This window comes from Mytilus galloprovincialis, chromosome 6 (assembly GCF_965363235.1).
Source record: "Mytilus galloprovincialis chromosome 6, xbMytGall1.hap1.1, whole genome shotgun sequence".
In the NCBI taxonomy this organism is placed as follows: Eukaryota; Metazoa; Mollusca; class Bivalvia; order Mytilida; family Mytilidae; genus Mytilus; species Mytilus galloprovincialis.
In genome coordinates, this window is record NC_134843.1 from 96,612,222 (window position 1) to 96,756,400 (window position 144,179).

General features: G+C 32.4%; 4 protein-coding genes across 6 annotated transcripts; 2 read left to right on the plus strand and 2 right to left on the minus strand.

Moving 5' to 3' along the window:
* Positions 1-7,850: 7,850 nt before the first annotated feature.
* LOC143080851 (vang-like protein 2) lies at positions 7,851-26,802 on the minus strand. Of its 2 annotated transcripts, none has more exons than XM_076256919.1 (4): positions 26,477-26,802; positions 17,239-17,542; positions 15,491-16,399; positions 7,851-11,911 (listed from the first exon to the last, which is right to left on the minus strand). In XM_076256919.1, exons 2-4 carry the CDS (start codon positions 17,513-17,515, stop codon positions 11,484-11,486), a joined length of 1,614 nt encoding a protein of 537 aa, XP_076113034.1. In that variant the 5' UTR covers positions 17,516-17,542; positions 26,477-26,802; the 3' UTR covers positions 7,851-11,483. The 2 variants fall into 2 exon arrangements, with proteins under 2 accessions (XP_076113034.1, XP_076113035.1); XM_076256920.1 differs by lacking the exon at positions 26,477-26,802 and adding an exon at positions 23,655-23,722.
* On the plus strand, positions 26,802-47,144 carry LOC143080852 (uncharacterized). The gene is made up of 11 exons (XM_076256921.1): positions 26,802-26,962; positions 33,249-33,345; positions 34,368-34,505; positions 35,577-35,723; positions 37,803-37,906; positions 41,547-41,598; positions 42,712-42,779; positions 43,062-43,128; positions 44,615-44,727; positions 45,595-45,694; positions 46,981-47,144. The coding sequence occupies exons 2-11, from the start codon at positions 33,253-33,255 to the stop codon at positions 47,038-47,040; spliced, it is 942 nt and encodes a 313-aa protein (XP_076113036.1). The 5' UTR covers positions 26,802-26,962; positions 33,249-33,252; the 3' UTR covers positions 47,041-47,144.
* LOC143081078 (uncharacterized) lies at positions 45,555-58,271 on the minus strand. The gene is made up of 7 exons (XM_076257312.1): positions 58,034-58,271; positions 57,229-57,331; positions 56,394-56,910; positions 55,342-55,654; positions 49,599-49,725; positions 48,651-49,155; positions 45,555-47,651 (listed from the first exon to the last, which is right to left on the minus strand). Exons 1-7 carry the CDS (start codon positions 58,091-58,093, stop codon positions 47,345-47,347), a joined length of 1,932 nt encoding a protein of 643 aa, XP_076113427.1. The 5' UTR covers positions 58,094-58,271; the 3' UTR covers positions 45,555-47,344.
* A 52,557-nt stretch (positions 58,272-110,828) lies between these two features.
* On the plus strand, positions 110,829-125,405 carry LOC143080853 (monocarboxylate transporter 14-like). 2 transcript variants are annotated; one of them, XM_076256922.1, is made up of 7 exons: positions 110,829-110,967; positions 120,537-120,850; positions 121,462-121,605; positions 121,963-122,970; positions 124,006-124,281; positions 124,646-124,771; positions 124,991-125,405. In XM_076256922.1, exons 2-7 carry the CDS (start codon positions 120,574-120,576, stop codon positions 125,179-125,181), a joined length of 2,022 nt encoding a protein of 673 aa, XP_076113037.1. In that variant the 5' UTR covers positions 110,829-110,967; positions 120,537-120,573; the 3' UTR covers positions 125,182-125,405. The 2 variants fall into 2 exon arrangements, with proteins under 2 accessions (XP_076113037.1, XP_076113038.1); XM_076256923.1 differs by lacking the exon at positions 110,829-110,967 and adding an exon at positions 114,352-114,490.
* Positions 125,406-144,179: the final 18,774 nt, after the last annotated feature.

Genomic DNA, 144,179 nt, shown 5'->3' on the forward strand with positions numbered 1-144,179 from the left:
TTAGAATGAAGTTAATTCAATCAGTTATAGCTATCACAAACGTTAGTGCTTATGGCATCATTTATTTTTATACATACACAATTGTTACTGTTATTTTATATATACGTGTGTGTGTGTGTGTTAATATTTCTAGTCAAATACCAGCTTGTTATGTTAGTTTTCATGTTGATGTGCCATTAATTAACTAACTAATGAATAACATTGAACATAATGTATATATTGTCAAGGTACATGTATATTATAAAATATTTATTTCCATATAAACAGGGTATATCAATACCTGTATTTTTCTGTGTCCTCCCACCTTTGTTGTCAACAATCTCTTCAAGCCAGTAGTATTTTAAACTAATGTATTTAATAATTTCTTGATAAAATCTTTAATTTTTAAAATCTTGTATAGAGCATGATAAAATTCAATTATATAAAACCCTAAAAGAAGTATATTCTCTCCCTCAAAAATATGTGTTACTTTTTTATTTTCTATTACTTTTTGTGTTTTTTCATAAGCCAGTCAAAATAAAAGTCCATTTGAATTTTCTATTGTCCAACAGCATTTAATTTACATAGACAAAAGTAAGCTTTCTTTGAAATAATCAATTAATTAAATGTTAAAAGTTTAGGGAAAGTAATGGCTGATGCTAGAGATTAAGAAATATTGCCTAGAATGCTTTATCTTATTTTCTGACTAACATTAAAAATATTGTTTTATAAAATATTTATAATATTAAGCATGCTTTTTATTGTAAAAATGGCAGAAAAAAAATATTTCAGTAGCAAACATGCTGGTTGGTAATTATTAGGGCAATGTAAGTTCATTTTTTAAAACAAATTGTATAAGTTATTATAATATGTAGAATAAAGGCATCTAATTTTGCATTTTACATCTATAAATTACTAAACATTTGTTGAGAAAATTGAAATGTCCTGGTACTATAACTAAGGAAACTTTTTACACTAAAATTGACTTTGAACTCGGGAGCCATAAATGATGGTAATATTATGAAATAGGTGAAGACTGATTATTTAATTGAAAATATCCTCCCCAGCAGGTTTGAAGAGATAATGCGATAAGGAGCATTCATTTTGAGAATAGATAAATCTTGAATCTATGGAGCTTTTGAGTGAAAGGATTTTATTTGATAATCACAAGTAACCTTGGAATTCAATACTGCCAATGAAATTGATATGCAAATTTCTTAATTTTTTTCCAAAAAATTGTCCTATTTTTTACTGTAAACATGTCAAAGCATGAACCAAAAACTACCTGTTGCATTTTAAGTTTTTAAGTTTCATTCAACAAAATTTTCAACATACATAATTAAATAAAAATAATCTGTTTTCATGATATTTTATTCTTCTTGTAGTAAAACTACATGTAGAATAATAGTCAAGATGGTCAAGTATGCATTTCCATGACAGTAAGATTCAAAGTTTTTAAATATGTCATTTTGACATTGCTCAGATTTTGATAGTTATTAAAATGATAATAATTCCTTAAATCAAAATGGCATATTCTACTTAATTATAACCATAAAAGTTAACTTTACCTTACTGCTGATTTATTTATGTGCTTACCACATGGATTGAGGAACAAATGTCTTTTCATGGATATTTTATTTCATGGTTTTGCCAAAGTTCATTAAGATCTTTAAAAAATCAATATTTTGCCGAAGATTTAGACATGTTGTTGACATTCTCATTAAATCCACGAAAATTGGTTTCCCCAAAGAATATTAATAAATCCACAGCAATTTCAAATAATAATTTAGTTTCTCTGTTCTTGTGTTGTGTTGTTGTTAGACCAGTAAATGTTATGTGCCAGTGATATGGAACCTTTCTGTGCAATATGTATCTTTGTACATTCTTTTATTTATATGCAGTATGAAATTCATCTTAACATCATAATAAGTTATGATCCCAGATGCAGTTTCTGTGACCAAAACCAAATATTATGTGATCATGTATAGCAGTTTGTATGAATGTTGTGAATTTTTTAAAATAACAAGATTTTTAATTAAAATTTCTTAGCTGATTAATAAGTCTACTCAGTAAAACATTTGCTTAAATATTTTTATAATTACACTACAAAGGTCAGTCATCTTTTTCAAGTGATATTTGCACTTGATTAAAAAAAAATTCCCAGGATGACTTATTTTTGACCATATGATTATGACTTTGAGAGTTGCAGTTATCCATTTTACTTTTCGCTTTTTCAGGAAAATAGTCTAAATGAAAATAGAATAGGTTTCTAATTAGAATTCTTTAGAAATTTCAAGGAATATAAAAATCTTGTTGAATATATACTTGGTGAGTCTAGATATTAACCAATTTTTGTGATGCCACTTTTTTGTAACTGAAAGTATGAAATTTAGTTTAGAAGCTTAGAGTTAGCTCCCTTGTTTAATTTCAAGAGTATACTATCTTTGTCCTATTGCATTTCTTTTAACAAATGTTTCTACCATTTCTCATCTCTATATTTCTGAAAATACTTTCGCCTCGTAATTGACAACTGCAACTTTCAAATAGGTAGTGATTTTGAAATTATTTTTAGAAATTCCTTTCACACTTATATGTACGTAAGAACAACACAATGTAATCAATGATTTATAGCATAATATTTATTTCTGTCATATGTTTATAAAACATAATCATTGTTTTCTGTGAAGTAATACATCTCAGTAAACTTTGTACTAAAGTCATTTATGTCTTTTTTCTTAAATTTTTAGCCAACACCACAATTACAGGGCAACAATCAAAGTCTTTAGGGGCCTTTATAGCTGACTACTGTAAATTCAGAAATTAATGCCAGGTTTTTATTAATGCGAAAAATGCGACAAACGCAATAATTTAAACCTGCATTTTGAAATATTTCACATGAATTAAACAGAATTTTTCTCAAAATCGTAATTATTAAAATCGCATGTAAGTCTTAAATAAAAAAATTGCAATAATAAATGCATGCAATAATTTCTGACTTTACAGTATACTGTATGGTGTTAACTGATTGTTAAATGCCTTACCGTGACCTATTGTTGCTTACATCATTTACATAAAAGACACATCTATAAAGAAATATAGACACAAAGTCAATTTTGATGTTGCATGTACTATTTAAAAAAGCAAAGAAGACATTTCATAAATAATAGGAGATGTGTGGTATTTGTCTATGTGACAACAACCCAACAAGGAAAAATCTAAAGACATCTAAAAGGCAACATATAGCTTCAACAACAAACAGTCCAGCTATAAGTTGTCTTGAGTTAATAAAAGTTGTGCATAAACTTCCATTTATCAAAAACAATTATAGATCTGCCATTAACACTCAATTCCCTAAAAAACAAATAGAATAAAATAAGATACAACAAAATAAAATTTCTGACAATGTGCATGACTTGGAAAGTCACAAATATAACATGGTTAAGCTAGTATTTGCATTCTCAAACCCTCCTCTTTTAAATCTGGATCAGTAGGTAAAAAAAACATACTTGAAGAAACAAACTAGTACCGTAAAAAAACAGAACATGAAAAGAAGTAACAGAATATAACAAAAATAACATAAACACAAAATAACAAATTTTACAAAATGAACAATGCTCACAGTTACTGAAGGCAGGCTCATAACATGATAAAAAGAAATTGTCTCCTTCACTTGAGGAAGTTTGCTACTCAGTTTCAAAATAACAAACTTTTCATATCACTAGAATATATTGATAAGGGATTAATAAAAAAACCAAAAGTCAATGTGCTTGTTTTCGTGATATAAGTCATTGAAATTTTGGCGGGAAAATGTTCTCTCTTGACTTTTCATAGCTTTATTATTGACAAGTTAAAGTTCTCAAAAACTATAATAAAATAATTAAAAATTCATAAGACTTTTACAGATTGCTTATAATTATACATGTGAAAGATTCATAAAAAGAAAATGGGGATCTATGGGCAAAATTTTTTAAGGTATTCAAATGAATAAAACCAGAAGATTCTGAAAAATCTGGCAGAAATTCCAAACATTACAAGCAAACATCCTTAATATCAGTTGTTGTATGTCACAGATTTCTTACAGCAGTGTCATAAATAGTACAGGAAAAATTGTGTTATATATTGGAAACCTGTGCTACAGAAAATGTAGTTACAAAATGCAAAAAAAAAAATTTCGCAATAATAAAAACAATAATTTCTGAATTTGCAGTACTTGAAAAAAAAGTGAAGATTTTTTGTATTGTTAATTTCTCTCTTATTTTGAGTAATATGATAACTATATTTAGTATGTGCATACCTTACGAGGTCCTCATGCTCGTCGGGCAGTTTTCATCTGTCCTTTACCTCATCTCATCGATCAGTGAACAAGGTTAGGTTTTCGTGATAAAGTCTATATCTATCTCGAATACAATAAGCAACAGGTCTGCTATATTTGGGGCATGGAATGATTGCAAGGTGTATATGTTCAACTGGCAGGTGTCATCTTACCATGACCTCATTTTTATGGTTCATTGGTAGAAATTAAGTTTTTGTTGAGCATGTGACTTTTGTGGCAGAGCTCAAAAGGGGGATAGTGGTCCTGTGGTGATGGCTAAGGCTGCAGTAACTAACTTATTAAAAGCTTTATATTTTAGAAAGTGGAAGAACTGGATGCTTCATACTTTGTATATAGATGCCTTATGTTACAAAGTTTTCATCTGGCACATGTCCAGTGTCCTTGACCTCATTTTCATGAATCAATTACTACATGAAAAAAAGTTGATTTTTTGTAATGTTAATTTCTCTCTTATTATAAGTAATAGGATAATTGTATTTGGTATGTGCGTACCTTGCAAGATCCTCATGCCCATCAGACTGTTTTCATTTGACCTTGACCTCATTCCATGGATCAGTGAACATGGTTAAGTTTTGTTGGTCAAGTCCTTATCTCAGATACTATAAGCAAAGGGTCTAGTATATTTGGTGTATGGAAGGATTTTATGGCGTACATGTCCAACTGGCAGGTGTCATCTAACCTTGAACTCATTTTCATGGTTCGGTAGCTATAGTTAAATGTTTGTGTTTTGGTCTGTTTTTCGTATACAGTATGCAATAGGTCTACTATATTTGATGTATGGAATGATTGTAAGGTGTACATGTCCAACTGGAATGTGTCATCTGACCTTGACCTCATTTTCATGGATCAGTAGCTCTAGGTAATTTTTTTAGTTTTGGTGTTTTTATCTAATACTGTATGCAGTAGGTCAACTATATTTGGTGTATGGAAATATTTTATGATTTATATGTCTATCTGGCAGGTATGGTCGGACCTTGATCCCATTTTGGTGGTTCATTGGTCAATATGTTAAGTTTTCTTGGTTAAGTGTTTCTTAGAAACTATAAGCAATAGGTAAACTCTATTTAGTGTAATGAATGATTGTATTAAGTGTTCATGTATTTCTCATTTGGTTTATCTGACCTTGACCTCATTTTCATGGCTAAGTAGCTCTAGGTAAATTTTTGAGTTTTGGTCTTTTTATCTAATACTATATGCAGTAGGTCAACTATATTTGGTGTATGGAAATATTTTAGGATTTATATGTCGATCTGGCAGGTATGATCTGACCTTGATCCAATTTTGGTGGTTCATTGGTCAATGTTAAAAAGTTTTCTGGTTAAGTGTTTCTTAGAAACTATAAGCAATAGGTAAACTCTATTTAGTGTAATGAATGATTGTATTAAGTGTTCATGTATTTTCCATTTGGTTTATCTGACCTTGACCTCATTTACTTGGATCATGTTAAGTTTATGTGATAGTTTTAGTAAAGCTTTATATTTAGGACTATTAACAAAATATCAACGGTTAGTAAAGAAGGTGAACATTTCAGTGAGTGCACTCTTGTTTTTTGGGTTTATTTTCTAAATCTATTTGCAATTGGTCAACTGTAGTTGGTGTATGGAAATATATAACATGTACATGTCAGACTGGCAGGTTTTATTTGACCTTGACCTCATTTTTATGTTTCATTGTTTATTGTTAATTTTTTGTGTTTTGGTCTGTTTTCTATACACCATATAAGCCATACATTAACTTTATTTGGTGTATGTGTCTGTGTGGCAGGTATCATCTGACCGTAGCCTGATTTTCATGATTAATGACATGCAGCACATATTTATACTTGCATATTCAGGATAACTAATATATGAGATAGAAGTATACCTGGCTTTGAATTATAAAAGGACATGCAGAATTTTAATATGGTAGCTCATAAGACAAGTCTGTATACAGCCACAGGCATCAGTTTTCTCGGATACACTATTCCGACTCCAGCTGACTAGTCTTTGCTATTACTTCTTAAAGTCAAATGTTTGGCAACTAACACAAATTTTAAAGTGTTTTTTTTTTTTTTTACAAAGTGGAGACATATGGCTATTAAAACAAATTATGTTGATCTGCAATGTATGAGGACTCTCAGGAGGATTAGTTTTAACTAATGGGATCATCCTCTTATAATAAAGATTATTTATTTATTTATTTATTTAGCACAATGGAGTATACAGTGCAATGGGGTGACCTTGTACTTCACTGTGAGAATTGGGAAGCTGTTATTAGAAATAACACTACAACTACTTGATTTGCTAGCTTATGCATGGTATTAATTTATTTGAATTCTGTCTTGATCTGAACAAAACTTGTTGGCAAAGAAGGTATGAAACTGCATACTGTATATAAGATGTCAGCATATTGTCTATTTTGTGTGTGTCCCTCTACATAATATGTTGTTTACTTATTTTAAGATCTCTAGTTGTCTCCCTTGAACTACTTTCATGATATAATTACATTTTTTGTACTACAGTGTGAACTCAGTTAGTTTCACTGTAAGTGTAGAAGATCATCTTATTACAACTACAGAGCCAGGATTAGACCATTGGTTTTTTGTTTGAATAGTTTTACACTAGTAATTTTTGTGGCACTTTATAGCTTGTTGTTTGGTGTGAGTCAAGGCTCTGTGTTGAAGGCTGTACCTTGACCTTTAATGGTTTACTTTCATGAAATTGTTTATTGGATGGAGAGTTGTCTCATTGGCACTCATACCACATCTTCCTATGTCTATCGTACCTTATCTTAGCTATGCTTAAAGAAGGATTAAAACATGAATGCACAATGTGCTGTGCTAAGCATACATAAGCTTGTATTTCAAAGTATCAGAAAACAGGAAGAAGTTGTCTAGACATCCAATGCCCCAGACTTGGTAAAATTTCTTTCAGACTAGTAAGTTTTTGCAAAACTTTGTTTGGACCAATAAGAAAAATGTCAGAATATTGGTCTTCGGACTAATAGTTAAAAAACTTTTTGGTGCAGACTGTACATTATAAAATTCAGCAAACAGGAACAGGGTTTCTGACACATCGGATCAGAGCTCATATTTTACAACACATTACTGCTGAACACATATGAAGGCATGAACAGCGACAAAACTATTTGTTGGATAAATAGACAAATGATTTAATTAGGTTATCCCTAAACAGCTAGGAGTGGAGGTATCATAAGGTTATCCCTAAACAGCTAGGAGTGGAGGTATCATAAGGTTATCCCTAAACAGCTAGGAGTGGAGGTATCATAAGGTTATCCCTAAACAGCTAGGAGTGGAGGTATCATAAGGTTATCCCTAAACAGCTAGGAGTGGAGGTATCATAAGGTTATCCCTAAACAGCTAGGAGTGGAGGTATCATAAGGTTATCCCTAAACAGCTAGGAGTGGAGGTATCATAAGGTTATCCCTAAACAGCTAGGAGTGGAGGTATCATAAGGTTATCCCTAAACAGCTAGGAGTGGAGGTATCATAAGGTTATCCCTAATCAGCTAGGAGTGGAGGTATAATAATATCACTACAATTAGATATCAGATATTTTTTATTAATACAATATCTGATGAAAAGTCTTACAAGATTACATGAAAAAAACAAGACTAAATTGTAAAAAAAATTACAGCAAAATATTTCAAAATTTACATTCAGATCTTGTAATTTTATATGGATATAAAAGTGTGTATAGTAAAAGTACAGATCAGCAAATAATACTATGTGTAAATACATTTACTATACACTTATTATGATAAAAACAAAACTTGAAACAATTGTTTGAAAAGGAGATTTTTGTTCATGGACAAGTGCTACTCTATCGTTAAATAGCATGTGATCTATTTATACAAGATAAGCTGTGTTCTATTTTTAAAGTCTTTTTCTTAAATTAATCATGATTATATCAATTTGTAAAATCATTATTTTGTTTTGTTTATGACACTACGATAAAATGAAGGAGACTTTAATATTTATAAGTCAGTTATTGAGTAAATAAAAGTTGTATATTTTTTTTTATATAAGATTGATGAATTTGTTCATGCAAAGTAATCTCATTTTCAGATAGATAAAACATTAATTATTTATTGGCTAATTACCATTCCTACTTTTAAACAAAAACATGGTTTTTACAAGAAAATGCTTTCTTTTCAATTTCTGTAAAAAAAAAATACTAAAATTTAATTCTATCCTAAGAGTTTGTTCTCAGCATGCTATACAATGAATATGAATTGTTCTTTAAGAATACATAAATGAAAATTAAATATTTTACAAAATGTTCTATGATAAATGTACAAAAATTTACAAAATGATACAACAACAACATTGATTGTAATTCAGAAGTAAGTAACCTTCAAATGACCTTCTAAATTGTACCCCAGATCATGAAAATTACAGAATACCAATTATCTGGACAATACTAATTCAGCATTGTGTGCTAAACAATGAAACAAGTTTTACACAAGGCAGTGACCAAGGAAATGAATAAAACTGATATGTTAAACGATAAAACAACCTTTTTTAAAATATAATATTTTGTACCATTAGCATTTTTTTGTACTGTGAACTTTAGTACCCCCCTAAAATAAGCAACACTGTAGATATATTTTGTGTCTAACCTTCTTACTTAAACTTTAAAGAACTTATCCTGCTTGTTATCCTAATAGTTCAACTTCCCAACTTTGATGTGGGGTTGCATATAATGCTGGTGCCTATCTAGCTTTCTTTTCTTTTTAAACACAACATTTTTTCTAAACATTTTCCTACTGCCAAAATTCAAATACTTAGAAAATCAGGGATATCATATGAATGAATAACCTAGTAAGAACAGTGATGGTATACAAAATATAATAAAATGTTTATTGTAAAAAGGGACACAACTCTTTATATACACATAGACAGAACTTGTACTTACTGTTCTAGAGAAGCAGTTTATTTACAAAATAAAACACAAACATAGTAACTAGAGATCATGACTATCAACTAAATCTAAAGATATGTAAAAACAATAATGTATAGATATCAAAATGACCAATATGTACATGTGTATGTAAATTCACACTATATCAAGTACACAACATTTGCTTATTAATGTTCGACTGTATTTCAAACCATCATCAAATTATAAGACTGCAGTTACAAATTCATTTACCATAATTGATATCATTTCACATCATTTTTGCATTGCTGAAAACTTAATTAGTTTTTAAATAGTTTGATTTATTCCCTTTAGTGTGGTAAACATGTTAAACAAAATTAAAAATAGAGCTTCAGGTTTCTCTATATTAAAGCCAAATTGATAATGATTTTGGAAAAAAAGACTTGTGGTGTTTTTTTCCCAGTAACTTTATGTTGAAATGTACAACATAGATCACTTTGATAAAAACTGCTTTAAAAAGAGAGAACACGTGCGAAATGAAACATTTAGAAATTTTAGAAGTTCTCTCATTTGGAATAATATACTGTGATCTTTTGTTTCTATTATTAATGTAAAATTATCATGAATATTGTTTAAACCCAAACTGAAATATTTTATCCAAGTGTTAAGTTTAAAATTTTGTAATGAACATATATGAAATTTCAAATGTGTTTGATTTTTATGTTAAACTAGGCCACAAATATCACAATCAGATTGAATCTACTGGAAGCCAATCATATTCATGACAATTGATATCATATTGCATTACTCCCTACTTATTAATATAAAAAAAAAGGGTTAATTCAGTTTAACCATGTTAACTGAATAACACTAAAGCTTTAGTCTTTTTTTTCACAGTTACAGTCAATAAGAACAACATTTATGTCAACTTAATACAGATCTTTCTTTGGTGAATAAAAAATGTATCATAAAATTGATATGAAAATACAAATGTAAATGTTTCCATATATTTAAGGCAATGTAAAGCACTAACCATGATCAGCTGATCACAACCGGATTTCACTGTGTAAAACTATCTATTCTTCATAGATATACATTTCAAAAATTTCAAAAAACTGTCACATAAAAAAAAGGTGAATTTGACTGTTACAAACACAAATTGTTTGAACTTCTAAATTTTTTACTGTCTTTTTTATCACTTGCATTGAACAGCGTTGGAAGAAAAGAAAAGAGTTTATTTTTTGTAGGATCATTCTTGGTTATTCTACATAGGCCACAAAAACTATACATTCTGGTTTCCTACCTTGATGCATTTAAAAATAGGGAACTTCGGTAGAATATCTTTTTTTATTAATTTTACATAAGACTATACAAGGAAATGGTCTGCACATTAACAGATCTAAATATATGTATAATTATTTAATATAATAACTTAAAATGTCTTTACTTTAAAAGCGCTAAACCAGAAATGTCCATAAACGTGTTAGGGTAAGCATGAGAAATTAGGGTAGGTATTGAGGCATTGTAAATTAATTTTTTTTGCCTTTGTAAAAAAGTATGAACTTTTTTACATGCTTACAGACTTTAAAAGACGTATAGAATATTAAAAAAATGCAAACAATAAATAAAGCTAAATTTTATTGGATAATTTTCAAAACTCGCATTTTGATTTCAGTATTCAACATTTTAATATCTTACAGCCTATTTCAACATATGAGAGTGAAAATATGCACTAACCATGCATTGACTAACATGAATATCAACTGTTGTAATTTATATACAAAATTGAGTCCTGGTATCTATGATGAGTTTATTTATACCTACATGCATATGTTGTATTGTATACAAAGGTCAAATATTTTGATTCACAAAAGCTGTTTTACATCTTATAAATGTGTAAATACTTAATTGCGTCCTATGTATGTGTTTTTGGTAGAAATGCATATTTGTACCCCAGGACCGTACCTTAGTCAACCAAATGTGTCTCTAACTGGGACAATATCAACCTTCCCGAGTTCAAATGTATTTTTGGACTTGGCACAATAGCTGTAAACACGTACATTATAATTTAAAAGCATATCATCATTAAGATATTCATTATACAGCAAGTTGTATTAATGGCACCTTCTGAGACTTATATAATAGTAAATGAAATATACAACAAATTATTTCGTTCTTTCTTCTCTTGAATCAAATCTGTAATGGCATTCCATCAGCAGTTCATACGATGCTAAAAATGAAACTGCTACATATTTTCCCACATCATTTTTAAGCTTGAACAAATCCCTATTCTCATACAGATGTTTCAGAATTCAATCTCAGAACAAACTTGTTGGTCTTTGGATCAATCACATCTTCAGTTAAATTAAAATGAGGCAGACGTTTAACAACACAAAGTAAAGAAACATCATTTTGCCGTAACTGAAATGTGAGATTATGTTCGATCTCTCTAGAGAGTAACTGATCACAAACTAGCACCCACTTTGTAACAGGTCTGCAGTCTTTTTCACTCATTATGATGGCACCATTAGGCATGTATCTCTCTACAAAAGCTTTCGGGCTCATATCGTAGTTAATACATAATGCAAGATGATTTAAAACATTGTCCATTGAATATTTTGGTTGTTGTCGTGTGATACGTAGAAATTTCTGTAGAGCTCTAGCCATTGAAGGAAAGACTGCTTGTGCAGCTTCATGAGGATCCATTGGAATAGCAGGACCTACAAAATAAGTATAAAATACAAGTTAACTTTTTAAAACACTTGGTGACAAAAGAAAACAAAAATATATCTTAACTTGTATTGCTGTCTCATTAAAAGTTACCCAGTCTACTTTTATTTATCTGGTGTAATATAACTGTGAAATACAGTCAAACCTGGATTTAGAAACCACTCAAAGAAGGCAAAATTGGTCTTTGAATATGACCAATAGTTTAGAGAATAAATATTTAATAAGAATATGACTACTCAATGAATATTTTTTTTAACTAACATGACTAAGTGGGTTAATAATAGCTGACTATGGGGTATGGACTTTGCTCGTTGTTGAAGGTTATACTGTTATTGTGACATCTAGTTGTTAATTTCTGTGTTATTTGGTCTATTGTGCAGAGTTGTCTTATTGGCAATCATACCACATGTACATCTTCTTTTTTGTATAAACAATTATAAATATCTTATTTTAACCTCCAGACAATTTAAGACATTGTAATGGACTGGGTGATATGAATTATTTTCAGTTGTTTCTGATGAACATCATAATAAGCTATAAATAGAATGATTAGAAAATTCAATTTTGATTCCATCCTCTTAAAACCTGAAGGGTGTGGTGATCCCAGTAAATACTCTATCTTTAATAAAGCAGAACAGCCAGAACTGAAATACATCTAAGAAATAGAATTACTGTGGACTACAGTACATTATAAAGCTCCTCATCAATGAACCAACAGTCTGGTTATAATTTATAAACTTTGTAATAGACTGGTAACCTGATCCTACAACTAATCTCCTACAAAATGTTTCTATTAAACCTTCTTCTTCATAATCAATTAACTTGGTAAAGTTAACATCAAATAGTATGGGGATCCTGTGGTTTTATACATCATATTCTTCTTTATGTCTATTTAAACCGAAGCATGTTTTCTACTTTCTATATTTATCAGCTGACTTCAAAAAATGCAGATGACAAGTTTTGCAGATTTCTAAAGAAGCCACATAATTTAAGGTGGTACCCAACACTTTCACTAAAATTAATTTGGCTCGTTTTATTTTCATAAAATTTTGTCAAAGTATTTACTTTGACACTTTAACAAAAATTTTAAAAAATCAAAAAAATTTGAACCACCCGTTTTGTCAGACAAGAGTGCACACACTGAAATGTCTCGCCTTCTTTACTAATCATTGATATTATGTTGATAGACCTAAATATAAAGCTTTATTACAACTGTCACATTAACTCAAGATTAACCAAGAAAACAAAACCTTGATCAATGAACCATGAAAATGAGGTCAAGGTCAGATGAACCATGCCAGGCAGACATGTACAGCTAACAATTCTTCAATACAACAAATAAAGTTGACTTATTGCTTATAAATTAAGAAAAACAGACCAAAACACAAACACTTAACACTTAGCAATGGACCGTGAAAATGAGGTCAAGGTCAAATAAAACCTGCGTAACAGACATATAGATAATAAAATATTTCCATACACCAAATATAGTTGATCTAATGCATAAAGTATTAGAAAAATAGACCAAAACTCAAAAACTTAACTTTGACCACTGAACCATGAAAATGAGGTCAAGGTTAGATGACACCTGTCAGCTAGACATGTACACCTTACAATCATTCCATACACCAAATATAGTAGACCTATTGCATATAGTTTAAGAAAAACAGACCAAAACACAAAAACTTAACTATAACCACTGAACCATGGAAATGAGGTCAAGGTCATATGACACCTGCCAGTTGGACATGTACACCTTACAGTCCATCCATACACCAAATATACTAGACCTATTGCTTATAGTATCTGAGATATGGACTTGACCACCAAAACTTAACCTTGTTCACTGATCCATGAAATGAGGTCGAGGTCAAGTGAAAACTGTCTGATGGGCATGAGGACCTTGCAAGGTACGCACATACCAGATATAGTTATCCAATTACTAATAATAAGAGAGAATTTAACATTACAAAAATTCTTAACATTTTTTTCAAGTAATCACTGAACCATGAAAATGAGGTCAAGGACATTGGACATGTGACTGACGGAAAGTTCGTAACATAAGGCATCTATATACAAAGTATGAAGCATCCAGGTCTTCTACATTCTAAAATATAAAGCTTTTAAGAAGTTAGCTAACGCCGCCGCCGTAGCCGCCGCATCACTATCCCTATGTCGAGCTTTCTGCAACAAAAGTTGCAGGCTCGACAAAAAATTACACTGGTTATATAGCAATCTGACAAACACCAATTTTGATCATTGTGAAGCTTAATATTCCCTTTACAACACAACGTAATTAAAACGTTTAGCTGAATTTATAGAGTTATCTCCCTGTAGTGTTAGGTACCAACTTAATACTCAAATGATATTTTAGTTTGCCTATACATTACAATGAAGAGTTTGACAATTTTATTAACCAAATAACTTTAAGTATCAACAGAGCAACAGAGTCTGAAGTACTTCCACCTGTAACAAGGCTGTTATCCCAAATTGTCATGACCCAAACAGTACAATTATTAGGTAGCAATGAAGGGCTAACATTAAGAACTTATACATTGAACAAGTGTAATTTTGTGAATTAAAAGAGAGTATGGACAAAAATTTTGAGCTTAAGTCTTTGAGCTTAAGTCCTAAACGTACTTGAAAGTCATCTGCTAGTTGGTATATCTAAGTCTATGTTTTATAAACAACAGCCAAACAAAATAATATGGGTTCACATGCTTATGCTATGGGAAGCCACAAGATCTTTTGACAACAAATTAGGTTTTTCTTAAGACAATAAATGATGTTTTAAGATGATTTTAATACATAGAATGAAATATTATGAATTGTTCTGTTCATTAACCTATTATTCATTTTTGCATCACAATATAAAGAAGGAACCATGTTTCTAAAATTGAATTTTATAAATCAATATCATCTTATGCTTCTAATTCTCTACACCATGCACACCGAGGTCCTATAAATGTATTGCCTTTCTGTAACATTAGTCATAGTCAGTATATTTTATTGTGAATCGTAAAAATGAAATTTAGTGTTTACATACACCTTTAAACATTAAAAAGCATAAAATAACAGCTTCTAAATTGCAATATTCTTTACCTAATGATATTTCAATATTGTATAATTTTTCAGGTCATAATTCAAAAGAAAGTGTTTACATATAACTGTTGTATGTAAACTATGAACAGATAAACTTCTTACACCTGGAAGAATCTCTGTAAAACATGTTTATTATACAATGTTTCAAAACACTCTTGGTGCAATAATCAGGATAATATTTACTGACTTAAGATCATGTACAATGTTACTAATGACAGCAAATTATTGCATTTTATATATACATATGCACCTATTTCGCATTAAACATGTTTTAATGAGCATTAAGAATTTTTAATTATAAAATATAGAGTTAGAAGATGATACATTTGTTTTAATTAATTAAAAAAAATACCCTTCATTCTTTCTATTGAATTTCAATCATAATGATTACTCCTTAAAAAAGTTGGAATCTTTTGGCTTTTTTTACCTACATTTGCATAAGATGTACCTAGAAACTTATGAATTACCTTGTTCATCCTGCATACGTTTGATATGAGTGAAGGCTTCCTCTGCAGCAACCATTAACCTTGCTTTCCTCTTTCTTACTCGTCTCTCGTACTCCAACTCGTCATAAAATCTGTCGTTATGACTGGCATCTCTTCTTCTAGAAGACTGAGAGGCAAATATTGCACGAGGACGATCTTGCTGATTCTGAGGTTGATTGTTACCATCAACATTATAAAACTTAAGACTGGTCATCTTAGCTGGTCTCTTGGTGATGTTTTCCAAATATGGATTGTAAACTGGAAAATCTCTGTGATATTGCTCCAATATCCATGCTGCTGCTCGCTGAATACTTAGTGCACCAATATTATAACATTTAGATTCAGCATCAGGGGATCGTAGGACTTTAACAACATACATAGGTTGAATTTGTCGGATTTCCAGTAAAATGACTGCTATGTAATGAATGAAGAGAAGAGCATCGACTAATGATACGGCAAACTTTACAATGTCATAATATGCAGTTTTCTTTTCTTTTAAAATTCTGACTCCATAAAACAGCCAGAAAGCAAAAGTCAAGATAAAAACTAAAAATAGAACAACTGCTCTAAACAAGAATACCCTTGGCATTGTTGCTTTGGGCTGCCTGAAGAATAGAGCTATTGTAGCAATACATAATATCAACAGTTTAAATGCAAAGCTGATTAAAAGTCCTTCACATTCAGGGGCACACTCTCCTGCCTGCCAGTTACTTAAAAGTTTAGGTAGCACAACCATAGCAACAGGGGAGAGAAATCCTATGACACTCAAGATTCCTGCTAGAGCAGTTCCAATGTAACGAGCACAACCAATACCAATGTTATCGTCAAAACTTTCTTTTCCAAATTTAGAACGGAATTCATCCATAGAAAATCCAGTCTCACTGGTGTTACCTAAAAAGAGTCCAAGTCATAATATTAATTTCTGATTACATTTATATGTACATTGTACAAATGTTGTAACAAACATTTGAAAAGGTACGTTTGTTAAGCTAAATCTGAAAATGTTTAGTTGGTATTAAATGAATGTCACTTCTGATCTATAAGCATAATATATTAATTCATCAACACGAAACCATAGACAAATATTCTTAGAATTCAAATGTGTAGTCAATATATGTCTTTGTAATTTCTCTATAAATCTACATGTATGTTTACAGCTAAGTACTTGTTTGTTTGTTATGCTGTTTGGTATATTTAGTATACTGATATACTAAGGAACACTGTTTTCAAGGAACTAGCTTTAGTCCATACTACAGATGTAATGAACGTGTGATGTATTATTAAATTTGTTAACTCATTGTTGAAGACCATAAAGTGATAAAAAAAACAGCCATCAGTGATTCAGTGGTTGCTTTTGTTTATGTGTTACATATTTGTTTTTCGTTCATTTTTTGTACATAAATTAGGCAATTAGTTTTTTCGTTTGAATTGTTTTACAGGGCCTTTTATAGCTGACTATGCAGTATGGGCTTTGCTCATTGTTGAAGGCCGTACAGTAACCTATAGTTGTTAACTTCTGTGTCATTTTAGTCTCTTGTCCAGAGTTGTCTCATTGGCAATCATACCGCATCTTCTTTTTTTATATCAAACGGTAATCCACATGATTTACAGATAGATGTACATGTATGTCTTATAAATTCATCAGACATCTTTCTTTTAACGTATGAACAACAAGTACACTCATGTAGCTAGAACATCCACCACACATCTATATCTGCTTAACTGGTTACCTGTAATAGCAGTTGTGTTGTCCCCCCAGTTGTCGTCCTGAGGAAGAATCTGGACCTCTACCCTCTCCATTGGGTCATCATTCTCTGATGCTGGGGTATTTATAGTAACAGACCGATTTTCTCTCTGGTCCCTATAACCACTTCTGTCAGAGGCTCGACTACTGGCTCTGTTTCCACCACCACCATGATGACGATGATGTCTGCTGCCATGACTACGATGTGACCTTTCTGACCTATCACTACGACCAGATCTCACAGATTCTGCACGATCATCCATTGTTTGACTGGATCTCTTATTTCAGTTCTGTAATGATAAAGAGCAAAGTAATATTAAAAGATCTATCACTTATGAGGTATGAATCTATCTTTTCCTAATTTGTAACAAATCTACCTTTTCCTACATGTCCTAATCTGTAAAGAAGATTTTGTACTTTCTTAATGTGCTAAGCCTTTCAGTATAAACATTTGTTAATAGAACTTTTCTATCCAAATTCATGTCAATATAACAAACAAAATGAAGAGAGTTAATCACTTTGTATTAACTGTATGATAATCAAAGGTTTCTATATTAAATGACTTCACCCACACATCAAAGTTTGAGGTGTTAATATTCTGGACAGGACATAATACCCTGAAGCTATTCTATTTAATTTTATTATTTTCCCTAGCCTATGACCATTAGACAGACAGTTCAAGTTTCCTTTGTATATTGTTACCTGTTACTTGGTATATAATTTCAAAACTGTTCTTTTTTCATCTTCTGCGGTTTAATACAGACAGATGCCTATAAAAATGATGTTTTAATTAGCCCCATACCGAGCATCTAAAGCTGAACATATTAAAGACATTCCATCTGCCTTTTAAATATAATTAATGTATTAGAGCCTTTTAATGTTAATGTTTAGAGTTTTCATACTGCAAAAATTATGAAAAAAATAAATAACTATTTTATTGATATCTAAATCCAAAGGCATATGTTTATGAATAATTAAATACAATGTAAAGATTTAAACTGGTTCACTTAATTTCATATGCATCGTGTCAACATGTTTAGTTATTTTGATAACTATACAAAATCTATGAAAATATTTCAGTTTTGCTTAGCCCCCATTTTACATTGGACAGGTTGGTACATCTATAACTCTGCACATGTTGTCTCTTTTTCTTAATTCAGCGTTCATCAAGACCATCAATTCTTGAGAAGTTTTAAAACAAATAAGACATTATAATTTAATTTATTCCTTTAAAAACATTGAATTGAAGTGCTATGTGTTCAATTATTTTAGTGGCAAAATTTTCACCTGTTAAATAACTGAAGAATTCTTTGTAAAATGACATTATAATATTGATAAACAGATATACCTACTTAAGACTAAATCAACATTTTCAGGACACAATATTGATTTTTCACCTCAATTGAAAATTTTATCAATTTTTGCATTGTATAAACCTGTTTAAATTGAATATCCTCCAAACTGATTCAGATTTCTGTCAATGAAATGTAAAATGTTTATCCAGTAGACAAATTGACAAATAAATTAAATATCTTTATATTGATTGGAACTTTAAGGTGTAATAAAGGTAGATAGGGTGACGAAATACCATCAAAATGGATCAGTATGGCTACACTTGCTGATCAAAGACTACAGTTACTTAGATAAACCTCTTTATAATGTTAATCTATCTAGTAATCTCCATTTGTAGATAAAAGTTAATGTTTCCATTCAATATAACATCTAATAGGATCTAAGTTCATATCAATTACACAATGATATATATACAGATATACATGTAGTTAACATTATTTATTTGTTAATTATGTAACAATTAGAATAAACAAAAGTTTACAGGGGAAATGTAACTAAATGTATGAATGACTACATCTATAATAAAACTACACAATTGCATAGTTATAGAGATATATAAATATAATTACAACAGGGTTTAAGCTAGGATTTAAAGGGGTTTAGTCACTTTTGCCCACTATGAAAATCAACCATTTTGTGTAACAGCAAGGGATCAAGGATATAAATTACTAGCTTCATCTTTGACTTTGTCAGATTTTAAAGACTTAGGCATGATTGGCAGTTATTGTATGAATTGACTGTATTGGCCCTAAGTATGAAAGATTCTGACATGGGATCTGCCAATTAAGTTCACAATTTTTCTTCAGTTAGTTCCAGGGGACATTCCTGGTCAAAAAAAGTTGGACAATTTTTTTAAACAAGGAATCAGTGAAGAAATTAACTTGCAACAATTTTCTCTTTTAATTATCTTTACAAAACGTCTGAATCGATATTTGGAAATCATTTCTAATAAGTTGGAATTGTAAAAAAACCCTTTTGGAATGATTATAATGACTAAGGAGGTTGTAAACAAATCAGGAATAGGCCACATTTACTATTTTCGGTTTTAAAATGAAACGAAAACGTGAAGTGACATATGTGTATAATGTGTGTATAATAAATTTAAAACGAGTGAGGATTCATCAGAAACAATTTTGATCAAATGATGAAACTGTACTCCTGGTTGTTGAAATGCTGACAGCCTGAATTTTTCAGGGGAAAATAATTATGATGGTCAATAATTATGAGGTTTATTAATAATTAACAGATTATAGTACCCTTCCAATGGAGATAAGCGGATTAGTTGTAATCACAACTTGTAACACCAGAATACACCAGTTTCACATTTAACTGCGCATGTCTAATCTAATTAGCAAAACTATGAAATCACGCGATAATTCTCGAGAGTTTATCAACTGGGGGCTAACGGTTGTAAGCAGTGACCATTAAGACTTGGAAAAACAAGCATCTGATTGAGTGTTTGCGTTTACATTTGGGTCATTTCTAACAACATGAGCATCATTTGAATTAAAATATAAAATTTATATTGACCAGACAACTTTAATTATTAACAATTGACACAATAAAAGATTTTAAAACGGACTACTGCTGTGTTGTTGATTGCAGTATTATATACGATCTGATATGCCGCCTGGCTTTATATTAATTGTACCTTTAAATGTAACGAATTCACGCTGAGATCGTTCACCTAACGGGAAGAATAAATTAGATAAATAAGCGGGGCTCACTTCATATACATAGTATAAGGTCATAAATTAAGAAGGCAATTAACACCTTGGCCATGTGGAATCCTCGTTTCACCTTGTATAATCTCACCAGGTGAAAATTGATAAAACGTACCCTTTTCTGTATATACAGTTACTGAAAAAGGGCGACCGTTTGATAATTCATTTAACTTTTGTACACAATTATTTCCTGTAGTTTGTGTTGCAGATCATTCTTTTCCATCCTGCCTAGGTCATAATTATTTATTAGGAAATTAGTCTAAGAATATTATTTTTCTACCCCCCCTCCTGAAAATCAAATGGTCATCCCCTAGTACAGATGTTTAAAATGTTAACCCTGGTACCTTATTAACACTGAGATATCATGGCCAGTGTGGTTAATGCCACTGGGAATATTTTAATAATTTAGGAGGGGGTCATTCAGCATTTGATCTTAATTTAAGGCATACATCGCTTGTTGTAAATACAGGATATTCAATTACTTTTAATGGCACGAAAAATGATAAAGTTGACAATATGTAGAAAATTACTCGCCCCGCTGGCACTGAACCTCTGCTTAGACGAAATCGATCATGAACATAGCTTAGAAATTAAAATGATATTGAATGCATTGTATTATAGTCCGATCTTTGAAAATTGAAGATGAACCTGTATTTCTAATACGTATTTTAAAACTGCCTTATATCTCACTTCATTTATATCACGGCCGTCTAAAACATCATTGACACAGAAATATTTGAAACAAATGTACATACAAATAAGCAGATGTGGTATGAGTGCCAATGATTCAACTGTCGATCAGTCCATGTCACAATGTATCAAAAGTTTAACAACTGTAGGTCAATGTACGGTCTTCAACACGGTACCAGGGCCCTGTCTACTACGTGTCTATTACAATCAATAGGAAAGTGTTCTATTAATGTTATATGCCATGTACGCTAAACAGGATAAAACGCATGGTGACTCCATTTTTTCTGTTTTTTTCTGAACGCATTTTATAAGAGCTATTTTCTCACATTTTACTTTGGAATTCTATCATTTGTTTTACCTTAAAAATGCCTCTGTTTAATCCATACAAAATGCTTCATATTTTCACAGCGTATAGCTTGAAAACACTCGGTGATCTATCATTGTGTTTTTCATATTGTTAGCATATCACAATAATTATGTACTACATCTTTGACAAGAGTATGTAAGGAAAAATTCTATCAATTTTCGTTGAACATTATATATTATACTCCCCTACATTGTACTACCATTATTGGAAATTTCGATTATTTAGTAGTGCCGGTATCATGTCCTTGTACCCATAAAATTTCATGCAAAAGTCACCATAACAGTAACCTGTATTTTTTTAAAAGAAAATTAAAAGTTCGAGTCTATGATACTAAACCTATATGTAGACCGTAAAAACCCTTTACATGCATGTGAAGAAGATGTAAAAAATATTTAAGAAAAACTGGAACAGAACTGAAATTAAATGAATTTCTGATGTTTAGGCTGTTTTCTCTTTATCAAAATATTTTTCTCTTTTCACGAAAAATCAAACTGACATACAGCAATGTACATAACGCAGTAATTATAAGCGGTTGATTTATTATTGTGTTGCTAAATATCAGTAGCCCCCTGTCACGTATGATATCGTTAATTATCGCGAGATTTAAACTCAAACACGCAGAAGATTTCGAGATCAGCGTTGATTAGTAGCTTATGTGAAACTGGTCTATTGTGAATGTTAATTACCTGGGGGTCATAAACTTGTCAAAAACATAAATACAGGTAGATTTATAGTATTTTAAGGCGAAAATATTTTTACACTTTCAAAATTTAAGTTATGAAATTGATATGAAATACTTACGTCAATGCGAAAATCGTTTCGTAAATTAGGAATGTGACAAGCGTTAGCAAAATCACTGACTACAAGACAGTGAAGACATATGCATGCATGTGTGGGAAAAGCGCAATGAATTAACTTAAAACCGTTAACACCCTTAAAAAAAATCTGTGTTTGGTGTTGCCTTCCCAGGCCTTGTACACTGTAGGGTTGGGTAGATAGATTATGTTTCTCCACAATCCACATTACAGGTTCTTCTATCTAATCCGCCTTCAAATGTATGACAAAAATTCACTTACTGACAGTTTTCCATTGAAAGATTTATATTTCATTAAATGTAAAATGTTAAATTCTCACAGGAAAAACTTTCTCTGAATTTTTCCCTTCCCCTCAGCTTTTCAATTTGTGAATTTATTCAGATGATTGCAAATAGGAAATACATATAATTATCCATTGTTATTTGTTATTTAGAAATAGGGAACATGTAATTACCACCCCAATCATATAAATGAATGACCACTTTATTCAGACATCTCAAATCTTCTTTTTAAACAAAATATCTATAACTGTCAAACATATACATTTTAAATACATTTTTGGCAGCACAATATATTTCCTGTTAATGTGATCAACCTTACGGAATTAAAAACACCTTTAATGTAAATAAAACACATTATTCCAAATTAAATTCAATAATGTTTGAACAAATGTTGAATATTGTGTTAAAGACTTACTTTATAATATGGGAGATTTAATTTAAAGTAGGTAGTATTACAAACTTTTACCCAACTTTTATATAACCTGGTAGTTTAATAAAGATCGAATGATTATCCTTATGCTTAATTTGCAAAAAACTGAAGGCTGTATTATCTGATGTCAACAATCATAAATGTGTACTGTATATCTATCTCACCATCCCTTCTTAAGTTCTTATAATTAACATAAGTATTGTTGTTTTTATTGGAAACAAATATCAGTACAAGCACTAATGATGTTACCAAGGGAAGTCGAGATCATGCTTAAAAGTTTATTTTTACTTTTTCATAATTTCAGAACTTCAAAAGAAATTCCAAACTATATGTCAAAGTTTACTTTTCATCAAAAATATTTATAAGTTTTTCAGTAAGTTTACATCCTAATGTCTCTACAGGGAGTTTTGTTGTTTTCTCATTTTCTCATTTAAACAATTAACCAATCTTAAATCTTAAAACAATAAATTTAAATAATAGATTTTATATGTCCATACCAATTGTTTGCCTCCAGGAAATTACTTATTTATAAATGTTCCTGCAAAAGTGTAGGCTGAGAAATTAACATATAGATGTAAATGTACTCTAGATCTTTTCTGGCTGATGTGTTCTCGAAAATCCCACATTTGTGATTTTAAAGTAAATATATATATTGGTGTTATCGGTCATGAAGACATTGACATTTCTATTGGTCTTTTCTAGGTTTGTCATAAAGAGAAGCTGATCAAGTTCAAACTATTACCTTTAAAGATGTAGTCTGACTGAAAAAGTTTATATCCTCATTTTTGTAAGATCCTTGCACTCTCTATACAGCAATTTAAATAATCTAAATTTGGTAATATAATCATGATTTGAGTATCAACAGATGTTTTTCTTCAATTAAGAAATCAAAAGACCCAAAGGTATGTGTCAAATCTAATAACAACAAAGGAACAGGTATGAATTTCACTCATTTATTGTAGTTAATTGAGATAAAACAATTACAAGGGCTATCAGATTAGGTAATTAAACCACCAACAGAAGGTCAATGAGTTCAAAGCTGTTTGGATTGGTTTATTTAATATGCTTCCCACCAACATAAAAAGATCATTTTACAACAAAATGTCATTATTGTGATTTATTATAAATCTAAAGTACAGTGAATATGAAAATTTTAAATTTCTGTAATAAATCAATAAAATTATGACTTAAGAAAATGCCTGTATATATATATATTTAAACATATATGTCACATATGATACAATTAGAAAAGTGCTCATTTAGAGATTCAAGTACAAATATGACATTTTTGTTCCTTTGATATTTGCAGATTTCTAAAAATATGAAATTACCAAAGCAAGCAATTGCCAGTCTAAAATTTGTACATCATAAAACACAAACATTAAAATTTCAATTGACACACATGTTGAATTTTATGTACAAATGTACATGTTTTATACCTGTACAATTTCCAAATTCAGATTTGTTTATGAAGAGAAAGGACTTTGCCTATTATGTACTGTGATTTCTTTTTATTTAGCCCTGTATATACATGTTTTTTCTTTAATTTGAACAACTTATCAAGCACTGTCAAGACTGTTCATTTCTTATGGTGTGTTGCTAAATTTTAATTTGTTGACAACTCTGGGAAAAGTTTACACTATTCTTTAAAACATAGACAAATTAGTAGATCTCAAATCTCATTTACAAAGTTATACATTATAGAACAATACTATTATAAGATCGAAAAAACAAATTAATTATTAAAACTTTTAGACACTTTTCAACTTTTTTTTGTCAATGACTGTATGCATTAAATATAAAAAAAATTTAAGGAGCCAAATCGGTTATACATGTTCATGTACCTCACTCCTTAAATTGAGCACTGAATGTATGAATTATATTTTGTACATATTAAAAAGAAGTACACACTGTTCTCACAAAAACATGATTTATCGATACACTTGAACAGGGCTACACAGTATCGTTTTTCCTTGATGAATCTAAACCTCCAAATTTTGCATTTATATCTTCAATTTCCCAATTAATTTGAGCCAAAATTTAATATAGACAAAAAACAATGAGGTTAGTCTTAATATTATGTTTCAAATCCTAAGCAGCTTAATATGTCAACTAGCAATTATACCACATCTTCTTTTTTATAGTTGATACTTTTCAACGTATTATACTTATAAATATAACATTAACTTTGACATGTATGGTCACTGCTGTTACTGGTATGTATGTATAAAGTAAATAACAAAGACAACAGTCATAAAGTTACTATAGATGACTGCACATTTCATTTATGATACATCTATATGCAGATAAAATTGTGTTCTGATTATCAAATTAAACTTGGAGTCATTCATCTGGCACCAAGTGTGTATTAATAATATTGACGAAATCCAAGAAACAGATAAGTACAACTTATGTACTTAACCTTTAAGAACTCTATCAGGGGTCAAAATGATCTCTAAATTGTATTAATTTAGAAGCTCAGAGCTGACCACAACAGAGAGTGGGATTACTACCCTAGAATTCAACTCCATCCTTGAAATTTTGTTTAAAAAAGTTTCTGACACCCTTGATTTGCAGTTAAATACCTCATGATTATTTAATTTGATCCAAGTTTGATACATTTAGAGATAATATTGTTGCATTAAAGTCATATTGGGTACTACTGATGGCACTTCAGGTGACAGAAGTCAAAATTTTATCATTTGAATTTTTAATTTTTCATAAATGAAAAAAAAAAAAAATCTATAAGATGGGCAAAAGATATATATCAGAGGGACTATACCGTACCGTATGGGGTTAAACTAAGGTTGGTCATGTAACTTATTTACTGAAACCCCTCATACACTTTTAATTGGCCTTGTAAATTATTTCTGATATATTTTTACATGGCAATATTATTTCGACATATTGTTGAATTTGCAAAACATCACAAAATAAATATTGTAATATGGGAATACTTATTTTTACCAGCTTTATTATAAAACTTAATTGAAGCAGATGTAAATGTTGTGGTGGTCAGAGAGTAGGGGTACATGTTTTTAGAAAATACTGTACATGCATGTACACCAATAACTGAGGGTCGTAAAAGGGGTACCTTTATGACGAATAACAGTAAAAAAAATCTTGCCAAATGACGTTAACAGTAATTTTTGGTGTATGACGATAAAAACATTGACTGATATTGACGAATCACTGTAAAATTTAAACCAATATGACGATAAACAGGTGCCAAAAATGTCTTGACACTTGACGTCAAAGGGCATTACTACCCTCACAACTGCTTCATAAATGATTCTGAGAAATTATGTGGTATATACATGTACTATATATCTATTACTCAGCAATACTAGTTGCAAGCAGGACGATGCTATAAACTACCAAATACGAGGGAGTTTTAATACATAGATATTTCTTTGTGTAGGATATACAGGAATATAGACTAAAACGACCGCGAATTATATTAAGAATTATGTACAATTGAAATGTTGTTCGACTACCGGAGTACCGCCGGTGGTGAATCACTTGAGATTGCTTGTAAGCTGAGGAGCTTCAAACTTTACTTACCAAAACTTCTACATAAATCTGTGACAATTAATGGAAACCTTAATCCACAATCCCATTGGCCTTAATGTCAAAGCATTGGATATTTCAATTCAAAATTTCGCTTTGTTTTCTAATGAACTATTCAAATTTCAGGAGACCATTTTGCTTTTGAATTTGCTATTGTCTAACCCACCCGCCAAAACTTGGAACAAAATAAAACGTATTCATTAGAAAATAACTCAAAAATAAAAAGTCGCCACCAGTAAAAAAACTAACCGAGAAAAATATAGTACAGCAAAAGGATGAATAAAATTAAAGAATGAACTGAAAATGTGAAATAATGATTTAAATATGTGTGGGACGTCAACAGAAGAGCTTCATATCCGGTTAAATGGGACTTCCGGTGCATCTTTAAAGCTGTCTGCAAAGTGTACACCAAGGGCTACAACTTAAGTTTTGAGCTGTTTAGAGAAGGCCGAACAGAATATCCAGACATCAAAGTTTAAGGTATTAAAAGAATTTAATGAGAGGAAATAAAAATCGGTCTATTTAAGCGTTGTCACATAGTCATAGTCATAAAATGTCAACCTGAATATAGGGGGGGGGGGGGGGGGGGGGGGGGGAGGGGGGGATTCTGTATCTGTATTTCCCACTTGTGTAATTAGGATGGGTACGTCACAGATTCCTTTCGGCTATTATGTGAAGGGTTGGTCTGCGCACAATTAGTCGCGCTTACTGAGGAGTGCTGATTTAAACTCCTCGGTAGTAGTGGCGCACACTTCTGAGTCTTCCAGATGGTTCCAGTTTATTGCAGTGCGCACAAAAATAGAGTTCTTGTATTGTTCTGTCTTACTGGTTGGAACTATGACCGCACGTTTGTTGTTGCGGACTTGGTGGTCTATAATGTTTTTTGTTACAAAGTTATTATATGTTGTTGCTTTGATTTGTCTCTTTGGTCTATGAAATTGGATTAAATCGTCGGGAGGAAGCGCTGGTATCTTCCCCTCAACCACTTTGAAAAAGAAGATCAGTCGTTGTTGTTGGCGTCTTGATTGTAATGACGGGAGTTGAAGTTCTTTTAGCATTTTTGTCATACATCCTTCCTCTCTTGATTTGTAGTCTTTGGTAATGAATCTAGCACCTCTCTTTTGTATGGATTCTAGTTTGTCAATGTCTTTTTGGGTATATGGGTCCCAAATAATTGATCCATACTCCATTATTGATCGTATGAGAGCTATATATGCTGTTTTACGGCATTCCATAGGACAGTGTTGTAGGTTCCTTCTAAGGAAGCCTAGGGTAGAACTGGCTTTGTTACACGTATTTGTTATTTGTTCTTTCCATTTAAGATCTTCTTGTATTTGGAGTCCTAGGTATGGGTTTGATGACACTTGTTCAAGCGTGTGGTTGTTGAGGTTGTAAAAACGCTGACTTTTACTTTTCAGGCTAAGCATATAACATTTTTTGGCGTTGAAGCGCATACCCCAGTCGTCGGCCCATTTTTCTAGTGATTTGAGATCCTCTTGTAGTTTGTTATGGTCATTTTGGTTTTTGATTTCCCGGTAGAGCAAACAGTCGTCTGCAAATAGTCGTACTGATGAGTTTACTGCATCTGGGAGATCATTTATATGACACAGGAAGAGGATGGGTCCTAGTACCGTTCCTTGGGGGACTCCGGATTCAACTGAAGCATTTCTTGAGTTTTCTCCATCAAGTTGTACTCGCATTTTTCTTTCGGTTAGGAATGAAGTTAGCCATTTGTGGATATTTCCTCTAATTCCATATTGGTCTATTTTGTGCAAGAGTCTATCATGAGGTACTGTGTCGAACGCTTTTGAAAAATCCAGAATTGTGGTTTGTAAACCCCCCATTGACAGAAACAAGTGCATGTGGGTTGAGGGGAAGACAATCACCATCGTTCCCTCTGGACGACATGATTAAATTTCATACCAAAACGATATATTTTTATGTCATACATCAGAGCAACAACCTTTAATAAATTTATTACTAAGAATATTATAGACCAACAAGTCTGTTACAACAAACGAGCATTCATAGTTCCAAATAGGAAGACTGAATAGTTCAAAAACTCCACATTTGTACATAGAGGACACATTAGTGTGTGTCACTTTTTTAAACTGAGGAGTTTCAAACAGCAGTACTCTGACATCAAGCACGATTAAATAGTGCGCACAACAGCCCATCACACAATAGCTGGAAGGAATCTGTGACATACTTAAACCATATACAGAGGTGGAAAATACAGATACATAGTGTACAAACAAGGACATAACATTATCACTATTTTAACTGACATTACAATACAACACATGCAATAAGTAACAACCCTTCATGAACTTCTTCCTTTGTATATCTGTATTCAAAAAAAGGATAATGACATTGAAACAAGGAGTTATGCATAAAACTTTTCAAGGCTATTAAAGTTTCAAAATGTTTGCTTTCTGAACTATTATTTCCTTTAATAGCTCATTACTGGTGACCTTTAATTTGTTTTTGAAACACTTGACCCAAATATAAAGTTGTTGAAGACTGAAGTGACTGGGTTTAAGATTGGACTAAATAGCAATATAAAGGTGTATTACAAATAAAGTACCGCAAGCAATACTGGTGTACTAAATAGCAATAAGGTGTATTACAAATAAAGTACTGCAAGCAATACTGGTGTACTAAATAACAATAAGGTGTATTACAAATAAAGTACCGCGAGCAATACTGGTGTCATCACCTTGTTGATAATAATTGTGTTCTAAGTTCTCATCCCAGTCAAAACAGAAAAAAAAGTATTGTCCTAAGGATTTTTCTTTACAATACTTTGATTGAATTTTGAATGATTTTACATTTTGTTGTTTTCAAAACTGTCGTTCACCCACTTGAAGGATTTTTTGAATGTTTTTAATTGAATATGAATATAGAGGGGTGAAAGATACCAGAGGGACATTCAAAAACGTGATTAGGGATAAATCACGTCCGACACTCGGCTAACCGAGAGATTGGTCGGTTAATCTATATTGAGTATGCGGCTATATCGGCAGTGGGTCTGTTAATCGGGTTGGCTATACGTCTGTTAAGAGTAAAACGCACAATTTAATGTTAAACTCGATCAAATATACAGATTTTTTGGCATATTATAAGAATTAAATCAAAAAAAGAAAAGTGTCTGACAAAATGATATCTATCAAAGAACATTTTCCACCTTTAAAAACATTTCATAGTCTGCGCAGTTTTCAGTCAAAGTAAAAGGCGTCGCGCAAGTATGTAGTATTTATGATTACACGCATAGCAATTTTTTAATAAAAGGCGAAACAAACAATTTTAGATATCATTTAAAAGACACAAAATACTACTTTGGTTCTTAAATATAAATTGACATTAGTAAATATTTCATAATTGTAATATAACGTGAGTAATACCACGTTTTAGTGAAAATTATGTGAATAAAGTCTGTTAATGGGTTGGACAATTGAAATTGTGTCAGTTAAGAGTTATTTAGCCACGAAAATAGTTGTGCTACCTTTATATTTTCCCATTGAAAATGTTAAAAATGAGATGTTCTTGAGTAAAAAAAAATATTGTAAGGGTTCCGCGGAACCCAGTGTCTCGCCTACTTTTGCTGTAAATCGCAGGCTCAACAAAAATGAGGAAAAAAATCAATAAAAATATTCCTCTTGATACTATCTTATGATTGTAAGACGCTTCTGTCCAAGTTTAGTAAAAATTTAGGATAGTGAATGAATCTAATAAATGTTTTGAAAACTTTAAGTGCAGACTGTATGTAATGTTAACTGGAAGAAAATCTAAGTCCATTTAAAAGTAAAATACAGAATAAATGGAGTTATCTTTTTACAATATTTACTTCTGGATACTATCTTATGATCATAAATAAGCTTCTGTCCAAGTTTGGTACAAACCCAGGATTGTTTAAGAAAGTTATTAAATTTTTAAAAACTTTAACCACTGAGTGAATGTAATGTTTCCCGGCAGAAAAACTAAGTCCATGATTTATAAGTAAAATACGGAAAAAAATGGATTTACTTAATTACAAAATTTACTTCTCGATACTATTTTATGATCATAAACAAACTTCTGTCGATGTTTGGTACAAACTAAGGATAGTTTAAGAAAGTTATTAAAACTTTAAAAACTTTAACCACAGAGTGAATGTAATGTTTCCCCGCAGAACAAACTAAGTCCATGATTTATAAGTAAAATACGGAAAAAATGGAATTTTATTTTTACAAAATTTACTTCTGGATACTATCTTAATATGATCATAAACAAGCTTCTGTCCAAGGTTGTTAGAAATCCAGTATAGTTCAAGAAAGTTATTAAAATTTCAAAAACTTTAACCACAGAGTGAATATTTGTGGACGCCGCCGACGACGACGACACCGACGACGACGGAATGTAGGATCGCTTAGTCTCGCTTTTTCGACTAAAGTCGAAGGCTCGACAAAAAATAATAATAGGATGCAACACTATCCTTCCAGTAAAAGCATTTTTATTTTGACTTTCTTTGCATTTTACTCAAGAGTGTGTCACTTCAATATAGCGTGATCTGGGTTGGTCGCTGGAATATGCATGAATTTATTATTAACGATTTCAATCAGCCTTAATTTTTGTGTCTGCTCAAAGTAGCATGTTCTCAAATCCGATTGAACGTGTCTTTCTAATACAACACAGGGTACATATATAACGTGTTGTCGTTTTCATATGCACATGACATTTGTCACTGGACGTTTAGGTAGTACCCAACACTACAGGGAGATAACTCTGTAAAGTCAGTGATACGTTTTTTTAAATTACGTTGTGTTGTAAATGGAATAATAAGCTTCTCGAAGATCAAAATTGGTGTTTGTCAAACTGCTATATAACCAGTTAATTTTTCTGACAAAACGGTTGGTTCAAATTTTTTGAAATTTTTATATTTCTGTTAAAGGTTCAAATTAAATACTTTGTCAAAATTTCATCCAAATTAAACGAACCACATTGATTTTAGTGAAAGTGTTCGGTACCACCTTAATCCTAATTCCTCAGCATCATCCAATTGTTTTTTTTTCTTGTATTACTTAATCATCTGTTGTTTACAAATCATTCTAAAGAAGTAAATGGAAAGGAGCGAATGCAGCTACATTTGGTTGTATTAAAATTTAATTCATTTTATTCCGTTTAGTTCCTTTTCTACATATGTGCAGAGGAGAACTGCAGGTGTCCACATGTAAACGTCAAGCATTTGTCACCAATATGAGTACATCGCAATCCGTTACTGTTTCAACACCCAGGGGGGTTTCATGTCTTTATTCTTAAACAATTTGTTTTCTTCTCTTTTTTAGCAATGCATCACTCTCTTCTGTCATTATCTTTTATTTTGTATTCTATATCTCCATCCAGATTCTCGTGTATACCATGAGGGTACGGATTGGGGGGTGTTGTTTATTTCTGTATTCTTTAAATGGTTATGCTACTTTTCTCTACATTTTATTTATCTTACCCATTATTCTCTCTCTATTCTTTATATTTAGGCATCCCAATATACTGATGTTTAGTTACATTACGACGTTAATCTCTGATTTATATACTGGTTACCAATGTAGATGACAAATTGGTGTCATTCATGACAATTAAACAGAATCCACATGATATATGCGACCATTCTCGGATAAAATCAATTTTACTTTAATTTAACACTTTTTGAAACCATTTTTATCAATTTTCAATATCTATTGCCTACATTGTTATTGTTCATGTGTTTTGTTCCGTATATTTTATATTCCATTGCTCATGTTTTGTTTCCGTATATATTTTATGTTCCATTGCTCAAGTGTTGTTTCCGTATATTTTAGCCGCTCGTCTTGAGCCTACCAAATGAACACACCATAAAGTAATAAAATTATACTTTTATTGTCATTCATAACTCTTAACAGACTAATTAACAGACCGGGTTTTATACATCCGACCCATTAACAGACCAGGTTTTTAATAAAGATTGATTTATGTCACCAAAATACAGATTTTCGTGTAGATTTTTCACAAAATGATATCAATTTGGTTAAGACTCATAATGCCTGTCTTTTTTCGATGTTCAAAATAGTGCATGCAAGTAAATTCAACCCAAGTGTCATTTTGTGTACATTTTGTGTGTGTAAAATGTGTATAAATTTACTGATGAGTAATTTGCCTTTTCATTTTATAGATCGTACATAGAAGCTAGAAAAATAATAATTACACCACTGGATTCAGTACATTGAATAGTTTTGTCAGACATAAATATTTTTTATGATAAACATATATTTAAAAGGTTATACAATGAAACATTCTGAGTTTTCAATGATTTTCTCGATAACACCTGATTAACAGACTTTAGCCAACCCGATTAACAGACCTACTGCCGATATAGCCGCATACTCAATATAGATTAACCGACCAATCTCTCGGTTAGCCGAGTGTCGGCCGTGTAAATGTAAGTGAGATAGTAACTCAAAATTAAATCAGAGTAAACATCCTAACAATTTATTGTCTTTACCTTACATACAAATTAAACCCCTAAATGGATAGAAAATGGACATTTTGTTGTAAGACTTTATATTTCAGTTATTATTACACTACATACATGCATATGACATAAGACTACAATACATAAGAGTCTAAAAAATAAATAAATTCAACAATACTTTGGTACATAATTATTTTTTATAATTTATACAAATAAAAGGATAGGATTTACAGGCAATGGGCTATATTTATAATTGAAATTATTCATGGTTTTTTTTCACAGGAAAATGTCACCACCAGAGCCCAAAGAATTCCTACCAGGAGTACCAGATTGGAGCACAGTACATGAACCATCTGGAGATCTGTTCCAGCCTATTACAGTGGGTGTCAACTAATAGTATTTTAATTAATGATCAAATTCTTTCTAGTTCTATCTGAATCCTGTTTAGGGCTAAAATGTCCATCCGAGGTACAGCACTTTTGTTAACCCCTACCACCCAACATAAATAAAAATATATTAGAACAACACTCCCTTGGAATTTTGGTATTTCAAATACAACCACCCACATAAAATTTAAAAAAATAAATGCCTTCCCTTCCCAGACATACTGTGGATTCATTTATTTCAGTGGGTACCAATTTACGTGTATTGAGAAAATTTACATGTTTTTGATATTTAATTTTGTGGTTTTGTCGAAACCTGCATATAAGCTTATAGAAATTTTGGTATTCGTTGAACATAAATTTAATTTGGTGGTTCACCTGTTCCCACGAAATCCACAAAAATTGGTATCCTACAAATAATAATGAATCCACAGTAGTATTTACTGGAACAGCCATCAGAACATGTCTTCAAAAGTAAACCCAGTGTTAGGCAGGGATTAAAATCAACAATGTAAGTCTGAGTTTAACATTTACCGTAGGATCTGTTAAGCTATCCTAAATAATGGAACAACAGACATTTGTGCATGTTATGTTACAAATAAAGGATAAAACAGTCAGTTACTGCTAAATTGACAACAAAACTTAGTGTTACTTGAAGTCTATTTAGTACAGTCTAACATACTACTACTCTAAATAGTGTATGCAGTTTATATGAAGATTCAAATCGAAAAAAACTTACAAGAATCAGTGGCGGATCCAGAACTTTACCTAAGGGGGGGTCTGCTGACTGACCTAAGGAGGGGGCCGCTCCAGTCATGCTTCAATGATTCCCTATATAATCAACCAAATTTTTCACAAGAAAGGGCACCCCCCCCCGTGAATCTGCCTATGAGAATAAGAATGCAAAGTTAGAGAAGTAAACATATTTCTCTATATTTTGATTGCATACTATTCATTACATGATTTTATTACAATTATGAAAATTTTAAAAAATTAAACTGACTACATTTTTCTACAGGATAAAGATGATTGGAGTAAATTGATGTGGACAGAAGAACAAACTAATCAATTTTGGACAGATGGTGTAGTAACAAACATACCACTTCTATCAGAGGAACAATGCAATAGAATTATAAAGGATTATAAATACTTCACAGTAAGTAGGAAAGGGCATTTGCAATCCATTATTGTCTAATTTGGAGGTATTTAAATAACAAATGATAACATGAATGTAAGTAATTACACAATTTTTTGGGGGAAACATTTTAAAACCACAATACAAATGCAACTGACAGTAGGGTAAATACCACAAAATCTTTAATCAAGGATGCAATTGTAACATATAGGAAATTTTCATTTAATCAAGTACATGAAATACAATATTTTCTACATTTTTCATTGGAATGAGAGTTGCTTCACCATATTTTTAAGATATCTTGCACATCAAAAAATGTAGTGCAAAGACATGCAGACAGTTAGAAAACTTGGAAGACATATAGTTTTATGCAAAAATACCCAATTAAATTTCATTAGATGACATTATATGTATGTTTAGGGATAATATGATATTTTAAAATTGAGAATGGAAATGGGTAATGTGTCAAAGAGACAACAATCCGACCAAAGAGCAGATAACAGCTGAAGGCCACATATGGGTCATCAATGCAGCAAAAATATCCCTCACCCGGATGCATGCTTCAGCTGGCCCCTAAACAAAAATGTATACTAGTTCAATGATAAAGGACGTCATACTAAACTCCAAAATATAAAAAAGAAACTAAAATTAAAAATCATACAAGACTAACAAAGGCCAGAGGCTCATGACGGGTAGGGCCAACTGCAATCTCACATCCTTCTGAAACTAACCTTGATTCCAAATTAAACAAAACATATATGATGAAAAGAGCTTCCACAATTAAAGAAAAACTTGAAAGATAAAGAAATCGTGTTTTCATGATCCTAACCCCCCCCCCCCCCCCCCCCCCCAAATATACTTATAAAGTATTAAATGCTTCTTTTAGTAATTGTATAGGGTTTATATAAAAAAAATTAAATTAAAAAGCATTGAAAGTGCACATATTTTTATACAAAATGTACTTGGGTCCACCCTTTTACACCCCAAAAAATTTACAAAAAGAAAAATTCAATTCTTAAATGATTAAACAGGTACTTTAGCCTGGTTTTTAAACATTTCACAATTTATAGACATATGATATGAATATTTTAGGGTGAAGTAGAGCATCCTGGGATGGATATGATGTATGAATACCATTCTAACCAGAGTGGAGATCCTAACAATGTTCTCATACATTGTCTTGGACATTGGAGATTGACATCATTATTTCATGACTTGCCATTTCTTCCTCAAATTGTGGTGAGTGGTCATTTTTGGCAAATTCACTTGTTATGCCAACAATATTTACATATCTTTTACAGTTTAATCAGTTTTTAGCTCAAAATTAGAAATTTCACCTGATGTTAACATCCTAGATTTGTTTTAACCCACTTAAATTTCCAGTCTTTCATTTTTATGAAATATATTATGAATTTACGATTATATGTGTAACTACGAATCTAAAGTTGAATGAAGTTCAAAGTTTCAAAAAAGACAACAAAGCAAACAAATCAACACTCTCACACTACTTCATACGGAGAAGTGGGTAGACTTAAAACAGAATTTCTTATTATTTAATGATGCTATCACTGTAAATTCAGAAATAATTGTGAGGTTTTTATTATTATGAAAAATGCCACAGAGTTGTAAACGCAATAATTCAACTATGCATTTTGTCAAAATTGTAAAAAATTTAAATCGTTTTTATATGGCCGCAAAAATTTTTTTTGGTTGTATATTGGTATCACTTCGTTGTCAGCATCGTCCGAAGTTGAATGGTTTCCGGATAATAACTTTAGTATAAGTAAATAGAAATCAATAAAATTTTAACACAATGTTTATAACCACAAAAGGAAGCTTGGGATTGGTTTTGGGGGTTATGGTCCCTAAGGTTTCGGAATAAGGGGCCCAAAACAAGCATTTATCTAGTGTCAGTACAAAACGTTGTGTATAAGTATTTCAATTATTCTGAAATTGTACCACAATGTTAAATACCATAAGTAGAAGTATTTTGTGGGTTATGGGGCAAACAGTCTAGGAATAAAGGGCCAAAAAGGGGCCAAAAACAAACATTTTTGTAGTTTCAAGACAATAAATTAAAGTTATCTTTCTTTGTCCAGAATGGTTGTTGAATCACCTAAAACCATTGCTTTATGAAAATTTCTTTGAAAATTCAAGTTATCTTTCTTTGTCCAGAATAGAAGTTGAATCAACTTAAATCAATACTATATACACTATACAATGCAATATTCACTTTACTACCAACTGATAAATTAAAGCAGTCTTTACCATTCAGTAAATACAATCACTTTGATTACCATTCTAGGGTTATGCCCCTTTACAAATGGAAAAATTAAAGATTTTTTTAGTTTCTGTACTCTTTAACTTAAGTTTGTCTCAACTAAATTTAATGAAATATGTATATAATGCTTATTACCTCTAAACTCGGTTTAAATTCAATTTTTGGCAGCTTCACTTTTACAGTTCTTTTTACATGTCCCTTTATAACGTTATATGCTAGCGGGGGCATTATCTGTGTCCCTGTGGACACATTCCCCATTTATTTTATTAGAAGTTACTATTAAATAATATTAATTTTAACCATGACTGTACGACCTTTAATATTTTAATATTTTATAATGTATTTAAATGAGTAGTTATTGTTGCCCTACCCTAACCCTAACCCTAACTCCATTAGAAATTTGAATTGAGAACATTTATGGAATTAGGGAAAGAGGGAGGTGAAAAAAAATTGAGGGGGGGGGGGGGGATCAATTTTTCTCATTTAAGATTTCAGAAATTAAAAAGAAAATTTCTTCAAATATTTCCTTTTTTGAGAGGATTTATTCAACAGCAAAATGAATTGCTCAAAAGTCAACCAAAATTTTTTTTTAAGTTCATTAGACCACATTCATTCTGTGTCAGAAACCTATGCTGTGTCAACTATGTAATCACAATCCAAATTCAGAGCTGTGTCCAGCTTGAATGTTGTGTCCATACTAGCCCAACCTTTCAGGGTTTGAGCTCTGCAGTCGTATAAAGCTGTGCCCTGCAGAGCATCTGGTTAAGTATAAAATGTCAAAATCGCAATAATAGATGCAAGCAATAATTTCTGAAAATACAGTATGTTTATAAATTTATCAATAATTGGAAGCAATGAAATTACATTGATAATTTTAATTGTAAATCTAAAAAATGGGAATCTAAAAAAAATGACTATAGACGGAACGTTTAAGGTCATTCATTAATTGGAAATAGACAAAAGAGCAGGTTAGCAGTGTAGGCAACAAAGAGCCTCTAATTTTTCATATTTTAACATCTTAATTAAAACCATTAAAGGTGCCTGCGTCTCAGTTGTTAGTACCTGATAAACAAACAGCTGTGAGATTTTGGCATGATCAGTTATTTGCTAAGCCTGCTAAACATGGAGGTGTAGTTGCATGGTAACATTTTATTTGAATTTTCCTCACCTGTTATACCTGTAGTACATGCTAGTCACTTGTGCTCTTATACCTAGTATCCTGAACGCAAAATAAACACATAAAGATACCATATATACCCCATTGCTATTCCAAAGCATTTTGTGAATGTGAATGTTTCATGTTTGGAAGGGGACTAGGGAAAGTTGGTAATTTATAGTTATTGCTTACTGTTAAGCAATAACTATAAATTATCAGGTTTTCCGTAAAATTTATAACATTAAATAAGTTAAATTGTCTTATGTATCTAATACATGTAGCCCTGAATGTTAATGTAAAAGAAATTTGATAATCAACTTATTATTTATTTTGTTTTGGCGGGTTTTCATGCAGCATGGCTTAGAATAAGAGCGCAAGTTAATTATATAAATTTGAGTCTGTGCTTGGTGTGCACCTTTCAGCTCTGATTATCCTGCCCAATGCATATTTGTTTTTTGAAGGAAAATACAAATTATTGTAACTACCGAAAAAGCTTTTTAAATTTTCTTGAGAATATGAAGCCTATATCTCTCACCATGGTACACTGAATATAAAGTGATTTTATTTTTCAGTGCATGTTAAGTTTTTTGATCAGATAAGTTGCTAATTTTCTATTTTAAAGTACAACCCACTCTCATATGACAATAAAGCATGTCATTAAAGTACAATCCACTCTCATATGACAATAAATCATGTCATTTTTGTTTGAAATAATTTCTTTTTTTAGAAATTTTGAGCATTAAAAAAAATTTAATAGAGATTAAATGCAAAATTTATGCAAAATAATTAAATGGCAAAATTATGCAAAATCTAAACCATTTGACTAAAATATGTTGAGAAATATTAATGATATATATGAAGCAATCCTTTACCAAAAGTGATATTCATAATGGGAATGCATTTTATTATCATTTTCTTATTGGTTGATACAGATAAGTGGCTTTTTATTTTGTTGAGCCTCAACTTTTGACACAAAGCTTGACATAGGGATAGTAATCGGGGCGGCAACAGCAACAGCTAACTTCTTAAAAGCTTTATATTTTAGCAGGTGGAAGACCTGGATGCTTATATAGATGCCTTTTGTAATGAAGTTTCCGCCAGTCTTAAGTCAACTGTACATGTTCATGATCTCATTTTCATGGTTAAGTGCCTGCTTGAAAAAAAAGTTGAGATTTTTTGTAATGCTAATTTCTTTCATTTGAATAATAGGACAGCTATATACATGATATATATAATATATATTAAAAGTATATTTAGTATATGCTATTATAAGCAATAGGTCTACTATATTTGGTTATTGAATGATTATAAGGTCTACCTGGCAGGTGTCATCAGACCTTGACCTCATTTTAAAGGTTTAGTGGTCAAAGTTTAGTTTTTGTGTATTGGGTTGTTTTCCCTGATATAATATGCAATAGGTCAACTATATTTGGTGTATAAAAATAATTTAGGATGTACATGTCTGTCTGGCATATTTTTTTTACATCGACCTCATTGCATTGGTTAGCATTGGTCAATTTTAAGTTTTCATGGTTAAGTTTGCTTCTAAGATACTAGCATATATATTTAATGCATAGATTTATTGTAAGGTGTACATGTCTTTCTGTTATGTTTCATCTTACCTTGACCTCATTTTCATGGAACATTGGTTAATGTTTAGTTTTCCTGGTTAAGTCTGTTTCTAAGAAACTATAAGCAATAGGTCAACTATATTTGATGTTTTGGATGATTGTACAAATATTTCTTGTTTGGTTTATCTGACCTTGACCTCATTTTCTTGGATCATGTTAAGTTTAAGTGATACTTGATTTAAAGCTTTATATTTAAGTCTGCATTATAAATCAGGTGTATCACTTTTGTTTTTAATTTTTGAAAGGTTTTTCCATGTTGTAAAGTGTTCATGTTTTCCATCAGAATACCTTAAATTTACTGCAAGTTTTAGTTTATATACTAATTGAAAGAGAATTGTTTGACATAAAAGGGGTACTACAAGATGTATTATATATTAAGGGCAAGTGCATCTGTGGTAGATAAATTTAAGTAGAATATCCATATCGTATGTATTATGGACAAAATAAGATAATTCCCAACAGTTAAAAGTTTAAAAAAATGATTTATCTATCTTTAATTTAGATTCTTTTTGCAAGATACACAAAAGAATACATTATTTACATGAAAAAATAAGATTTTAAATGTATTTGTACTGTTTGCAAAAACAGTACTTAGTTATACATGATAATGAACCCATCTTTAAACTCTTTGATAAATGATTATGAGAATGAACCCATCTTGAAATTCCTTGATTTCTATATTAGGTAGATTATATTACTTGTTATCAAACCAAATAGGATTAAATGACTGATTCATATTGCATGATTTAAAATTAACATGACAATTATAATGTTATGTAACTATGTTTTGAGAATGGTAATTATGAAATTGGTTTATATTTGAAAATTTGTTTGGGTTTGAATTATAGGAAAATAGGAATATAATAACGTTTGAATATTCTTTTCACTTTCATCGTCTTTTTTTGTTTTGTTTTAGAAACATGCAGCATAACATGTAAATATGTCAGCCAAGTTTGGTTATTTACTGGTCAGTTTTTTATTTGACATCAATCAATATTTGGGCCAAAAGATATTAATGTGTTTCCTGCTGCTTCCCTTAATTTACCTGCCTATCTTCCCTTAATTAACCTGCCTATCCTAGCACATTATTTTTATGGAGTTTTGGTTATCACCTAGTCTAATAAGACATCCCCCCCCCCCCCCCCCCCCCCCCCGAGACTATGAAAATGTTTTCATGTCCAGCCACTTAGTGGTCAGGGCCATATATTTTTACCTTGTCTGTCATTCTGTCATCCCCTCAATGAACAGTTCTGCATTTTTGTTTCTAACTGCCAACACATATTGAGCTGATTCTTAGTATGTGAGTATGCTTTGATGAGTTTCAGATCAACTTTACATTTGGTTCAAACCTAATGAACAATTTCATCCCTAACAGAATTCTCTAAATGCTTTTTGTTTCAGAGATATGATTAAATGAACCAAAAACTGCATTTTACCCTATGTACTATTTTTAGCTATGTCAGCCATCTTAGTTCATGGGCGGGGTCATTGGACACATTTTTAAAACTAGATACCCCGGTACATTTGTTAACTCAGATGGTTTCATTATTTTCCTTTCTAACAATCTTATTAAATATTACATAATAGAATATGTTAATATCCTCCTGAAACAGCTTAGCCAATTGGAACACAAATTGGCATGGAGATACTATGTTTGTAATGACATAAATGATAAATTGTTGTAAAAGCCAGACAATAGTCGTAAGTACAGTCTTTGATCAGGTATTGACTGAATTTGAAACATTATAGAATGGAGATACAAAATTTGAAAAAAGGAAACTTTAGATAATTTTCAATCTTATTAAAATAAGTTCTCATCACTTGATCCTCGATTTTTTATATGTCACACGGCGACATATAAAAAATCGAGGAGCAAGTGATGAGAACTTATTTTAATAAGATTGGATAATTTTAAGCATATTATGGTCTAATTTAAGCTCTATTAGTTACTCTCAAGAATGTGTAACACTAATGTGGAATATATTTTATTTTAGGCACCAAGACTATTCTTACTGGATCAGAACAAGACCCATGATGCACCTTACTGTATGTAGATTCCTTAAAGTAGTCCTTCATAAAAAGATAAAAAAAAATAATATTTGTATCTATATTTAAGTTGCTGGAGCCATATAGTATTCACTTTTTGTCTGCCTGTCATTCTGTCTGAAACACTATTAATGTATTACTGTCTTTGTATCAGAATTTATTATTTGTTAATGTGCCTTACATTAAAAAGTGCAATGGACCTACCTTACTTGGTCAATTTTATAAGAGTTTGGATTAAAGAATGTATTTATGTAATGAAAAACCTTTTGTGGCTGGCTTGATAGTTGTAAATTTCTGAGACTTGTCTTTCCTTTCAAGAAAAACTTCAAGCACAATCAGTGTTCTCCCCAGATATTTCATTTAGCATCCTGGTAAACAGGGGAAATTGAGATGCCATCTTAATTCTAAAAATTATAGCATCACATTCATAACATTATCTATAAGAAAACCACTTCAGATAGCATCACTTTTAAGATTATAACATTACATTACATGTACCATGATGCCACAATATTCTAAGCATTCTTTTCATGAACATTTCAAGAAATTTATTAAGGAAATATGTATTTCCATAATGAAATCACAAAACAATGTGTAAATGTATAATAAAATTGAGAATGAAAATGGGGAATGTGCCAAAGAGACAACAATCCGACCATAGAAAAAAGCACAACAGCTGAAGGTCACCAACAGGTCTTCAATGTAGCGAGAAATTCCCGCACCCGGAGGCGTCCTTCAACTGGCCCCTAAACAAATATCCATACTTGTCAGAAAATTTCCTGAATTTGTGCACGGTGCAGGATTATAAGTCCTAAAATCATCAAGGATATTTAAAATTGGAGTTATCTACCTTTGTGCATAATTGTAGTTGAATAAAGTACAATAATTAAAAACAGGAAGGATATCTATAATTCATATGTAGTGCCTACTGCAAAATAAGTACAATCTATTCCCTTCAGAGCTCTCTTTTTTTTTTTTAATTTAAAACATTATTTAAGATAGAATTTGTTGCATCTGCAATGTGTTAATTTTTTGTAATGTTCTTTTTCAAAGAAAAATTGAAATGAACTGTATTTTAAAGATCCATATAGTATGAAATGGTTTATTTTGTAGGTACATGTTGCCCTTGATGATCAGTCAGAAGAAAATGGAGGAATTTATTATATACCTAAATCTCATACGTAAGTTTACAAATATGGTTGACTCATGTTTAACAGTTTATTTTTTGTTGCCTTAAGTAAGTTTTGATTTTAAGCATTTTTAGAGAAGAATACCTAATAAACATGATGAAAAGATATAAAAATTTCAATAACATTAGGTGTCCTAAAGGAGATTCTCTTTCACAATTACATGTATAGTTGAAAACTGAAAAGGGGATTGCTATATAATTGTCATTCAATATACATTGATACTGATTCAAGATATAAAATAAATATTTTGTTTTTTCCATATTTATTGCTTAGGTGGACAAGAGATGGAGAACCACTGCCAGTATTAGATTTTAATTTTAAAGATATGGAATCTATAAAGGTAACATTATAAGTAATCTACGTTCATATCCGTAGATATGGATATTTTAACACCCTTCAGTACCCTGTACACCCTTCGGCTACGCCTCATGGTGTACTGGGGTACTTCAGGGTTCATATCCGTAGATATGGATATTTTAACACCCTGAAGTACCCCAGTACACCATGAGGCGTAGCCGAAGGGTGTACAGGGTACTGAAGGGTGTTAAAATATCCATATCTACGGATATGAACGTAGATAACGAATTTATCCCCGGTCTTAGTCCGAATTGGGCGAGTTTTGTGGAAATCCGGGTACAAAGTGTAACGCGAAAACAACGTTTTTTTCATTCTCTAAAAAGGTTTTATTGAAATTTGGAAATTTTACATATTCTTTACGGGGTGTTGGGTTCTACCTGTGGTAGAACCCTACAGGTGGTCAAATATAAGACGTTTTTAATACAGAGACAGAGAAACTGGATTGAGTCAAATTTGGCGCTCAATGTTTTAAGCGTTACGCCATAGATGATGTGACGTCAACGTGGGTAATTTGCATAGCTAGGTCAGTAGTCCCATTTCTTGAAAATGTGGCAGTCAAGTGATGCATTTAATGAAATGAGTGTAAATGATCGGCATAATAGGACAAAATCGTTAATGAATTAAATATTTAATTACAAACATCATGGATAATCTACAGAATTCAATATTTCACAAGGAGCAATCATGGAACTAAAGAAAACTTGCGTGAAATTCCCCGGGATAATGGTTAGCAACGTCCGGGGATATGGGTTAGCAAAACCCAGGGGCTATGGGTTTTGTAACGACGTGCGTTAAGCAATCAAAATCTTAGATATATACTAAGCCAGGGATAAAATATTTGAGCTATGAATGATGGAGGTAAAAGAACTTTGTATAACCAACGGCAAAAGGAAAAAAATTAGTTTTTTATATTTTTTTTAATCTTCAAAAAAAATAATAGACTCCTAAACATGGGAATGTACATGAAAGTTGCTAGACAACTGCACTTAAGTTTTGGTGTAAACCATAACCACTATATTCTACATAAGAAAATGTCTGTATAAAGCAGGAACATGACAGTTGTTATCCATTAGTTCGATGTGTTTGAGCTTATGATATTGCCATTTGATTATGGACTTTTTGCCTTGAATTTTTCTTGTAGTTTATGATTTTTGTTAATTTACTTTCTACATCATTCAAAGAACTCTAGAATAGACCAGAGACATTGAAACATTGTACTAATATGCAAGAAATTATGACCTTAGCCTACTTACAATTGAACAAGAGACGCCAAACAAAATTTAGAAAACTACCACTGCAAAAGTTCATTCATCAAAAGCAAAGCTTGATTCCATAACAGGAACATTATTGCACATTTATGCTCCGTAAAAAAAACTGTTCAACAAATAGCTCTAAATAAGTTCATAAGACCAATTTTCTTTGTGAAATAATAATTTACAGTAAATGAAGCAACGGTCTTTTTATTACAGACCATCTTAACAGAAGAAGAATTGAGCCAGTTCAAACCAGTATGTGCCAGACTAAAGAAAGGAGAAGCTAGTTTCCATCACCCTTTAACTGTACATGGATCCTATTCAAACAGGTCTTTATTATAATTTCTTGGTAGCCTGTCAAAATTTTAGCATTGCATGCTAAAAAGTAATAAAGTAGTAGTACCACTAAGCTTGTGAAGTTGATAAAAGGTGATAATGAAGCCCTGCCGAATTTACATATCTTATATATATATATATTCTTTATGTACTGAACTTTCTGTCTGGCATGTGTTGATGTATTATTACATTTTAGTGGTCAGTAATATGGTTTTGTTATAGGTCTGTTTCTCAGATACTATTAACAAAAGGTGGTTTGAATAAGACTTTGCATAGTTCATTGCTTAATGTTAAGTTTTCTAGTTAAGTTTCATTTCTATGATGTTAAAAGTAACAAACCAAAGTAGCAGGTCCATTTTTATCTGACAATGTTACATGCGACTGTGACCTCATTTTCATGAATCATTAATAACATTAAGTTTATTTATAAAATTCCAAATAGTTAAAACAAGAGGGGTGAAAGATACCAGAGGGACATTCAAACTCATATATAAAAAATAAACTCACAACACCATGGCTAAAAAGGATAAAAGACAAACAGACAAACAAAAGTACACAAAACAAAACATAGAAAAAATAAAGACTAAGCAACATGAACTGGGGTTGATCTCAGGTGCTCTGGAATGTAAAGATATCCGTCGTGTTGCTTATGTTATTACAAACCTGGTAATAAGTCTAATTAGAAGGTCACACTAGTGAAAAGAGAACTGGATTGCAGTTATGACATAAGGAACATATCCCCTATAATCTGTGAATCAGATATTCCATAACAGTCAATCAACTCGTGATGGCATCTATAAAATGATTTCAAAAATAAAAATAAAAATAAAAGCATTTATTTTAAATACTTTCCTCTGTAGGAGTGACCGACCTCGTAGATCAGCTGTACTGAATTACTTTGGTGATGGGGTATATTCAGATTCAAATGAGGAACTTCTTAAAGGCAGTATAGTACCTAAGGTATGATATATTGGACTGTTGATGTATGATATACTTTTAATGATATTGGTTAGTCCAGAAATAATTTACTGGGAAAGGGTTACACAGTAATACAAGAAGAAAGTTTTGTAAATTGAAAAATATATAACAAACAAACAAATCAATAATTTATTTGACAATTGCAGCACCCAAAATGAGCATTATAATTACAATCATAATTTTCAGACATAATAGGAAAATAAAAAAAGATTAAAAAAAGCATAAAGTAGACCAACTTGTAATAATAAAAATATATACATGATCCATTGCTTGTTACTCTAGACACTTTACTGGACAGATATTTTAATTTATTGGGCTGTATTTATTATCTTTAGAGTATCAGAACAATATTATTATAGAAATTGTGTTGTTCACACTGTTATGTAGTTATCTAGATTAAAAATACTTATGTTGGAAAAACACATCACTGTTAGGTTTCTCATTTTTGAATTGTTTTATATTTATTATGTCAGTCCTTTTATAATTTGGTATGGGTCTTGCTCATCGTTGAAGGCTACAGGATGACACATAGTTCTTAACTTCTCCCTCAGTTGGTCTAGATGAAAGTTGTCTTATTTGTAATCATGCCACATCCAGTTATTTTTATACTATTTTGTAAAAAAAAGTTAATCTACTTTATTTATGCATTCAAAAGGTCTTTTGACTACGAAAATTATTTAGATTTAAAGCACCCACAAAAACATTTGTTAACAAAATACAGACTCAGCAATCACTGTTTAAGAATAGAAACTGGCAGACATTAACGAATTATCAATGTATGTGGTAAATATGAAATATTACCTCGACATGAAAGGATATGTTTATATTGTAATTCAAATTGTATTGAAAATAAAATGCACTTTTTTCTGGAATGCCCTCTTTACAATAACCTCAGAAGAGATGTGACTGATATTATCAAAAAATACCCCAGTTTAGATAATTCAAACAGAAAAGATCTTTTTTCATCGATCATGATTAATGAAGATAGTAGATTTTTATCTATTTTATGTCCATACCTCGATAAAGGCCTGCAACTAAGAAAATCAGAAAATTAGTTAACTTAAATACTCTAAAAGATATCAAAATTATCTCCCCTTGACCACTGATTCTTTCCTCATGCATTTGAATTATTATTTTATGTTTCTTTAATCACTCTGTAATGTTTATGTCATGTTGTAATTAGTGTTATGCTCTTAATGGGCCCTTTAATTTGGAAAAAGAAAATATTGTATTGTATGCATTAAAACTTTTTGTTTGTATTGTTTCAGGGTCAGAAAATGGAAGGACAATTTTATCCTGTAGTGTTTGATCCAGCATGGATGAAGTGAGAGAAAGATGAATAAAAAAACATGTATGTGATTAATTGAAATGGATGTTTGTATAAATAAAGTGATTAAATCAGTAATAATTGAATAAAAGATTTAAATATGAATTATCAGAATGTTCCCTCAAATATTTATGCTCTATAAATTTAAAAAACTTAACTTCCATGTGAAATATTTATTAGTTATCATGTTTAAATATTGCCATTTTAATTTCATCATTTGCGTTATACCATCAAAATTGCAGAAAGTGAGACATATCTCTGTCAACAGTTTATGATTCAATTAAATTATGTAACCAGTAATTTCATTATTTTTTCTGCCATGTTTCTAATCTAGTCTGTAACCAATGAGCTTCACTTGTCATGTCATGTGACAGACAAAATGGCACCATCTGCTTATATCTTTCTTCAATATTGAATTTACATGCGAACTGCAGTTTTCTAAGACAAACTGGACAAAGGAATAATGGATGTCTATCAGCTTCCTCCAAACTGTTTGATCCATTCATCAAACACTCATAGAAAACACAATGTCTTAATCCAAACATGTGACCAATCTCATGGCACATTGTCTTACAAATTCTTTTGATTATCAATGATTTACCATCTTCTTCACTGAAAATAAATTAAACAGCCTACATTATTGGTATATCATAGATTATCAAAATAAAAAATCACAAAAATACCGAACTATGAGGGAAATTCAACACGGAAAGTACCTAATCAAAATTGCAAAATGAAAAGCTCAAACACATCAAACAAATGGATAACAACTGTCATAATCTTGACTTGGTACAGGCATTTTTTTGTGTAAAAATTGTGGATTAAACCTGGTTTTATAGCTAAATAAACCTTTCATTTGTATAACAGTTGCATTAAATTCCATTATATTGACATTCTCTAGTGCAAGTTAAGATACTATATATATACAATGGTTCTTACAAGTTCAGGAATATGAAGTATCAGTTTGTTTAAATATGTAAATAAGTAAGACATGCTATTTAAGTTGATGCTGGGCAGGTCTGTAAGTGAGCATAGAATTATTTTTTAAAGGATTATCATAACTATATTTACGTAATAGTGTTTTAACAACCAATTCAATATGATTTTTCCTTAATTTTTGTAGGGTTCGATAATTGTTCTCATATAAAAATATTAAGCTGCAGCAAAACAAGATTGAAGGACGATAAACCAAACTTAACGACAAAAATTCTATCACAAATGGATATTAGTTTGCTCCAGGTTAATCTTTTCTCAGTTTCATAAATAGTTGAGAGGTAGATATCTAGAATATTGGTGGAGCATCATACGTGGAATTGTGTAAAAAAAAACATGTTGTACGATAGCTAAGATTTATCTCTTCTCTTCATTTTTAGAACTCATATAAATACAATTTTAAGTGAAAACCATTATATATCTATCTAAGCCAAGGAGATTTGATATACAATGGTCACCAAACTAACCCCAAACGAAATTCTAAGATTAAACAACATCTCACAAAAATGCAAAGGTGAACTCACATTCTATTACACCTTTAGTTTAAGACTGACATTTAATATACACTTCATTGATAGCTGACCATGTTTGACAAACACTTGACATGATAAATATTACCTTTCTTTTTCATAAACTGATGTCTCAGTCCTTCCAAAATTACATAGATAACGAGCTATTGAACACACGCCACATTTTCCTGATAAAACTGCATGTCCAAAAAGATTTGATGATGTTTCATGATATAAATCACACATTGTAATTCCTATTGCACAGAATGCATCACTAGGTACCAATGGGTTCATTACATCCACAATATTATGTGCATCAGCCTGATACACTTCATCTATCCTATTGGTAACTTCAGCACTTAAATTCTTTCTTTTCATAGTCTTTACCGGGAGTTGAAAGAAGATTTCTGCAAATGTTTTTATAGAGCCCAGAATTTCCTTAGGCACATGTTCTTCAGCAAAGGATATGGGGAAAATATATATTGTTCTAAATCTTCCAAATGGCATTGCAATACCACACTGCAGATACTGAATGAAGGATTGACTTGGTTCTTTGTTCTTTGCCAACCAATCATCTTTTCTGCCTTTTTTCTTTTTTTCAAACAATGTAGAATCTGTAAGATATAAATTGCATAATTAAAATGAGTAAAAGATAATTCTATAATTGTATTAGTTATTTTGGTTTAAGGAGTAGTGCATTGTTTGAAACTTCTTGTGTCTTCTGTTCATGCTTGTATTGACAAATATGCTGCATACAAAAGGCTTTTTATTAGTCAACTTCTTGGGGAAGGATCAAACCTCAAAAATTAAAGCTTACAAAGAATAGAGACTTTAACACTGAAAGACCTATACGACCAAGGGCTTGAAAATATCAAAATCTGTCTGAGGTAGACTTTTCCTTAATAAATTTATCAATGGGATATATACTCTGATATTCAAGTTACAAAATGGTATGAACATGTATAACCATACAGATTAAGGCAACCTTTTTCATGTATCTTGTATTATACAACCGGTTATTTTTGGTTTCGGTTCAAAGAAATAACTTGCAACTTACATGGAATGAAAAATTTAACAAAATCCAATGGTAAGTCTGCTCCTCTTTTTGGGTACTTATCTCTGTATTTCATAACATACACTACATCTTTGTATTTCAGACCATACTCTTCATGGGTAGAAGAACCCTAAAAAGTTCAAGCCTTGATTATACTTTTGAATGCATTGTTACTTGGTATGCGCTTTCTTTTTTCTTTTATTGCTCATATGGTGAGGTATGAGATGGGATCTATTTCTTACTCAAGTGTACAAAATTGTCAATGCTTTTTGTTTACGGTGTCTTAATTTCACTATGATATTAAAAATCCACACAATGAATGCAAAAATCAGCTTATTTTAGTTATGGCTAGGTCAGCTGTATATGTTGCACACAAACATGAGCTTTACAGGAACATTCAACATTCTCAAGATTCTAGCATGATTTTGTAGTTTTTAATCTCATAAATTGTATATAAATTGTTGATTACAATTTCTCATGTAATTGTTGTGTAATGTGTAATTGAGATGTTTTCAGAAACATTATAGTAAGTATATGCCAATAAGGTGTGTTATTTAATACAATTACATTTTAATAATTTCATTAGAAAATAAATAATGTTTGAAAAAATCCATAAAGCTATTTTAATCAAAATTAATACAGATCTATTTTTCCTAATTGTAAAAACCCATGAGAATAGTATTTTAATATGAATATGGCAATATCTGAATTTTTAAAGTAATATAAATATGATTTTCTTTTGGTATAAAGCTGTTAACTTATACAATGGACACATTGTTGTCAATTTTATATTAATTTCTCCCTGGACTTTTTATTTTATTCTATGTCTTTTCATTCTGTTTAATCTGTTTCTTGAAAGGAATACTTTATATTATAATCCTGGTACTTTTGATAACTATTATAATTATCATAACCTCACTCTGGGAATGACAGTATGTTGCGATCACATTGCCAGTCCGTTAGTTTATAAAGTATTAAACTACAAAAAAAAACCAATCAAAATAAAGACGATGATAAGTTGAAATGCGCTCCAATAGTTTACATGTTATAATAGCTTATTATTAGCTGAATTATACATTTTACCGGATTTGTAATAACACAAGCAACGCGATGGGTGCCACATTTGGAGCAGGATCTGCCTACCCTTCCGGATAACCTTAGATCACCCCAAGTTTTTGGTGGGGTTCGTTTTGCTTAGTCTTTAGTTTTCTATGTTGTGTCATCTGTTCTATTATTTGTCTGTTTGTCTTTTTATTTTTAGCCATGGCGTTGTCAGCTTATTTTCAATCTATGAGTATGACTGTCCCTCTGGTATCTTTCGTGCCATACACAATGGTTATTTACTCGATCATCTATCGTTCTTTCTGGTATTGTCATTCACCAGGCATGGTACCACAATTAATAGATTGTTGAAAGAATTGAACTCGGATATCTGATAGGTCTGTTGATATTTTCGTCACGTGGGAAGTGGGATAACCTGTTGTTTGTCTGCTTTCTGCTATTGAGCTGGTGGTGCATTTCAAAATTGTTTAATATCTTGTCTGGTACATTGCATCTCCTATCAGGTTGTTCATAGTTATGTAAGGTACCAGGATTATAATTTAATACACCAGAAGCGCGTTTCGTTTACAGAAGACTCATCAGTGACGCTCATAGCAAATTAATTATAAAGCCAAACAAGTACAAAGTTGAAGAGCATTGAGGACCCAAAATTCCAAAATGTTGTGTAATATAGTTGTCATGAACTGATGTGACCTCTTTATCCATGGTATTCCAGATGGTCACTTTGCCTTTAGCCATGGAGTCATCTTGTAACTGTTCTTTAGTGTTCATTAGTAGTTGTTTAATGCTGCCCAGGGCAATGCTTGCTTTCCTCCAGCTATTTATGTTAGTACATTGAACTTGATTGATTGAAAAAAGTGGTGTTTATTTTTTATAATTTCCAACTGAGTGTTCGTGTTGCTTAGTCTTTAGTTTTCTATGTTGTGTCATGTGTACATACTATGATTTGTCTGTTTGTCTTTTTCATTTTTAGCCACTGCGTTGTCATTTTATTTTTGATCTATGAGTTTGACTGTCCCTCTGGTATATTTCGTCCTTCTTTTAAAATTGATCTCCACTGAACGCATCATCTTGTTGTAACCTCCCGTTAAGGACTATAAAAAGCACTTTTAAACAACTTTTTTCTCGGTACTTCATCTAAAGAGTACCCTAAACTGTATCATAGTCGATGAAAATATTTGTTAGGTGTAGGTTAATCAATTGGCCTGGAAAAGTTGTTATGATCAGGTATAAATTGTTTCATCTCTTGTCGGGAAGTTTACTAGTTGTTCAGTACTTCGTTCAATATAACTATTAATGTCGGACAGTCGCTATCAACAAGACAGGAGTTGATATCCTTATTCCTTATAGTCCTCCAGTTGATTTTATAAAATCCCCCAAGAAGACGTTTTTAGGGATAAACACTACGCATGCTCTGTCTGATTGGTCTTTCAGTAAATTTAAACGACGGCTGGTGCACCTTGTGGTTTATACAGGATGACAAGCTGCCTATGAAATGAGGTTTTCTGTTTGTTGTGAATTTGCTCCAGATTGATTCTAATCCATTTCAACTCAAGCTTAATATTCATTGGTGCGAAGTCAAGGTTTGCTATTACTATAACATAGTCTTTCAAACGTTCTGTTCAATCTTTGCGGTATATGTCACACCCTAATGATCCCTAATGAGTGGATTGAATTCATTGGATTTAATACTGCTGTCAATTTTGCTTTCTTGTATCGCTGCTCTGTTTGGTTTATTGTCGACAAGTATCCGAGTAGTTCCAGTATTTTACTCCATATTCCGTCGAACGCTATATAATTTAGTGGTACAGGTACGTGTTGCCTTGATGGATTATACTTGTCGGATAGTACCTCGTATTGGTTTCTTGGTTTCCGTAATTAATGCTACACTTGAGGAGAAACTTGAAAGTATTTGTGTTATTACAAGATATTCATATCCAGGTGCAATTCGTAGCCTGGACAACTTTGAATATTGCCTCACTAACCATGGCGCAGGTGTTGTGTATCCATAACTTTCACGTGTCTTGTTCAATGGCTGAGTTTGAGATCAAGATGTTTAATATGCAAATACTACAAGGCACGGTGCAGCACAATTTATGCAGTAACATTCTCTGATATTTTGCAGTTCGCTAAACTTTTTGCTGTTTATTGATGAACATCTTGCATTAATCAAATTGTCGCACTCACCCGTGACACATGCTATCTTTATCTCCTCTTTCTAGTTTGTTGTTTTTATAGGACCCGGGTTTAATTCGATGTATCCTAATAACACCAATATGGCATGCATACGGCTGTCTTTTGGGGTATTTTGTTGCACTTAGTAGTTTCCATCACCTTCTATCCCATGGTGTGTATAACATCAATAAAAGTATACATACCTTGATGTTTATTGTATTGTGACAAATACGGACCTCTTTGTGCTTGTGCTGTTTTTTCCTTCATGGTTGAGTATTGAATCTATAAGGTGTAGCCACATTCAGACGACTGTGCCAATTTTTAGATGAATTTTGATGTACATCCTAGTATATCTGTTCTCAGACTGTGAGAAGATAACTCACCAACAATGTCCATCTTATGCTGCACAATGGAAAGGTATGTGAAACAGTTATTCAAATGGTTACGTATGTTAACAACATATGTATGCGAGCACGTACATACTTGTTCTTCTAATGTGGCATAATTAAGTGACACCATAGAATCGACGTCCAATTGAAGTCCTAATATAGACACTGATATCATATTTCAGCCAAAACAAAACAATGCCAAATTTATTTTTATTTGCAAAAACACAGCATCTACCAGTTTTACGATTCAGAAATAACATTATACTTTTCAAGTAAACGAACTACGTTTTTACAAGTTTACCCTTGCTACTTCTTTATGTAAAGTGAGTCCGATTGCATCAAACTCGTTCTGTTCTGAAAAAACTTTTGACTTTGCCATTATAATTTTAAGTCTAAAAATATGCTCGATCGTTTATTTGTTTGTTTTGACAACTAAAACGATAACGAAAGAATCTCTGAGATATCCGTATAACAAAACAAGTATTTACACACCGTGCTTGTCTTATAGATTAAATAATCCGCACGTCATTGATTTTGTGTACCGAAGCTATCACTGATAGTAGAGACTTTTAATAAGCTAGTTTAGATATCTGTTCGAGGACATTTATTTAAGTAATAATGACATATATTGCTTTTGTCATTTTTACAACATGTCGGAAAAATTATTACACTTTTTTTTATCCGAATGGACATGATACTTATGTTGACAAAATGTGCTTCTATCGCAGGCAGTCGCCTTATGAATAACACGACAAATCAGGTATCTTTGATCACTTTTCCTTCAAACAATCCAATTAAAAATTAAAATTATTGGAGATAACTTTATTGTATTTAAAGCTTTGCATTGATAAAACGTAGATCTTACTGTCGCAAATTGAGTTTACTTAGCGTAAAACCTCGTCAAAAACAGTTACATTAGTAATAATGATTAGTTTTTTAAATTTTCCGTATTACATTCGAGCAACTTTTCAAAACAAAAACCCAACACCTATAGGTATCATCGATTCACAAGGACCGAATGTAACAAACCGACAGTTGATATCAAATATTTCGTTTCTATGTATGTTGAAGTTTGCGTTTGTTGCATTTCAGTACGAGTTCCTGTTGTTCCTTTGTTTTTCTCTAAGACTTATAGTTGATGTGTTTCCTTCGGCTTTGTTTTCTCTCAATGAACAGCGGTATACTACCCTTGCCTTTATCTTGTGTTTATTTCAAATATGCTAATATGACTAAAGAGGTAACTTTGGAAATATGGCAGTGTTTGGAAATGAGCAGTTTTATGACATATGCATGTTTGATTTATATAGATCACACGTTAAAGTGAAATAGGAAAACGGCAAAATTAACTTTTTAGACAACCCAGGTATACATAATTACATTTAATAATTATATCAAGATCACAATAAAGGTCTTCATTAATATTACATCATAGCTATGGGTTTATACATCTATTATTACACAATTTAGTCTTTCTTCAATGTTTCTAGTCTTGCCAGTTAGGAGATAACTGTATTGTATTTTAAGCTCCGACGGCATCAATTGGGGATTTGATGGTCGCAAATTAAGTTTACTGGCAACGCGTTAGCGGAGACAGTAAATGGATATTTGCGACCATCAAATCCCAAATTGATGCCGTCGGAGCTTAAAATACAATATTATTATCTCCATTCTAATGAAACTGACAGAAAACAACGTTAAAACATGTATTTAAAATCTGTCATATGCCGTCTGCGCTTGAGCGAACGTCCCGTAGCATCAATTGTCAATTGATGCCATGTTAGAAAGTGACGTTATCCAATCAAAATGAACGTTACAAACGTTGTTGCATTAGAATCTTTCTTCAATGTTTCTAGTCTTTGCGAGTCTTGTCTTGAGCCATGGGTTTATACATTTATTATTACATAAGTTAGTCTTTCTCAATGTTTCTAGTCTTGCGAGTCTTTCTTCAATGTTTCTAGTCTTTGCGAGTCTTGTCTTGAGCTATGGGTTTATACATTTATTATTACATAAGTTAGTCTTTCTTCAATGTTTCTAGTCTTGCGAGTCTTTCTTCAATGTTTCTAGTCTTTGCGAGTCTTGTCTTGAGCCATGGGTTTATACATTTATTATTACATAAGTTAGTCTTTCTTCAGTGTTTCTAGTCTTGCGAGTCTTGTCTTAAGCCACTTTGAATCGTCTTTAAAACCGAAATCCTCCAAAATTGGAATCATTTGTCTATATCTTTCCTCTATATCAAACTTGCACGAAAACTGGAGCTTCCTTAAACAAACAGGACAGAGGAATAGAGGTCGACCATCTGATTCTTCTAAATGATTAGATCCATTCATCAAACACTCATAGAAAACACAATGTTTTAATCCAAACATGTGACCAATCTCGTGACACATTGTCTTACATGCTCTCTTAAAAATCGTTGATATTCCACCTTCTTCGCTGAAATAGAAATACCAAAAGAGAGTAATTATTGCAGACCAATAGAAACTCTGTCCCTACATTTTTTTCCATTTCGATAAAAAATAAAACCGATAATCTTCTTTGAAAGTCTGCCAATCGTTCTATGGTTTTGACTACTTGTGATATATCTAAAAAGTTATCAAAGGTGCCAGGATTATAATTTAATACGCCAGACACGCGGTTCGATTTATTAAAAAATTCATCAGTGACACTCAGATCAATATAGTTAGAAGTATATCTAACACGCATCAAACGCAAATTTCAGAAATTTTCGATTTTACTACTTTGAGGGTTACAAATTCCGCTTATTTTCTTTCTTTTTTAAATACTGGAATTTACACATTGATGGTACATTCCCATCATAATAATTCCCAATACAAAGGTCTGTCTGTTAACACTTCCATAAGTCAAGATTGCCACAACCGATTTTCACAATTGTTATGCAAAGTGTATCTATCTATAACAGGAAGGCCACTTTATATTATTTGTAAAATTTGGGAAGTTTGTGGTTAAAACCTTTTTTTTAAATAAAACTCAAATTTTGAGGAACAAATTTTTGTGTTAGGATTTCAACGAACAAAAAATGATATACATGTATTGAATGAACTATCTAAAATTAATTCCCAGTGTCAAAAAAGGATATTTTTTTTGAAAACTTAGAATTTACTTCCGATGGAAAAACTTTCTCGCATAACCAATATGACCGTCAAATGCCTACCTTGTGGGTTCATAAATTGTCGTCTGTGTTTTACCAAAGTTACTTAGATAACGAGCCAAAGAATATATTCCACAATTTCCAGCCAAGTTGGCTAGTCCGAAGACAAAATTCCATGATTCTGTGGGATATAAATCACACATTGTGATGCCTGCAACGCAGAATGCATCACTAGGCACCAATGGGTTCATTATCTCTAAAACTTTCCCAGCATCCACTTGGTACGTATTCGAATTTTCATTTATCCTGTTCGGAACTTCTTTATTGAACTTTTTTGTCCCCATCACTTTCACTGGGATTTGAAAGAAAACTGCTGCAAATGCTTTGATAGGATCAAGAATTTCTTTTGGTATTGAATCTTCATTGAAAGCTAACGGAATGAGGTATATTGTTGTACGCCTACCGAATGGTAAAGAGCTTCCAGAACGTTGCCACTGTATAAACGTTTGTCCGGATTCTTTTTGACATTGCATCCAGTCATTCTTTTTACCTCGTTTCTTTTTTTCAAACCATTCGGATTCTAAAAATGATGAAGTAAGAAATCTGAACCTCAATAAACTGGAATATACTACATGTTATTAAAAAAAAATCTCGAAAATTAAACTTAAAAGATTGACGGTTTTGAAAAATTATAAGAAACTGAGAGGGCAACTTAATACTAGAAATCAATGTACGACCAAAAATCAAAGTACGACAATATAAAAAAAAGAACTATGCACTCAGGTACTCTGTAAGGTGAAGCAATTCCTGATCCATTCCTAACACCCGTTGTGTGGTTCATAGCAAAGTACGATTGACTTTTGAAATAATAAAATACAAATAAATTGTATAAACTTACCTGGAATGAAGTATTTTACAAAATCATCTGGTAAATCTTTTCCTTTATTGGGGTATGATTCGGTGTTTATCAAAGCATATCGCAACACTCGGGGAATAGAACTCTACAAGCAAATAACATACGTATAATCATTTTTCTGTATGACTTCGTCATGATGGTCTCTACAGGGAAGAATTTATATAAAGAAAATCGTCTTCGCTATTGATCTTTTATGATCACATGACCATAACAGTGTCGGTTAGGGATTGTAGTCGCATCACTTGGCGTTCATCATACTTCATCCGTTAACTGTTCGAAAATCCCAGGAACTACTAGGTCAAATGGAACTAAACTTGAACACAATCATCATTAGGGTATGTTCCGACGATCCAATGATAACACAAAAGAAGATAAAATGCAAATTAATTTGGTCTACGATCACATATTTTGTGCTAGACTCAACGAAACTCATCAAATAACTCTCCACATGAGAAGTGAAAAGGTAAACGAACGGCCTTCAACAATGAACAAAATCCATACAGCATAGTCAGTTATAAAAATACGAAGGTAAGTTAATCATAATTTTGATTCGACCTATCGATTATAAAAAGATCTATGCAAAAAAAAACATGTAAACTCTAAATAGCTTTCTGCCGAATTTAAAGTAAAAAAAACAATAATTAAAGTATTCATCGTACAATTATTAAACACCATAAATCTTTAGCACACAAACAAAACCAGCGTAACAACATCTACAATTATTTTCATATTTATAAAATATAAAGCTATGTTTAAGATTATTTTCAAACATAACGTGCTACATTACCCGAGTTTCGTCACTTTCCGTTGAGATTCCAATGGCCTTCTCCAAAGACTGTTTTGCCATGTTTTATTCCTGTTTACAAATTATTTCCTCATTATTTTGTTGACATTTATAAAACGAAAGTAGAAGTAATGGTTTCCGGAAGCATGAAAAACCAGCTACCCTTTCCGTGCTTAACGCCTATATGAATATTTAAAAGTAGAAGTATGATTATCGTGGTCTAAGTTGTGGCAGCCGACTTCAAACCTGTAGAAATTGACTTATTCTGGAATTAACCAACTTGGTATTGAAATAACAAGTCACCTGAAGCGAAAGCAATAAATTAGCTAGGTTAATAAAATAAATTATATGTATCAATATTTGATATTTAACTTTATATTGTGTGTTTCTATTTATTGTTTTCTTAACTAGTTTGATTGTTTACTTGCATGATTTAAATGTTACACACACACCACTGCTACTTTTGCATAGGTACTATTTCTGTACTAAAAATCTGTAGGACTAGAAATTTACTTTCACTGAATATTTTGTACTATTTCTTTTCTTTAAAATTATTGTGACATTTTGTGACCTATAATTTTCAGTACATTATTTGTACAAAAAAATTTGGTACTAAAATAAAACCAACAGTGAACACAATATTCCATTTTTGAAATCATAACGTTAAGAGATTTGAAATAGACAAACCCCTTAAAATGCTGAAAATGTAACGGTGTAACACAAAATCTGTAGTGCTCAAATTTCAAGTACAAATCAAGTACTGTAAAATACAGGTACCTAAATATAACAATAATTTTAAAGTAATACAATAGTACAGACTATTAAAAAAATAAATTCCAAGTCCTACCGATTTTTTGTACAGAAAAAGTACCTATACAAAAGTAGCTGTGTATACTATTTTATAAAATATTAACATCTGTATTTGTATCGTTAGTCGAAGGAACCAATTTTGGCTTTAACTAGACGGGAGAGAGAGTGCCTATTCACGGCGTTGGAGAGCTGTTTGAAAGCTCGCAAATGGAGCACACTATGTCTTCTTCCAGTTATTTCCAGTGAATCACAGTCTTGACGAAGAATGAGTTCTTCAATTTTTCAGTGTTACAGTTTGTGTTGTTTCAATTGTCTCGGAGTTGTTAACTATATTTGTGCTTTCAAAGTCTACAAAGCGTGTCGGATTGATTATCCTTTTGGTTTTCCTTTTAATCAAACATTTGTTATGTTTGATAGCTGGGACCAAACCCTCAACCAATTTTTACAGAAATATCAGTCTGTTCTTGTGGACTGTAGGTTTTCAATTTCCAGTACGGTTATCATTTTGGTGACCAATCCCTCTTGATTTATAATCCCCTGTGATGAATCATGCTTCTCTTCTTTGGAATCTTTCTAATTGGTTGATGTTGTTTGTTGTATAAGGGTCCCATACAATTTGCCCATATTCCATCATAGAACTAACCAACAAAACGTATGCTGTTTTCTTACAGTATTTTGGGCCGAATTTTTATTCATAAGTTGCATCTTAGAAAGCCTAGTGTAGAATTTGCTTTCTTAGCTCATTTGAAATATGGTAGGTACATTTCAGATCTTCCGATATTTATTTTGTGTTGGATTTGTTTGAGTATGTGTACCAATTTACATGGATTGTGGAAAACTTGCATGTTCGTGGATTTTCGTTTTCGTAGTTTTGCCAAAATCTACATATTACAATATAGAAAATTTTTATTTCGTTGAATACTTAATTTCGTGGTTTACCATTACCAACGAAATCAACAAAAATTAGTATCCCAAAAACAATAATGAATTCACAGTATCTCGCTTCAGACGATTTCATTATTCAAGTTATATATATATCAAAGCTTCATGTTGATATGATAATGACTATGAGGTACAGTAATGTAAGTGATGGACCTAAAATGGTATACAAAACATTTACAACATATCTGATAAAAAAACAGTGACAGTGCAGCAGGTGATATATCGAGAGCAATGTTTCAGACTTATCAACTGATTCGGCACACTACTGTATGCTGTTGTGGAACAGCAATGCAAGGACTCCACAAGGAACTGGATCATCATTCTCATGGTGTTTATAAGGTAATCATATTCTGGAAACCCAGAAAGAAAGTCTGGTTGATGACTATCAAGAGAAAAGTTTCGACCTTGAGTGACAGGGCACAGTCATGAGCGACTGTTACCTAGGGCAATAGGCATTGAGCAAGACAACAATTTCCTGTGAAATCCACATTACATGCAATGAACCGATACATATTAGGACACCCTTTAGGCTGTGCGAGGGCGATGGATGATGAACCACATATACGACAGACTGAGAATAAGACTTGATGATGTTGAGAATGGAAATTAGGAATATATTAAAGAGACAATAACTCGACCAAAGACCAGAAAACAGCTGAAGGACACCCATGGTTCTTCAACACAGTAAAAAAAAATCTCGCACCCGTAGGCGGGCTTCAGATGGCCCCTAGTTAAGAATGTGTGCTAGTTCAGTAAAAATGGACGTCATGCTTACCTACAAATGAATGAACTAATTGAGAACGGAAAAGAAGAACGGATGTGGAAAGTCTGCAAGAATGTTAGAGATTTGAAGATCTGCAAAGAAGAATGTGTGCCACCCCTTTCCGACCAACAACGCATATGGAGATCTTGTCAGACGGAGAAGGAAACCATCTAGGATGTAAACTAAAGTGATAATAACCTTCGTGTTACCATGAATGCAACAGGATGAGGATGAATATATAGAGCAGACACAGAAGAGATAAAAACAGTTAAAAGAGAAGAGTAATAGTGCCAAGAATATGATGATCAAGTGGCAAACGAATGCAGACAAAACAACTTGGAAATCTTTAGATGAAGATCTCTAAAGCATCTTAGATGCAACATTCAAGGTATATGAAGGTAGAATGATGATAGCAATTGCGCCCATTCTTCACCGTGTAATAAATATAAATGGACTAATAGCTTCCGAAAAAATAAAGAGAGCACACAAGATTAGAGAAACTATAAGCAAAAGGAAAGCAAGGACTTGAGAGGAGACATAAAAGGATGAAGTAGTTATAGAGTCTCTGATGAGGAGGAAAGATTACATATGCAACAGTTGAGGACAGAAACAATGGAGGAATTGAAGACACTAACTACAGCCGAGACTTGCAGAAGAGACAGAGAGAAATAGAAGTGCGCAATTCACAGCAAACCTTTTGAAGTATATGAAGAGATTATTTAATGTGAGAAACTGTAGACTACAGATGAATCATAAGAACAATTAGACGAGTTCAGAGAAATACAGGACGTTCTAAAAGATACAGGAATGTTTGCGTACGCAACGTTGAAAACAATTGAAAACTAAAAATCCAAAACGTGGAGCCAAATTCCGCTAACGTTAGCAAGGTCTAAGATATAAAAAAATATGATTCAAATGACTTTAGAAATATATAAACAGTATGAGATCAATGACTTTACTGGTCGCGTGATACCCTTGAAATGTATATCAACGATGACATCGATAAAGTGGATTTATAAACTCGTCAAATCACAAGGTTTATGATTCAACTGTTACATCCAAAGCGTGTCTTGTGTATATAAGACTAAACAGTATCGCTCAAACAAACGAAATGAAGACAAATTCAATGAGAAGTTGAAAAATAATTCGCAACCAAAAGTTCTAAAAGTTTTGTTAAATCAAAGGCCTGGCAAATCTATGCATGGAATGAAAAAAAGCCGTTAGTATTTCGAATGACTCACATTTGAAACCATTGATAACATAATAATTCCGTCTATTCGAAAAAACCTAAAAAATTATCTGTACCATGTTTAATACTATTTGAGTGTCTGCTGTTCCTTTTTTGTCTTTAAACTGTTTCAGGTTATATGTAGATGAAAAAGCCCACGGGCTAAGTAACCGTTTGTTTTACTGTGTAACCTTATAAAAATTATGATTATATAAATTATAATCGATATCCAAGTACACAAATCCTCCTTTAGAATTCTAGCCAACTGTATCAGATGTTTTGTGATCTTTTATGGCGTGACAAGAAATGAATTAATAAAATCGTTTAATAAGAAATATGAAACTATATCTATAGTATAATATGTTCTTTTATAAATAAAAAAATAACCAGCTTTTCAGTCATAAATAGGTTAGCAGTTCTATATAGTGTAAATAGTTGAATTGATCATGACAAGAAAACAAAATTAACATACTTGGCAGGATCAGTTCAAAAATGTCACGGTAGGACAAATATTCATACTTTGTAGTCACGTGGGCATATAGATAACACTAGAATAGCAAAAAGTAACACAGAAGCTCAATAGGATATATCGATCAGCTTAACAGAATTTACATTGGTATAGCAAAATTACCTAACACAAAAAAAGAAACAGTCCACTGTCCTTGTATATCGGTTTAACGCTTTTTCTGAGTCTTTCCCAGTGATATACTACAGAGGTGATATCCTGGTATCTATGATAATTTTATATATAAGCGGGAAACTGGCAATAAATGACAAACGCGATTTACATGTTTAGGGGATGACCATTTGATATTCTGGGGGGAGGGGGGGGGGGGGGGGGGGGGGGGCAGGAGGATTTGTTTTTGATCGGTTATTTATTTTTGTAAACTAAGAGGACATATTATTCATTTTCTGCACTATTGAAGCAAGATTTTTCATTTTCAATAAAGCAAGGGACTGATTATTCATTTTCACAACCATATTTTTGATATTCGAAAACATACAATTTTTTAAATGATTTGTTTATTATAAATAATACATATAGTATAGTTAAGTCATTATGTACCATTTAATTAGATTAACCATCCCCCTCTGCAGAAATGAATCTTTTAAATCCCCAACTCCATATACATGTATTGCATACATACATAGTATTGAAGTTTAGTTATAAGTAGGAACTTTTAAATGTATTGGCAAACATACTACGCCGAACGGAGCGAGGCAAAATTTTTTTTTGAAGGGTTTTGGAGCCACTGAAGGCCCAAGAAGCTATAGAACAAATGATGCAAAATCATGCTTTCTGGGTGTTCCGAAGACCCTTTCATAATCTGAAAATGAAGTTTTGTTTTAATAATTTTTTGACAATATTTTGGTCTCAAAGCAAAATGTATAAATTCAGTGCAAGACTGAAGTTTCTAGGGACAACATCAAAAGATCAATGTGCATGATAAAGCAAAAATGGAATTCACATAGTTTGGCTTGTGGCTGCTGTTTTTTTTTAAACTCATGATCAAGTTCATAACAAAATTACTAGATTACAAAAGGAATGCAACACTAACAGAATACAGAAGGGCAATCAATGAACAAAAGACAAATAAATAAGAAACATTGATCCCGAAAAATCAGGGCTATAAGTCTGAGGGAAAACAGAACTTTCTTCTTGCAAGGCCGTGAACACAATTTGATATAGAGACAAGCGTTTGGTTTTGAAATTTCCTACATGTAGTTACGGCCCTGTTAAAATAAAGGTGAGGTTAGGTTTCCTGAGACAATATACCTCAAGTTAAATGAAACCAATTTTCAGACATTTCAAGTATATTTAAATAATATTTATACTTTTGTTATTAAAAAATTTGGGAAGTGTTTCCCGATTTTTTTTGGGAAAAAAGATGAATTTATGAAGAATCTGGTGCCATCTCATACTTTCGATTAGACCTGCTGAGTTATTTATTTTTTATACATTGCAAGTCAGGTAATTTATTTTCAAACTAACACAGAACAAACCATTTATTTTTGTGATTATCAAGGCTGAGTTATCTATTTTCAAAATCCTCCTGGCCCCCCCAGAATATCAAATGGTCGTCCCCTTAGCTTCTATGGAATTCGCACGTTGCAAAACTAAAAACTAATTAAACAATGGTAAGTTTAGAGTTGTTTGTAATATATAAGAGATAGATTCGTAATGAATACGAGTATTTTGAAATAGATTTGTAACTCAAAATACGTTGACAAAGGCTTACTGGAAATCTGAATTTAGTTAATTTGAATATATATGATGAAATACACAGTCTTCATAGAAAAAATGTATAACAAGATAGAAAGGGGATAACTTTAAATTATTGTCAAGGTTGTCTCAGTGTGTGAACTGGTCAGTGATTGAGTGAAAACAAACGGTACCGTCAATGTAACAAAATCAGTATTCCGCTTTCATCGGTTTACCATTCAGATTGAAGGCTATTTTATAATGCCTAAAAGTAGTCAAAACCCAAATTTATTGAGGATCAATACGATTGTTTAAAACAGGTACATACACTTTTTCCAAGTGCTTCACGAAAACTTTTTCCAAGCTATTTACAGCCATTTTAGCAATCAAAAACTGGGGTTGAGATGTACTGTGAAACTACTTACGTAGGGACAATGTGAATGAGATATACATACTTCTCCTTTTGCAATACTGGTAATAGAAATAAAATATTAAAAAAATGAGCTATCTTTTTATTTAATCTTTCTTTTATTAAAGATTTTATGAACAATTTTTTTAACACCAACTACCGGTACCTTATATGTTAGTTATCTACATTTTGGTATGTAAGATGCAATTCGTCTAAACATTGGCCCGATTTGATCCTCTTAGGAGTATGAGATATCCTAAGACTATCTAAAGACATATATTTGTACCCTATAAGTGGGCTTTCAAACATGTCGCAACTTGGGATATATCACATAAATAGTCTTTAGTTTAGATCCCCAATTAAGATGTCTCGTACTGGTGCTAGGATAGTTAATAAGGAGAAAAAAAAGTAAAATCACAAAAATACTGAACTCAGAGGAAAATCTAATTGGAAAGTCCATAATCACATGGCAAAATCAAATGACAAAACACATCAAAAACGAATGGACAAGAACTGTCATATTCCTGACTTGGTACAGGCATTTTCAAATGTAGAAAATGGTGGATTAAACCAGGTTTTATAGCGCCAAACCTCTCCCTTTGATGACAATTTCATCAAATTCCGTTATATTTACAATGATGCGTGAACTAAACAGACATAATAAATAAAATAGTCAAAATATGGGTACAGCAGTCATCATCGTGTAACAATTTTAAAAGGAACAATTTAGCAGAACACAAAAACATCTACAAACACATTCATTGATTCGCGTGTCTGGCGTCAGAAACCGTTTATATTTAAGCTCCGATGGTACTAATCACGAATTTATGCCGTCGGAGCTTACCATACAATAATGTTTTCTCCATTTTAATGAAACTGACAAAAAAACAACACAAAAGCATACATTTAAAATCTGGCATACGTCGCTTGTGCTTGCGCGTAAATGTTCACAGCATCAATTGTGAATTGATGCAAAAACAAGCTGCTTTCTTTAAAAAAAAAAAGCAATACATGAACCTGTGGCATGCAATTGATTGGGACCTCTTATGAAGAGACTTATTTTGGTCTCATAAAACATCTCAAATTTTAAGGATTTTCTGATTTTACTTAAATCAATTCAAACATTATACAGGGAAACTTAGTTTTGCCGAAGAATTTCTTAATTCAGAAGTTTATGAATACTTTTACACACTTTCGAAATAACCAATTTATATAAAAAGGTATGTAGATATAAAAAAATACCAGAATTAAAATGATGACGCTCGAATGAAAAAAGTTAAAAGGCTAAATACATGTACATTACAAAGTTAATGAATCTATTCTTTGGGTAGACAATCCTTAGCTTTTCGAACAGGTCAAAGTTTATAATAGAACAGTGACTCAAAAAAGAAATAAAATAGAAACAACTCGGGGTCAGAATACCGTTAGTAATGATGACCGTGCTTGAAAGTCACATGTAAAGCTCTTTCTGGTTTGTCCTGTATTTAGATAACAGTGGCGGATCCAGCCATTTTAAAAAAAGGTGGGGGGGAGTTTCCAACCCAGAGTAAAGGGGGGGTTCCAACTATATGCTCCTATTCAAATGCATTGATCGGCCCAAAAAAAGGGGGGTTCCAACCCCCCAGAACCCCCCCCCCCCCCCCGGGGATCCGCCACTGGATAACAAAAACGAACATAAGCTTTCACGAGTGAATTTAATAGTATTGCATGCATGTAGTATTTTAGCGCACGAAATAGTAAATAGAAAGCATCACACTGATACTCAGGAAAATCTAATAGTTGAATTCGAATGTCAAACGGTCTACATTAAATGTTTTGACTCTGGATTCATTGACATTTTATCCAGAATTTTTGAGAACGCAAACCGATAGCGTGCTTTTGAAATGTGATCTATAATGTGAATGAATCAAGACGTGTAGGATAGTTAGTCAACACAATGAATACAATTTTCAAAACCGTACCATAGTACAAGTATGTAGATGCTATAAGGTTAAACTATTAAAACAAACAAACAAAATTTGAATTGAAATTTCATAATAAACTAACGTTCCTGTTAGTATTTTTTTTCAAATCCTTTGAATATATATAATATCAATAAACACGAACGTCAAGTATTTACGGATGGACTTTTTATTTATCAAATGAATCTATTTTCAAATTCAAACATTCCACTATGTGAATATATTACTATACAAAATATAAGCAAAGACTTCTAAATCCATACTAAAACAGTTGTTATGATATTGTCATTATTGTATTTATTTATGTTGGCCTGATTTGTGTTGTGTGGCCTGATAGTTATTTACAGAATAATCTTAGAACTGCGCAGTTTAGAAATCTCTGGAACAATTACAGAATGATTGGAACTTTCCAGAATGATCCTAATAAAAGATGGGTTATATAAACTTCTACATTTTACTAGAAACTTCTGTTGTAACTTTCTAGGATTTTCCATTATAGACTGTTCTAGAATCTTCCATGAAAACTATATATATACAGACACTAAAGTTAAACGATCACTCTTGGATTTGGACTTAGACATCGATAGACATTAATATTCATAGCCTTTGGATTGACACGTTTATTCTAGAAACAACATCATACTGGATTGTGACCGTAATATTCAGATTGGATTCCAAAAGATATCCGGATACAGATAAAGATAAAAGATTGGACTCATATTTTGACAGTTAAGTTGACAGTAATATTTGTGTAATACTTCTTGTAAACTTTTGTATAATAAATATTGTTAAATTTTATTATTGATTTGTGTCTTTTGTTGGCTACAATTTAAAGGCGATTTCTGGCCGTAACACAGTATAAAATAATCAACATTTTAGTCGTAATTAAATATTGTTGTGATAATTGTAAATTATTTTTACGGTTGATGTGAGCTGCAAGGATTTAAAATCATGCTTTATGAACTGAAAACAAACAAGTATTTTTATTCACGACCGTTTAAAATTTAAATATTTAATAAATTTATCTTACTTTCCGTTTTATGGATATATAATAATACAAAAAAATAAATAAATAATAATTACTCATAAAACCCAAATAACAAAATGGTATGAAATAAATAACGTAGAAATATAAGGATTATTGTTTATAAACATTTTTTTGTATGATGCAAGAATTTATTAAGATTTAATTTTTATGTTTCCTGTACAAATGAATATTTAAAAATACCAATGCAGAGTATCTTGTCATATAAAATGCTTATTTCTTAATTGCAACTCTGAAAACATTCTGATTTCAATCATTGTTATTTTCTTCAGAAACATAAATATACAGTATATATTTTATATCTATTTCTTTGATTCGGATTGAATAAAATAAATTTGATAAGAATATTATCTTTCTGTTTTCCGATCTAATATTAATATTTTAACCAGAATTTTTTCTCTCGTAAGTCTGTGATGAAATACACAGTATCCCGTGGTTTAATCTTCAAACATAATTAGTTTACATGTTATCGAGACAACAGACACTACCGCGTTATAATTGACCTAGATACACACAATGTACAGTGGTCGTTTTAAGACATAAAATTGCATTGTCAAGGGCCATCAAGGGACTACATCAAAGACTTGATAATGACCTGTTAAGATCTGTATAAATAACCGAAAACTTTCGAGACGTTCCGAGAAATTTATTCTGACTTCCGGCCGAGAGATATCGAGTGGCCCATAGACACATCCAAAACTCGCCAATATATAAGCATGAACCCCTCAGGGGGTTCATGCAAAAATCATAGCATCATTTGTGAAGTGATACCATGAAAATTTGTGACATTGACCAATCAAATTTAGCGTTGCAACGATGTTGCAATAAAATTGAGCTGAATTTTATCTCAATAAAATAAATTGAGAACCCGACCAAAGAGCAGATAAACCCTTTTGAGCATTATTCTTGCAACATTGGGAACTTTCCTGGAAAGTACAGATTATTTTTTTTCTTTTCATCCATATAGGAATGTATGTTGTTCGGTATCTGAAAAGGAAAGATTCCTCCTTTTGTTCATATTTACTCTTGCAGTACTGTAGATAAACCCATCGGCTCGCACGGTGTTTGCCTTTGAAGTATCACTTTGTAATGTATAAAATTATGATTCACTCAAAATTATACAGTCAGGATTCTACTTCGTCAAAATTATCTCCCCATTACGCCAGTTCATTTTCACAATCGTTGAAATGGAAGCCGATGTAGGGATGACGCGCTACCAATTTGGCTCTTGGAAACCGATAAATTTATCCACATTGCACCATTACGATCCTTATATGCCATTTGTATTTTAAAAGACAAATGTATCAACTAGCTAATGGGCATCAGTTAATGATTTTGTCTGCATTGATTCAACATAAAACTATTGTCTGATCGGTTGTCAGGTGGAATTTTCGAAAATTCATAAACATTTAAAAAAATTCTTATTAAATATTTCGTGGAAGGGCAGAATAGATTTTTTAAGTGGTTGAAGACTATAAACCCTAGTTATCACACACTTGATATCTAATTGTTATGCTTAACTATGAACTAAATAAATCGAAAACTTATGCAAATGGTGTTCTTAAAATAAAACACTTCGTAATTGAGAAGAAAATTGTAATTTTGTTTGTTTCTATTAACTTTTTTTTGTCACTTTAGTAAACATAACAGTAAACATTTCTCGCCTTCTCTAACAAAGAGCTTCGATTCTTTTGTTATATTTCAACCGGGTTTCCGACTGTATATCATTATCTTCATCGATCAATACTTAATTATAAATAATTGCACTTTTAAATTGTAAAGTTTTAAAGAAAAGCAGTTATGGTTTGGGTTTTTTTTTGCCTTGTTTTGTTTCATAAATTTTAAATATTTAAAGTACAAGACATAATTTACATAAGTGCATACCATACAGTTATTGATTCCACTCTCTCTATTGACCATGGCTTTTTAGAGACAGAGCAGTTTACAGTATAACTGACGGATATAAAATACATTAAACCAACTTATTAAAGATATCCATATGATAATCTATATTGAAAAGGATTTTTTTTTTAAATTCTCAAATTTTCATTTTTTTTTTTTAAATCTCAAATTTTCATTTCTTTGTTCATTTAGTTGAAAAAATGATATATGTATATAGATTAATTACAACACTACTTCTAACCATTTTCACTATTTGAATATTATTTGATTACATTATACCTATTTGTTAATTGTAATGCATTCTTATCTTAAGATTAAATTTCATTAATTTTTTCTCTTTGCTTCTTCGTCAACAATAATCACCACTAAGATATGTCTTATAGCAGATTCTAGGACAGCTTCGATAAACAGGCACTAGATCGTAAACCCTGAATAATTAAAAGTACATTTCAGATATATAATAGATAGAAATTTCATGTTGACTAGTGCACGAAAACAGTTGTTTGGCGTTGTAAAGTACATTTAATATATATCCAACATCTGAGGAATCAATATTAATATGTTAGTCCATCCTCTTTGTAATAATATACATAGCACGACGACATTTTTACTGTTAATCCTATCGTGCTGACGGGGTAAAGTGGGTTAATATTTATAATTGAATAAATAAATGATTGTCGATCGATCATTGACTATTTTTGGCGACTGTAACTATATTGTGATGTAATAACATAGAAACCCCACTGATCTTCTCTATGAACGGTTAATATCCACATCAATCAAAGGCTAAAGTAATCGAGGATGAAAGGAAACTAGGACACAATTAAGCCGCTTTCTTGGCTTATATAAAAGTATTTCATGTAAATGCTTCAGAAATGCCATATATATAACATGACTAGGGAATTAATAAAACGCAGAAAGATGTTGCATATATTTGTAAAAAGTGTAAAAAAGACATTGAACTGCAAGTCAGTAACCTAGTGAAGTTTTTTTAATCCAGAAAAGAAGTTTAATCAATGTCTGAATACATACTACAAATGTGTGACTCTCCGTTATCTTAGTGATTTAATTTATTGATATGTTCATCTCTTGTTGTCCGTCGTCGTCACCGTCTAGTAACCTTTACAAAATTCTTCTCTTCTGAAACTAATGGACCAAAATTAACAGAAATAAAGCCAAATTCCACATTGGAATACCTAGTTGAAAAAAAGGGTCCACATTTCTTAAAGTAAAAGATAGGTTTTATTTTTATAAATTTCTTGTTTACAAAACTTTGAATTTTTTGATAAACTAAGGATTTTCTAATCCCAGGCATAGATTAATTTAGCCGTATTTGGCACAACATTTTGGAATTTGGGATCCTCAATGCTCTTCAACTTTGTACTTGTTTGGCTTTATAACTATGTTGATATGAGCGTCACTGATGAGTCTTTTGTAGACGAAACGCGCGTCTGGCGTACTAAATTATAATCCTGGTACCTTTGATAATTATTAAATAAAAGTTGTGTCCATTATTTTGATATGGTTAAAAAAAAAAACAGGACAAAAATGTACATAATGATGAGATCTACCTTTTGTTTGTTTGGTGTTTTTTAATAAAAAAAAATGCCAGACGACTTTTTATAGGAAAATACCTGTACCAAGTCAGGAATTTGACGGTTGTTATTCATTCATTTGATGTGTTTGGATTGTTTGGTCTTTTGATTTTGCCATTTAGTTAGGGACTTTCCTTTTTGCCATTTAGTTAGGGACTTTCCTTTTTGCATTTTCCTTAGAGTTCACAATTTTCTGTATTTTACTATCTCAGGTTTTATTAATAAAGAGGTAATTAGTTATCGTTATTCAATGATTGAACATTTATAACATTTATGAAATAAATGAAATAAAACAAATTTTACACATGAAATTTGTTTATGTAAATAGTGACACCTCAATATAAGTGGTACAAATTATTTTAAGTTCAAAGACAAATTTCATTCATCTTTCATATGCATACGGAGTAATTCAACTCTTTATACATCCGATAAAAATACTTGCATATAATGTCAATATCATCCAAACAGTCCAGTTGATTATCAAAGCCACTTAGCAGTGTATTTCTATCGAGAAATATTAGTTTGCATATGCACGTTTCACTTTATATAGACATAAAAATGCAACAGTAGTATACAGCTGTTCAATGAATCGAACGAAAGAAAAAAAAAAACGGGTTACAAACTAATACCGAGGGAAACACAGCAAATATAAGAGGAAAGCAACGAAACAACAGAACACTGAAGTGCAAGCAACAGAAAATCTACAAATGAAAGAGGGACGAAAGATACCAGATGGACAGTCAAACTACTATCTGTAAACTTTATGAGTTAGTCAGAAATATTGTATACAATAAACTAACTATTGATTCCAGATTTACAACCGAGTACGCTAGATGCGCATTTCGTCTACAAAACTAATCAGTGACGTTAAAGTCAAAAGTGTTAAAAAGTATGAAGCTGAAAAGCATATGGACCCAAAGTTTTGAAAAGTTTTGCCAAATACAGCTAAAGTAAATAAACTCATCATAGATACCAGGACTAAATTTAGTATATACGCCAGACGCGCGTTTCGTCTACAAAAGACTCATCAGTGACGCTCGAATCCAAAAAAGTTAAAAAGGCCAAATAAATTACGAAGTTGGTAATCTTTTTTGGATAATGTTCATTCCTGAAGATGCGAATAGACCTAGGTGAGCGACACAGGCTCTGTATAGTCTTTAGTTAAGTGTTTTGTACAATCAATTGGTGTTTCAAAAATATAAAACAACACGTTTAATAATTTATTGCGTCCGAAGCGCTTTTCTGGATTTACCTTCATCAGGAACGCTCAAAGCCAAACATTTGAAATCCGAAGATGTATAAGTACCGAAAATCGTTGAAGAGCTATATGTTAAAAATACCTAAAATAAATAGCCAAATTCATCTAAAGCCAACTTTGCCTGAGGGAGTTGAAACCTTAGTTTCATAATAATTTCAAAATTTATAAACGGACAATTTTAGTAAAGTTTGTTTAATCATGTCAGTACCGAAGCACTGACTACTGAGCTGATGATACCCTCGGGGACTGATAGTCCACCAGCAGAGGTATCGACCCAGTGATGTAAAAATATAAAACAACACGTTTAATAATTTATTGCGTCCGAAGCGCTTTTCTGGGTTTACCTTCATCAGGAACGCTCAAAGCCAAACATTTGAAATCCGAAGATGTATAAGTACCGAAAATCGTAGAAGAGCTATATGTTAAAAATACCTAAAATAAATAGCCAAATTCATCTAAAGCCAACTTTGCCTGAGGGAGTTGAAACCTTAGTTTCATAATAATTTCAAAATTTATAAACGGACAATTTTAGTAAAGTTTGTTTAATCATGTCAGTACCGAAGCACTGACTACTGAGCTGATGATACCCTCGGGGACTGATAGTCCACCAGCAGAGGTATCGCCCCAGTGATGTAAAAATATAAAACAACACGTTTAATAATTTATTGCGTCCGAAGCGCTTTTCTGGATTTACCTTCATCAGGAACGCTCAAAAGCAAACATTTGAAATCCGAAGATGTATAAGTACCGAAAATCGTTGAAGAGCTATATGTTAAAAATACCTAAAATAGCTGTTAGCTACTCATTAATATTTACAGAACAAATGGAGTTCCTGTAACGAATTTTATTTATCGTCTGTCTAATATTTGAGCAGTATTTTATGTTTTCCAGAAAGTACTAGTAACTTAAAATTAATCGGAACAGGCATTGGATAACACTCAAATTAATTTGTTCATTGTGTTTTCTTTTCTTTGTTATTTTACTTTTTATTATTTCTTAGTCTTTAAGATAGGATTTGTTCTTGTTTATATTTTTTTCGCAAATAGGACTCTTAATAGGTCATAGTTCCCGTCTGATTTAAAACAAGACGTTTTAAATGAATCGATATGTAATTTTCAATAGTATATTCATACTTCATATAAAGTTAAGAAAAAGACAAGTCACTTTAGAAACTCTTTTTAAAAACACTGTTGTTATCCATTCGTTTGATGTGTTTGAGCTTTTGATTTTGCCGTTTGAATAGGGACTTTCCGTTTTGAATTTCTCGGAGTTCAGTAGTTTTGCTTTTACAACATTTAAAAATGGACGAAACACTGTCATTTTATAATCAATTGTCGAAGGTCTTATTTTGTACTACTGTTTATCTTATCCATCATGTTAGGCAATTCCCAAGGTAGGAAAAACCGGTTATGATTCAATTTAGGAAGTGCATCTTGCGTTGAGTTATTTTTGGACAGACAAACATTGTATGATCAAGTGCATCTATAGGTCATTATTAACAACTCTTTATCTGCATATCACAAATGACGGATGTCAAACATAATTCAAATCGAATGATGAATAAAAATAAATTGTGTAAAGTAGGTACGTCATAACTTATATGATAAGAAGCTATACAGAATACGTCACTAGAATAACCTCTGTCGTCTGGTGGTCTATAATTAGATCGTTCACCATCTGTCGTTCAGTGGTCTTATTTACCATTTACCAATTCTTTAAATGATAAAATTATGGCTATTAAAAGATATGTTTAAGTATATTATAAAGACCTGTTTTAAATTCAATTGCAAGTAAGATTGGTCTACTTTTAGATTGTGGACCTGTAAGTGATATAAATACAGGAAAATTAGCCCTACTTCTTTTGTAGTCAATAAATCATCTTGTTATTGATAGAATATAGTATTTACTGATCTGCATTGATATTAATTAGTATTTTCATGATGGAAATATCCATTCTTATTAAATTTATATCGATCAATTGTAAGTTCCGTCAAAGAGGTCTATATTTGATTGGGGTATATCTTCAATAGTTGTAAATACATTAACAAAGTTCCTTTTATCCTCCGTGGTTTGTACATATCAATATTAAATCCAATATTCTTTGGTTTGTACACATTACATATTAATATTTCATCCAATCCTCTTTGGTTTGTACATATTACATATTAACATTACATCCAATTTTCTTTGGTTTAGATACATTTGGTAATATACACAAAGTTAAGATTCAAGTCCAGTTTCATTTGTAACAGATAAAGTGATGTAAAAGATGAGATTAATTTGCATGTCATTAGTAGTTTTATGTTAGATTAGGTGTGATGCCAGTTGACTTTTTTACTGCTGACAATACTAGATTTTTTTAAGGAAGTATCTGGTTAATAAATAAAGTTGAATAATTAACAGAAGTATCATACATCATGGTCCACAGAATAATCTTTTATCAAGTTTGTATGGAATTTGCCAGCAATAAGGGATTGTTAAATGGATATATGGTTACCACCCAGCGCAATTTTATTTTTCAAAAGGAGGAGGTATGATAAGAGCCCCTTTTTTCCCTGAATAGCAACACATTATGTTAAACTTTCTACTATATGGTAAATAAACTCATCAAAGGTACCAGGATTGAAAGATTGTACGACAGACGCGCGTGAGTGACACTCTAACCAAAAAAGTTAAAAACTACAATTTTAACCTTTAATTTTCTTTTTTACTCAAAAAATGAAAGCTGTCGTCACTTTATTTACAATCACGTGCCTATAACTATATCTTAGCATCCATAGGTCCCATAGGCCTTTATCATGAGTAAAAGTCCTTTTTTTCTCTTTTAATATTTTGGATTATGACTAAATGGGGTTAAATGACATGAAGGCATGTCACATTATATGGGCATTGAACAGTTTTTATACGACTGAAAATTATTTTATTAATTATGTATTGAAGAACCCTTATAATAATAACAGGTAAGCAAAGTAAATGGCATTTATGGTATTTACCTGATTTGTTAAAACATGAGCAACACGACAGGCGCCACATGTGGAGCAGGATATGCTTACTCTTTCGGAGCACCTGAGAACACCCCTAGTTTTTTGTGGGGTTCGTGGTGTTTATTCTTTAATTTTCTATGTTGTATCATGTGTATTATTGTTTGTCTTTTTCATTTTTAGCCATGGCGTTGTCAGTTTATTTTCAATTTATGAGTTTGACTGTCCCTCTGGTATCTTTTGTCCCCCTTTTATGACTTCAAATCTGTAATATGGTAAAAATGTACTCAAAATATTGATTGTTGATACTCTTTAAGTGAATTGTGCAAAAAGAAAAGCTTATCCTCAAAATCCACATTTTTTACATCAAAATTAGCATTTTCCCTCAAAATAGAAAACTGACATGAAAAAAAGGTAAGAAGATGACAACTAGAAAACCACTTGCACATTTTTTATGAGACATGGAGAGATAAATGTATACCTGGCAATTCCACTTGACAGGGTCAGAAAGTTAGTCTTTACAACATGTTGGAAACTTTTTGACATCTGGATATGATTTGGAATACCTTACTCTACCTGTACGTCGATTTTCATTAAAATGCATGAAAGATGACGATTTGTTAAAAATAAGGGATTTTTTTTTACAAATACCGAGGCGGAGAATTTACAATAAAATCAAAGTAATGTTTGGTGTGGAAAATGAAATTTCAATAATATTTTGTATATGAATTTATGTTAAATTCAAGCACAAACAAAAATATTTCTCAAAGCTTTAGAATTTGTTTTAAAAAAAATGTCTGTCCAGATATCTAAAAATAACTCATGGTGGGCCTTCCTTAAATAAAATTTTGCACTGCAAATAAAAGATTGTGAAATTAATTGAAGCAAAAATGACTTATGGTACTACATAAAAGTGCTCAAATGTACACGTTTCTCTTAATGGGTATTTTAATTTCCAAGTGCATGAATTGATTTATTTGGTCGCTATGGAGATATCTTTGGTTGCTATGGATTTTTTAGGAGAACTATGTTACACAAAAGGACTGAAAATTTACCTAATATATCTCTATTAATCATGAGTAGTTATAATTATCTTTTCCAGGTAAATCTGAATAGAGTTATCTCCCCTTCAAAAAAATTTGAAAATTTTCATGCAAACGATGGAATATTTCTTTAAAATGCACGGTGACACTTTGTTTTTTTTTATTATTTTCTGTTATATCTATATCTTGGCTACAATTTTAAAGAAAATTAGAAAAATCGGTTTTAGTTTGTTACCCGGAATTGTTTTCTCTCAATCGATTTACGACTTTTGAACAGTGGTATACTACTGTTTCCTTTATTTAAGTACTCTTTATAATTAGGCAGTGTCTATTCTTCCGGCCAGGCAAAAAAAAAAAAGCAAAAACATGTTTAGTTTCGGCTAACCGAGAAAAGCTTTTCTATGCTAAACAGTAAAATAACAAAAATACCGATCACCGAGGAAAATTCAAAACGACAAAACGACAATTAAAGGGCAAAAACTGGAACATATCAAACGAATGGATCCATAGTGTCATATTACTGCCTGGCTTGGTAGCAACTATATATGCTATTTTTTGTCATACAAAAGCCTAAATAATATTAAATAATGATTTTTATGTTTATTAAGTGTAACTTGTAACATCCATTGGAGAAAGTAGTGACACAAAACAACCCTGTGCAAATACTGAGAATTGGAATAAGAAGGTTCTCCGCAAGGAGGTTACTACATTATTACAACGTGCATTCATGATAAACGTTTTCGAAAATTGTAAAAAAATTTAAAGAAATTAAATCAAAAATAGAATTGCAATGTATTATCATAATTTTCATTCGATATCGCAAGCGATAAGGGACGACATCAAAAGTTCGATGAAGGATAAAAAACTTAATTCACATAGTTTTTTCATTATCTTACATTGATCTTTTGATGTCGTCCCTAATGGCACCAGGCTTTATGATTTTTTTTATAGAACTGGATTGAAATGTTTAACGGGATAAATACCTCACGAACCAACCATATCTAGATGCAAAATTAATGTTGTAGAACGTACATATCATACAGCCTAGCACTAGCAGTGAAACTTGATCGTTTCAGTTTTATGTTCAATTTTAGCCAAGCTTTTAATTATGAATTTACAAGAAAACTTTCTGGAAAATTGTAACAACAAAAATTGATTGAAATGAAACCAAAATGCTCACATAATTTTATCCCACCTAAAATAACAAAGAACGAGTGCTGCATGCTATATGATCATTGTGCAAACTTGTATTAAAATGCTGCTATGCGAAAAAAATCCCACAGTATCAAATTCCATTTATTTTTCTACTGATTGTCTATACAGTCTATACACTGTGGAACACGCCAAATATCCGAATATGTATGAGGTAGACCAAATAAGACCAGGGAGAACATTCCAATGGTATCGATTGATGTGTATGTACAGCAAAGATGATGGTTCATATGGACCCTTTGTTTAAAATGGCTGCGTTCTCACCTCAAAATTTACTCTGAATACAGACAAACATGTGTATCTTGAAAAGTTTTAAGGCATAGCATATCCTAGATACATAATATTCAAATGCATTTTGTGTGTTAAAATAACTAAAAACTGTTATTACAGCGAAGTAGCGGATTTAGACGTGTTAAAAAGGAGCTCATGATACGGTTCATGAATATATATGTTACTTTTTCAGAGTACCAGGTTCCAAACCATCAAACTATACATCAAATCACTTTTTAAGTTGTTAGATCTTTAACGTTCACCAGTTCCTTGTCAAGTACATGTATACATTTGATTGTTTTCACCAAAATGATTTGCTCTACAGGTTAAGAACATGTTTACATTACATAAATCAACCCATTTAATTGATGCCTATTATTATACACGAAGGACGAATGAATAGTCAAATTGTCAAGATCCTGGATCTTTAATAACACAAAACGGAAACAAAAGTGGGTTCTTATGGGGACTCTCGTTATCAGCATGATTATAGATGTCAATAACCTTTACTGAAGGTCGTAGTGACATTAATACTCATCAGATAATATATCAATTAGCAACGCTTTAATGCTTACATAATTTTAACTAATATTTACACACATATTTATGTTTTTCTAATGTTTATAGTTCGATCGAGTACTTATTTGGTCATTGTGTAGCATATCGCAGCGATAAGAAAAACCTGTCCTTTTGACTTAAACCAATATTTTCATATTTTAAAGTTTCTGCTTTAGGGAGCTACCATTTGATTTTTATGGGGGGGGGGGCTAGGATGAAATTTGAAAAAAATAGGCAGGACAGGAGTTTTGAGTAAAAAAAAAGGCAGGACAACAATTTAGGTTAAAAAAAAGTCAGGATAAACTAAAAAAAAAAAAGGCAGGACCGAACAGAGTGAAAAATAAAAAGGCAGGACAGAGATTACAGCTAAAAAAAATGCAGGACAAAATTTTTCATCCTAGCCCCCCCCCCCCCCCCCCCCCCCCCCCCCCCATAAAAATCAAATGGTAGCTCCCTTAGAAGTGATAAGCAGTTCATCTTTTTATGGTTGCTTAGTATTTATGAAATAGTTGGTCTTTCTACTTTCTATAAAGAGGGAAGACATCATAAGGGATAATCACAAGCTACAAGTTGACAAAAGATAGACACATCATCACCAACATGAAGAAGATTTAAAAACAACATAAACAACATAAACTAATGTAAAGTATGGTTACTTATATTTGCGTTTCATATCATAATTTCTTTAATAGCTATAGGGGTCGATGTTTATATGAAAGGATAGCTACTGAACCAGGGCTTCATATTGCGGCAGTTGAAGTAATCTCTATGAAAATTTTAAGGACACCATCAACATTCTGGTGACCATTATACATGATTTGTGTCACAGATTGCTACGGATATGTTTCAATTGTCAAAGCAACAATCCCTTCCATACCGGATCATTAGGCTACTGTTGATGTCACACGTCATGCATCCGTTCACAAAATAGGGTTACGTTAAAAAAAAATGAACGGCTAATAGTTAGCAAAGGTACCAGGATTATAATTTAGTACGCCAGACGCGCGATTCGTCTTCATAAGACTCATCAGTGACGCTCATATCAAAATATTTATGAAGCCAAACAAGTACAAAGTTGAAGAGCATTATGATCCAAAATTCCAAAAAGTTGTGCCAAATACGGCTAAGGTAATATATGCCTGGGATAAGAATAGGTGCTCAAATGTCGTACTCAATTGTTTCGTTGAGTTAAATTAAAAAATACATTATATACTCTATACCGTTGAGTTCAATTTGCAATTTGTCGACTATAACAGAATTTTTAAAAATGGTAGCGTTGATCACTTAACTAAGCTTATGTAGTACATTTTTGACATTCAGTAAGTAACTACTAATAAGAAAAAAAACAACAAAATAACGTTTGAAAAGTCATTTTTTTATCAGTTTATTTTGTTGTAACATTATTTAGGAATTTTTAATTTGTCAAAGTTTGACAACAAAAACAGTTCTTCTCTAGATTCTATTGACTGCATTTTTATTTTCTCGGTCTCTCGCCTGCAGAACTTGCACCTAATTAAAATCTATAGAGTTAAACTTGTTCTCTTCAATGTTGATCTCCTTTAAACTTTTCTCCTCAATGCAGATTTTCTGTAAACTTTTCTCTTCAATGCAGATTTTCTGTAAACTTTTCTCTTCAATGTAGATTTTCTTTTAACTTTTTTCTTCAATGCAGATCTCTTTTAAAGTTTCTGTTCAATGTAGACCTCCATCCATGTAATATCAAATCTACATTATCATAATGATTTTCCGTATCCCGTATTGTATTTCTTTTTTATTCTATTTTTAGATTGGATCGTTTGTACCAGTTATGTCCTGTATTTGTTTCATTGTACCAAGGATGAATGTCTTAGTTTTACCGAGTGATCTCACCTTTACTGTCTTCAAGTATTGTCCCAGGTTTTAAGATCATTTGTACTAAGTATGACCAGTCATGTAATAAATTAGTTTTATAAATTTTGTAGAAGGATAGCAGTAGGTCTTGTAGATTGGTCTCATCTCCACTGTCTTCAAGTTTTGTCCCAGTTTTTAAGATCATTTGTACTTAGTAAACAAATTATAGTCTAATAAATTTTGTACATGGATAGATGTAGGTCTACATCTCCGCCGTTTTATCCGTTTTCATCTCAGTTTAGCTCGAATTAGGTTTTTTTCAGGAGATGATGTATATAACTTTGCTATCTCTCGTGACATTCCACGAAACTTTTACAATCAAATACCTTGTAACTGTTGTATCTATCTATAGTCACCATCTATGGGTATGCCATCAATGTTAATGAACCTTAATGTATACAGTTTTTGACCCATTCATGTGTCACCACTTGCTTGTCACTTGGTTAGTACCTTCATTTTTCGTCAGATCTCGAACACGGATTTATCAATGATTTATCAGAACGTGCTTTGGATTGAGCTTTTTATCTTTTCCGATTCCATGGGATATATAAGCTTTATTTCACCTGACTATTCAGTATGAGCTTTGCTCATAGTTGAAGACCGTACGGTGACCTATTGTTGATATATCTGTGTAATTTGGTCTACTGTGTAGATCACACCACATGCATCTTTTTGTATTTACTCCTAGTCTACGAATCTTTCCTTCATAAAAAAAAACCCGATTTATGTTTGAACAAGAGCTGTCAAAATGACAGTAAACCGGATTCTTTAACATTTATTTGTGTTCTGGCATTTATCAATATTACAAGGACCAAAACTCCTAATAGGTAAAATTTATGATTATCAATATCAAACTTGACTTCATGACCAAATGCACGGACACGACATTTTTTAAACTTTCAAGAACCGTAACTCCTGAACGGTAAAAGTCAAAACCGTCATTATTGAACTTGACCTCCATTTTGTTGTCAGTAACAACATATTAAAATTTTAAAAGGTTTGGTTGAACGGTTCATGAGTAAATGCACGGACACAACATTTTTTTAACTTTCAAGAACCGTAACTCCTGAACGGTTGAAGTCAAAATCGTCATTATTGAACTTGACCACCATTTTGTTGTCAGTAACAACATATTAAAATTTTAAAAGGTTTGGTTGACTGGTTCATGAGTAAATGCACGGACACGACATTTTTTAAACTTTCAAGAACCGTAACTCCTGAACGGTAAAAGTAAAAATCGTCATTATTGAACTTGACCTCCGTTATGTTGTCAGTAACAACATATTAAAATTTTAAAAGGTTTGGTTGAACGGTTCATGAGTAAATGCACGGACACAACATTTTTTAAACTTTCAAGAACCGTAACTCCTGAACGGTAAAAGTAAAAATCGTCATTATTGAACTTGACCTCCATTTTGTTGTCAGTAACAACATATTAAAATTTTAAAAGGTTTGGTTGAACGGTTCATGAGTAAATGCACGGACATTTGATTGCCGCCCGCCCGACCAACCGCCCGACCGGCCGCCCGCCGTACATCCCCAAATCAATAACCGACATTTTTGACACAAAAATCCGGTTAAAAATACAAATTCACTTATGCCGGTTTTTTTCTAATCCCGTCTCCAGAGAAACCATTAGAACTAAAATGTTACACTGACTCGCTAGCGCCTCTTAAGTTTGTAACCCATAATTAAGAAGAACTTAAAAATAAGTAGATCTAAATTATCATATATTGCATACGCAGTATAATATTGTACTCATTATCTGTTGATCAAAAGTATTCTACTTAACGTGACTAGATAGATACAACAGTAACCAAGTATTTGATTACCCCAATTATGTGCCTCGTGAGCTATTTATATAATGAACATTAATAAAGATATGAACGTAACGTAACAGTGTCAACGAACTTTATATCAAGGTCGGTCGACATAATAAAAAAACTAGCGCAACATTTTTTTTTATCTAAACCATTTAAACTGAAATAGAATATTTTAAGTTGTCGTGTAGTGACATAATAATAAAGGTAGGAAATTGTGGTGTAAACTTCAACAAAAATAATCTGTATTGTTTACGAGGCTTTTTTGTGTTTAAATACATGTTGTCTTTATATTTCCATGATATTAAGAAGTGGTCTTTTTCTCTGTTTTGTTTCTTTTCATCAACTTGCGGTATAGTAGAACACCCAAATTGTTATATTTTCGGAAAGTATGTGTCGCTTACACCAAATATATAAAACAGAAGTTATAGTACAGATGAACTTATGATTTGCTTATATGTGTGTTTAAAAATGCTTTTTGTTTACTTCAAACCTATCCAATTGCCAGTCAAAACAAGAAAAAAGACAATGGAGTAGACATAAGCTTCGTTTAACTTAACAAGGTCTTCTTCTTTACAAAATAATCTTTACAAGAGACAATATATGACACAACATGGAACATCACGTTCGTGATCTTAGGGAGTAAAAACCTTTTAATGAGCAAATTTATGAGTATTTATACAAATCGGCTAGATTGAAGTATATTTTTTACTGCGATTGAAATCGCGATTAAACTGCTAATCTAGCCATTAAAGTTTTGTAACCTTATTAAAAACCTATACATAAAGACATTACGTGTAGTGTACGTGTCCATATTCATATAGTTTCAGATTTCACCAAAATGTCTGAGGAGGGAAAATTTGTATTTATGTTTACTTTTAATGAGTATGACGTAACTAAAATTATTTTCAAGGGAGTTAATGATTTATATGTATTAAGAAACAGCCTAGCTGATAAGAAAAACTAGTGGATGTAAAAAAATTATGACTATTTTATATTTTCTTATAGTATTTGTGATGATATATTTTATAACAATTGCATTAATATGAATGTTTGTACTTGTACTATCAAATTTGCAAAGGTATCACCTTCTCCAAAACATTTAAATATAGTCTTATAAGAATATGAATGTTGTTTAAATTTAGATATTATGTTTGTAATGATTGTCATGTTTGTCTTGGTAACAATCCAATATTTGGATTTTACACCAATAAAATGATTTGATTTGATTTGATTTATACAGTCATAAGAATACGTCGAAAATGTGATGTTTTGCGAATATTATACTATATTTTTCTCCTGTTTGATCTGTATACGTTAAGAAAAACTCATTTTTAAGTTCAGACATGCCGATGTAATTAAAACAAAAGCCTTTGTCCATGTTATATGTACACAAGATACTTTTTTCATAGTTGGGTTTCTCTATGATATTGCGTATTAGATAATAATATCCCTAACTATATTTCATCCCCTTTTTTATCCATCCCTTCACCCTAAATGGTGACAAATCGAATGCTTATATTCAGGATTCAAAAGGCAATGATCAAACTGATAAACCTACGGTAGCTTATTTGATACAAAGTTACCAAACTGTCCAATATTGATATTTGTATTTAATAAAGAAATAAGGAAGATACCACAAAAATACATTCAAAAATCAAAAGTCAAAGAGAAACTGACCACGCACCATGTTACAAACCGAAGTATAAAAGATACAAACTGAGCAACGTATACCCTACCAAAACGTAACATGACCTCAGGTGTTGCGAGATGCTAAGGGCATCCGTGTAGTTGATCATGGTAAATACACATTTGGTTTCATTCGAGGGAAGTAGGAACGCAATATATGAGATTGAAAAAAAGAATGAAATCTATGGGGTTGATAGGTGACATATGACGATCTCGGCGGGTGCTGCGAAAAGCATAGAAGATTCACTTAGAGCACCAGTCATGTTGATCTTGATGTCACATTTGAGTGAAAGAGGAATGCAATCTATAGGATTGATAGATGGCAGAAGATTCTCCAAGAGCAACCATCATGTTGATCATGGTAAATACACATTTGGTGATGTCACATTCAAGGAAAAGTGGAATGCAATCTTTGGGATTGATAGGTGACAGAAGATGATCTCGGGTGCTGCGAAAACTTAAGAAGAATTAGATCCACTCAGGTCACCTGTCTTGTTAATCATGGTAAATGAACATTTGGTCACATTCGAGGGAAGTAGGAACGCAATATATGAGATTGATAGGTGACATAAGACGATCTTGTGTGCTGCAAAAAAAGCTAAGACGATCCACTCAGGGCATCTGTCGTGTTGATTATAGTAAACACATATTTGGTGATGTCACATTCGATGGAAGTAGGAATGCAATCTAAGGATTGTTTAAATAGGTGACACAAGATTATCTCGGCGGTCGTTGCGAAAAGCTAAGTTTCACTCAGGTCACCTGTCATGTTGATCATGGTAAACACATATTTGGTGATGTCAATAGTTATCAAAGGTACCAGGATTATAATTTAGTACGCCAGACGCGCGTTTCGTCTACATAAGACTCATCAGTGACGTTCAAATCAAAATATTTATAAAGCCAAACAAGTACAAAGTTGAATAGCATTGATGATCCAAAATTCCAAAAAGTTGGAATGAAATTCGGGGGAAGTAGGAATGCAATCTATGGGATTGATAGATAATAGAAGATGATCTTGGCAGGTGTTGCGAAAAGCTAAGACAATTCAATCAGGGCGCCTGTCTTGTTGATCATGGGAAATACACATTTGGTGACGTCACATTCGAGGGGAAAAGGAATGCAATCTATGGGATTGATAGGTGACAGAAAATGATATCGGCGGGTGTTGCGAAAATTTTAGAAGATTCAAAAAAGGGCACCCGTCGTGTTGTTCATGGCAAATACACATTTGGTGACGTCACATTCAAGGAAAAGAGGACTGCAATCTGTGGAATTGATAGTGACAGATCGGATAAATTGTATATGAAAAACATGATAATTAGGGATGGGCAATAAAAGATATCAAGGGAGTGGTTATAGAATATATCAAGGGAGAATTTAACGTCATAGAATAGCCATGAAAGGACAGGCATCAAATGAACGTTGAAAGGACAGACATCACCGTTGAAAGGACAGACATATCACCGTGGTTATATAACAAGAGACGACGACATGTCAAACAGCAGTACACACCTGGCGATATTCAGAATCTGAGTTATTTACAATCGACAAATATTCTCCTTAATATTCCCATTTACTGATTTTACTGCATATATGGATTTGATATTTGGCTTAAGCTGTTGCGTTAAATTTTATGACATTTAGTATATTACATATGTCAAACATGTGAACAACATTTAGGGAACTGCTACCTAAAAATAAAATTATGTAAACGAACTGTTGCGTCCAATAAATACAAAATATGTTTACAACGGGTTTTCCAAGAAAGATATCATTTATTTTTTATGAACAGCTTGTGAGACGAAATGAGTTGCAGATTTGGATTTATTGTTCTAAAATTATAGGATTGGAATTTTCAAAAAAAAAATATGGCTTTTGGCAATTTCAGAAAATATAAATGGAATATGTATGCTTTATAACTTTAATGTTTGTTACTTGTAAACGTTCTTCTTCGTCAATTGTCTGCTTTTTGTTAGTATATTTATTTCTATCTTGGTTTGGTCGTCGTCTCTCGTATGTTTGTTATTTGTAGATTTATTTCTATCATGTTCCCGTTTTTTGTCTATCCTCTCGTCTGTTTGTTGTTTGTAAATTCGTTTCTATCTTGTGCCCGGTTTTGTCGTAGCCTCTCAGCTTTCTTTCATTGTAATTATTATTTTGTTCCCGGTTTTGTCGTTATCCCTGCTCTGTCTATTATTTGTTTATTCGTCTCTATCTTGTTTCCGGTTATGTCGTCGCATCTCGTCTGTTGGTCTGTATATAAAATTCTATCTCGTTCCCGGTTTCGTTGTCGCCTCTTGTCTGTTTGTTGTTTGTATATTCATTTCTATTTTGTTCAAATTTTTCTGGTCTTTTCTCGTCTGTATGTTGTTTGTATATTCGTTTCTATTTTGTTCCAGGTTTTCTGGTCTTTTCTCGTCTGTTTGTTGTTTGTATATTCGTTTCTTTTTTGTTCCAGATTTTCTTGTCTTCTCTCGTCTGTTTATTGTTTGTATATTCATTTCTATTTTGTTCCAGGTTTCTTGTCTTCTCTCGTCTGTTTGTTGTTTGTATATTCATTTCTATTTTGTTCCAAGTTTCTTGTCTTCTCTCGTCTGTTTATTGTTTGAATATTCATTTCTATTTTGTTCTAGGTTTCTTGTCTTCTCTCGTCTGTTTGTTGTTTGTATATTCATTTCTATTTTGTTCCAAGTTTCTTGTCTTCTCTCGTCTGTTTGTTGTTTGTATATTCATTTCTATTTTGTTCTAGGTTTTCTGGTCTTTTCTCGTCTGTATGTTGTTTGTATATTCGTTTCTATTTTGTTCCAGGGTTTCTTGTCTTCTCTCGTCTGTTTGTTGTTTGTATATTCATTCCTATTTTGTTCAGGGTTTATTGTCTTCTCTCGTCTGTTGTTTGTATATTCATTTCTATTTTGTTCCAGGTTTTCTGGTCTTTTCTGGTCTTTTCTCGTCTGTATGTTGTTTGTATTCGTTTCTATTTTGTTCCAGGTTTCTTGTCTTCTCTCGTCTGTTTGTTGTTTGTATATTCGTTTCTATTTTGTTCCAGGTTTTCTTGTCTTCTGTCGTCTGTTTATTGTTTGTATATTCATTTCTATTTTGTTCCAGGTTTTTTGTCTTCTCTCGTCTGTTTATTGTTTGTATATTCATTTCTATTTTGTTCCAGGTTTCTTGTCTTCTCTCGTCGGTTTATTGTTTGTATATTCATTTCTATTTTGTTCCAGGTTTCTTGTCTTTTCTCGTCTGTTTGTTGTTTGTATATTCGTTTCTATTTTGTTCCAGGTTTTCTTGTCTTCTCTCGTCTGTTTGTTGTTTGTATATTCATTCCTATTTTGTTCCAGGTTTCTTGTCTTCTCTCGTCTGTTTGTTGTTTGTATATTCATTCCTATTTTGTTCCAGGTTTCTTGTCTTCTCTCGTCTGTTGTTTGTATATTCATTTCTTTTTTGTTCCACATTTTCTTGTCTTCTCTCGTCTGTTTGTTGTTTGTATATTCGTTTCTATTTTGTTCCAGGGTTTATTGTCTTTTCTCGTCTGTTTGTTGTTTGTATATTCGTTTCTATTTTGTTCCAGGTTTCTTGTCTTCTCTCGTCTGTTTGTTGTTTGTATATTCGTTTCTATTTTGTTCCAGGGTTTCTTGTCTTCTCTCGTCTGTTTGTTGTTTGTATATTCGTTTCTATTTTGTTCCAGGGTTTATTGTCTTTTCTCGTCTGTTTGTTGTTTGTATATTCATTCCTATTTTGTTCCTGGTTTATTGTCTTCTCTCGTCTGTTGTTTGTATATTCATTTCTATTTTGTTCCAGGTTTTCTGGTCTTTTCTGGTCTTTTCTCGTCTGTATGTTGTTTGTATTCGTTTCTATTTTGTTCCAGGTTTCTTGTCTTCTCTCGTCTGTTTGTTGTTTGTATATTCGTTTCTATTTTGTTCCAGGTTTTCTTGTCTTCTGTCGTCTGTTTATTGTTTGTATATTCATTTCTATTTTGTTCCAGGTTTTTTGTCTTCTCTCGTCTGTTTATTGTTTGTATATTCATTTCTATTTTGTTCCAGGTTTCTTGTATTCTCTCGTCTGTTTATTGTTTGTATATTCATTTCTATTTTGTTCCAGGTTTCTTGTCTTTTCTCGTCTGTTTGTTGTTTGTATATTCGTTTCTATTTTGTTCCAGGTTTTCTTGTCTTCTCTCGTCTGTTTGTTGTTTGTATATTCATTCCTATTTTGTTCCAGGTCTCTTGTCTTCTCTCGTCTGTTGTTTGTATATTCATTTCTATTTTGTTCCAGGTTTTCCGGTCTCTTTTCTCGTCTTTTCTCGTATGTATGTTGTTTGTATTCGTTTCTATTTTGTTCCAGGTTTTCTTGTCTTCTCTCGTCTGTTTATTGTTTGTATATTCATTTCTCTTTTGTTCCAGGTTTTTTGTCTTTTCTCGTCTGTTTATTGTTTGTATATTCATTTCTATTTTGTTCCAGGTTTTTTGTCTTCTCTCGTCTGTTTGTTGTTTGTATATTCGTTTCTATTTTGTTCCAGGTTACTTGTCTTCTCTCGTCTGTTTATTGTTTGTATATTCATTTCTATTGTGTTCCAGATTTCTTGTCTTCTCTCGTCTGTTTGTTGTTTGTATATTCGTTTATATTTTGTTCCAGGTTTTCTTGTCTTCTCTCGTCTGTTTGGTGTTTGTATATTCATTTCTATTTTGTTCCAGATTTTGTTGTCTCTTCTCGTCTGTTTGCTGTTTGTATATTCTTTCCTATTTTTTCCTCTCGTTTTTTCGTTGCCTCTTCTTTGTCTGTTCTTTGTATATTTGTCCATACCGTGTTCCTGGTTTATTGTTATTTCTTGCCTGTTGATAGTATATTCGTTTCTACCTTTTACCCGGGATGTTTTTTCGTTTCCTCTTGTCTGTTTTTTAATTGTATATTCGTCTATACCTTATTCCTGGTTTTTTGTTGCTTCTTGTCTCTCTGTTGATAGTATATTCGTCTATACCTTGTTCCTGGTTTTTGTTGCTTCTTGTCTGTCTGTTGATAGTATATTCGTCTAAACCTTGTTCCTGGTTTTTTTTGTTGCTTCATGTCTGTCTGTTGATAGTATTATTCGTTTCTACTTTGTTCCTTTTTTTCCTTCTGTCTGTTTCTTTATTGTATATTCGTCTATATACCGTGTTCCTGTTATTTTCTTATTTATTTTTTTGTTGTTGCTTCTTGTCTGTCTGTTGTAAGTCTTGTTCCTGTTTTTCGTTTCTTCTTGTATGTTTGGTTTGTTGTTTGTTTATTCGTATCTACATTATTCCCGATATTGTTGTTGTTTGTTTATTCGTATCTACATTATTCCCGATAGTGTTGTTGTTTGTTTATTCGTATCTACATTATTCCCGGTATTATTGCTGTTTGTTTATTCGTATCTACATTATTCCCGGTATTGTTGCTGTTTGTTTATTCGTATCTACATTATTCCCGGTATTGCTGCTGTTTGTTTATTCGTATCTACATTATTCCCGGTATTGTTGCTGTTTGTTTATTCATATCTACATTATTCCCGGTATTGTTGCTGTTTGTTTATTCGTATCTACATTGTTCCCGGTATTGTTGCTGTTTGTTTATTCGTATCTACATTATTCCCGGTATTGTTGGTGTTTGTTTATTCGTATCTACATTGTTCCCGGTATTGTTGCTGTTTGTTTATTCGTATCTACATTGTTCCCGGTATTGTTGCTGTTTGTTTATTCGTATCTACATTGTTCCCGGTATTGTTGCTGTTTGTTTATTCGTATCTACATTGTTCCCGGTATTGTTGCTGTTTGTTTATTCGTATCTACATTGTTCCCGGTATTGTTGCTGTTTGTTTATTCGTATCTACATTATTTTTATTCGTATCTACATTATTCCCGGTATTGTTGCTGTTTGTTTATTCGTATCTTCATTATTCCCGGTATTATTGTTGTTTGTTTATTCGTATCTACATTATTCCCGGTAGTTTTGTTGTTTGTTTATTCGTATCTACATTATTCCCGGTAGTGTTGTTTGTTTATTCGTATCTACATTGTTCCCGGTATTGTTGCTGTTTGTTTATTCGTATCTACATTGTTCCCGGTATTGTTGCTGTTTGATTATTCGTATCTACATTATTCCCGGTATTATTGCTGTTTGTTTATTCGTATCTACATTATTCCCGGTATTATTGCTGTTTGTTTATTCGTATCTACATTATTCCCGGTATTATTGTTGTATGTTTATTCGTATATCTACATTATTCCCGGTATTGTTGTTGTTTGTTTATTCGTATCTACATTATTCCCGGTATTGTTGCTGTTTGTTTATTCGTATCTACATTATTCCCGGTATTGTTGCTGTTTGTTTATTCGTATCTACATTGTTCCCGGTATTGTTGCTGTTTGTTTATTCGTATCTACATTGTTCCCGGTATTGTTGCTGTTTGTTTATTCGTATCTACATTGTTCCCGGTATTGTTGCTGTTGGTTTATTCGTATCTACATTGTTCCCGGTATTGTTGCTGTTTGTTTATTCGTATCTTCATTATTCCCGGTATTATTGTTGTTTGTTTATTCGTATCTACATTATTCCCGGTATTGTTGCTGTTTGTTTATTCGTATCTACATTATTCCCGGTATTGTTGCTGTTTGTTTATTCGTATCTACATTATTCCCGGTATTGTTGTTTGTTTATTCGTATCTACATTATTCCCGGTATTGTTGCTGTTTGTTTATTCGTATCTACATTGTTCCCGGTATTGTTGTTGTTTGTTTATTTGTATCTACATTATTCCCGGTATTATTGTTGTTTCTCGTTTGTTCAGGTGGAAATGTAAAATAAATAAAAAATACTGAACTTCGAGAAAATTCAAAACGGAACGTCCCTAATTAACATACATACTAGGAGTAAATTATCGAATTTTAGATATGATCCTTATGTCCATGTCATTACGAGGAACCTCAAAAACTCAAAATATCTTCCTCCATTTAGAGTAGATTAAAAAATAGTCTCGTCAGGTTATTAAAGACGTTTGTTTATCCTTTACGTAAAAATGTGTGAACGGGGAAAATTGAATAAAAATCTTGTTATTCTTATTTTTAAAATAATGAATGAATATTATGAATATTCAAATATCACATTTTCAAAATAATTAAAAAAAATAATTAAATGGTACTTAATAAGACTATTTCTAGAATAAGACGCCAACTTCAAGTACTTTTCAAAGCGGTATGTGATCGACAAATGAACGAAGAATGCAGTGGTGGTAAGGCGTTTACACTACACGAAGGCTGTACACTGACCTTAGTCCTATAGTTGGTAACACTTATGTCAGTTTGGTCTTCTGTTAAAAGTTAAATCATTTGAAGGCATACCATATCTTATTTTAAAACTAAAACTTAATTACACATTTTAACTAGAGAAGACAGATTATGATTCAGTGGCGGATCCAATAATGGCAACAGTAGTATACCGATGTTCAAAACTTTTCATAAACAGACCTAAGTTATTCCCTCCACTTCCCATTATGTCAGTTACATACATTCGTATACCGATATTGAAAGAGGTATCGCTACACATAAGAGATCCATTGTGATTAAAACTTTTCTCAGTGTTTACTGGTTTTTTTTCTTAAACAAAGGTGATGTATACATGACATCTGACCTTGACTTAGGCAACAACCATTTTCTTATCTGGGGGGGGGGGGGGGGGGGGGGGGGCCTGGTATTTTTTTGAAAAAAAATATTTTGATGGCCTAGCTGACCGAAAAAAAATTATATTTTGCACTGAAGCTGAAAAAAAATTTTATGCTGTCACCTGCTTGAAAATTTTTTTTTGCACTGCTGAATTTGAGAATGGTGAAAACTAACAACAGACGAGACAGTGAAACAGCAGATTATAAACATCTGTCCAGTATACAGATTAAGCTAAGATTTCTATTATAGATCTTTATACCTTATCACTTTTTGTATGTTCCTATAATAGTGTTTGATCCAGAAATATTTATCAGAATTCCAAATCTCCCGCATATATATGTTACTACTGTAAGACCATACTTAAAACTGCAACTTTTATAAACATGAAATGGTCATTTTATAACAGGAATAGATATGGTATCATAAGCAGTCTTTTAAGATAGCCTGATTGTGTATGACACAGACTTGTATACTGGTAGTATTTTCCGTTTGTATCATTCTTTATACCACTTTTTTCAATGGAATGTCAATTATCATAGTTGAAAACAGTGGATTTTATAAGTTGGAGCTACTCACTATTTGCCATTACATATGGCAATGGTGGCCACTTCAATTGCAATATTAAAATTTAAGGATACCTGTATGACGGACTCCGAGAATATCATAATGTAGAAAGTGGGCTAAAAAAAACCGACTGAGACAACAGCCAATGCCAGGATATAGGCAGAGCCATGCACTTTACATTTTACATCAATTAAAAAAATTAAAATGAATTTTATGTTAATTTTATGGTTTTGTGAAAAAAAAATTGTATTTCTGTTCCACATTATAGGAAAAAAAATTTGCTTTCCTTCTCATAAGAAAAAAATATTTTGTCGGAGGAAGGTTCTGAAAAAAATTATGAACACAATAAAAATCCCAGGCCCCCCCCCCCCCCCCCCCCCCCCCCCCAGATAAGAAAATGGTTGTTGCCTTACAACGTGAACTTTAACGTAAAGACTATATAATAGAATCTATACTGTATTCCAAATTAATGCACAGCATTTGTTGTCATCCATGCAGTGATTCTAATTGAAAGCATCAAGTTTTTGACTTTGTTTCCCTACTATTCACATGTCATAGAAATTTACTAGACAGATCAATAGGAGCGAGTGTTTACAACATTTTAACTGGTAAATTATTTTAAAAGATCAGTTTTATATGTTGTTGAAACATGCACCTGCTACGTGCTAGAATTGATCATCATTTGTTTAAAATTTGTACTTAGTTAGGTCTTATATACAGAAATTTGGAAGAAAACATGTTTACTGTCGTTAAACGTTGTTTACATGTGTTACCAGTTATAAGTATGTCGTTTTTTTTTTTTTTCAGATTCCGGTGATAATCAGTTGCATATCAAAATTACGTAAATACATTTCGTGGTTTTAGAAAAGTTCGTATGAACCTTTTTTAGCTCACCTGGCCCGAAGGTTGTTACTGTTTTTGGTTATTATCTTGAATATTATTATAGATAGAGATAAACTTTAAACAGCAATAATGTTCAGCAAAGTAAGATCTACAACTAAGTAAACATGACCAAAACTGTCAGTTGACCCATTAAGGAGTTATTGTCCTTTATAGTAAATTTTTAACAATTTTTCTAAAATTTTAGTTTTCTTTTAAAAAATCTTCTCCTCTGAAACTACATGGCCAAATTTAACTAAACTTGGCCACAATCAGCATTTGGGTATCAAGCTTTAAAAATGTGTGGCGTGACCCTGCCAACCTACCAAGATGGCCGCCATGACTAAAAATAGTACATAGGGGCGAAATGTAGATGTTGGCTTATATCTCTGAAACCAAAGCATTTAGAGCAAATCTGACAGGGATAAATTGTATATCAGGTCAAGATCTATCTGCCCTGAAATTTTCAGACAAAACAGTCAACCTGTTGTTGGGTTGCTGCCCCAGAATTAGTAATTTTAAGGAAATTTTGCAGTTTTTGGTTATTATCTTGAATATTATAATAGATAGAGATATACTGTAAACAGCAATAATGTTCAGCAAAGTAAGATCTACAAATAAGTCAAGATGACCAAAATTGTCAGTTTACCCCTTAAAGAGTTATTGCCCTTTATAGTCATTTTTTAACAATTTTCATAGATTTTTGTAATTTTTTGTAAGTTTTTAGAATATATTTTCCACTGTAATTACTGGGCCAAGTTCATTATAGATAGAGATAATTGTAGCAAGAAGAATGTCCAGTAAAGAAAGATCTACGTAACAAACACATCATGATCACCAAAACACAATTTTGTCATGAAATTATCTGTGTCCATTGTTTAATATGCATATAGACCAAGGTGAGCGACACAGGCTCTTGAGAGCTTCTGGTTTTTTTGTTTTTCTTATGAGGGAAATTCTACAGCTGTATTATTCCGTAATAACTGTTGGAATATTGAATATTAACATATCTTTCTCGTTATGTTGGAAAATTGGAATGCAAGACTCATTTCTGATTACAAATAGAAATTCTGGTATTTAGCGTTTGTGTTTTTTACACAATTACAGATAGTTTGAGGCCTCTACGTTTGTTTGAGCGATTAGTTGTTGTTTGCTTTACGTGTGTCATGCATGTTTAGGACAAGAATATATCATCAGTTTATATACAATAGGTTAGTTCTGAAGAAGTCGATCGGGATATGAGGTGTAACCAATCGAACCGTTCGGAGAGTTGTTACAAGGATTCACCGACGTTCAGAGGATCGTTTGACTTTGCTAAGTTTCTTAAATTAGAAAGAGTTAATCGTTGCTGCATATATAAATTTGATTTTACTTTGTTGATATTTTTTTAATTCTCCTGACTTCCAGCAGATATATATTGAGAGAATTTGCGTGTTCGAGTGACGTATACAGCTAGTAGTGAAATGATTGAGGTTTGTGCATGAGCAATACTTCCGAGTCATTGATTCACGCTGTTCTCGTAGCTTGCTGTACTTAAATAAATGATAGTATCATAGGGTATTTTTGTTTTAATTTTAGTTTTTTTTTATGAATTCTTTTAACACATTTTCTTTTCCACTTATAAAAGGGAGATATTCATTGGTATGATGAGAATAAATTTTTAGTAAATTATACGAGTCTAAATTGAAAACTACGTTCAAACCTATGATTGCGTTGGATAAAAAACGCAATTTTTATACGTGTGCATGTAAAACAAATTTCGTTGTAGAAGGGTCTAAAAACAGCACAAACAACATTTTCCAAAAGACCAAAAAAAGTGAAAAAGTATATTTAAACAAAACGCATTTGACTAACAGGTCGAACAACTGATGTTCTTTAACCCTGCTGACTGCCATTGGCGATTGCTAAATAAAATTGATTACAAGATGTATAACAAAATGGATCTTAATATAAATTTAATACTAATATATATATATATATATAGTTTTAAGTATATATATATAAGACGATATTTCATACGTTCCATAAGAAGGCCTCAAAAATAACAAATCACTTATCAGAATTTATCATAGTATTATAAAATATGTTTCATACAAGGCCATTTTGTTTACTGTAAATCATACATATATCTTTGTCTATTTATCATAAGTAGTAAGTTAAATTGCATGTACTGTACGACCTGATGTAGTACTTAGAAAGCACCGCCACCTGTTAGACGTGAGAGTGTACAACACGCTTAATACAATGGATGTGGTAACAACTTCAAAGCCGGTATTGATGCAACATTTGGTATTTTGTAGTCGTGTTTGTGGTAAATTTAGTTAATATGAATAATAATGGACTTTGGTATTTGACAGTAATTTGTATTCATATATCATATCAGTTCACATGTACTGCGATCATTAATGTAATGATACTGTTCACGTGTCCTCTCTCTGATAATGCGGTTTTATTGCTGTTCCTGTTATCATACGCCACCCTACATAGTAACAGGGAGTCCGGACATAAACCTTTTAACATGTCGTTCCTCTGTCAATTTTGGTTTCTAGATAATACCTTGAAAACAATTTTAACACTTATATCATATGGGATTCATAAGAAGACCCCTATCAATTTAGAGGTAAACTTGTCGAAGGTCAAGCCCATATAAAGACAAAAAAATGAGTTGTTTTCCAATGACAAAAGGAAGACCTGTTGACTTCTTGAGTTGTCTATCAAAACTGAAATATTTGTTATCAATCTGATAGACAATTATTATAATATAAATAGGAAGATGTGGTATAATTGCCAATGAGATCACTCTCCACAAGAGACCAAAATGACACAGAAATTAACAACTATAGGTCACCGTACGGCCTTCAACAATGAGTAAAGTACATACCGCATAGTCAGCTATAAAAGGTCCCGAAATAACAATGTAAAACAATTCACACGATAAAACTAACGGCTTATTTATTTTAAAAAATGAACGAAAAACAAATGTGTAACACAAAAACAAACGACAACCACAGAATTCCAGGCTCCTGACTTGGGTCAGGCACATACATACATAATGTGGCGGGGTTAAACATGTTAGCGGGTTCCCAACCCTCCCCCTGCGATAGTGGTATAACAGTACAACATAAGAACGAACTATACAAATCAGTTGGAAAACGCTTAACTCGTTAGATGGACAAAAATACAAGTGAACGTGACCGAGAACTTGTACATCCCAACAACAAAAAGACACTAGGAACAGATCTGAGAGTACTCGCAGTTAACTGACAGCTAGATCAAAGCCCCTAACAACTAATAAAAAAGCATGCATCTAAGACTAAATTATCATAATAACCCTATGGTCTTTAAGTCGCCATCTTTCACACATGAACACAAACATGAAATCAATTGAATTTTTCATTTCATCGAACATAAGGCAATGTTAATCTGACCATGAACTTTTTTACGTGTGTCTAATATCGTTATCATATTACGTTTAGTAGAATTGAAATGCATGACCTTCAACTGTAATGTATTTATCTATGACTAAGACAGAAAAAATAAACCACAAATGGCAATTGGTTCAGTCTAATTCACCATGAAGAAATCGATACAATATGCTTCAATCATAATATTATAATTGATCTTCCATATATGACAATGTTATTTAAATCTTATATGAAATACTTATAGAAATATAATTTAGGAAAGTTGTAACAGCTGGTCAATGTTTTTTTTTCCGCATTTAGTCTTTCGTGTCTCCAGAACTAAAGTCCTCGAATGGTTTTCGATTTACATGCGCTCTTCCCTTAAACCAGAGAGGACACGTATTTGAGAACTAATTTATCTAATTCAGCTAAAAAAAAAGATGTAAATTGAATGCTATAGTCAGCCTGTGTGGCTCGGTTTTTAGATCATTGAGAGTCATACAGTGAAAGGCTCGGTTTGCAGTCAGTCCAATTTTTTTCTGCAGATTAAATTATTTCATGTTTTTTTCGGCTAAATATTATGAACATTTAAAATCTCAATTTTTAATGCTTTGTTAGACGTAGTTTAAGCACCGACCATACATAAGTGTGGGGGTAATGCTGATTATTTTCGGAACAAACATTTTCCTCCGACTTTCAATAACAAACCATTTTTTCAACAACATGCGAGAACAAAGACTTTTAAGTACTTTTTTCAACGCAATGTCTAATCTTTAATTGTTGTTTTTTTAACCTTAAATTACCTTTTCACTTCACCTCTAGAATTTTTTTTTTCAGGAAGTCAAACAATAAAAACCAATCCCCACAAGAAATAAATGGTCCGTACCTTAGGTGTGTTGCATATGCCTTCCGTTCTTGCATCATGTTCCTAGTGCAGTTTCTATTTATTTCCGCATTGTTTATCGGAAACCGCGTTCTTTCCTGACACCATACATGTCAAGAAGTGCAGGGTTTTTGGTAAGTTTTCATTTTGTTTCATTTGATTATGAATAAGATTTAAATAATGAATACATTTATTTGACAATGCCGTATATCAATTTTACATCGAGTTCAAGGTCAATGAAATTTTATGAAGAAAATATCCTCAACATTTTAAAGTTAAAAAAAAATTATTAGGTGGTTTTGATGTGTGTTTATTCCCTGTTCTTTTTTGAAATTATTTGTATTATTTTTTTTCACTTTTTGGTGGTGGTTGTTTGAGAAACGTCGAAATCCTGATCGCATGAAGCTTCGAACTTTAACAACCTATTCAACCAAACGGAACCCCAAAAAAACAAAAGCCAACCCGGTTGAGAATAAAATATGGCTCAGTTTCCAAACGGTCCATGCATATATTTTCTGTAAAGTTTATAATGACGAAAAAAGGATTTTTGTCCTACGGTATTACATTCAAGCTTATACGAGCATTTAAATCTCAAACGTACATGATCTGTTATATGGGGTTTATGGTTTCCGTTCTTGCATCATATTCTTAGTGCAGTTTCTATTAATACCACCTTGTTAATCAGGAAATCCCTTCTTTCCTGACGTGCAAGGTTTGGTTAGTTTGTTACATTTTATAACTATGGTGTTTATATATTTTTATTTATGTATTAATATTTTTCTTTGAATTTATTTGCAGGACCAAATCGTTGTTTTAGAATATTTATCTAAGTTTTGTATAGATTAGAGCGTGAGCCAAGGCTCAGTGTTGAAGGCGTACTTTGACCTCTAATGGTTTACTTTTTACAAATTGTGACTTGTGAATGAAGAGTTGTCTCATTGGCACTCATTCTATATCTTCTTACATATATTAAGTGCTCTTTTTGTGTGTTTTTATCGTTCTTCCTCCTTTAAAGTATTCTATATTTTTGTATCTAAATCATCTGCAAAAAACATGCATTGAATGTGCCCATTAAATTCCGACCCTGATGGCAACTCCAAAATACGATACAGCTGCTTTCACTCGTGTCCGTAACTTATATCTCAGTTTGTGGATAAATGTCATATTTAAGCAATCATTTTTGAAATTCTATAAATTGATATTTTTCAGTGTCGGATAAAATAGTTAAAATCAGATGAAGAAATAATGAACGTGATGAAAAAAAATGGTCATAGATTTTGAAATGTTATGTTATTAATTTAGGGTTTAATAAGTATATGATTTGGATAATTAAAGATAAAAAGCTTGATTATGTCACGTGATGTTTGCCAAAATTAGATAATAGAGTAATAATTAGTGTCATTATTTAAAGTTAACTTATTAAATATTTATGTAACATATAATTGAATAATAAAACAAATTAGGAATTATATAATGCAGGTCGGCAATGATGTCACAGTACTTGTTGCTAGGTAGTACTTTCTTTGTTGTAACCGTGGAAGTATCACAGTGGGAAGTATAGTTTGCCAATATAATACGTCCAAGTTGTGACTGACGAATATGATAAAATCTAATACCGGACTGTATCCAGCTTGTTACAATACGTTATCGTGGACTTCATAAGGAAGAATTCAGTTACTTCCCCTAATTGACTTATACAAATGAAATGAATCAAAGTCATCAAAGAGTAAATTTAATAGTTACATCATTCATGACAAATTATGGTCCGAATGTCAAATTATGAGATGACTTCTTCAGAGGAGTTGTTGCCCTTTAATGTGCATTGACTACGCGGTATGATTTTCGTTCAATTAATTAATGAAATTGAAATAATAATTCGCTTTAAACAGATAAAAACGTTAGTAACATTCTTTTGAACCTACAATATAAAATCAAATAGACATAGAAAAGTCCCATTGCACGTGGTTACTATCTATTTATATTTAGGGAGACGTCCTTACATTGGTAGCATTTAACTTGCACATGTCTTGTTCTATGTTTCTTTATATACTTCATTTTTTTATAAATATATATGTATATCACAGATGACACAAAGTTGAAAAACCAAATGAAATTTCTAAACAATTTTATAAAACATATCGGTTAATAAGTAACATTTCATTTTTTGTTGTTGCTTTTTTTCATTTTACTATTTACTTTTCCCCATATACATACTTTATTTAAACACAGTCAACCCTGTTCGTCACAGTTTCATATAATTACTCGCCAAAATGTAATATTTTAAATACTAAAAATGAATTAAGGACTGAGCATACATACATAATATCTATGTTATATGAATTGTAGACGCAATTACTATGTAGCTTACCAATAACAACATCAACAAGATTAAGATTTTGTTTATTTCTGGCCATTTGACAATCAGTAGTCTTCGGAGGCCGTCTTTGTCTTTGTAGTTAATAAAATGACGTTGAGACAAAAATAAATCCATACGAAATGCTGGTACACATTATCGAGTCCATGCATTGTTGATTGTTTATCCTAAGGCAGCAACCATTTGATTTTCTGGGGGGGGGGGGGGCTATGGATTTTTTTGGAAAAAAAAAGTTTGTTTCCAGTTTTTTGGAGAAAAAAATAATTTGTTTTTGATTCTGAGAAAAAAAAAATGTTTGTTTCCCCCTCAGCTGCCACTATATGTAATGCTAAAATTGAAAGAAAAAAGTTGTTTTCGACTTGTGAAAAAAATAGATTCAAAATCAAATGGTTGCTGCCTAAGACTACTTGTAATTTGGATTTATGTCTGTGTATGTAATAAATCAAAAATGACAGTCTGAGTCAAAATAAATATCAAATTGTGAGCAACTGAAAAACATCACGATATATATACGATCTACAAAAATACCAATATTACTTAAATGATTGAACGATTTGCTCGGCCTTAAGGTAGCGGTAGCTCGGGTGTCTTCCTCCATTTGGATTTTAAACTAGCGGCTCTAAAGAGCCTGTGTCGCTCAACTTGGTCTATGTGCATATTAAACAAAGGAAGCAGATGGATTCATGACAAAATTGTGTTTTGGTGATAGTGATGTGTTTGTAGATCTAACTTTACTGAACATTCTTGCTGCTTACAATTATCTCTTTCTATCATGTCTATAATGAACTTGAGCCAGTAGTTAGTGGAAAATAATTTGTAAAAATAGTTAAAAATTGACTATAAAGGGCAATAACTCCTAAAGGGGTCAATTGACTATTTTGGTTAGTTCACTTAATTTTAGGAATTATTTTGCGCTGTACATTATTGCTGTTTATAGTTTATCTCTATCTATAATAATATTCAAGATAATAACCAAAAGCTGCAAAATTTCCTTAAAATTCCTAATTCTGGGGCAGCAACCCAACAACAGGTTGACTGTTTTGTCTGAAAATTTCAGGGCAGATAGATCTTGACCTGATAAACAATTTATCCCTGTCAGATTTGCTCTAAATGCTTTGGTTTCAGAGATATAAGCCAACATCTACATTTCGCCCCTATGTACTATTTTTAGTCATGGCGGCCATCTTGGTAGGTTGGCAGGGTCACGCCACACATTTTAAAAGCTAGATACCCAAATGCTGATTGTGGCCAAGTTTAGTTAAATTTGGCCAAGTTTTTTTAAATTACCAATTTCAGGGACAGTAACCTAACAACGGGTTGCCTGAATAGTCATAAAATAATAGAGCAGAAAGATCTTGACCTTGTTAACAATTTTACTCCATGTCAGATTTGCTCTAAATGCTTTAATTTCAGAGATATAAGCCAAAATCTAAATTTTACCCCATACGTTCTTTTTTTTAGCCATGTCGGCCATCTTGGTTCACAGGCAGGGTCATTGGACACAATTTTGAAACAAGATACTCTATTGATTATTGTGGACAAGTTTGGTTAAACTTATCCTAGTAGTTGCAGAGGAGAAGATTTTTGTAAAAGATTACAAATATTTATGAAAAATTGTTAAAAATTGACTATCGAGGGCAATAACTCCTTAAAGGATCAACTGACCATTTTTGTCATGTTGACTTATTTGTAGATCTTACTTTGCTGAACATTATTGCTGTTTACAGTTCATCTCTATCTATTATAATATTCAAGATAATAACCAAAAAAGCCAAAATTTCCTTAAAATTACCAATTCAGGGGCAGCAACCTAACAACAGGTTGTCTGATTCATCTGAAAATTTCAGGGCAGATAGATCTTGACCTGATAAACAATTTTGCCTTGTCAGATTTGCTCTAAATTCTTTGGTTTCAGAGATATAAGCCAAACTCTACATTTTACCCCTATGTTCTATTTTTAGCAATGGCGGCCATCTTGGTTTGTTGGCCGGGTCATCGGACACATTTTTTAAAGTAGATACCCCAATGATGATTGTGTCCAAGTTTTATTAAATTTGGAATAGTAGTTTCAGAGGAGAAGATTTTTGTAAAAGTTAACGACGATTGACGACGGACGACGGACGCAAAGTGATGAGAAAAGCTCACTTGGCCCTTTGGACCAGGTGAGCTAAAAAGCAGATAACAAACGGTTTAGATCTTCAATGAAATTAGTAACGTTCAAGAGAAGTTTGTAATTCATGTGTAAGACTTTTCATCTTAATATAGAAAACTATGTGTTTAAATTTGTCATATTTACGGCCGTATTTTACAAAAATCATAATTTTGTTGTTGTATTCATTTTTTTAAATTGTGCAATATAAGGTTAGATTACTCAGATAATGGGAGATAACTCACTTAGATATAAGGGGATCGAGATAACTCGTTAAAGAACCTTTTATAATATAGAATGTTTTATAATTTAATTTTGGATGTAACGCGTCTTCTGATTGGCTGACGTTATTTTGTTATGAGCCCATAGACATAATTTAGTCATGTGACCGTGACGTCATCAACGTTTTTTCATGGTTTTCTACGGTTTAAAATGGAATTTAGAATTTAATTCCACCTTATTGAATAATGCTGTATTTTGATTGGATGAGAAACATGGTATTTTTCACCAATTTCTATATATTGAGATTTTCCTTTCTCTGCCGGGGTATTTGCCATTTGTGAATTCCATGTGCCGGGGTATTTGCCATTTGTGAATTCCATGTGCCGGGGTATTTGCTAGCAAATACCATGGCAGATGGGAAATACCCTAGCAAATACCATGGCAGATGGGGAATACCATGTCTAAAAATAACTCAATGAATTATTTCTATTCTAATATGACAAATTCATGGTCATTCTAAATATATGGTCCAGATGAAATATTTAGGATAAAAAGCATCATTATTGAATTTGAACCGAATGACGTAAAAATTCCGGGAATGACGTCATTAATAAAACTCAACGGAAACGAATTGTCAACCGGTCACATAAAACTGGAATCCACTTGTATTACGCTTCACTGAAACTGATGAACAAAGTGCAGTAGTCAGCCGAGAACCAGCTTATTATCATAAACATACAGTCAGTGACTGTACATAAAAAGAAAATGATAAGAAATGATTATATGGTCAAAGCAATTTGACTGCACAAATAGCACAGCTGCAGTGTATACAAAAATTATACATTCAAGTCGAAATTTCATATGATACCTGATTATAATAAACTTTCTGAGGTGGAACATTCGGTGGAATTAAACAATTATATCATGCTTACAAGGGGTATTTGCCAAAAATACCGGTTGAGAGGTACAAATTTCCAGAGCCGTTATTTTTGGCAAATACCCCTTGTAAGCATGATATATTTGTATAAAATTATAAGAAATGACTGTAATATTTTTTCTGTCTATTCAAAATAACATAAAAAATGTGGTGCACACTGTTAAATAACCCGCTACGCGCGTTATTCAGTGTGGACCAAATTTTTTATGTTATTTCTTCATAGACAGAAAAAATATTACAGTCATTCCTTAAATGAATTTACTTATTTTATTATGTAGCAAGAAAACGAGTCCCCTGACCCCATTATTTCTTTTTCTTGTTTGAAAGCTTATTATTAGAGCTAAATTCTCATTTTTTATCTTAAAATCATATGGTGCAGTTTTCTTTTTATCACCCAAATTTTGGTTTTCCATGTATAATCTGTACAAAATCCGACAATTTGTCTCAACCCGTAGCGTGAAAAAAAAGCACGCTGACCCATACTTTTTATTATATTTTGGTAAAAAGGCATGATATAAACTACATTTTGACAAAGTATCAAAAAATTCTATGGATATAAATATAAAATGTGGATTCCTAGCTAAAAACGAGTTTCATTTATTTGTGTATTGTGACATTAACATAGCATCGCAATTTCAAACGAGTAGGTCCGGTAAGGGCCGATTATGGCCTCAAATTTCAGTTTCATCTCATTAAAGATTTTAGAAACTTTTAAAACACTAAAGTGGCTACTTCAGTCGATCAATAAGTTTATATAAAAGATTTAGCCATTTTAGACGCTCAAATTCAAGCTTAAATATGAAAATCTATCAAATATGCCGTACTATGGCACTTTTGAGATGTTTTTTGTCAAGAATGAAAGTGGCCGCATCCGTGTTCACTCTCAACTTTATATATGTTATGTATTATCATCAAATACAACTTACATTTAAATATTAAGAATGAACACGAATGCGGTCACTTCCATTTAAGACGGAAACCGTCTAAAAATTAACTCAAATGCTAAAATTGTGTTAGTACTCGATATATGTGCGTTGTACTGCAAAAACAGCCCATACTTATTTAGCAGAAGCATTATTCTTTCCAATAAATAGCAAAAAGTTTATATTTTGACAATTTTGTAAAACTGCTGTATTTTGGGGCCAAAAAAGGGTCTTACCGGACCTTCTCCTTTGTTTCACTTTGCTCTTCTAAATGGTTGTGTACCATTATTTCAACATCTTGATGCATTTAATAAACTAAAATACATTATAAACCACACCGCCCCCGCCCCCCTCACTGAACGTGTTTGTCATATTGGAGTCTTCATTAAGCAGTCTTTAGAACTGAGGGAGCCAACCCATGTCAGACAAGTTAATGATCATTGTGTTTTTTACCTAAATTTGTAAATTAAACTCTTTCTTAAAATATGTTCTACTGTATTGCAATGCATTGTATTGCATTTAATTGTATCATTGTTTATGTGTATTGATTGGCCTTTATGGTTGTTATTTTGTAATACAGATTTACTATTATTCCTAACAAGAGTTACAGTCCTCAATGACATGTTATATTGTTTAAAGTGCACGAAGAAAGATATTTGACAAGTAAGCGATTGACTCTTCGGAGCAACTTGTGTTTAATAATCTTCGCTAGCCAAGGGTTACGATCAGTCTGCTCCTCTGGATTGCATTTATAAACCATTACCTAGCCAAGAAATGGCGTTTAATTGAGAAAAAAAAATCTAAATCATACAAATGATTAAAAAAAAAATATTCTGTTAAAAATATCAAAATGGCACGAATATTCTATCGAAACTCGGTTGTTTCGGAATCCTGCATGAACATACGTAATAATTTAAAATCAAATTGTTCTTAATGAGGAATAAATAGTAAATAACGTGTTCGTCTTTCATAAGCGGATCCATGGGGAGCCCGGGCCCCCCTTTCGAGGGAAAAATTTGGTTGATTATATAGGGAATCATTAAAGCATGACTGGAGTGCCTCCCCCTTAGGTCAGTCAGCGGACCCCCCTTAGGAAAATTTCTGGATCCGCCACTGTCTATCTTTTTGTACATCTACAATCACTTACCTTTATAATGCCCGTGTAATTACAGCACATTGACTTGAATATATAGGCATAAAAGTAGCACGACGTGGTTAGCTTGCTTGCATCCTGAACCTTGAAATTTACTACCGTCTACTTTGGACGGAGTCAATAGTAAAACAGGGAACCTATCAATAGTAGGAACAGTATTTTAATGTTGTAAAACCAGTTTTAAAAGTTAGTTCAAAATATGTTTTCAAGATGTAGGTGTGTTTGAATTTTATAATTTCATTTCAATCAATCACCTCTGTTCATCTATAGTTAACTATATTGTTTTTACGCATTGGCAGATCCAGGGGGGGGGCCCGGGTTGGAACCCCCCTTTTTTTGGCCGATCAATGCACTTGAATGGGGACATATAGTTGAACCCCCCCCCCCCTTTTGTCCTGGGTTGGGAACCCTCTCCCCTTTTTAAATGGCTGGATCCGCCCCTGTTACGTGTGTAATTTAAATAACATGCTTTCTCGATTTCAAAAAAAAAGTTATCTTTAATTTTGATGAGTTTTTTTTTCGGGCGAATGTTGAATGTGTAAAAATGTACTTTGTCGGGTCATATATTAAAATGTTAACCAAAATGAAATTGACAAATCAAACACACCTACCGCATGCTTGTGAGAGGGAGGGTTTTAATTGACACTATATTAATTGACTCTACTCAAAAGAAGGTAGTACATTACATGTAACTAATAATGATTAAATGGTTCAGCTACAGATATCCTTAGCCAAGACTTACAGTTGTTATGACACTTAAAAATAAAACACCCTGACACTAACCGGGCAGTTCTTATGGTTTATATGGACAAAAGGAGATGTTGGATAATTATCAATGAGACTAAAACCCAAACTATAGAAGTAAACATACAGTATTCAACAATATACACTGTACGTAGGTCTTGCTCAGAATCGAGTTGAGGAAAGTGCAAATAAAATTAAATTAATAGAAATCATTCATTAAAACTGCCATTGTTCTTTAATGCTATGTACATGTATATGCAACCGACAACTCTAGGATATATTTTCTCCATTGATAGACTAGACAACGGCTTTTTCATGCTTTCATAAAAAAAAAAATACATTTTTCTTCTGAAATTTTACCTAAAGTGTCTAGTGTTGTCTTTTCCTTAGCAGACTTATCGAGATATAAAGGACATGGCCACATGCACCTTGTACTCGGCCATCCTTAGCAGACTTTCGAGATATAAAGGACAAGGCCACATGAACCTTGTACTCGGCCATCAAGACCTTAGCAGACTATCGAGATATAAAGGACAAGGTCACATGCACCTTGTACTCGGCCATCCAGACCTTAGCAGACTATCGAGATATAAAGGACAAGGTCACATGCACCTTGTACTCGGCCATCCAGACCTTAGCAGACCATCGAGATATAAAGGACAAGGTCACATGCACCTTGTACTCGGCCATCCAGACCTTAGCAGACTATCGAGATATAAAGGACAAGACCACATGCACTTTGTACTCGGCCATCCAGACCTTAGCAGACTATCGAGATATAAAGGACAAGGCCACATGCACCTTGTACTCGGCCATCCAGACCTTAGCAGACTATCGAGATATAAAGGACAAGGCCACATGCACCTTGTACTCGGCCATCCAGACCTTAGCAGACTATCGAGATATAAAGGACAAGGCCACATGCACCTTGTCAGTGGCGTAGCCAGGGTTTGAACGACGTGGATGCAAACTGTCGCCGAGCGGAACGAGGCGAAAAATTTTTGGGACTTTTTGATGAAGAAAATTAAATTTTTCCTGTATGCATGTCAGTGTATTCCCCTAGAATCCGACACTGGTTAGATTTTCGTTTAATTTCAAAATACCCACCAGTATACATTATATTTCCAACAGAATTTTGTGAACAATACTACCATCATTAAATTCAGAAATATTTAAGGGAGCTACCATTTGATTTTTATGGGGGGGCTAGGATGAAAAATTTTGTCCTGCATTTTTTTTTTAGCTGTAATCTCTGTCCTGCCTTTTTATTTTTCACTCTGTTCGGTCCTGCATTATTTTTTTTTAGTTTATCCTGACTTTTTTTAACCTAAATTGTCGTCCTGACTTTTTTTTTTTTTGCAAGTGTCTCATCCTGCCTTTTTTTTTTACTCGAAACTCCTGTCCTGCCTATTTTTTTCAAATTTCATCCTAGCCCCCCCATAAAAATCAAATGGTAGCTCCCTAATGTAAAAGTTTCACACCAAATCTTATATTTGACATCTCAAAAACAAACCTATTTAATACAGCGGCACTTCTGTATATGGAACTTCGGTATATAGGAACCAAAGTGACACTCCCTCTTTTCCTGGAATTTGAGCCTCCCAAAGAGGTTTTTGATTACTTGTCTTAACTCATTGCTGCGAGAGGATATGGAAATACCGGTCGTCCATCCGTCCAGTCTTGTTAGCGCTGTCATTTGTACAATTCTTGCTAAATTTTTGTGAAACTTATATCATCATGCAGCAATGTCTTTCACACATGTGAGTATAAATCCTGATCAAATATTTTTAACCAATATATGCCCCTTGGAAATATAAATTATAAATACAAATCTCATTGTATTTGTTTGGAAGCTTTTTTCTCGTGATGTAAATTTAAAAAAAAAAAGAAAAAGTGCGCATGCTTTGTTTAGTTTTTGCACTCTTGTACATAAAAATGTATCTTGGATGCGCGGGACATTTGATCTCTGATCTTTTATTGAAAACAACATTAATATTTGTACCTAGATGGAAAAGGGTATTCGTGAGTCCTAGAATAAAAACACTTCATTCAAATAGAGTCGTCGTCTTTCGTGCCAAAGAAAAAAGTAAAATCACAAAAATACTGAACTCCAAGGAAAATTCAAAATGGAAAGTCCCCAATCAAATGAGGAAAACGATATTAGGATATGATGTTTCAGATTTTTTATCCATCTTGTTTACACAAGGGAAAAACAACGCATACGGCTTCGGAAATGATTGGAAGCTATTCTCATTTTCTCATATACATTCGGATACCATCATGTGTATATGCTGTCAACTGTCATTATATAATTATTAAAGAATTTTTTTTTGTCAAATTGATATGGATGCTTGAGCATCTGCGCATACATGCAAGCTACGCCACTGCTTGTACTCGGCCATCCTTAGCAGACTATCGAGATATAAAGGACAAGGCCACATGCACCTTGTACTCGGCCATCCAGACCTTAGCAGACTATCGAGATATAAAGGACAAGGCCACATACACCTTGTACTCGGCCATCCTTAGCAGACTATCGAGATATAAAGGACAAGGTCACATGCACCTTGTACTCGGCCATCCAGACCTTAGCAGACTATCGAGATATAAAGGACAAGGCCACATGCACCTTGTACTCGGCCATCCAGACCTTAGCAGACTATCGAGATATAAAGGACAAGGCCACATGCACCTTGTACTCGGCCATCCTTATCAGACTATCGAGATATAAAGGACAAGGTCACATGCACCTTGTACTCGGCCATCCTTAGCAGACTATCGAGATATAAAGGACAAGGCCACATGCACCTTGTACTCGGCCATCCAGACTAGATATAGTAATGTAGCTCGGGTGTGACGGCGTCTCTTGGTCCCCTTATTTTAGAACTGTACACAAACACTTTGAGCATGAACCCCCTTTTTTCTTTTCCATTTTGTTTTTGTTTTATTAGCATAAACAATATGTCGTTCATTACTAAAACTTAATTGAGCTTATAAAATGTGTTCTTGCTCTATCCATACATAACAAGAGAGTTCAAGCGCCTGTGGACTTTAATACATTATTTATTCCTTTCTTGAATCGTATACAAATCTATATGTTATCAAATGTATTAGTCTATTATTAGGCAAAATGAATTCGGTCGGTCAGTGTCTTGTGGTCAGTTTATGATCATATAGTTATTTGTTTTGGCATTAATAAGCCTTTGGCAATATCCTTTGCCGAAAAGACAAACGAGAATTCGACAAGTCACTGAACATTGCATAAACATGTTCATAACAGAATGTACATGATATATTTCTTCTAGTGTATACAACTGTTCGTCTGTGAGACAGTCTCGACACCAAGTCTCGACACCATTAGATTACAGAAAACAGAAACAATTCATCAGCAAGTATTTGTTTCTTCTATGCAAGGCGAGTAAGAGCATATAAACTATAGTCTGCTCTGGTTTACAACAATGATTTTTTCCGGGTTCGGAGGGAATTTCTACCGTGTGAACCAGCACATTAATATACGACTCCGTAAACTAGTCTAAAAGCAGGGTTCGTGTCATATCAAATTAGTATGTTCTCGTCTTGATATACGTTTAATACTTGACACTGGACATCAGTTAAACACACATGCATCATTAACTTTATCTGCTGGTGTCATTAGTTTTTCTAAAGACGTTTGACTAGATTTTCTAAAAAAGGGATCAAATATCAACATATCAAACAAACGTTCTGCTTGTGCACCGAAATCACAAACTTTTTGCTACCCCATGCACTGCCACTATATAAAATCCAGTTTATACAGGCACTGACCATTTTATAATCCATAGGGGAAATGTGTGTACTATTCTTGAAGTTTGATGAGAGAAAAAAATAGTTTCAGAAAAAATCTTCATCCTTAATGTATGTTTTTGAACAAAAAGAAGCTTGACAAATTGTTTGATCCGATATAGATCTCTGATTTCGTTATGCTCATATGTAGTGAAACGGAGATTGATTTTTTTATTTTTTAATCAGATTGCGAATTATAGTTCCCTACGTGAAAGACCCAACAGATTAGAGGATATTTTTTAAATTAAAAAGTAAAGCGTGATTTAAAGAATCGTGTCAAACGAGACTTGAAAAAAAATGTATTTCTATTGAAAATTAATTTATTAATAAAACATCTGTCTGCATGGTATTGAAATCATTCTTTTTTTTCAATTTAAGTTAATAAATTTTGCTGGTTTGTCCTGAAAAAAAAACCACCTTGTGACCACGCCCAGAGGCGGATTTAGGAGGGGGCAGGGGGCCCGGGCCCCCCTTTTTCAGAAAAATTTTGGTTGGTTATATAGGGAATCACTGAAGCGTGACGGAATCCCCCCTTAGGCAGTCAGTGGGCCCCCTCTTCTGAAAATTTCTAGATCCGCCACTGACGCCCCCCTTCCTTTTCCCCACACAACTACACACCCAAGGGGTGGATCCAGCCATTTTAAAAAGGGGGTTCCTAACCCAGGATAATAGGAGGGGGGATGCCCAACCACATGTCCCCATCATCAAATGCATTGATCGTGCAAAAAATGGGGGTCCAACCCCAGGACCCCCCCCCCCCCCCCTGGATGCGCCACTGCACCCCGTAAAGATCATGAACGATATATGTGCTTTATTTGTGAGTGTTATAAAAACAAATGCCAAGTTTTCAATTTATGGGAGACCGAAAATAATCCTGCTGACGATGCCATTGGGTCATTGAATCTATCTGTTTTAAAGATTCTCTTTGGGAAATACGAACTTTTTCCTCTCCCTTTTCCTCTCCCATGTGTCCGTTCAACAGGTCAATTCATAAGGGCTATAAATCGCAACATGTTTACTCTCTCTGTTTATAGAAAGTCGTCGATCCGCTGATTTCGCCATAAAGCAGTCTTAAAGTTAGTGCTGATGCAAGTCATATACTTGCCGATTCACCGTTGTTTAAAATTTAAAGAAAATCCCTAGCAGAACGTTTTATTTTTAGATTTAAATCTAGGTTGAGTTAAAGGTCAGGGTTTTTTTTCCAATGGATGGGTTGTGTGTATGCTTGCTAAATACCGCTTATAAAAAGCATTCAAAGAAAAATTTGCAAAGTAAAAACACTTCAGTGCATTGTTTTAAATATTAACAAATGTCGAATTTAAAAGTTTTGTGCATTTGACAAATATCTGATTTTTGCAGAATTTTATTCTTTTTTCTTCAATATTGAGCTGTGCGATATAAATAGGCTAATATATTTCATTTTTATGACATCATATTCTGCCAGCCAATCATATTGCTCGTCTCAGCTAACTCCTCTTTTTGTATGCAAGGTGACCTCGCGATCAGCTGTTCGGTTTAGCGGTGTGTGTAGTTAAGAGACGGGAGATTTTATAAACGAAATGTTAGTTTTTCATGGACTAATATGTAAATTTTAAGGGAAATATAATTGTTAGAGAACCCTAAACATCAAGGTATGTGTTGTTAAATTATTTTTGTGTCTTAAAAGATTGTATCATTGATATTTTTCGTGATTTCTTTGTTTCATGTGGATCTACCGACATCAGCTGATTTGTAAACCGCAGATCGATACCGGCATAGAGTCTTTCTCTTTGTTAAAATCTGCTTCATATATCTATAGTTTGTGTAATATTTTAATGCAATCGTGTTGATAAATGTTGTACTTATGTATATAGATATTTGTATTTAATTGTTACTTTGTAATTGTGGCAAAAATAACTACTTTATTTCAACACCGTAGGCGCTAATGCCGATGAGGCCCTCTCAGTGACAGGGGTAATTTCTAAATGTGTACTAGAAATATTACAAAGATGATGAATAAAAATAGTTAAATTTCTGATTGTTAACTGATTTCATTGTCCTAATCACCAACTGAGAAAAAAAAATATCTGTCAAATCGGAATTTCCTATTTGTTGGAATAAATTAGGAATTTTCCAACATGTTCATTTTATATATTCATGAGCACTCCACCTATTCAATATCTCACAATTCCACGCAAATAATCGTATTAGTTTAATCTATGTGTATCTATTGTGTGTACAGTAAGTGTAGAAGTCGTAAATATACCTATTGTGAAGATAAAAACAAAGAAGTCGGCTTTTTAAAATTATTTTTGGTATATTGGACGAGCGTTAAACTCTTCAGTTTTAAATATTGCTTAGCAGAAGTAGTGCAGTTTGGGCCCGGGCTTGCAAATAAAGGTTCTTGCAAGTGAAAATTTGAAGTAAAATTGGATTGACATTCAGTCGTATTAAAATGAATTTAAGCTTTCGGACTATCAGGTGTAAGCGTTTTAGGTACAGACTTGTACATGTTGTGTGATGATACGGACCAAATATTTTGACTATGATTCTTTTGAACCTGTGGTATATGCTTTTTGAAAGAACATTGGACAAATGCACAGATTTTTTTTTTACTTCATCGAAATTAAAGTTCACATCCATTTGAATCTAAAATTTGGCATGCATTTACTTTGTGCATATTTTATATTATCAGGAAATGATAATGAGATTTAGAAGTGTCAATTTCGTAAGTTTTGGAAGCAAATAACGTTTACCTCCCAGTCTCATATCTCTGTAGTATGGGGTATATTTGCTTCAACTTTTCCAAAGAAAATTTTTAAAAAAGATAATTATTTGGCATTATATATATTGGCGCCCCTCGACATTTTTAAGAAATTTGAAATATAGTCTTACTAAGTTAAACAGTGATGGATTATGGTGAGGTTTGTGAACGTATGACCCTCTCATTTCGATTGGATTTATTTTTTTTGTCGTTGCTTAAAATCATTAAAAATATTAAATGATGCTGATCGTGCACCGTAACGATCGTCGGATATTTTGATCATTTCGGACACTTTAGCTCCAAGCCACCAAGCTAGAGCCGTAGATCTTCAAAATTAATTTAATCTTTAAGAAAAAGATGAAGAAATTTATAATTGCGTTTTTCCTGGAAAAGTAATCAATTTAGATCTCAAGTTTTGACTTGAATATTGTCCTTTGCACAATGGTATGTAGTCCTTCACATAATTGTAGTTCTTTTTTTAGTGGTCATTTCTCACCACTCGACGATTTTTAACCTGAAATCTAGAAAATTGTCCATGTTGTAATTATGTTAAACACAACACACCTCTTCGACCTGTCAATACCAGTGCAGTTTTCCTACGCATTAATGAAGGAAGATATTGGTCAGCAGAAAATTGGGTTTCCTTGACAATATTTTAAATCGGACATGATTAGAGTATTAGTTGTATTGATTTTTAGTAACTTTCCATTGCTGTCAATCTTAGCAATTAATCATCAAAAGAAACGCAGTTGGAGAAACAAAGCAAATGTTTACGATTGTGTATACAGAAGAAGATTAACGCTACGTTTGTGTAAATTTTTTCTTGCGAATTGTTACGGTTTCTTGTGGAATATTTTAGATGTTTATAATAGAATGTTGGTTTCGATAAAGGCAGTTATAATGATGTCTTCAGATGCTGACTTTGGGAGTGGTACCTGGACTCTTAACCTTTCCTCATTTCAAAAGCAAAAGAAAAGTTCCAATGCATGGAAAAGACTTTGCGGTTGTTGTTTCTTTAACACACTACCCATTTCAATTCTCGATTAAATTAACTGTCTGGGTAACGATCTACTATTAGATCAAGTATTTTCATATATAAAAATAAGGAGATGTGTATTTATATACATGATATGTAACATGTATTTTATTAACTGATTTGAATTTTCAAGTGTATTTGAATAGTGAAATATCGAGAAAAAAAAGATGATTCGGCAAAATATCTGCTTCCGTATGGATCAGATTAAGAATGAAACTAGAAAACTGATTTTCCAATTTGCTTTTGGAAGGAAACCATAAAACCACGTCGAGCATTTCTCGTAAACTATAATAAATAATAATAAAAAAAAAATTATCCGTGTGATCAATTTGTCAAAGCAGTTCTCTCATTACTGTCGTTTAACTACTTTTACTAATATTGCAACGATACATTCCAACTTTATAGTTATCAATTACCTTGAAGTATCTGCATATTTGATGAAGTACCTGACCATGTACCTCCACGGTGCCCCATCCTTTTCGAAGTTGTTTATCAAAAAAGTTAGATAAGCTTGCGGGTCAGGGTCAGACATACAGTTGACTTGTAATTTAGCTTTAGATAAAAAGTAATAAAAACGGATCCAATGACCAGTGAATCTCGACAAAGAATACTTTTTAACTTAAAGGGGAGAAATGAAGTTAAAAAAAAATCCGGACTCAATACAAATTCTTAAAATTGAAAGTCCATTAAAACTAACAAAATCACACTAGCAATCAACCGAACAAAACATTTATGAAACTTTTTCTAAGTTAAAATATTTCAAATAACATTAATCTTATAGGATTTAATATTAAAGATAGTACATACTAGTATTAAAAATATTTTTTATTAATTTTGTTTTCTCTTTTTCATAATGAAATATTCCCATATTTTGTAATTACGAAAATAAATTTGACAATAAATTTTAAAGATGTGGAGTTAGAATAATGCAGTCCATATATACGGATGAAAAATTAACATATTAAGAAAACCCTAGAAATGATTTTTGAAATGTCATTAAATCAATATTAACGTGGGAAAAAAAATGAAATTTTAAAAATAAATGGTTTATTATTTCCACATTCTCGAACAATTTCCCCAATTGAAACCTCAGTTGTGTATTCCCTTTGTGATAACGTCAATGTGAAGGTTACTTTTACAGCTGTGAGTCACATACAGTAGAGAGCATGCGCAAATAATATATTGGTTGTAAAGTGAATTTCCGATAGAAAGGTACGCGTGGTTTTCAACTGAGACTACTGTTATACTATTAATAAACCAATATATTCATCAAGAATTTGTATAGAAGGAATAAATATGAAAATAAATTTGAAATTGAATTCATTTTGTGAAGAAAATGTTGGTTTATAAATCTGGAATCTGTTGCCATACCTTGGTAAGTGATTGAATATGTATGTAATATCATCAAGACGAAAACTGGATTTAATTTAGACATTTTAAAGCTTTACAGTGAAATCAAGTTGTGAAACTAGGAATCCTGAATTCTCTTTTTCGTTTCTTTTTTTTCCCACTAAATATTTTGTGTCTTATTTCAATATTTAAATCGTAAAACGGCCTCTGCTACTGAAGCTGTTAACCCCATTGAATAAAAGGGGGTAACAATCTATATTTATAAGATAATTGTAGAAACCAAAATATCGTACTACATATTCTTGCTGTGGAGGTTTATTTATTTAAAATAATATTAATAAATATGTTCAATTATATTCACCACTGTTGTGTTCTTCATGGAACCTAATAGACTGAGAATGAATTCGTATTTGTAAGACTGATGGTTCTCAACTATCTTTGAGATTCAGTTTAGTTTAAGATCGGAATCTTAGAAAATATTATTAATTGCACGATGGAATTATCTGAATCCATGATAAATCTTTCAAATTCATTGCGAGTATTTTACAATAACCACAGGAGTTGTTTACCAGATATATTGTTTGACCTAGTTCGGTTCATTGTCGATAATGACCGTGAAACGGGTCAGGAAAGGGTTAGCGATGATGGCATGATTTCATCAAAACAACATGGGTTTTTAAAACATATCTGAGGAGAAAATAGTCATTGGTAGTTGTTTATATATTTGGTACGATATATTATTGTATGCGCTATGTTTTAATATTTTTTCCCAGTTAATAAACTATTGGAAAGGGAAATCCCAGTGATGTGTTATTTTTCATTACTGGACATGGTGCTCTAAATAAAGAAACCTCTGCCATTTACGATAACTACAAATAGAAAATTGGTTTAGGGCTACAGCTTAAATAGCAAATCGGTTCAGGATTAAAGCTAATACTAGAAAACTCCACATTAATGAGAAAAGGGAATAAATTGCTCCACGAGGGATCGGAATTTTTATAGTTTGAATATTCAGAGAAATGATTGTGTTACCGATTCTATAGACTGAATATGATACGAGGTAAAGTAGGGCGAGGAATATATACACAAGTCCTAGATCGTCCTAGAAATCAAATGACAAGATCACCGACCACTGAATTCTTCAAGAAAGTATGATAAAAAAAGATTTGAAAAAAGACCTATAAAATAAGGAACTTTCAGTTTGCTCAAAATTGCCTTCGGCTGAATCTTTATAACTGACGACCTTAACAAAAAATAAATCGGGAGATGTAATGTGGTTATAAATTTAAATAGAATTCAACTACATAAATGGATGCAAAAAAATCGGTTATTACCATCACGTGTATTTGTTATTTAAAACTCAAAAGTAACAAAGGGGTTATTATTTATAAGCGGATCAAACCATTACGAACCTACAATGCATTATCCTATGGCGAGATTGATTTAGACGCAGATGATATAAACGACGGTACATATCTGGGTTAATTGTTTCTTACTGTTGTAGTTAGGCTATTGACTTTGCAGATAATTGTGAAGAATTACAGAAATTCCACAGGGGTATGGTGTACTTTCAGGGGACTTGTAATCGATTCAGATTTGATGATCATTTGACAAGAACGTGCCCAGTAATTAGAGCGGCGTTATTTAGACGTATTTTTAATCCCGATTTTATGTTTTTTATGTTCTTTTTTTTTTCTTCTTTTTTTTTTCTGTGGGAGGAATGGATCACTTTGCTGCAGTCTGACAATAAAGCCTAACACGAAACTCGTTGAAAAATACATATTAATACATAACAAGAACTGTTCTCAAAACCTTAATCCATTGAATACTGAAGTCCAACTGTTCTGGCCTTTGTGGAAACCGTTATTTGTTTATTGGTTTTTAATTGGCTTTGAACTAGCTTATTCAGTAACTGCAGTACTCTAGTATCTGTGTTTTATGGTCGTTTTTTTTACGTCCTTCGTAGGAGCACTCTATTGAATTTTGCTGTCCCATATATTAGGGGGAAAGTTTGGTGCTCACTGATATGTTTCACCCGCCACAATCATTATGTGTCTGTCCTAAGTCCGGAGTGAGCTATTCAGTTGGTTCATCTCATGTTTGTTTTTCGTGTATGGTTACTAATTTATGCCGTTAGTTTGCATTGTTTTAAATTTAGTTTCATGTCGGGGTCTTTAACAGTAGACTTTACTGGTTAAGTGTTTTCTGTTATTGTTGAAGGTCGTACGGTGATCCATACTTATATCCACTTAATTTGATCTCTGGTGGTTAGTAGTCTCATTGGCAATCGTACCACCTCTCTTTATTTCTACATTTGGTGTTTTGTGTCTTTTAAATAATTGGTATTGTTACGGGAAAAGATCAAAGCAAGACATCAATTGTTTTGATCATACAGGTCATATTTTATTGGGAACCTTATGACCGATATTATTTTATTTGACAAACGATCATGCAAAATAAACGTTCAGCTATTGGTCAATTAAAATCCTAATTTATGAACCCACAAGATGTATTCCTGCACATACTAAAAGAATACAGATATGACAGTAATTGATAAAACGATTGATTGTTTGTATTTTACACCAATGTAGCTCGAACAGGCCAACATAAGGGCTATGAAATGATATCTATAAAGTGGGATGTCGAAGCGGTTGTACTTGATACAACATACAAATCGACAGACAAGAAATTACGACAAGAACATGTCGAGCAATTCGTAACAAATATCTTACAAAGGAAAAGAACACAGCCTTTCATGTCAAATAAAGCTAAAGTTGTCGTTTTGGAGGGAATACTAATACTTATCACTGGGCTCATCCATCTCAAGTAATTACGTGCGGCTCCAGGAATTAAAAAGGAGGAGGTTTTATGGCTGCCATCCGGGAAATGGGGAACGTTTTCAGTAAAAGCATGATAATTTTCGCCGAATTTAATGTGATTTAAAAATCCCGAAAAAGTTTTTTTTTTAGTCCCCTGGTCTTATCGAGGGATTCACCAATGTCACAACTAATATGCCGAACGATTTCTTGGAGGGTTCAGTCTGAGAATACTACAACATATGTGTTATAGTAGTCTCAGGTTCAGTGTAGAACTTTGACCGTCGACACGGATTTGTATTAAAATTGCTTTATCAGTCTTGGTGTTGACGACATGAAATGACCACCAGGTTTTGTTTAATTTAAAGATTATTTTGTGAAAACGACCGGTTAATGGCATGAAATTATCCAGAAAGCCAATTTATAACACTCGAGGCTAAATATTTTCCAATTCGGCTCTCTTGTTTGAAAGTTGACTGAACTTCGGTTGCTCAATAGGATTATATGTAGGACAAAGCTATTTTGTTTATACCATAGGCAGTCTTCATAGACAATTGTCAAACTTGAGAATTGTTATTTAGACTAATCCTGTATGGATTTTAAAATAAGTAATCTTGAGTTACTGAACTTGCTTGTAGAGTTGATACACAGCGGTTGCTGACGAGGGATATTTTAGTATCTTTACAAAACTTTGGTGAACCTTGCAATCATTTGAAATTTCTACATGTTTAACTTATCTTCATATATGTAAAATTTTATACGCTAATTTCGAAAACGGTATTTGTTATAGTAGTCTTAGATACTAAAACAAAAATACTCGGTCAAATTTGCTACCCTAATTATTGGTACATTCAGAGTATTATATGTCTCTGGTACATTATACTTGAATTTGATGTCTACATGTGTCGGGTTGTCAAAGTGACGTGGTACGTACCAAATTCACTGAAGCTTCATTAGATTTTACGGTTTGCTGGAAAAGGCAGGTTCATAAAAGAAACTATTGTACATATATTCACAAATGGCTCTGGTGTACTGAATGGAGTTCACTGCCAGGTCTATGGACGAAAGCATTGTGCATTGCTATTGTTATAAATCATGTAGGACAAGGCTAAGATTTGACGATTGTGTATGAACTTGTATTCTGAACTTTTTTGTCTGTTAAGTGTCAATTGTTATCTGTCGATCTTCATAAAAAAAGCGCTGCCAATTAAACGTCAACCTTGACGTGTATTATACCTACTTTACCTGTGTCTCATAGATCAATTTACATGTGTTTATTTACAGGTACAAGGGAATAACCGACCAATAAAAAACGATCATGCAGAAGGAGCGTGATCAGCAGAAATAAGAATATGATTGAAAATTATATTGACATATAACTTTAGCTTTAAATATTCATGGAACAATTGGCTAGTCGTCAGATTTTGTTGTAATAAGCTACTTTTAATAATTCGACAACGTTTAATGACCGAGCTATATAACTTGTATTTTATTGTCATGTTGTTATGCAATCGCCTGATCTATGATCCAATTTAAAAACTGTTCTATAAATAAGACATCGTCAAATGGTTAGATGAAAATAAATGCTTACATATTCCCATTAAGGAAGTTATTCTTGAAATATTATCATTTTATAGAAATTGAGTATTTGTGGGACATGATAAAGAAAATCACAATATTTATAGTACAATAGTCCTAGGTAGGTGTGGGATAATTTTTTTGGTTAAACATTTCACAAAGTCAAATCGTACATTTCGTAGATGTATAATTTAATTGTTATAAAAAAGTGTTAATTGAACTATACTTAAATCTTTGTGCTGAGAATCTTAGATATTCAAGGTCATAATAAACACATGAAGTTAAAGTAAAAATAACATATGATTTCTTGTTTCTTGTGAAAATATAAATTTTTGAACATTTAGTGAACTTAAATTTATATTTAAATCTGACTTAACAAAGTATTACATATGAGTTTATTTTTGTGTTAAAAACCATTAAGAGTCAAATTATATTCAACTTTCATTTTATTGTTGAGAAAAGTTGCAGAAAGCTCGACATAGGGATAGTGATCCAGCGGCGGCGTTAGCTAACTTCTTAAAAGGTTTTAGAAGGTGGAAGACCTGGATGCTTCATACTTTGTATATGGATGCCTCATGTTACAAAGTTTCCGTCAGTCACATGTCCAATGTCCTTGACCTCATTTTCATGGTTCAGTGACTACTTGAAAAAAAAAGTTAAGATTTTTTGTAATGTTAAATTCTCTCTTATTATAAGTAATAGGATAACTATAGTTGGTATGTGTGTACCTTGCAAGGTCATCATGCCCGTCAGACAGTTTTCACTTGGCCTCGACCTCATTTCATGGATCAGTGAACAAGGTTAAGTTTTGGTGGTCAAGTCCATAGCTCAGATACTATAAGCAATAGGTCTAGTATATTTAGTGTATGGAAGAACTGTAAGGTGTACATGTCCAACTGGCAGGTGTCATCTGACCTTGACCTCATTTTCATGGTTCAGTGGTTATAGTTAAGTTTTTGTGTTTTGGTCTGTTTTTCTCTTACTGTATGCAATAGGTCTACTATAATTGGTGTATAGAATGATTGTAAGGTGTACATGTCTAGCTGGCAGGTGTCATCTGACCTTGACCTCCTTTTCATGGTTCAGTGGTTAAAGTTAAGATTTTGAGTTTTGGTCTTTTTTTCTAATACTTTATGCAATAGGTCAACTTTATTTGGTGTATGGAAATATTTTATAATCTATATATCGGTTGAGCAGGTTTTATTTGACCTTGACCTCATTTTCACAGTTCTTTGTTCAGTGTTTTAAGTTTTTGTGTTTTGGTCTGTTTTCTTAAACCATAAGCAATAGATCAACTGTATTTGTTGTATGGAACATGTTGCCTGCCTGGCATGGCTCATCTAACCTTGACCTATTTTTCATGGTTCATTGGTCAATGTTTAGTTTTCTTGGTTAATTTTAAGTTTATGTGACAGTTGTAATATATTTAGGACTATCAACATAATATCAATGATTAGTAAAGAAGGCGAGACATTTCAGTGTGTGCACTCTTGTTTCTGGAGGATAGAGTGTGGTTATTACCGGAGGCCAAGGGTTAATACATTAATCCCGCATGTTTAATCAACATGTACAGAGTATACTTCATTTATAACATAAGTAATCATTGCTACTTTTTCAGCAGTTTTTAAGTAGAATAAGAGAAGTGTAGTATAGTTTCTTCTCTTTTTATATTTTCAGGGTATACCATGTAATTTGGAAAAAGTAAAAGGGCTCTATGACCCTTTCTGTCAATATGGGTGGATCTAAATTTGATGATATAAGTGAAAAAGATGTTGAGATTGAACCAGAACCAGAGCCAAGGAATTCACGGTGTCCTGATGGAGGATGGGGCTGGGTTATTGTCCTGGCCGCCTTTTGTGCCAATGTGGTCGTGGATGGCATCTGCTTTACAGCAGGAATGTACCATAAAGAATGGATGAGTTTCTTCAATGTCCATCATGTGTCGGTGTCCATGGTGACCTCTCTGTTGGTTGGATGCTACTTACTGGCTGGTAAGGACTAAATACAGTGAAACCTGTTTTAAGAGACCACTTAAGGGAGAGCAAAAAAGTGGTCTCCTAAGACAGGTGGTCTTTTAATACAGGTTCAATCTACGTGAAATGTACTACAGAGGGATCTAATATTAAAGGTCTTATAACACAGGTTTTTGCTAAAGCAGGTTTTACTGTATTAGAGTTATCTGAATTTCCCTTGTAGCTATTTCACAACACTTTACTAAATCATGAATGGCTCATTCCTATCGCAATAAAACAACTACCACTAAATCATGAATGGCTCATTCTAATCGCAATAAAACAATTACCTACTAAATCATGAATTGCTCATTCCAATCGCAATAAAACAATTACTGGTACATTTACATTAAACACATTATGACATTTATAAATTTCTATATAATTGAGAAAAATAGAAATTTACTAAGGTTTTTATAAATTCATGAAAACTACTGGTCCAGTCTTGTAGTTTCCAAGCTGATAATAAAAGATAGCCTCCCATTACATTATAGTTATTTAGACTAGAACATTTACCTGCGAATGATAGAAACAAACAGTAAGATATAAAATGTTGAAATATAATGATAGATATGAATTTGTATTTGTAGGTCCAGTAGCTGGAGTTTTAGCCAACAGATTTGGTTGTCGGAAGGTTGTCATGGGAGGGACATTGATCTCAGTGATTGGTTTGTTGGTCAGTACTGTGTCACCAAATGTTGAAGTTCTTATCATTACATTTGGTATCATTACAGGTAAATAAATATTTTAACTACCGGTCAAGTACCATGAAATTTTTACGCCACCCCCCTACTTAAAATCAAAAATATTTAAACAAAGTATTCAAACAAACTATATTCAAGCTTGTCCTATTCAGCAAATCAATTATAAATCAATTAGTTGTCCTGAACATGCATGAAATATTAGCCACTGGACATTAAGCAATCAACATAAATTGTATTCAAGTAGAGATTGACATTTTACATTACAATAAGTTTTAAATGTTTACAGTATTAGTATGGATTGTAATATATTCCTAGTATTTATCAATTTAGTATTTACCAATCCATGATATAATTATTTTGTACTAATTGATATTTGAATCATTTCAGGTATTGGTTTTGGACTGATCTATTTACCATCCATAGTCATTATTGGTTATTGGTTTGAGAAGAAGAGAGCTTTTGCCACAGGAATGGCACTGTGTGGCTCTGGTATTGGCACATTATTGTTCAGTAGTTTCAATAAGTATATATTTGATGAGTATGACATAAAAAATGGCACCGTTATATTAGCTGGTGTTGTTCTTCAATGTGCAGTCTGTGGTGCTTGTTATAGACCGTTATATAAGGCTAAAAGGACTCCAAGAATGAAACGGGGAATAGTCCAACAAGGACTCATTATGAAAGCTTTGATTGCAGAGAAAGAACGACAAAGAACTATTTCAAATGGATCTCTTGACAATTGCATAATTACTAGGGATAATCGTTTGATTAAGATTGACAAAATTGAAATAGACAAGATGAACAAAAGTAATTCGTATATAAACAGACTGAAAGAACATTTAGGATTCAGTTCCCGATCACTTAATAAAATAATCCCTGGTATTGTACGAGATAAATTCATATTTGACTCTAAACCTCAGACTCCAGTACAGGAGAAAAAGGAATTCCCTCGAAGGAAACGGGATTATGAACGCAGACGGGACAGTGGATGTGGGAGTTTATGTGACTCGCCTCAATCAGGAAATAACCTACCTCAGGAAGACCCATGGGAAAAATTGTGTCGAGACGACTCTGTCAAATTCCCTAATGAAAAAGACATTAAGGAAAATGGAAGTTTGCTAGTTCCAGTTAAAAGGAATGGAAGTTTTGGACCTCAGGATAGTTTCCGTCCCTTGGATTCTAATCATTTGACTCCGCCAACAACAATCATTGGTACTAGCCTTATGTCAGCAATGACTGGATCTGAGTACGATGCTAGTGTCCGGACACTGATGATGGAGTATGAACACCCTATACCCGAATGGATAAGGAGCATTTCTCATATGTTGGACTTGAGTTTGTTAAAAGATAAAACCTTTATCCTTTACGCAAGTGCCAGCTTCTTGAACATGTTGGGTAAGTGTTTTATGTACATGGCAATTTATTATAATTCAGAGTAACAGCTTATAGTGTGACATAGAAAACCTGTTTCAATATGTGTCCAGATTTTGTAATTATTCAGTGTATAAAGATTAGAACACAACAATATTTCATCAGACATGTGTATTTAATCAATGTGAGATTAGTAAACAACAATGTTTCTTCCGACATGTGTATTTAATTGAAGTATAAGATTGGTAATTTAGTACAAGACAATGTTTCTTCCGTCATGTTTATCTATTTGAAGTATAAGATAAGTACAAAATTTTCTTCCCACGTGTGTAATTAATTGAAGTGTAAGTTTGGTAAACAACTATGTTTCTTCACACGTGTAATTAATTGAAGTGTAAGTTTGGTAAACAACTATGTTTCTTCCCACATGTGTAATTAATTGATGTGTAAGTTTGGTAAACAACTATGTTTCTTCCCACATGTGTAATTAATTGAAGTGTAAGTTTGGTAAACAACTATGTTTCTTCCCACATGTGTAATTAATTGATGTGTAAGTTTGGTAAACAACTATGTTTCTTCCCACATGTGTAATTAATTGAAGTGTAAGTTTTGTAAACAACTATGTTTCTTCCCACATGTGTAATTAATTGAAGTGTAAGTTTGGTAAACAACTATGTTTCTTCCCACATGTGTATTTAATTGAAGTGTAAGATTAGTACACAATGTTTCTGCAGACATGTAGTTATTCAGTGTAAGATTAGTTCACTTGTACAACACTGTTTTTGGGAGGACAAAAGCTTGTGTAATCTACGTACTGACAATTCTTGGATCATCTTCAAGTTGTATCTAGAAGAAAACAGTAATTACTACATGTACTAAATGTTCTTGATGAAAACATGATGTATGATGCATTTTTGTGAGTTTTATTTCTGTATTGTTTGTATAATAGTTACATAATTACGTGTCCTTGTTCTAGTTAGTGATTTTTTTAGCTCAGGAGAACTTTTGTTATTAGAAGATATACATGTATATGATGTAATTTTTTTTTATTCTTTTCAGGTTTCTTTATACCTTTCTTCTTCTTGCAAGACTTGATAGAATCCTTAAATTTAATGGACCACAAAGATCCTGTTCCGATTGTGTTCTCAGTGATTGGGCTTTCAAATGCTATTGGTAGGGTACTTGCCGGTTGGATAGCAGATCGACCTTGGGCGAATGTGGTGTTTTTGAATAATGCTTCCTTGGTGCTGGCTGGAGTGATGACAATTATTTGGCCATTTTGTACAAGTGTAACCCATTTGTCTTTAGTTGCTGTTGGATTTGGCTCTTGTACAGGTAGGTTCAATTGATGGAACAGACTCTTGCCAAAAAATTAGATTACTTTAGCACTTTTAGCTAATTAGAAATGTTTGTTCAGAAATAATATGTTTTTAGATACCTTTTAACATTACATTTTATTCAAGAATGTATTCTGCAAATGAACTTGGTTTTACAAATTGTCAATTTCCTTGTCATTTGTACAGATAAAATATTAAAAAAAATATTTATATTAGATGAAAAAATTGGATTTATACTGATAAAATATCAAAAGTAAAAATTGTTTCAATTAAATGTAAAAATATCTATGCATGTTTTATAAATCTAATTTTTCCATACATTTCATTATATCTGAATACTGACTGGAATCATATTTTTTCAGCTGCTTTCCTGGCATTAAGATCTATAGTTGTGGTAGAGCTGTTTGGATTACACAGGCTGACAAGTACTTTCGGTTTGCTGATACTCTTTCAAGGTGTAGCTTCAGTCATCGGCTCTCCTTTAGCAGGTAAAATACATTTTATACATTAATCAGGCAGAAATGACAATTATCAGAGCAAAGAACTCATAAATATGGAAATACTAAATTGGATTCTATAAATAGACCTTGATGTATATTTTATGAAGTAATTTTCACACCTGAATGATAAATTTGTACTTTAAAATCTATTCCATTTCTACATTGATTTTAGTGTAAATACATGTAAAGTATAATTTATTATTACAGGTTGGATCATTGATTCAACGGGCAGTGTGAATGCTGTTTATTATATGGCGGGAGCATGTTTAGCCACGGCTGGAGTGCTAGGTTGTCCACTGAGGAAGAAGAATGACAACAATGACGTGGAGATCCAAAACAGTTGTTACACAAGCCAACATCTGGACATTGAAACAGTCAAGATTGAAACAAAAATGTAACTTGACATTTATTTTCGGCAGGGAAACGTTTCACTTGGTGCTGCTGGAGTTTGTTTGACATTGAATGACATTGAATGAAACTAGTTCTCTGTCTGACATTGAATGAAATTGATGAACTGGTTCTCTATCTGACATTGAATGAAACTGATGAACTGGTTCTCTGCGTTCAGTCTCAAAACATTTAATTGACTACATTTCAGACTTGGAAATAAATACATTTGTTACATCATATTTAAATGCCTTTGTGTTACGTGTTAAGGCTTTTGTTGTACGGCTTTGTTATGTAGAAAAATTGTTTGTTTATGATAATATTAAATATTGTTGCAATTGGAAGAACAAGGTTTGAACCAGAGATTAAGGTTAAATGTTTATCTTATTTTCTGATATCCAAGGGCTACTTACTTTATTAAATACAATGATGTAAGAATATTGTCATAGAATATTTAACACGGGTTTACTTACACATCAGCAATTTCCTCGATTAGTGTTCAAAATTTAATAAACTTGGATATGAGAAATATAACAGAATAAACAATGACGAATGCTTATTTGGTATGATTTTTTGGTACAATGGTTTTGATTGAAGGTTAAAAAATGAATGACATTTATTTTGTACTAAAGAAATTGTTAAAACAACTGTGGAAAATGTACATAAGAAATGTACAAAGTTAATGAGAGACAGATTGGGAATGTATAAAGTGATTTATTGGTGACATTTCTTCATTTAATCTGAAAAATGCTTATATGTTGTCTGTATGTTGTTTAGCTTAGGTATTTTCATTACTTATTCTAACATATAAACAAAGATTTCATGTTGTATAGAGATGATTTACTATATAATTCTTTTTTATAATGACAACATAAGCTAAAGAATGATTTTGTTTCCTAAATTTTACAAACTTCGTGGAATCATGTGAAAAATATTGTTGTTAAGGTTTTGAAGAAAATTTTAAATTAATTTGAAGTTTTAGTCTATTTGTTAATTGATTTAATTTTTATTGATAAATTTGTTGCACATTTTTTATAATGATCAGGAATCATCTTTATAGAAATTTTAAAAACTTCAACAAAAAAATAATTTATTACTGAGACTTGAAGGTTTTTATAATTTATTTCCTATTTGCCTCTTTTTTTATTTCTTAGCATAGTATATAGTTTTCTTACTGAAAATGACTTTTTAAGTGCTATATGTTTATATATTAACTTTTTATGTATATTTTTGAATGTGTATACATGTGCTGTGTAGTGATGATTTTTAGTTAAGTGTATGAGGTATATTGTTTTACACCTGTTTTAACTTGTGCGTGTAGTACAGGTAGAAATACTCCTTAGTAATGTTTTTTTTTCACAACTGCCTATGTATGAAAGCAATTGGAGTTATTTGTGATAAGAACTTTTTGTTTTGTTTTTCGAGTTTATGTTGCATAAGAAAAGGTAGTATTTTGTCAACTTAAAGATAATATTTCGTAGGAAAGAAGTGAGTAACAGGAATTTTTAAAATTATATGAAATAATTAATTTAAACTTAAAAACCTGATATTGCAAATATTCATCTTGGAAATTAAAACATAACCATTTAATTCTTTAGGCTTCTCTAACACCTTCATACATCAAAGTATTTATCTTAATTTTTTTTGTCAGTATTATGAAAATTAGGGCATGTTGTGTTGATGTAAATAGGATATATAAGTTTATAATTGTGTACTTTATTCTAATAGTGCTTAGTTGCAAAATATTTGCTTGAAAAGCAACTTTAAACTTGTGATGAATTCAACTTACTTATAACACAAGATAGTTATTACTGAATTTAATAAATTCTACTATTAAGATACAAGAATGATTTGTGCAAGTGTTACAAAATCAAATCCTGATAAATCTGCCAAAAATTGATCAAAACATGTAACCAACTGTGTGTTTTTGTTTGGGATATTGCTGGCCAGTTTTATTGGGTACAAAGGCCAGTTTGAGCATATTCAACATTATCATTTTCTATTTAGATTAGGAGAAATATAAAAATGATATGACTTTATAGGCGGAAGGATTGTTATGATAGATATATAGATACAAAATTTAAGACACTGAACAAAGGGGAAAAAACTGTCCTAACCCCATTAAAGGGAGACAAATCTTATCATAACTTTCAATCTGCTCTAAAAGCCTTGTGATTATAGATCTGTTTTACATTGTCATATTTGTGATTAAATCGCAAAGGACATAATTGGTGCAATAGAGAAGTTTTTCAATGAAGTAAGAAAAGAAAATCTAAGATTTTCACCATAAATAAAGTAAACTGACGTCTCGTCAGGTGGTGTGTAGGTAATGTAAAACAGATATATTTACGAGTGAAACTTGTGTATATAAATATATATGTATGGAATATTGAGCTCGCAGTTTTGCTCTACGTTTGTTTTCAATCTGTATATCTGTTTATGCTTTGAAATTCACCTTCTTCTTTCGAGATATCTGTACAGCAAAGTTGCGAGTTAAGGATTGGATGGGCTTGATTCTATTTTATGAAATATATGTAATATATGATATAGTTATCAAATTTTTTTAAATTCTAAGTGACTTCATATGTTTTGTTCACTTGAATTTGCTATTTTAAGGGGTCATTACAAAAGTTTTTATGTAAGGATTTTGGGCAGTCTGGGAGGAAATTATCTGTCCATGTTTTATATATTGCCAGTGCTTAATATCAGACCAGTGTGACAAACAGGGTAATGCAATACTTATAAATGTCGCTTATTGAAAGTAAATGAGGACTGTGGTCCTGTAGTATATATAATGAATGAAATAGTATAAAAACTTTCAAGTACACATACAAAACACTTGAAGGATTTTCCAATTTTTTAGATGAACAAAATGTATGATCATTTTTGAAATGACCTCTTATAAAGTTGAAAAAAAACTGCTGTGTACTTTGCTGAAGTGAATTGTATGGGAAGAAAGTTGTGTGTGTTGTGAAGTTAAAAAAAAAGAGAAAAAAAAAGATGCAGGGATATTAAAGGAGTTATATATATATATTTTTTGAATTGTCAAATGAAGTTAATTTCTTAAACAATATATAGGGCATTTTTAAAAATTTCATGTTTTTCATTATTAAACAAAAAGAAATTCATGTTTATATGTAAAAAGACATTGTCACTGTTTAGCAGATGGATGGTTTATATTTTGGATGTGATATTTGCCAAGCAGTGATAATGTATATAATGTGTTGTTCCATTTCAATATGATCTCATACATTTTCATCATTTTAAAATGTGGCAATACTATGTCATGTGACTGTGTCAGCTGACTTGTCTAATAATATCTAATGTTAGGTATGAACACTTGCTTTTCAGTTCCATTTAGTTGAGAATTTGAAATCTTGATGAAATTCACAAGCTTAATTGAACTTATTTATGTATTAAATGAATGTATTTCAAATTTTATTATTAAAGTGAAAAGATGATTTTTGAAGAATGAAAAAATTAAATCACAGACACTTTTCATTGTATAAAATCTACAAAAAAGAATTTCGTTTTTTTTTTTTTTTGGGGGGGGGGGGGGGGGGAGGGGATCAAGGAATTTTAACAATCTGTTGTTTTAATAATTGGGATTTCTGAAAAATGCACAATCTACACAAATATTACCAAAAAGGGCATAGAAATGAAACTGAGATAATTATTTTTTCCACTATTGATGAGTTTGCACGAACATGTAAAATTTGATTGGTGTGAAGCAATGATTGGATTATCTGATAAAATAAATTTTAACTCTTATCACACATATTTGAAAAAAAAAATCAGTTGTTGTGTTAAATAAATGTGTTAATGATCAGATCAAGTTAAGTCTTGTACATTGTTATTGCCATAAGAAAAATAAAACTTGGAAAAATCCATTCTGTTTGTTGTTTTTATTTACTGTTGTACCAGTCAGTGCAACCATTGTCCGTTTGAGGCATCAAGTACCGGTGCTATCAAAGTACTGAAAATATGACTAGTTAAAAACCTACACTTAATGTGGAAGTATAATACAAAGGATTCTAAAAAAGCTCAGTGGCGGATCCAGAGGGGGGGTTCCGGGGGTCCGCACCCCCCCTTTATTTTGGCCGATCAATGCATTTGAATCGGGACATATGTTTGCACCCCCCTGCACCCCCCCTTTGCCCTGGGCTAGCACCCCCCTTTCGAAAATTCCTGCATCCGCCACTGAAGCTATATGACAAACCATTTAAGTTCTTACAAAGAGGAACTTTACAATAAAAAGAAATCATACCAAACTGCACTTTTAACTGTAGTAGAAAAAAACTTGTAAAGCTCTCTGAGAGGAACATTCAGATGCAAGATAAATATTGTAATGTGGTTGAAGAAAATCTTTTATTGCCTATAATTTTAATGCAAGTAAAAATATAAAGAAAGATAATTCATTGATTAAAAATCCAAAATTACAGGATTGTTTTCAAATTTACAAAGGACATAATCGCACCCAAACACATGTCTATTTTAATTTTTTGTCGAGCCTGCAACTTTTGTTGCAGAAAGCTCGACATAGGGATAGTGATCCGGCAGCGGCGGCGGCGGTGTTGGCTAACTTCTTAAAAGCTTTATATTTTAGAAGGTGGAAGACCTGGATGCTTCATACTTTGTATATAGATGCCTCATGTTACGAAGTTTCCGTCAGTCACATGTCCAATGTCCTTGACCTCATTTTCATGGTTCAGTGACCACTTGAAAAAAAAAATCAGATTTTTTGTAATGTTGAATTCTCTCTTATTATAAGTAATAGGATAACTATATTTGATATGTGCATACCTTGAAAGATCTTCATGTCTGTCATTCAGTTTTCGCTTAACCTCGACCTCATTTCATGGATCAGTGAACAAGGTTAAGTTTTGGTGGTCAAGTCCATATCTCAGATACTACAAGCAATAGGGCTAGTGTATTCGGTGTATGGAAGGACTGTAAGGTGTACATGTCCAACTGGCAGGTGTCATCTGACCTTGACCTCATTTTCATGGTTCAGTGGTTATAGTTAAATTTTTGTGTTTTGGTCTGTTTTTCTCATACTATATGCAATAGGTCTACTATATTTGTTGTATGGAATGATTGTAAGGTGTACCTATCTAGCGGGCAGAGGTCATGTGACCTTGACATCATTTTCATGGTTCAGTGGTCAAAGTAAAGTTTTTGAGTTTTGGTCTTTTTATCTAATACTATATGCCATAGGTCATCTATATTTGGTGTATGGAAATATTTTATGATCTTTATGTCAGTCGCGCAGGTTTTATTTGGCCGTGACCTCATTTTCACGGTTCATTGCACAGTGGTAAGTTTTTGTGTTTTGGTCTATTTTTCTTAAAACTATAAGTAATAGGTCAACTATATATGTTGTATAGAAGCATTGTTAGCTGTACATGTCTGCCTGGCATTGTTCATCTGACCTTGATTTCATTTTCAAGGTTCATTGGTCTTTGTTTAGTTATCTTGGTTAATGTTAAGTTTATGTGACAATTGTATTAAAGCTTAGCTTTATACATAGGACTATCAACATAGTATCAATGATTAGTATAGCAGGCGAGACATTTCAGTGTGTGCACTCTTGTCTATATATATGTATCTTTAGTTACATAGTGTGCTAATAGCCTAATATGATATGTATGAAGTCAGCAAATCCCACATAGGGTGAGAAGAAGTTTGAATCCCCATATGGAATAAGCTGACACCATATATATCGTATTAGGTCACTAGCACATTGTGTAACAAATTTACCTTACTGACTATCTTAACTTATTTAGACTAGTGGCATTTGATTCATAATTTACAAGACTATACAACACTAGCTTTACAGAGTTTTGACAGAATTCAAAAATATATAGATAAAAAATAAAACACCAACAATGTGCAATACATACAGAAAATTTGGCGTTTATATGTGAAAGTCTTAGTTTGACTATATGTCTCTGGTTTGACATGTGCAAGCAAATTTAAAGTTTAATTAAAATGTATTTGCTAAACAGTTTGGAATAAGCACTATGAAAGTTTATTAATAGGTAAAAACCGTGATAAAATTTCATATTTTAAGACATGGAAATTCATTGATTAGCACTTAGAAATTAGACTTCAGAGTTGGGGCCACTTTAAAAATAAGAAATCAATACTTGAAGGAATATGTGATATACTTGAGAAAAAAAACCTAAAAATACGAGAAAAGCTCTTATATGTTCACAATATTTTTAGGTTTGATGACATATAAAGTGATAACTCCTTGGATCTTGATCATCCCATTATTTTGATTATGAATATCTAGTGATAAATCTGGTCAAGGTAGTCCACTTCATGTTGCTTCCCATGGGAACAATATATCTAATTTACATGTTCCTGGTAACAGTGGGTTTTTTTAAGAAAACAATTCTTCAGAAACTTATTGAACAATTTTGTTTGGTATATATAGAAATGTAGGTTAAATAAAAACATGCAGATATAATAAAAAAAAAAACGAATTCCTATTCCCAGCATTTGATTTCAATTTAAACAACTCAACTTAAATATATGAAGTCTCGCATTTTCGTTTTTATCTTAATTTTAAATAGTGAATACAGTTGTTCCTCCGGAAAAGATACAGAATTGAGAAAAGCATATAAAAAAATTATCTATAAGTTGCTGCTCTATATAGATTTCAGCAAGGCTTTTATTATAAAATTAGGTCGTGCCAAACCAGGATCGTCTATATAACTAGCTTATTAATATCTGAAGTATACGTCCTTGTTCCAAATAAAGGACAGACCACAGTTATATTAAGTTGATTTAAATGTTATCCACTTTAATTTAGAACGATTATTTACTTATAGATTAAACATCAAGTTGTTCATCACGGAAGATAAACTATAAAGTTATATCTACAATTAAAACTAATAATTCCAATGCAAATAATAATGTTCTTTGCTTTATCATTTGTGTTTTTCTTCAAAATGAAATCTTTTCAACTCAAACAAATACCGTTACATTTTAGGCACAATTGTTGGTGTTGTACCCCAACTAAAGTCTCGAATAAAAACATTGTGCCAAAAACAGAAAGAATGACGAATTATTTAACATTTATTGCTAGATTTTCTTCAAATCTATTTTCTGGAGTATCAGACCTTTTTAAATCCTCTAAGTCATTAAGGAAAATGGAAAACATTAAAACGAGGACAGATGTTCACCTTGTTAAACATCTTTACATTACTAGTAGAATAATAATCCTTTAATAGTGTTAAATATAATAATATAGTAAAAGTGGAGGAACGAATTTACCAATTTTACAAGGTTAAAAAAACACAGATATATTTGTGAAATTGTAAATACAGAAAAATGATTAACATGGCAAGATATATAAATATGTCTGCATTTACGAAATTTGCCATTCGCTTCTCTTAATGTAAGTTGCTTTACATTATGACTTTTCATACGACCGTGTTTGCGGTCGTATATTGGTATCACGTCGTCGTCGGCGGCGTCGTCGTCGTCGTGGTCATCAGCGTCGTCTGAAGACGGATGGTTTCCGGATAATATCTTTAGTATAAGTAAATAGAAATCAATAAAATGTTAACACAAGCATTAGCCTTTCAAAAAGGGCTAGTCGGCTCGTAGCTGATGAAAATGAAAAGTGCTCTCGCTTTGTAGATTTATTCATTTACTAGAATAGCCACGTGCAGCAATCAACAAATTTTACCACACACGTGAGGTCACACGTTATGAAGTAGTAATTATCGTTTAACGTTGTTGTTTACGAAACTCCAGAAGATTCGACTATTTATAGATAAAAGTTACCTGTGTACCAATATCATGAATATGCATGATTAATAACCAGGGAAAATCTTATTGCGAAAATAGAGATTACAGATCCGATACTCTACGGGATTGAAGGACATTTGCTAGGTTTGGATTGTCCTAACCAATCAATAAACTTTTATTACTCACGTCTCGTAATATCTTCCAATCTGGTAGCAAGAAAAATTCACGCACTGACTGTCCATCGTTCAATTCTTAATATCGACTCTTGGGAGTCGATTACAATGTTTATAACCACAAAAGGAAGCTTGGGATTGTTTTGGGGGTAATGGTCCCATCGGTTAAGGAATTAGGGGTCCATAGGGGCACAAAACATACATTTATCTAGTTTCAGGACAATAAGTAGTGTATAAAAGAGGAACGAAATATACCAAAGGGACAGCCAAACTCATAAATCTAAAACAAACTGACAACGCCATGGCTAAAAATGAAAAAGACAAACAAACAACAGCACACATGACACAACGTAGAAAACCAAAGAATAAACAACACGAATCCCACCAAAAAACTAGGGGTGCTCCGGAAGGGTAAGCAGATCCTGCTCCACATGTGGCACCCGTCGTGTTGCTTATGTGATAAAAAATCAGGTAAATAGTCTAATTCAATAGGTCACATTCATGAAAGGGAAGGGGATTGTAGTTCCGACGTAAGGAACATATCCGATATCACTTGTGAAACGGTTATTCCATTACGGTCAACCAACTCGTGATGGCGTCCGTAAAATTTAAAAAGGGATGATTTCAACTTCACCATTTGGAACTCTTGGTTTAATAGCTTCCTTGTGAGCAGCAACCCTCTATCAAGAAAAATTACTCTGAAATTGTACCACAATGTTTATACCATGCATAAAGTAGAAGGTTGGGATATATTTTAAGGGTTACTGGGCAAACAGGAATTAAGGGCCAAAAAGGGGCCAAAAACAAGCATTTTTTAAGTTTCAGGACAACAACTTATGTTTATCTGTATGGATCTCTCTGACATTGTACCACAAGGTTCCATATAATGAAGGGAAGGCTTAATGTTAGTTTGGGGTTAATATCCCTGAACATTCAGGAATTGAGTTTTGGGGTTCTTGCTCCATGGGGGTTTCTATAAGTGGGGGGCCAAAAAAGGGGCCCAAAGAAGCATTTTTGTAGTTTTCAGTCAATAACTTGTGTTTAAGTGTATAAATCTTTCTGAAATTGTACCACACGTCTCCATACTCCAAAGGGATGGATTTAGGGGTAATGGATCAAATCATTAAGCAATTAGGGGCAAAAAAAGGGGGAACACAAGGGTTTTTGTTCTTCCCTCGCCGGGATTTGAACCCATGCTAGATATAGTGACACCTAATCGCCTGCACTGTAGCCGTCATCTGCTGTAGAGTTGTCACTGACTCAGACGTACTTATATATACCTGTTAGTCAAATGCGTTTAGTTTAAATATACTTTTTCACTTTTTTGGCCTTTTGGAAAATGTTGTTTGTGCTGTTTTTAGACCCTTCTACGAAATTTGTTTTACATGCACACGTTTAAAAATTGCGGGTTTTTATCCAATGCAATCATAGGTTTGAACGTAGTTTTCAATTTAGACTCGTTTATATATATATAAAGTGCCTAGAAAATCAACCTAACGATGTTAGAGTAGGTTTGATTCGTAACTTCCTCCCCGGCACCGGGGCTGGAACCTGTACTTTATTTTTTAACTTCTACGACAACACCGCCTAGCATTGCGCAGAGACCTTATCCCCTCCTCTAACTCTAGCTTATTCAAAATAAGTTTTCGTTTCGGGAGGTGTTACCTTCTTGTAGGAATTAAACAAGGATCTCTGATACAATACACGAAGTATTTTATTTTTAGTGTACAGAAATGATCATCTTCTCATCTCCTCAGTATAATTGCAGGATGCTATATATATATATATATATATATATATGTTTGATTACTTAATTACCTCCCTTACACTGCTTGAAAATTAAGTTAAAGGAAGTGATAATTGTCTTGAGACGTGTAGCTGTAAATTTATTTTTAGAAGTTACTGTTAATTAATATTAATTTTAATCATGACTGTAAGTTATTTTATATTTTAATACTTTATGATGTATTCAAATAAGTAGTTATTGTTGCCAACTTAATTAGAAATTGAATTGAGATTATTTTTGGAATAGGGATTGGGGGAGGTAAAAAAAATGGGGAGTGGTGGGGTAAAATTTTTCTTATTTCAGATTTCAGAAAATACAAAGGAATTTTCTTCAAATATTTTTTTGGGGGGATTTGTATTCAACAGCATGGAGTATTACTCAAAAGCAAAAAAAAATTAAGTTCCTTAGATCACATTCCTTCTGTGTCAGAAACCTTTGATGTGTCAACTATTTAGTCACAATCCAAATTCAGAGCTTATCAAGCTGGAATGTTGTGTCTTAACTTGCCCCAACTGTTCAGCGTTCAACCTCTGCGGTCGTATAAAGCTGCGCCCTGCGGAACATCTGGTTGTATATGTTTTTAGGGGAGGCGGGTTTAGGAGGTTACCTATATAGGCGTATCCGCTGTCCCTTTTTAGTTTAACATTTATGTTTTAATGAATTGTTTTTCGATTTTTTTCCCTCCACTTTTTTGGTGGGCCCTACATTCTTTTGAAAATTCAGGATCTGTTACTAGTAATAAACAAATATCCTTTTTGAAATGTTAATATTGCTGCTGTACAGGGTTCACATAAGTCTATGTGTCCGATGAGAAGAATAAGGTTGTAAGTAACTCATTTTGACGTACGGTGTGTACTCATTGGGGATGGTAGGGACAGATAACTACAAGGCCATATAGATATGATGGTTATATTTGTATTTGATATCAATATGACATATAGTAAATAAGCTGTCACAATCAGGTATGCCATACTAATTGTGCACCTTAAAATAGGGTCTGCTGGGTGCGTTCATCTCTAAATTATTTGATTTCAAGCCGTTTTTAACTCGATTCCCAAAGAGAATGATCGATTATTAATGTGTGTCGCTGCCAAATAGTGTCAGCGCAATAACTTGAAACGCTATACAGCTAATTTCCTAATTCTTGTAGAGTAAAACTTTGGCTGACTGGCTTCCTTTGTTTGTTAGCGCAAGCATTGTAATAAAGATTGACATCTGCAAACAATATAGATAGGCATTATTAAACCAGTATATATTACATTTAAATTTGATTGAAAGTTATCCCAGCTACAATTGTCAATGTACAAACAGAGCAAGCAAGGTAACCAGTCTTCCCCTACATGCGGTAGGACATTAGCTGTAACGAAATATTTTTTCGAATCGACTTATGTTGTTCCCTGTAAACCCAAATTCGATTTCTCCAAGTTTTTTGCTATCGTTATTGAGCTGTAGATATTTAAATAATTTTTTTTTTTGGAAGGGGGGGGGGTAATTTTCTTCATTCTTTGGTTCGTCATTTTGTGTTGTGGAAACAACTCCCAGAACCCAATATAGATATGAACTGTTGGGAATTTTTTGGGTATTTCACCTCTAGACCTTCGTTTTACTCTCCATGTCGCAAATCACAGCACACAAAATAGAATCAATTTTATAAATTTGGTGCGTCCGAATTATGTTGACTTTTTGTGCTTTAAAATTAACCAAAACAACGACAGAAAAAAACGAACAATGATTATTCTAGACAAAGTCAAATCGTTACAAAGCTGACTGCATACATGTTTCGGAAATCAGGCTACATGCAAGTAAGAAGATAATTACATGATTCTTGTGTGAAAGTTACAAAAATACACGTATAAACTTGTATACATGTCAGTCTCCGTGCCAGTACAGACAAACTGATGATTGGGCGTCACCATTTCGTAAATAATTGGCACCGATATTCTGCTAAAATGACAGATGTGAACTATATGTAGCAATAGTGGGCTCCAAAAAATTGTCAAAAAGTCAATCATGTTTTACGAACTGTCATTTCTATGAATTGTTTTGTAGTGATACATCATGTAACATGTGATTATCAGCCGCAAAAAAGCAGATAACAGTTATTAAAAATAAAATTTTATCCTATATCTTCCCGATTATATATACCTTTGATACGTTTTTTTCCCCCTAAACATTCGGTTTATTTCTCTGATATGTCAAAGCGGTATATTTTCCAAAGCATACGCTGGATGACTTCTTGTTAGTATAAAAAAAAACAAGATGTGATATGATTGCCATTTAGATAACTAGATCCACAAGAGACCAGATTACAACGAAATTAAGAATTATAGTTCAACGATCGTGGCCTTCGACAATGAACAAAGCCCATACCGCATAGTCAGCTATAAAACGCCGCGAAATCACAAATGTAAAACAATTCTAACAAGAAAACTAACGGCATAATTAATGTACGAAAATCTCAGACAAAAATGAAGGAAAACCGATATGTAACACAGCAATAAACGACAACCACTGAATTACAGGCTCCTGCCTTGGGACAGGCACATATTTTTTGGAAGTATGCTAAATGGGATTCCCTATGTTTGATTGCGAATAAAATAACTATCAGAAAGGACAAACGGACAAAAACATCAAAATAATTTTTTTTAAGACGATTAAAAGATACCGTATTTCTCAATTTGTGCATGCACAGAAACGAGCGCTTTCGTATTGTAAAAATCTGTTTAAATGAAAAGATAATATATAGCCTTTTACAAAAATACAATATTTTCGTTCTATACATAATTTTTATATAGTTGTTTGGTCTGTTAGTAATAACAGACAGTAAATTCCGAGTCAATTACATCAATTGCTCGTAACACAAATCTTACAAATCAACCCAACGAAATAGAAACGATTGAACGGACCAGCGAAACTGAACAGGTTTACGAACAAACGAAATCAGTATAAGGGATTTTTTTCAGTAAAATGTGTTTTGTTGTATATAATTTGTACAAACAGAAATGTTTGTCAGTGAACATGACAAGTTTTATTATTGTCTTTTTCTTTACTATGTCAAATAACGATTGTATATACATTTTAGACAAACAAGTATATAGACACCATGCAATTTGTTTTTCATTTTTCTAAAATGACCGGATTTGAAATGGGATTGTTTGTTTTGTCCGAAAAGTATAGTTAGAGGGTAACTGTACCTGATCATTGGCATTATTTGTAAACCTATGGGAATATTGACCACATATGAATTTTATTAATTATAGAGGAGAGTCTGATAATGGATGTTTAGCTATTTGTTTCGCATCAAATCATTAGCAACCAAAACAATAACATGTCACATAATTAATTGATTTCAAGGTGTATTAGCACTGTGTCATCGACATATGTGGCTAAAACATAATCAGCCAAAGCTTCTGTTTTCTGCTCATCTAATCATGGTGAAATATCTCTGAACAAGTTATTCTTAAGCTTATGAGCAGATTAGTTTTATGTCTCTTAATGTCAATGCAATGTTCTATCGGGAGACTAAAATAATAATCAAATTGAAAGTATCTTCTTCTTACTGTTGGACTCACCATGACAAAAAATGACGAGTCCCTGTACTCGCCTTCAAAAATCCTTTGTGAGAACCCGACTCGCCTTCAGAGAGCTCATAAGCTTCAAATTGAAGTTGGTCGTTTTTCAAATATTCCACGAAATGAAAGAATTTGCAAAAAATGCTCTTCTGGCTGTGTTGAAGATGAAATCCATTTTTTAACTAACTGTGAAAATTTTAAATCGGATAGAGATGCTCTCTTTGACTTTGTTTGCCAAAGAATTCCGAATTTTTCTATCAGGTCCTTAATGCTGTTGGTAAATTTATTAAAGTGAATATGAGTTAGTAATTGTATTGTAACTGTATGTAAAAAATTGTTTGTATCTATGTATCTATGCAAATCAATATTCTTTTGCCTTATTCATGTATGCTTTGTATGCCCCTTGTGGGCCCTTAATTGGAAATAAAATATGTTCTGTTCTGTTCTGTTCTGTTCTGTTCTGTTCTGTTCTGTTCTGTTCTGTTCTGTTCTGTTCTGTTCTGTTCTGTTCTGTTCTGTTCTGTTCTGTTCTGTTCTGTTCTGTTCTGTTCTGTTCTGTTCTGTTCTGTTCTGTTCTGTTCTGTTCTGTTCTGTTCTGTTCTGTTCTGTTCTGTTCTGTTCTGTTCTGTTCTGTTCTATAATCCAGATATAATATATACTTTTAAGCCAAAAATAAGAATATCTATATCAATCATTAATATTTATTACTAGATATGCGTACAGGTAAATTCGCGCAAATGAGTTCCAAATATTGGTGCAATTGATACATTTGGAAAACAAAATTTGACGTAAATCATTATGTTACCAATGAAAAACAGTAATTGGCGCAAAAGGACTGCTGTCGTCTTTTATGTCTCTTAACTGGTTTCGTTATCTTGCAAAAGAGGGACGAAAGATACCAAAGGGACAGTCAAACTCATAAATCTAAAACAAACTGACAACGCCATGGCTAAAAATGAAAAAGACAAACAGAAAAACAATAGTACACATGACACAACATAGAAAACTAAAGAATAAACAACACGAACCCCACCAAAAACTAGGGGTGATCTCAGGTGCTCCGGAAGGGTAAGCAGATCCTGCTCCACATGCGGCACCCGTCGTGTTGCTTATGTGATTACAAATCCGGTAAATAGTCTAATTCGGTAGGTCAAATTCATGAAAGGGAAGGGGATTGTAGTTACGACGTGAGGAACATATCCGATATCATTTGTGAAATGGTTATTCCATAACGGTCAACCAACTCGTGATGGCGTCCGTAAAATTTAAGTTTGACAAGTTTGACAAGCCATCTATTGCCTGTCCCTTCAAAACATAATTTGAAATCGAAACTTATTTTACTTTTGTTTCTTAAAACACTGAAACCACTTTAACCTCCTCGTAGGCGAGTCGGGTTCTCACAAAGGATTTTTGAAGGCGAGTACAGGGACTCATCATTTTTTGCCATGGTGAGTCCAACAGTAAGAAGAAGATACTTTCAATTTGATTATTATTTTAGTCTCCCGATAGAACATTGCATTGACATTAAATTCAGATTACTTTTAAACGTTTCTTATAAAATGATGATAAGTGTGTTCAGTTAAATTTTAATATCTTGATGCATCATTGGACTCACCAGTTTTGAAAATGGTGAGTCAAGACAGATTCCCATGAGTCTAGGACTCTTGAACTCCTGCTTCTCGTCACGTAGTTTCAAAAGTTGAACCAATCATTAATACAAATATTGTTAAAACATGTTACCTAACCAAACCTTGACCATTAAAAAAAAGGAAATGTAACAAAAACGCACTTAGATATAGGCTTGGTTTAAACACTGACAACAACCAGTGACTTATTTTGATTCAGAAAAATCAATAAAGATGTAGTTCAAAATAAGATATAATTTAAACTTAAGTTCAACTTGACTTGACCAAGTTTGATTTTATTAAAAATTTCATGACCGTGACACTGATATTTTAGGACAGTGAAAAACAATTATTGCCAAAAAGTAAGAAGGGTCCTTTAACCTAGTAAAACTGAGTCCTACAACAAAACATAATAAAATTGAGAATTGAAACGGCGAATTTGTCAAAACGACAACAACCCGGCCAAAGAGCAAAACACAGCATAATGCCACCAAAGGGTCTTCAACACAGCAAAAAAATCCCGTACCAGGAGACTTATTCGTATATGATTAGAATTGTATAAAATTAGTTTAAACTAAGATTTAAACGTTGATGACGTCATAAATTTTGAAGATTTATTGCACTAGTGCAATATTAGAATTTATTGCACGCTAACTTTTGGTTACGTTCTGTGGGAAATATGATATTGCTATACAATAATAATAGTTATCAAAGGTACCAGGATTATAATTTAGTACGCCAGACGCGCGACTCATCAGTGACGCTCATATCAAAATATTTATAAAGCCAAACAAGCACAAAGTTGAAGAGCATTGAGGATCCAAAATTCCCAAAAATTCCAATAATAAAAGTGACGCGCGTCTTATTGCATGTGAGAAAAGTGACTGAAGAATATTTGATTGATGAATGTCCAGTGGCAAATATTACAATTTTCATGCAATTTTGAATGATAAATAATTAATCATCGTCCTGTAATGAAAAAAGAGTAAAATAAGATTATTTAACCTTTATTCACTGAGTAATCATCAAATTGTACAATATATTTGTATATTGACTTTATCCATTGGTAATTTGTAAATAAATATTTACTTTTGGTATTTGTTGTCTATTGATAAGACTGACTGTCCCAGATTTTGGACGTCATTTATTGACACGAGAGTAAGGGTTCTTTGTAGTGTTAATACTTTTGCATAAGTAGGTTGTTCATATAAACTTGAGGTCCTTCCAAGTTCTTGACTTGAAGTTTGCATGTACTAAGTTTGTAACGGTGCTTGTAGTCGTTTACTTGGAACGCGGGACGGATAAGCACGATTTCCACTGGAAACAAAATATCGGACCTGCTATGTGCATCAAAGAAAATATGGGTGAAAGTTTGTAAACGTCAACGTTATACAGCAACTCACCAATACAAAAAAAAACAAAAAAAAAACGACATATAAATGTTAACATGCGGGACAACAATAGTTAAAAGTGTCTATTCAATATGACAAGATCAAATTAGTGGCGGAGTCACGGGGTATACAAGGCGTACACTAACTTTTGGTCAGAAATAATATCTTGTTTGCATTAAATTGTTCGCTCGCAGCTTACATAAGGAATGTTCACTTTGACATGAGGAATTACGCCTCCCCTCCTTCCCCCCTCATAATTCCTTAATCCATTCTTGGAAATTAAGCTTGCAACGACTCTATTCGGAGACATACGTACATTAGATAAAGGTTTTCATGTTACACATAACTTTTTTAAAGAAGCAAGCAAACAAGCACTGTGAACTAATTGTTTTTTGTTGTTTGTTGGTTTTTTTCTGAACACATTGTATAAGCGGTATCAATTCATATCGAATATCATAGTTCCACTATTTACTTTTCTTTGAAATGACGTCATAGCTATAATGCTTCTTTCTAAATAAATGTAAGATAACACGAGTATCTTATTTGGTTCCAATATTTATTAAGTTGTTTCTGATAAGAAGCTTTTAACGTCTAACGCCGACATCAACGGCAAAGTGACCCCTTAGATCAGGTGAGTTAGATAAAATACAAATAATTGGAACAGACATCAAAGCTTATATCATCATTCGCATGCTTGGAACATAAAATGATGCCAATTGAACAAGATGACATGCATGTTTAAGTGGCATTGCCTATTTCCGATATTTTTGTTTCACATATAGTGAAAAAATCAAAAGTTGTTGAATCTTCTGAAATTCGAGCATATTGTTTATCAATGTTACATATATCTAATATTTTGAAATGATACTCATCGTTACACAAAGCAAGGGCGGTTCCAGGTTCCGCCACTGCATAGTCCTATAAAATAAGACAATTTCGATGCAATATAGTGCTCATGTTTAAAAATCAAAGATATTCGTCTTTCTTACTTTCGGAAGAATGTTCAGAATTGCCAAAATCTATCCACTTATATTCGATCATTCTTTGCGCTTTTGTACAGTAACGTGGTCTTATGTTTTACATGCTGTTAGCATTCCAGATTACACAAACACATGAAGCTGTAATCAAGTTCAGATTGTGACGGTAGAAAACACTTGTTTACACTAATTCCATTGGATGTTGGTTTGTATACTTTAGTCTTAGATATACGATGTCTTATTATTAGTTGTTCTTTGCTTTGAACTAGCTGTCAGTAACTAAGTACTCTGTGCTAAGTGTTTGTGTATTGTTGTTTATATGGATGCGGGAAAGATAAATACCCTGCCACGTCCGGTCTGTGCTTTTTTTATGTGTCGGTCTGATGAGTTAAGCTTTTTCGACCGATTTTCATATTTTGTGCTTGTTACAACCCTCATTCATAAACTTGTTAAAGCCAGCCACATTAGAATCGTTTTCATAACAGTGTGGACAAGACCATTTCTTTACGCGCTCAGATTATCAATAATTGGCTGGGTCAGATTAGGTGAACGTCCCTCTGTAACCCTGAATTATCCCATCGTACTAATTATTTATTTGAGAATTGGTCGATAGTTGTCGCGTTGGCAATATTTTCTACAATTTAAACAACAGAAATGAACTAATGACTAAAAAAGGGTGAATATCACATAATGCTTTTCATGGGCATTCAGGGCGAGATTCAATCTCTTATAGGTGCAGGTTCTGCAGTATAAAGGTAAAAAGATGGGGTATGATAGAAATATCCAACACAATTTAATAAAAAATATAGATCTCTGATTTCTTTACACTGAAATGATGATTAGACCGAATTACGATAGATCTGAGTTTTTACCACGAATGATATCCAACAGGGACCGAGTGACGAGGATATATAAACTATAGGCCACCGTACGTCATTCAACAATAATCAAACTACTTGCTGATAGTATCTGAGATGCGGACTAAATAACGAAAACTTAACATTGATCACTGATACGTGGTCCCTGCAATGAGGTCGAGGTCAAAAGAATCGTCCGACGGACATGTATAGATGTAGATGTTGTAAGGAGCACACACACCATGCAAATATAGTTAGTATATAACTAATACTGAGTGAGTATTTCACATGACAAATAATAGATATAAATTTTTTTGAGCAGTCGCTGGACCAAGAAAATGAGGTCAAGTACAATAGAAAACTGACAGAAACTTCGTAATATAAAGAAGCAAGCCAAAGACTACAGCAATATATTGACAGTTTTTTTGTAACTCAATAAACCACATAGATACGGAAAAAGGAAACTTTTCTTTCATTCAAATTTCTAGAGAAAAATGTATATAATAACAATGATTTTGCAAAACCCATTATCATTGTACATCAAACATTTTATTATATTAATGTTTTACTAGAATTAAAAATCCAATTATTTTAGAAAAACCTACTAAAATTATACCAATATGGATCAAAATAAAAAAAATAAAAAAATTATGAACATCATGATTTTTTAACAGTTGACCTCTTCCACTTCGCGATATACGTTGATGTGTTATCCACTTTCTAGATATATACACTTACAAACACAAAAAATCTTTGATATCCCAAGAAAATTCAGGAACCTGATGTACAGTGGTTGTCGTTTGTTGATGTGGTTCAATGGTGTTTCTCGTTTTTTATATAGATTAGACCGTTGGTTTTCCCGTT

Coding starts and splice junctions, on each gene's coding strand:
- LOC143081078 (XM_076257312.1), bottom strand. CDS start 58,093: ATGGCAAAACAGTCTTTGGAGAAGGCCATTGGAATCTCAACGGAAAGT. Junction 57,332..58,033: donor CGGAAAGTGACGAAACTCGG/GTAATGTAGCAC, acceptor ATTTGCTTGTAG/AGTTCTATTCCCCGAGTGTT. Junction 49,156..49,598: donor TGTTAAATTTTTCATTCCAT/GTAAGTTGCAAG, acceptor TATATCTTACAG/ATTCTACATTGTTTGAAAAA.
- LOC143080852 (XM_076256921.1), top strand. CDS start 33,253: ATGTCACCACCAGAGCCCAAAGAATTCCTACCAGGAGTACCAGATTGG. Junction 37,907..41,546: donor CATGGAGGTGTAGTTGCATG/GTAACATTTTAT, acceptor ATTTTATTTTAG/GCACCAAGACTATTCTTACT. Junction 42,780..43,061: donor TATATACCTAAATCTCATAC/GTAAGTTTACAA, acceptor TTTATTGCTTAG/GTGGACAAGAGATGGAGAAC.
- LOC143080851 (XM_076256919.1), bottom strand. CDS start 17,515: ATGGATGATCGTGCAGAATCTGTGAGATCTGGTCGTAGTGATAGGTCA. Junction 16,400..17,238: donor CAACACAACTGCTATTACAG/GTAACCAGTTAA, acceptor GACTCTTTTTAG/GTAACACCAGTGAGACTGGA. Junction 11,912..15,490: donor ACGTATGCAGGATGAACAAG/GTAATTCATAAG, acceptor CTTATTTTGTAG/GTCCTGCTATTCCAATGGAT.
- LOC143080853 (XM_076256922.1), top strand. CDS start 120,574: ATGACCCTTTCTGTCAATATGGGTGGATCTAAATTTGATGATATAAGT. Junction 120,851..121,461: donor TGGATGCTACTTACTGGCTG/GTAAGGACTAAA, acceptor TTGTATTTGTAG/GTCCAGTAGCTGGAGTTTTA. Junction 124,282..124,645: donor TGGATTTGGCTCTTGTACAG/GTAGGTTCAATT, acceptor ATATTTTTTCAG/CTGCTTTCCTGGCATTAAGA.